The sequence below is a fragment of the Coenobita brevimanus genome, chromosome 70 (genome assembly GCF_032717465.1).
Source record: "Coenobita brevimanus isolate Jiangsu-jjx chromosome 70, ASM3271746v2, whole genome shotgun sequence".
Taxonomy (NCBI): Eukaryota; Metazoa; Arthropoda; class Malacostraca; order Decapoda; family Coenobitidae; genus Coenobita; species Coenobita brevimanus.
In genome coordinates this window covers 52,944,682-53,072,350 of record NC_137023.1, presented here as the reverse complement: position 1 = coordinate 53,072,350, position 127,669 = coordinate 52,944,682, and the positions used below count along the sequence as shown (strand labels likewise).

Genomic DNA, 127,669 nt, shown 5'->3' with positions numbered 1-127,669 from the left:
TAAAACCCCATCATTAGGCGGGAAATTGTATATCGGGGTACTTATAACATGTAAAGTAATGTGGTGTGTTTACCAGCCTTGGGTTTCCCCCCAAACCAGGCCCAAAACCCACCCAAATGAGCCTCCAGACAAGTTTAAAGCCAATCTAAAAGGCCTAACACCTGTAAATAACTCACTAAAACCAACAAATAAAACATGAAAATTGTCAAAAGTAAGTCTGGAAAAAAAATCAAGCTTAGTAAACTGTACCCCCAAAATGATAATGTTCACCACCTACGGCTAAAACACATGAATCTAAGTCTAAAAGTAGTTTATAAATCAACCAAAACACACAATTTTAGTCTAAGATATCATCAAAATCATTTTTAAAAAATCAAAACCCATCGTTAAATTGGGGTTTGGCCATTGTTAGGCGGGGTGTGGTGATATTTCTATCCCCATCAGTAAGCTGGGATATTGCATCTAGGGGTATCATATATCGAGGTATTACTGCACCCCTTTCAAGGTGTTGAAACATGAAGCTAGACTACCTTAGTCCAAAATTATCGAGGATATGACAAATTAGTTATGGTGCAGTTGCTTAACTACTGTATAGAGAAAAGTTAATAAAATTTATTTACCCAGTTTACCAATTGTTTGCCACCACAAGATTGGGTTAGGGCTAAAAACCACAAATTATTATTATTATTATTATTATTATTATGGTGTAGGACTGTGTTGATTGCATCCTTAGGTTAGGAAAAAAAAAGTCAAGCTGATGGTCATGATGATGGAAGTCAGTTGGATGAATTAGTACTCATAATATAATACATAGGGTAATGAGTATCTTCTACCATTATATAGTATATGAATGTTACGGATCTGGCATTGGTATATTGATCACCATACAGCACACACAAAGTTTAAACTTAAGCTGTTTTCACCAAACCATTTGTTAATTGTTAGTTTGTATTATGTACTTTACATCTTTTATGGGTGATACATTTTTTTCACATCAGATCACATTGTGTCTTGGTAGAACAGTAATAGCTTTGGTGTTATCTACAGCATACCCTACTTACTTTGTATGCTTAATTTTGGATACAGCATGTCCCCTTTGCTGTGTGTATTGCAAGGCACCTTTATACACAACAAGTCTCCTTTGTATAGAGCTGGTTCCCTTTGTTTTGTATAGCTACGCTTGCCCCCTTTCTTTGCATGCAGCAGCTCCCTTTGGTTTGCCTATAGCAAACCCGCCCCCCCCTTTTTTTTTTATACAGTAGTCCCCCTTTATTTTGTTTGCAACAAGCCCTCTTTGTTGTGTATACAGCAGATTCTTTTGGTTTGAATACACCAAATCTCCTTTGTGTTAAATATATCCTTCCCTTGTATTATATATAATAGCAAGTCTCTCTCTCTCTCTCTGTTTGTATACAAGACCATTGTTTTGGCTTCCCAGTAAGCCAGCTTTCTATTATTTTAGCCATGGGTCTTCTAAAATCATTTAATGTTTGGATTTGTTTTTATATACAAGTACTGTACTTTGTATAATTTAGATATGCTTGTATTTAAAGACTTTCTTTCACCTCTGATTTATGTCCTAAAGGAGATCATAGAACATTATCCAGTATCTCCACACTACTTGGGAGGGTGTGAAATGTGTAAGATCGGGCATGAATGGATGAGGAAGATGCATGGAAGGAGTTGCTTTGTTGATGAATGAGGTGTGGCAGAGTGGAATGAGAGATTACAAATGTGTCAGCTCAAGGTGTATGTATGTCAAGTCCAATTTTGAGAAAGTGAAAGTGGCGGTGATTGTAGCAAATGCACCATGTGAGGACAGGAGTGAGAGAGAGAGAGAGAAAAATGGGTTTTGGGATGAGCTGGATGAAGCAGTGGGAGAAATGCCCAGGAGCTATAAAATGATTGTAATGGATGATATGAATGGAAGAGTAGGCACTGTTCCTGAGGAGAAAATGATAATCGGAAGCGACTGAAGGATATGTGTCGGGAATGAAGGTTGTGCATTTGTAACTCACATTTCAAACACAAAGATGCACATAAATATACATGGTATAGAGGGAACGGGGATCGTGTTGAAAGGAGCCTGATTGATTACGTGCTTGTAGAGATGTCGATGCTGGGAATGGTTGCTGATACGAGGGACGTGAGAGGACGATGTGGAGGTCTGTCAGATCATATGATTGTGGTATGCAGGATCAAGCTGAGAGGAGTGAGGTGGACTAGAAGAGATAGGAGCAGTCAGGGGGAAAGACTGAAAGTCGAGAAGCTGGGGATCAAAGAAATGGCAGATGAATATAGGTCCAAAGAAGGGGAGGAGTTAGAATTAGTGAATTGGAATGAAATGGATCTGGACAGCCCGTGGAATGCATATAGGGACTGCTTAGTTAGAAATGCTAAAGCAGTGTGTGCTGTGGCAAGAGTAACAACAATGAAGAAAGGTACGGCATGGTGGGATGATGAGGTTAACCCCTTAAACGCGGATCGTCGCTTTTGCGACGGTCGGCCCAAAGGACAGAACGGCGGATCGTCACGTTTGCGATTTGAGTTAATTTTGAATAACCACGGGCAAGCAGGCTCCAGCTGGTATTGTCTATCAGTACCACCACCCTCTAGCTACAACTAGCATACTTTACCTTTGTACTACTGACCTCAGGTGTTACCAAATATTGCGTTTTCCCCCCGTCCCTCCCCCCACCACGGCCCGGCAGCGCTCTGAGCGCTCAGAACTGTAAATCTGCGATCTCCTCTCACAAGCAGTTTATGCTACTAGGAAACGCTTGTTTCCCCAGTTGTAACACTAGCTTTTTTTCTCACGGTTTGCCCCTGTTTAGCGTCAGTTTACTGCAGGCTTTCAAAGTGAGATTATGGCGAGTTCTAGCTCTTCCCAGTCAGTGCAAGCGGCCGACAGGAACGAGAATAAAGTGGCGGACGTAAGGCAGAATAAAAAGCGCGCCATGGTGATCTTTTGGGAAGTAATATGATTGAAAATAATGTAGTATACATGTTTTTAGCTGTGAAAATGGAAATGTTTGTTGAGTGACGGGAAGACCGCCGCCACAGTGCATGTCGGCCGTACGCTCCGTTGATTTTAGCCTTATTTTCAGTGCTTATTGTACAAATACGGATTCCTAACTACCTTTACGTTGTAGTATAAAGTTTACTGTGACAGAATGAGGCTGTGGTAGAGGGGAAACCGAGTTGCTGGAGGTGTGAAAGTGAAGATTTGGTTACCCAACTTTGCAAGTCTCCATAAGTCCTTGGGTAGTCCATGAAGGCTCAACACCTGTCTCTGGAGAAAGCTGAATGTAAGTACTATCTGCCATACCAAGTATAATGTTCTAGGGTTAATCTCTGATTTTTGGCGAATATTTTCCTACAGGTACTCAGACCGTGATACAACCCCGCCACTCGGGGGGGATCGACTGTACACAGCCGCGTTTAAGGGGTTAAGAGAGCAGTGGAGGAAAAGAGGAAGAAGTGGCTACAGTGGTTACAGGACAGAGGTTCAATTGAAATAAGAAGAGTGGTAGGTGGAGACGATCACCATCCACTCACTCAGTGTAGTGCTGCTTTGGGTGTCTGCTCTTTCCTCTTTTCCTTCCTTCCTCTTCTGTCTTTCTTTCCTTCATTCTTTCCTCCTTCTTCTGCCTACGGGTGACTTTACACTCCCTCTTCTGTCTTTCTTTCCTTCATTCTTTCCTCTTCCTTCTGCCTGTGGTTGACTATACACTGAGTGACAAGCCAAATGGTTTCTGGTACCCCAGGAAACCATTTACCATGCTGGGTGGGAACCATATAATCAAATTATGGCATCTGGTGGTTTAGTGGGTAATTAAGGCACTCCACTCACATTGAGCCTATGTAGGTTTATATCCAAGGGATGGTCGGGGCTTATTGCTCAGGTAATGCCACTTTGGGATGAGCGAGGCAGGTCACTCTCATCTTAAATTTGAGGACCAACTTGCCTAGTCCCAGGCTCCTACGCTTCTCATGGGACAACATAGGATTGGATGATGGATGGATGGTTAAAGTCCCCAGTAATTAAAAAGTTAGGTGTCTGTGTTAGGGGGAAGAGAAGTTTGTATTGCTCATGTATGGCATTGTAGGTGCTGGGGCATGCAAATGTGAAAAATATTAATTTCATGTATGTGACCAGGTTTGACTATGAGTGCCTGTATTTGTACTGTGATTCATTCTGAAGAAGTGCTTATGTTGCATGTGTTGTGCTTTTGTAGAAAACAGATATCTTGATACAGACATTAAGTAAGATTGAAAGTTCAACCACAAATGTCAGTCAACGCAAAATCGTGCAAATAGAGTGAAAGAAGAGTTCTGGACAAACGTGGAAGTGTGCATGGAAAAGTTTGAATGGAATGAGAGAGTGATTTTGACTGGAGATATGAAAGGAAAAGTAGGGATTGTGAAGGTGGATGGAGTAGTTGGAGAGTCGGGTGTGCCTGCAAAAGCGGATGAGAATGGCAATGCTCTAGTGGACATTTGTGCAGAGAGAGGGTTGGTGATAGCCAATTCCCTCTTTAGACACAAAATGATCCACAGGTAAATGTGGAGTGATGTGAAGGGTGGGTGGTGAACTGAATGAACGGAAGGCAATAACTGATTGTGTGTGTGTGGATGATAGGATGAGAAGGTGTGTAATGGATGCAAGATCATACAGAGGTTGGGGGAGTGGACTCTCTGGCCACCACATGGTGGTGAAGTCAAGGTCCAAATGAAATAGAGGAGTAGGAGAAGGGAAGGACAGGGGGAAGTAGTCCATACAAGGAGGGTAGGAAGGTTGCAAGATGATGGAAAAAAGGCAGAGGAAAACAAAGAAATGAAGCCATTGGGTAAATACGATTTGGAGCAGATAGGGGACGTGGAAGGTGTGTGCAAGATATTCACAGGAGAAATCTGTGCAGCATGTGAAGTGGTGTGTGGGGTGAAGGGAAGACAAAAAGGAGTGCAAGGAAGAGCATGGTGGAATGAAGAGGTGAGACAGGCTGTGGCACAAAAGAAGAAAGCATATAGTTAGCAGATGAGAAACAGGGGCCTGGAGGAAGATGAAAGAAAGAAGAGAAAGTTAAATGTAGAGAGGAAGAGAGACATGAAAAATTAGTAGGAGAGACTAAGAAGAGAGTGGATGAGGAATTAGGAGGGAATCTGAGTGTAAAGTGAAGGGAATGTGAAAATGTTCTGGAAAGAGGTAGAGTTAGACAGGGTGATAAAGATGTAAGTTGGGGAGTGAAAGATAAAAATGGTACTGTATATTGCTAATGGAGAAGGGAGAAAAAGTGAGCAGATGGAGAGAACACTTTAAGGAATTGTTGACTATAGAGAATGAAAGTAATGGAAGTATAAGTGGCTGGGGAATGGCAGGGAGGTAAGAAGGAAGGGAGAAATCAGTAGGATGGAAGAAGTGAAAGTAATGAATTAAGTAAAAAATGGGGAAAGCCCCAGGAATTGATGGAGTGTATGGTGAAATGCTGAAGCATGAGGGAGAGATAGTAGTAGAATGGATAAGGAAGATGTGCAGACTGGCATGGGAGGAAGGTAGAGTCCTGGAGAACTGAAGTCAGGTATAATTATTCCCCTGTACAAAGGAAAAAGGGAAAAAGAAGTGTGTGGTAATCATAGGGGCATTTGTCTTCTTAGTGTAATAGGAAAAGTATATGGTATGGTACTCATTGACAGAGTTAGGGAAATAACAGAGAAATTAGTTGGAGAAGAACAGAGAGGTTTTAGGAAGGGAAGAGGTTGTGTAATAGGATATTCATTCTTAGGTATTTAGTGGAAGAGTTTCTAGAGAAATGAAATAAGTTGTATGCAGCCTTCTTGGATTTGGAGAAAGCACAAGACAGGGTGGACAGACAAGGAATGTGGAAAGTATTAAGAATGTATGGAGTAAATGGGAAGTACTGTAGTTGAATGCCGTGAAGAGCATATATGAGGAAGCTAAGACTGTAGTGCATGTGGATAGTGAACAAAGTGAATTTTTCTGTTTGAATGTTGGACTGAAACAGGGATGTGTTGTGTCCTCTTGGTTGTTCAATCTGTATATGGATAGAGTTATAAATGAGGTACAGCGTAGGGACATGGATATTGGAGTAACCCTAATGAGAGAGGGCAGTGTTTAGAAACTCCCCGTATTGTTGTTTGCTTATGATACTGTATTATTAAGTGAAGACGAAGGAGAACTGCAAGGCTTGGTGAATGAGTCTGGGAAAGTGTGTAAGAAATGGAACCCAAAGGTGAATGTAGGGAAAAGTAAAGTTATGGACTTGGAAAAGTAAAGTTATGGACTTCAAGAGAAATGAAGTCAGTGAATGTACAGTGAGGCTGGATGAGGAAATGGAAAATGCGAGTGCATTTAAGTACTTGGGTAGTGTGATGTGTAAGGATGGATGTTTAGAGGGTGAAGTGCTTGAAAAGGTATAACAGGGAAGAAAGGTTGCACGTTCTTTGAAAGCAGTAATATGGAACAGGGAAGTGAGCATGGAAGTAAACAAGTTGCTGCATGACAGTATTGTGGTACCAACCCTAACTTATGGAAGCAAAGCTTGGACTTTGTTGGAAGAACACAAGTCAAGAGTGAGAGCAGTGGAAATGAATTATTTGAGTGGAACATGTGAAGTTACATGGAGAGACGGACTGACAAATGAGGAAGTGAAGGAGTATTGTGGTGTGGATGTGATAGAAAGCATTAAGAGAAATACATTGAGGTGGTTTGGCCATGTGGAGAGGATGTGAGGAGAGTGTATGCAAGTGAGGTGGAGGGGGAGGAGAGGGAGGTGAAGGGATGGAGTGGAGAGGTATATGAGAGAGGGGGGTGTGAGCTGGGAGCAAGGCAGTGAAATGGTGTAGGACAGGGCAACATGGAGATAATTTGTTTGTGGCCACCCCTTATGAGATTGAGGTGTCTGGCAATAAACAGAGAGAATCCCTCGCTTATATGGAAAGAGGGAAAAAAATGCACTAAAGTAAAATTTGGTTTTATAGATTTGAACAGCTTGATTTTATGCACCAAAAAATGTATATTTCACTCTCATATATCTAATGGTTACTGCACAATCGACCATCAGAATAAAAAAAAAGTCACTCCTTGCTATGACCAAGAATGGGATGTCCTTGAGAAATAAGGAGAAATAAAGAGGTGGAGGGAGTGTGGAGGGGCATCAGGAGGGGGAGAAAGCGAGGGAATATGCCTGTCACACAGCCAATATGGTTTAGAGGGTGTATGGGGGTAGTTTGGGTAGGGGGGGACACAAAGGGCAGGATCCAAAGGGGCAGAGGGAGGTGGAGAGATGGGGTGGGGTTGGTGCCTCCCCAGGTCATGCTTCCCACCACCTCATCTCTTAGTTTCCATTGGCTAGGTACCATTCATGTCATAAAAGAGGCGGAGTTACAGCTCTCCACTTTTTTGTAACCTCTCAACATTTGTCTGCCATTGGACTTCACATACCAAGTTCGGAAACTGATGATCGTCAACCACAGCACTTTAGGGGTTAAGTACAGGTATTTTGTTTCCAAAATGTTCTAATTTGTCAAAAAAAAATTCACTAGTACATTATTCACGAATGTAATATGATGAACAACATGAATATTGATTCAAAAGCAATCAGAACAGAGGTACCTATTATACCCTGTAATTCTCTAATACAGTACAGTACTATCAGCAAATAAGTTTTCTGGTCTGGCAATGAAACATCATTTCTTTCTTAAATGACTGCACAGAGGTGGATTGCTTTATACACACAGGTAACTTATTACAGTAAATATTCTGGGTGATACACAAGAAAAGGTATGAGATGCACGAGGACACTCTTGCTGCTCTAGGCTCATCAAGATGGGGTTATGGTTAGAGAAGACAACATTACAGTTAGCTATATTTATATGGGTATTATAGTGAATAGAGAAGAAAGTGGTACAAGAAAGAATGACTGTCACTTAAGAGTCAACAGAGGAATGACAGAAGAGATAAAGGAGGCAGATATGTAGGTGCAGGAAGAAGATTATACAGCATGCTGGTTAGGATGTTGATATCAAGGCTTTTAGAGCAGAAATGAGGAGAGCACGCAGAAGAACTGAAGGAATATGATAAAAGAGAAGGAGGGAAGGGGGAAGTGGAAAAAGGAATGAGTTTGGAACTGAGAAATCACCTCACTTTTATAAGGGTACAATCAAGATGACAATAATGGCAAAAAACATGCAGGACTTGAATGCTTTGCTTTTTAAGCAGGGTACCACAATCATAATACTGAACAATGTAGTGCAAAAAGAGACAGAATGAAGAACAGGATACATCTTCATGTACGGTGATTCAGTCAACTTAAGACAGCTGCTCTTGAAAAATGAAAGTTTTATATAAAAATATATTTTATACATACAAGTCAACTATATATTAGTATTTAAATATTGTACATCACAGTATTTAAAATTTTTACTCAAATTCCCAACTGCATTATCCTAAATATAGGTATCACATGATAATTTATGTATGGTAGCTATTAGAAATAATGAAAATGGACATCAGTTATTATTCAAACTATATACTTCTTCAAATGTATGAAGTACAGCACATTATTATCACCTATGAGTTCAGTGGAGATCACAATTTCAAATTTTCTGACATATCATGTTTAGAGTATGTTGAATATGGTGTGATAAATGTAAGTTTCTTTTACAATGCTGGCTAACATACACTACCATGAAGTAAAGTGAGTAATGTTTTCACACAAGACAACCAAGATTCAAATTCTTGTAACATTTTACGAAATTTTTGTTCTTTCAATCCATAATGAAATGTCTTTAGGTGAGTATACTCATCTACACTCATCTCATGACCTGATATATGTGCCTGAAGATTTTTGCAGCCATCCTTATCAACAATCCAGCTGCAATGTGACCTCCTTTTAGGGGTTGGAAATACAGAAACCCAAGCATTATAGAATGCACTGGCTGAATCACTCATGAGGAGGTCTGTCTCAAAATTGCCTATCCTATCTTTCAGAGCATGGAAGAAAGTTGTTAATGCACACGAGTCTTCCTTGTTAGATATCAGCCAAGCAGCTGGTAAAATTTCCCCCATGCCATCAATAACCATGACAACAATGAGAAAATAATCATACTGACTTATTTCATGGAGGCTATCAATACACACACAGTTCTTGCCATATTTCAGAAACATGTCCTTCTGAAATTCAGTCTGGATTCCAATAAGAATATCATTTGTTTCATGCATATCTGATTCAACACCTTGGCCCTTGTAGTATAAAATAGGATTAAATTTTTGTGAACTCATTTCTTTTACTAGTAGTGTTACTCTACTGGAATTATCTTGTTGTCTGTCTTTGACATCTACAGTTAGCCGATTAAGACGATGCTTAATATTATGCACATCTTTGCGGACAATATAGGAGTCCCTCTCTGATGCCTGGGTACTGCAACGTACATCATCTAATATTGCTTCAATTTTGACACCTTTAGCTAGATTAGAGGCAACTCGTCTTTGCATTGCATCTGAAAGGCGCAAGTGAGCAAACTCGCATGGGTGAGTGTGTTCCAGACAATATTCAGCACTTCCTCTCCCAGTAGTCCTGTTTAACACAAACTTAATGAAAGCTGGGCAAGTAGCACCAAGTTTGGAGGAACCTTGTCTCTTGATATTTCTTTTACCTTCACCTTTGGCTATAAAAGACCCAGATCTATTACAATAATAATACTGCACAACAGCATTTTCCCTCTGACGAGGTCCACAATGCTGAACAAAATACGCTTTAGTTCTTTTCTCTTCTTCCTTCTTCCAAGTCACAAATTCTGCCTCAGTAGCAAAGTCTTGGGTCAAAAGAGGGAACCTCCTTTCATGTTGGTTCTCATAGTGTTTTATGAGATCCATTACCCTGGAACACCTGTCGATGAAATCAAGTTTTAGAATCGGCTGTATATTCATTTTACTCCTTTAGTCCCAATGAATCTGGAGACATGTTTCATAGCTTATTCTTGGCAACAAGAGATGATTATATTTGAATAGGCAGAGGGTTCATTAACTCCTTCACAACTAGAGGTGGATCATAATTTAAATAAAGTCATCTGGTGATAGCATTATTAAAAAAAGTATAGCATCAGTCTGAATGCATTAATGACTTACCTGTTCCTACACTTAAAATACACAGACACACATGCACAGATGCCCACACATCCGGCAAGTACATACAGTACAGTAATTAAACAATATGAAACTTTAATATAGCCTACTGTACTTACACTCAATGCTGTGCATGTATGATACAATTTTATTAGAAGTAATCACTCCTAGACCCATATTATTGTTACTGTAAATCCATCCATCCATCTATCCATCATCCAATTCTATGTCGTCCCATAAGGAGTGTAGAAGCCCAGGCCTAGGCAAGATGGTCCTGACATTTATGATGAGTGACCAGCCTCACTCATCCCTGAGTGGCATTACGTGAGCAATAAACCCCAACCACCCTCTGGATATAAACCTACAATGGCTCAATCCGATTGGAGCACCTTAACTACCCACTAAACCAACCAGGTGCCATAATTTGGTTATGTAGTTACCATCCAGTGTAGTGAATGGTTTCCGGGTATACAGGACCATTTGGCTTGTCACTCTGTGTAGAGTCACCCATAGGCAGAAGGAAGAAGAAAGAATGACGGAAAGAGAGACAGAAGAGGGAGTGTAAAGTCACCTGTAGGAAGAAGGAAGAGGAAAGAATGAAGGAAAGAAAGACAGAAGAGGAAGGAAGAGAGGAAAATTTCACCAAGTATTTTCTGGTATAGCAACAGACACATTTTCTAGCTATGGTACAAACCAAAAACTGGCAGGATGACAATAAACTGTCCAGAACAGGAACTCAATAAACTAACCTAAATGTGCAGTCAACACACTGAAGAGAATTTTTGTTTCTGTTCTCTTCCATAACAACACCAGGATGTTTCCTCTTCTTATGTTTCCACAGTGCTTGCCTTGTTGACAGCTGGATCTTGCACACAGGACATTCATATATATTCTTCTTTGTTTTAATCTGTTACAGATACACATGATTAATAAATCAAAATTCCCAACCTAAAGTATCATCATCATCATCATCAACCGGACCTCCTTTCCCACCCTAGGGCAGGGTGAGGAGTAGCAACGTCCAGACAGCCCAAGTTTGCCCAAACCAATGGGCCACACTTTCATTAACTCATCATTCAAGCCCCCGGAATCCTGGCTCTATATGATATGCCAAAAACACTCACCACATTCTGTAGCTTCACATAGACGTATCCGACAGAGTCAATCCGGATGCTATCACGTTAAAAATGGGTGCCAAATCCCTGATCATGCACTTCTTCTCACAACACTCATCCAGCTAGCTCGATCTCTTGTCAGTCCCCTAGCCTTATGGACTTCCATACCTACGTGTCAAGTGGGGTTGGTGGAGGATTAGTGCCCCTCTCTGTAAAACAATTAACTCTAAGCCCTGGGCCACCCCGTTTGGGATACATGGTGTCTGGTAATGAATGAATGAATGAAAATACCTCTCTTCCTCACACACTCATCCGCCCTATCCCTCCACCTTCTCCTTGGCCTATCTCACCTCCTCTCTCCTTCAAATTCACTCAGATATACCTTTTTCACCACTCTATTGTTATCCATTCTTTCCACATGACCATACTATCTCAGTACACACTCTTCGACCCTGGTGTCCATATACTTCCTCACTCCATATCTTTTGTGAATCACACTAGTTCATATTCCATCCACTCTCTGTACTCCACATACATTCCTCAGCAGTCCCATCTCCACTGCTCTCACTCCTGACTTTTCATTTTCATGCCACACCATAGTCTCACATCCATATGTTAAAGTTGGCACTAACACTCCTTCATGTAAGCCATGTGCAGCTGCAGCACTCAAGCCTTTGTTTCTTATCAAGGACTTCATAGCACTAGCTACCCTCCTTCCTTCTGTCACTCTACTTTCCATTTCTTTTGCACATTATTCTGTCTTTTCTATCACAGTACCCAGGTATTTGAACTCTCACCAATTCCAGTCTCTCTCCATTCACTGTAACATCAAACTGGGAATCACCTCTCTCAATAACCATCACTTTACTCTTTTCTACATATACTCTTAAGGCATGATGCTCACAGACATCAGTAAAACTCTGCACTAGTCTACCAAGTTCTTGTCCAGTATTTGCACGCAGTACTCATCATCAGCATACAACAAATTTGAGATATTCCATCCACCATCATTCATTATCAATGCCATCCCTCTCTCCATTATTTGTGTTTTTACTTCTCCCATCACCCCATCCATATGCATATTGAACAACCATGGGGACATCACACAACCTTGTTGCACACCCACACCAATCATCAACTATTCACTTAAATACACTTGCTTCACTACCACCATAAAAGCTCTTGATGGCACCTAGCAGCTTACCATCTACACCGTTCATGTGCAGAACCTTCTATAATCCTTCTCTGTCTACTTTGTCGTATGTTTTTTCCAGATCCATGAATGCCATAAACATCTTATAGTCCTTCTCACAAGCCTTCTCCACTATCTGTCTTCCTGCAAATATTTGATCCACACATCCTCTCCCACTCCTAAAGCCACCCTGTTCATCATTCACTAGGATTTCTGATATCTCTCTTACTTTCTCTTTAATAATTCTTCTATACACCTACCCTACCACACTCAACTGACTTATTCCACGATACTTCTTCCACTCACATCATTCACCTTCATTTCTGTACAGGGGTACAATCACAGCCTTTTTCCACTCTGCTGGCACAGTTTCACTCATCCATGTTTTCTTACATATCTGCAACAAGCACTTCATTCCACTCTCTCTACTACTCTTAATCATCTCTGCATACACCTCATCAACCCCAGCTAACCCCAGCTGCTTTCCCATTTTTCAGATGCTTCACAGCGTTCTTCACCTGTGTGAGTGTTACGTTTCCTGGCACTGCATTCCTTCTCTGCACATTCCCCAAACCAATCATGTTTACAGCAGCTCTGCCCTCTCTATTCCCATTCAACAGGCTTTCAAAATATTCTTTCCATCTGGTCCTTACTTCATCCCCATGGGTTAATAATCTACCATTTACATCCTTCACACTTTCACATTTCCTTCCACTGTCACATCTACATTTCTGCACCTCTTTCCAGAATAACTTCCTATTTTCTGAGTAATTTGCATTCATTATTCTTCCTAGATCATCACTATCTCCTTCTTTCCCTCTTCACTAGTCTCTTTCCATGCTTTTTGCTCTCAATATATTCAGTTTCTATTTCAATGGAACCCTGTCCTGTAACCACTCTAGCCACTTCTTCCTCTTTTCCTCCACTGCTCTTTTAACCTCTTCATCCCACCATGCCATACCTTTCTTCTTTGTTGTTACTCTTGCAACACCACACACTGCTTTATCATTGCTAACTAAGCAATCCCTATATGCATTCCACAGGCTGTCCGGATCCATTTCATTCCAATTCACTGATTCTAACTCCTCCCCTACTTTTGTCCTGTATTCATCTGCCATTTCTTTGATCCTCAGCTTCTCGACTTTCAGTCTTTCTCCCTGACTGCTCCTCTCCCTCCTGGTCCACCTAAAGTAGCATCTTAGAATTCCCAGCCTAAGGTAGCATCTTAATACTGTGAACAGTATTATTATCAAAACTACTCAGATTTATCAAAACTGCTCTGATTTCAGGCTGATCCTGAAGGAGGTTATCTGATTTTTACCCTTTCCGTAAAACAGGTAATTTTTGCAGACTGACACTTTTTTGACGAACAATACAATAATCCCTTCAGTATGAAGATAAGGGCAGGGTTGGAAATTGCCTATACTGTACTGATATTTGCTGATTATACTGTTCTGTTACATGAACATAAGTGAGAGCTATAAAACTTGGTGAATGAGTTTGGAGGTGTGTGTGTAAATAACAATATCTGAAAGTGACTGTAGATAAGAGTAAAGTTATGGTCTTCGAGATAAATAAAGTCACAGAGTGCACAGTGGGGATGAATGGTCAGGAAATGGAGAATGTTTATCTATTTAATGGCCAGAAGCCATAATCACCTAAGAGATGGCTGTTTGACTATAAGTTAGTTGTTTTATGGGGAGTGGTACTAACCCTCCACCAACCCACTTGCTGACATGTAGGGAACATGTATGGACTGGTTATATTGTTACCATCCAGCACTGTAAATAGGTTTCTGGCTTACAGGAAATCATTAGGCTTGTCACTCAGTGTAAAGCCACCTGAAAGAAAAAAAAAAGGGGGGGGCAGGAAAGATAAGAAAAATACGAAGAGAGGAAGGCAGGCACAGAAAAAGAATGATAGAGGTGAAGGAAGACGTAAGCAGCACTAGAAAAAGTGAGTGGCTTCATCTTTTCTCGTCTTCACTTATCACTCTACCTATACAGTATATTTAAATGCACTTGCAGTTCTCCACAGAAACATGGAGAATGTAAGTGCATTTTAATACATACATTGGTAAAGTGATAAGAGAAGACTTGAGAGCAGAAGATGAAGTGGAAGAAAGTGTAAAGAAGGGAACAAAGGTTGTAGGCTGACTGGGGGCAGTGATGAGCAACATGGAAGTGGGCATGGAAAAAAAGAAGTTTTTGCACAACAGCATTGTTGACCTCACTCAAATATACAAGAGTGATCTTGGGATTCTGTTGCAAGAAAAAAAAATCAAGAGTAAGAGGTGTGAAAATTAAGTGTCTGAAAGTAACATGTAAATATATACTGAGTGACAAACAAATGAGGAAGTTTAGAAGCACTGTTGTGTTGATGTGGATGTGGTGAACGGTATCAGAATTACCCTGAGATAGCTTGGCCACATGGAGATACTGGAATGTGAAACTTCCGAGCAGAGAGGATGTGAGTGAGGTAAGGGAAGACCAAGGATGAGGTGGAGAGGAATATAAGTGAGGGTAGTATGAGCTGGAGGAAGGGTAGCCTGATGGTGGAAGACTGTGTTACTTGGAAATTCTTTGTTTGCAGCCGCCCATTCAGGGATTAATATTTGGGCTATAGATAGCCAACAGACAGAGTCAGATCAATGGGTGTATAATGGCAGGCCTGTTACAGTGCCAAGGCACATTTGGTGGGTGTCCCTGTGGCTGTCTTGGCAGGGTGCCCCAAAGTCGCTGCCACAGCCACTGGTCACAGCTTGTGGGCAATGGGTCCCAGGTCCCATGCCTGGACCTGGGACTGTGAGGATGGGTGGGGCCAGTAGTATGTCTCTACCCATTATTTATTTACCAGTTACGACAAAGAAAGAAATTAAAACCAAGTCTGAGGAAACCAAATCATCCAAGGGGTAAGTGGCATCATGGAATGTGGGAAGTTTGAGGGGTAGAGCAAGGGAAGTAGCTGAGGCACTGAGTAGGAGGTGGATGAATGTGGGATGTGTGCAGGAAGTCAGGTATAGGGGAGGATCAGCTAGAATGATTGTCGGGAGGGAGGGATGTTACAAGTTGTTTTGGCAGGGTAGGGCAGATGGATATGATGATGTGGGTGTGTTGATTAAGGAGAATCGGGTGGAATATGTTATGAATGTAACTAGAATCAGTGAAAGGATAATAGTAGTGAAAATTATGTTCAGTGGGATAATGTTTGCATTTATATTGGCATATGCTCCACAGGCAGGCATGGATAACATTGAGAAGGATACAGTAGATTCTTGGATGACTTAATACATGTAGTAAGTGGTATGAGGGATGATGAGATTGTAGTTTGGGGAGGGGACTTAAATGGTCATGTAGGTGAAGCAGCTCAAGGATATGAAAGGGTAGATGGGGGATGTGCATATGGTATTAGGAATGATCAAGGGGAAAGGTTGCTTGAGTTTGGGTGGGCAATGAACTTGATTGTGTGCAACACTCATTTTAGGAAAAGAGAGAGTAGTCTGATTACATACGAGTCTGGGGGGGGAAATGGCACCCAGATAGACTACTTGCTGGTCAGAGGGGCTGATAGGAGGTTAGTGAGGGATGTTACAGTTATAGGGAGCGAGGAGTGTGTGCAGCAACACAAGTTGTTGATATGTGACGTGGTGCTGAAGGAGCAGGTGATGAAAAAGAAGACCTATGCACCTAGGAGGAAATATGGAAGTTGAAAAACCAAGGAGTAGGGGATGCCTTCTATAGCAAGAAGGGAGATGTTGATGGAAGTGTTCATGAACAGTACAGAGCCCTCATGAACAACCTCTTGAGAGTTGCTGATTCAGTGTGAGGATGGACAAGGCCCCCCCCCCCCCAAGACATATTGTAATTTGGTGGTGGGATGAGGATGTAGAAGCTGCAGTTAACCCTCTCATACAAGAAGGCTCCTAAAAAAATCCAACCTCTCGCACTTTTATGACGCAGGTTGCCCCCACGTGAAATCCAACCACTTGCACTTTTTTACTCAGGTTACGTCCAACCACATAGGTTGTGGTAATTTTTTGCCAAAATTTTCAGTCGTGTCATTCAACTTTCTCCCCTGCCTTTATGTATAACTATATTGTTATAAAATTGCTACATGTTAGAAATTAATAAATAATCATCCTAATGAATGAAAAAAAAGAAAAGAAAAGAGGAAATATATTACCATATTTTATCATTCACTCATTTATTCAATGCTGATTTTCTCACAGATATATAAACATTTCATCAATGATTAATGAGAGAAAGTTGTAGAGATTCAACAAGCACTGACAAAATGTTTATATATCTACATCAGTATTTAATAAATGAGTGAATGAAAAAATACGGTAATATATATATATATTTTTTTTCTTTCATTAGGAAGATCATTTATTCATTTATAACAGGTAGTAATTTAAGAAAAGTACAGTTACAAATACGATCATGGGAATGAAATGCTTGGAAATATTTTAAGATGTTGAGCCAGCCACAACCAGAGCGGCCGGGTGTGGTCAAAGACTTTAAGGCATTTGTTCCGTAAGCCATAAAAACTTTCTGATTAAGCCAGAAGTGTCATTTTTCAACGAAAATCATCGAAAATAAATTCTCAACAACTTTCTCTCAACAAACACTGACAAAATGTTTATATATCTGTGAGAAATCAGCATTGAATATATGAGTGAATGATCAAATATGGTAATTTATTTTCTCTCTCTCTCTTTTTTCATTCATTAGGAAGATCATTTATTCATAACATGTAGCAATTTCATAACAATATACTTATAAACAAGGGCAGAGGAGAAAGTTGAATGAAAACAATTTCCGACACAACGCACACTGCTGAGTGAGAGGTGTGTAGCGCGTAAGGACTGGGCCAGCCCGTGGGAGTCATGCAGTACTTGGAAGCAGTTTGGCACAGGCTGCATCGAAGGAGTTTGAGAGGGTTAAGGAGAAAAGAAGGCTTTTCCGGGAACGGAAAAAGGGCGATAACAGAGAAGAATACTTGGCTGCTAAGTGTATGGCTAGAAAAGAGGTTTACAAGGCAAAGTTTGAGTCTCACAGACTTTCACTTGATGACCTAAATAGTATGGAAGGGAAGAAAATAATATTTAAGGTGGCAAATCAGCTGAAGAGGGGGAATAGGGATATCATAAGTGAGCAGTGCATGAAGAATGATGATAGAAAGATAGTGGTGAACAGAGAGGACATTAAAGATGCCTGGAGAGAGCATTACAACCAGTTGCTGAATGAGGAGTTTGACTGGGACAGGGAAGGTTTGGTGCCTGCAAATCCAGTGTTTGGTCCTACGCCTTTGATTGATGCTGCAGGGCAATAGGCACGATGCATGGGGAGGGCAGCAGGTGTGTCTGGGTTGACTGCTGAAATGTTGAAACCCTCACATGATATGGGGGTGGGGTTAGTCAATGACATCATAAATATGATTATATATCAGTGTGTTGTCCCTGAAGACTGGCTAAAGAGCGTAACTGTGAAAAAAGGGAAGGGTGATGCTCTGGAAAGAGGAAACTAGAGGCACAAAGCTTTTGGACCAAATAATAAAGGTAATGGACAGAGTTCTAGAAGATATGATTAGAGAAAGAGTGAATATTGATGAGATGAAGTTTGGGTTTATACCAAGCAAAGGGATCACTGATGCCATATTTACTGCCAACAGCTTCAGGTAATATTTAAAGGAAAGAAAAAGGAACTGTACAGTACTTTGTTTTTATTGATTTGGAGATGGCCTTTGACAAAGTCCCTAGAGAGGCGGTGAAGTGGGCAATAAGAAAGCTTGGGACTGAGGAGTGGCTGGTTAAGGTGGTTATGGCTATGTTTGTGGGTGCTCGCACCCAGGTAAGAAGGAATGGAGATTTGAGTTATGAGTTTTCCGTGAATGTTGGTGTGCATCAGGTGTCAGTCTTGAACCCCCTGTTGTTTATCATGGTACTTGAGGCCCTCTCACGTGACTTCAGAAATGGACTCCCATGGGAGATGTGTACACTGATGATATAGTGTTGATTGCAGAGAATGAAAGAGAGGAAGAGGAAAGATTTAGGAAGTGGAGAGATGGTATGGGGAACAAGGGCTTAAGAGTAAAGGCATATAAGACAAATGTGATTATATCTAGGGCTGGTGGCGGTACTGTACTGTCACAGAAGAGGGAAAGTGGCTATGTGCAAATTGCCACAAGGGCGTGGGAAGTAATTCCATCTTGTACAGTGTTTGTGATGTATGGGTGCATAAGAGATGAAAAGGTATTAGAGGTAGACTGCGAGATACTGCTGATTTCATGTGTGTGGTGTGTCGGGGAAAGCATGTGGAGACTGTCAGGCATGAAAGGAATGAACTTGCTGGTGCGTCTCTTGGGTGTGTGGAAAAGTTTTGTTATTTGGGAGACATGTTATGTGCTGGAGGTGGGGCTGGAGCTAGCTGTGTGGCTAGGGTAAGAAGTGGTTGGAAAAAGTTCAGGGAGATGTTGCCTCTCTTGACACTGAGAGGGCTCTTCCTCCATGTTAAGGGATCTTTGTATGCAGCATGTGTTACGAATATAATGTTATGTGGTTGTGAGATCTGGGCAGTAAAGGAAAAGGATATTCGCAGGCTCAAACGTACAGAAATGACAATGATTATGTGATCCAGAGTGCGAGGCCTGGGGAAGCCAGGCTTACGATAGAAGAGTTGAGAGGTAGGACAGGCCTGGAGTGTACTTATGTTGTGATGAGGAGAGGTGGACTGAGGTGGTTTGGGCATGTGGAGAGGATGGGGGATGATTACTGGGTGCAGAAAGTGAGAAGTGCTAACATTAGGGGTAGGGTTGCAAGAGGTATACCGAAAAAGACCTGGGATGAGGCCATCAGGATAAGGGACTGAATAGGGAGGTTACTAGAGATCGAGCAGCATAGCGAGCTGCCATTAGATGACCAATACCGACACATGCGAGCATGTTGGGGCCTTCAAAAACGAAATGAAACAAAATGAACTCTTTGCAGTAAAGGATTTATAAAGTACACTCATACCCCGTTATCTGATGCACTGATAACCAATGCATCGCTACACTGAACACAAAAAACAGAGGAACATTCCTACGATCAGAACAATTTCAATGTCTGTCGCCTCGATAATCTGACACCCCTCCTCTCCCAAGGTTCGAAACAAAGCTCTCCCGATCCTCCCATCCTCCCTCCATCCCCTCTCTTGTCCCCTCCCCCCATCCCTCATCCATCCCCCCTCTTCCCCCCCATCTCTTGTCCCTCCTCCATCCCCCACCACACTCAGCATTGCCAGGCATGTCCTCCTGCCCTGCCCCACCCCTGGTTGTCCCTCTCCATGTCCCCACCCTCCCCCACCCCTGCCTGGCAAATTGGAATCCCAACAACCTGGAAAAAGAGGCCACTGCTGGCCAGGTAACTTAATGTAAAATGCAAAAGTGGGGTCAACTTGAAATATTCTCTGTTATACAATTTCTGTGTTACTTTACTGAAAATAGGATACTTACAGATTTATCTACATACTGTATACTACTGGGGAAAAAATGGTTTCTTTATCAAATTATAATAGAAATGGAAGGTTGTCATTTGCGTCTATCTCAGTTCAGGGACAGTTTACATGCGATTGTTAATATGCTGCCTGAGTGCTGATCACTGTCATGTTTTCAGGTGCTGGTTGTGCATCTGTAAGGATAAATGGTAAATGGGTATAACGAAATTGTATCTTACATAACAAATGAAGGAAATATGGTACAGTCAATCCTCCTAAAATGCGTGTTCATAAAGCACGGATTCGTAAATCACGGCTAAGTGGCCGTCAAACTGCTGGCAACCTGAAATCGCTGTTAAGTTACGAAAATCATGGACCTACACACCCAAGTGGGCCTTTTCCGAGGAGAACCGTAAATCGCGGCATTCAAACTGAAAATCACGACCCAACAACCAGCTAGTGACATAGTGGACATAATTACTGAGAAGGCTGATGATGCCGAGGCTGTTGTGGAGGCTGTTATAGAAGATGATGAGCACTTGGGAAAGGCAGACCAACCGTGAAGTGAGTGAAGTGAATGTGCAGGAAAGTGGTGGGCCTTCTATGAAGGAGCTCAGTGATTTCCTTGTTTACATAGGCTTGGTCCAGGAGACTGTGAAATCCACTGGACGTAATGAGGAAAGGTGTAGTGAGATTATTGGTTACCTAGGAAAAGCTTTGCATTTTTACAAGGACTTGCATAATCGGAGACTTAATGAGAGACATCAGGAACTCATCACCCACTATTCTGCCCGGGGAAGGGCAGAAGCTGAGCCTGAACCACAGCCTGGTCCTTCACACACTAATGACATGGATGACGTAGCATCGTCATCTCAGAAGCAGACTTTTAGGGCTTCCTAAGGAAGGCAGAGGAGCTAGAGATGGGAGAACAGCATGAGGGAGCACCCCCACCTCATGCTGAGAGGTTCTCAGTTCTTCCCAACACCAACCCACTCCATTCACTTAAGCAATTTCATCATAGGATTAAGGTGAGATCCCTTAACATTGCTTATTCTATTTAATACATAACCTGAATATTCTTAGATTTGTATGTTTGTGTTTGATGGTGCCTAGATAGGTGTAGGTAGGGTGCTTTGGGGGCGGGTTGGCCAAAGTCCAGACCCAAATTAATTTTTCACATAAGAGCTATTATTCATAAATCACAGAATTCGTAAATCATGGCAGTGGTCCAGACCCAAATTGCTGCAGTTTATGAGGACTGACTGTACTTAAACAGTCAAAGATCGTATGTACCCACTGAGTTCCAGTGGAGGCACTTTCTCATGGGCAGCGTCATGTAGTTTGTGTGCCCGCCGCCAGGGGCCCAGGGTGGTGGTGATGATGTGTATACACCACACCTGACACCCGTGCCTTTTGAAATCAGCAGATGAATTCGGAAAATATTGTGCCATGGTCCACTGCGCAGCTATAATATATGCAGAAAAATAGACTGTAGCAGAAATTAGACGTTTTCTTAAAGCAAGAGGAATACCATGCCTTTACAAATTTGGGTCACTGATCTTGGCCCCATAAGATGTCAGCCGTACAATTTTACTATTATTAAGTGTACAATGGATAAAATAATGTCAGGATTTGGCAAATGAAAGATTATGATCTTTGGAAACTGTGTGATAAATTTTTCCAACAACTGAGATTCATAACACTTGGTAAAAATGTGCTGAATGCAAACACACACAATAAGCTTTCATGGCTTTTAGTAAACTCTATGGAGAACTCTTCAGCATAAGTCTTAGTTAGTGCATCAGAAAAATATCTAAGATGACTATAATACTGGTATAATGCTTTATGCATGGGTAATAATCCGGACAGGAATTTTTTTTAAAGAAGGTACACCAAATCTGAGCAGGTAGTGACCCTACACTATTTATTGATCTGGTGAACACTGGCAACTTTCAGGAGATTGTGGGGGCTCTAATTGCCAGCTGCCTGCCTGGCTCTGTGTGTGTGTGTGTGTGTGTGTGTGTGTGTGTGTGTGTGTGTGTGTGTGTGTGTGTGTGTGTGTGTGTGTGTGAGTGAGTGAGTGAGTGAGTGAGTGAGTGAGTGAGTGAGTGAGTGAGTGAGTGAGTGAGTGAGCGAGAGTGGTGAGTTGGTGAGTGAGTGAGAGTGGTGAGTGAGTGCGTGGTGAGAGAGAATGGTGGGTAAGTGAGTGAGAGTGGTGTGTGAATAAGAGTGGTGGGTGAGTGTGTAAGAAAGTGAGAGTGGTCAGTGAGCAAGTGACAATGCTAAGTGAGTGAGCGTGGCGAGTGAGCAAGTGTGATGAGTGGGTGAGTGTGGTAAGTGACAGAGTGGCGAGTGAGTGAGAGTGGTGAGTGAAAGTGAGACTTGGGGGGGGAGGCTGTAGGGCAGTTTGGCTTTATCTCTTTCCCTGTACCCCCCTCCCTCCCCCATCCCCCTTGTCTCCCTTTTCCATCACTGCTTGTCTCCCTCCCCATCCCCCCTGCCCTCCCACCACCCCCACTTGGTGCGTTGCCAGCTGCCTGCCTGGCTGTCACTATCAGCTGCCTCATGATGCATCTCAGCAAGACCTACCCTCCTGCATGTTGATGTTGGCTTTATACACAGGTTTTATTCGCCCCTGTGTGGAGTACGACTCTCGTGTGGGAAGGCTCCCCACATACAGCTCTTCTCAACAAGGTGGAGTCAAAGGCTTTTCGTCTCATTAACTCTCCTCCTCTTACTGGCTCCCTTCAACCTCTGTTTCTTCGCCGCACTGTTGGATCTTTATCTCTTTTCTATCGCAACTTCAATGGTAACTGCACCTCTGAACTGTCTGCTTGCATCTGTTCACCTCTACAACGGGTGCATAGCACCCATCTAGCAACAAGCTCTCATCCCTTTTCTGTCCAACTCTCTAATGCCCTGAGTTAACTGTTACTCCTAGTCATTCATTTATGCAACAGGTCAACTCTGGAACTGTCTCCCTCTGTCTGTATTTCCTACTTCCTATGATCTCCAGTCTTTCAAACACTGTGTCCAGGCATCTCGAAATGAACGGATCTTGAATTTGGCTCTCTTTTGTATTGTTTTTGTTTTTTCTTGGAAGGAATGGTTTGTGGGTTCCTGGCCTTTGGTTCCTTCTTAAAAAAAAAAAAAAAAAAAAAGTTGTTTCTGTGTCAGTCTCTACTGACCGAGTAAGGTATATGAGAGTTTGGGTTTGGGTCTGGAATGCATCTCTGGCTTTTCTTCAGTATCTTATGGGAAAAATTGCTTCGGATATGATATCCGACATACTCACGTACTCACTGACCGAACACTCCTACTGGTACACAACCCTGCTGGATATCAGGGTACAGGTGTATCTAGTTACATCAACTTATTAAGTACAATTGCCACTGACTTATAGTGTACATGTAAGGATTTTCATTCATAAATGAAAACTTTCTAATCCACAGCTTCAACATGGAAGCCCACACACGTACCTACCACACTGATTGATGACTGTGCTGAAGAGGGATGCCTGGCAGGTCCACTGCCCAGTTAAACAACAAACATTCTCCCATTTTCTTCCCTATCCCTTGAATGAAGGATGGTGGACAGCAGAAGGGCCACTTCAGCCTGTGGCTTGCCATGTTAAACCCTGAGATAAGCCTGTGGCAACAGTAATCCTGGCTGTACATGACTGTAGCTATGAAACTTTAAGGATGTATATAATTGTCATTAAAAAATTCCTTCTGCTGATACTTTGATCTTAACTGGTGGTACTGCAGAACATATGGTATTGGCAGGTAATGTCACAAATAATCTTACATGACAAGGTTGTTGGTACTATGATGGCCTTGATATGGAACAGGGGCTTGAGTGTTGCAGCTGTACAAGGCTTACATGAAGGAGTGTTAGTGCCAACATATATATGTAAGACTATAGTATAGCATGAAAATGAAAAGTCAAGAGTGACAGCAGTGGAGATGAGACTGCTGAGGAATGTATGTGAGATACAGAGAGTGGATAGGATACGAAATAATGTGATTCGTGAAAGATGCGGAATGAGGAAGTCTGTGGACATTATAATCAAAGAGAGTGTACTGAGATGGTATGGTCATGTGAAGTGAATGGATAAAAATAGAGTGCTGAAAAAGGTATATCTGAGTAACTTTGAAGGAGGGGGGAGGCAAGGTAGACCAAGTAGAAGGTGGAGTGATATGGTGGGTGAGTGTGTGAGGAAGAGAGGTATGGAAGTCAGTGAGGCTAGGGGACTGACAAGAGATCAAGCTGGCTGGATGAACATTGTGAGAAGAAATGCATGATCGGGGATTTGACACCCCTTTCAACGTGACAGCGTCTGGACTGACTCCATCGGATACATTTATGTGAAGCTGTGTAACGAGGTGAATGTTTTTGGTGTATCAGATAGGGCCAGGATTCCAGGGCTTGAATGATGAGTGAATAGAAGCATGGCCCATTGGACTGGGCAAACTTGGGCTATCTGGATGTTGCTACTCCTCACCCTGTCCTAGGGTGGGAAAGGAGGTCCAGATGATGATAATGATAATAATGATGATGATGATGATGATGATGATGATGATGATGATGATCTATCTATCTCTCTATTGCCAGATGCCTTAATCCCGTATGGAGTAGCCACAAACAAATCGCTTCCACGTCGCCATGTCCCCTGCCATTTCAATGCCCTGCTCCCAATTCACACACCCCTCTCTCATATACCTCTCCACCCCATCCCTCCATCTCATCCTCAGCCTCCCCCTCCCTCTCCCCCCCTCCACCTCATTCACATACACACTCCTCCTCAGTCTCTCACCCTTCATCCTCTCCAAATGGCCAAACCACCTCAGTGTGTTCCTCCTAACGCTTCCTATCACATCCACATCCACACCACAACGCTCCTTTATATCCTCATTTGTCAGCCTGTCTCTCCATGTGACTCCACAGGCTCCTCTTAAATAATTCATTTCCACTGCTCTCGCTCTTGACTTGTGTCCTTCCAACAACGTCCACGCTTCACTTCCATACAGTAGAGTTGGTATCACAATATTGTCATGTAGTAACTTTTTCACTTCGATGCTCACTTCCCTGTTTCTTATCACTGCTTTCAAAGAACCAGCAACCTTTCTTCCTTGTTGTACCCTTTCAAGTACTTCACCCTCCAAACTTCCATCCTTTCTCATCACACTACCCAAGTACTTAAACGTACTCACATTTTCCATTTCCTCACCATCCAACCTCACTATACATTCATTGACTTCACCTCTTTCAAAGACCATCACTTTACTCTTCCCTACATTCACCTTTAGATTCCATTTCTTACACACTCTCCAAAACTCATCCACCAAACCTTGCAGCTCTCCTTCGTCTTCACTCAACAACACAGTATCATCTGCAAACAACAGTACAGGGAGTTTCCAAACACTACCCTCTGTCACCAGGGCCACTCCAACATCCACTACCCTACCTTGTACCTCTTTTATTACCCCATCCATGAACAGATTGAACAAACATGGAGACATGGCACATCCCTGTCTCAACTCAACCTTCAAAGAGAAAAATTCACTCAGTTCACCATCCACACGCACTGCAGCCTTAGCACCATCATACATACTCTTCACAGCATTCAACAACTTTCCACCTACTCCATATATTCTTAATACTTTCCACAATCCTTGTCTATCCACCCTGTCATATGCTTTCTCCAAATCCATGAAAGCCGCATACAACTTCTTTCCCTTCTCTAGAAACTTTTCCACTAAAGATCTAAGAATGAATATCTGATCTACACAACCTCTTCCCTACCTAAAGCCTCCCTGTTCTTCTCCAACTAATTCCTCTGTTCTTTCCCCAACTCTGTCAATAAGTATCCTACCATACACTTTTCCTATCACACTAAGAAGACAAATGCCCCTATAATTACCACACACTTCTTTTTCCCCTTTCCCTTTGTACAAGGGAATAATTATACCTGACTTCCAATCCTCCAGGACTCTACCTTCCTCCCAGGCCAATCTGCACATCTTCCACATCCATTCTACTACTATCTCTCCCCCATGCTTCAGCATTTCACCACACACTCCATCAATTCCTGGGGCTTTCCCCAATTGGACTTTCTTCATTGCTTCCACAGCTTCTATCCTACTGATTTCTTCCTGTCTTCTCACCTCCCTCCTTCTCCCAGCCATTCCCCAGCCACTTATACTTGCATTACTTCCATTCTCTATGTTCAACAATTCCTTAAAGTGTTCTCTCCATCTACTCACTTTTTCTCCCTTCCCCACTAGTAATCTACCATTTTTATCTTTCACTCCCCTGCTAACTTCACTGCCACCCAGTCTGACTCTCTTTACCTCTTTCCAGAACATTTTCTTACAGTCCCTCCACTTTACACTCAAATTCCTTCCAAATTCCTCATCCACTCTCTTCTTACTCTCTCTTACTAATCTTTTCACCTCTCTCTTCCTTTCTACATATAACTCTCTCTTCCGCCTCTCAACTTCTTCCATGCCTCTATTTCTCATCCATTCATTGTATGCTTTCTTCTTTTGTGCCACAGCCTGTCTCACCTCTTCATTCCACCATGCTGTTCCTTGCACCCCCCCCTCCGTCTTCTTTTCACCCCACACACCACCTCACACGCTGCACATATTTCTTTTGTGAATATCCTGCACACACCTTCCACTTCCCCCATCTGCTCCAATTCATATTTACCCAATCGTTCCTCGCCTTCTCTCTTATATTCTTCCTTTTTCTCATCCTCTTGTAACCCTTCCACTCTCCTTGCAACTACTCCTCCTTCCCATCCTTCCCTTCTTCTGTTTCTCCCTCTTACTTGGATCTTGATTCTGGCCACCACCAAGTAGTGGTCAGAAAGTCCACTCCCCCAACCTCTATAAGCTCTTGCATCCATTACACATCTTTGCATCCTTTCATCCACACACACATAATCAATCCCTGCCTTCCTTTCATTCAGTTCACCACCCACCCTTCTCATCACTCGCCATGTATACCTGTGGATTATTTTGTGCCTGAAGAGGGTATTGGCTATCACCAACCCCCTCCCAGCACAAATGTCCACTAACGCACTGCCATTCTCATCTATCTCAGCAGGCACACCCCACTCACCAACTATTCCCTCCACCTTCACATGATGATGACAAGTGCTAATGGGGTTTGAGGAAAATCTCAACTCTGACAAGGCTTGGAGATTGGCAATGCTTTGCTATCATCACTGTTACAGGTACCTTATCTCACTGAATTATAAATGATGTGGGTACAATACAGGGACAGTAATACAAAAGTATAACAGTAGCTGAAGCTATCAACAGAATGCTCTCTCTACGAGGAAACATATCCAATCACCTAAAAGTTCTGATTCTCCCTCCCAGGCAAACCATCCACATCAATTCTTTTTCCTTTTTTGAAACATTATACAAACACATGTGGAAAAGAATTACTCTGCAGCCTGATGGGGAATATCTGTTGTCCTGCACATACACACAGGTACTTCATCCAAACATCTCTATCCTCTGTCAATTCAGCTTTCTCAACTTCCATCATGTACCTCAATTCCTGACACATACCTTAATCATATCCAACCCTTTAAGCTGCTACCCTAAAAAAAAAAAAAAAAGTGATCACGTGGTCATTGAGTTCCAGATGTTAATAGGAAACATTGAGCCAAGAGACGAGCTTCATAGACAGGGAAGATACAACTTTGGCAAAGCAAATTTTACAGGATTGAGAAACTTTTTTGAAAATGCGGATTGGAGAAAATTCAGAGAAACAAGAGAGATACAGAGGAAGTGGGATATCTTTCTAGACCTCTATAATTTGGGAGTGGAAAAATTTGTACCAAGAGTAAGAGGGAAAGAAAACAGGAAAAAGGAGTGGTTTAATAGAAGGTGTATGATAGCCAAAAAAAAAGAGAGATAAGGCGTGGAACAATTGGAGAAAGAGAGGTAACGACAGAACAAAGGAAGAATATAAAAGAACAAGAAACGAATACACAAGAATACGTAGGGAAGAAGAAAGGAATTTTGAAAAAGGTATAATTGACAAATGCAAGGATGAACCCAAACTGTTTTATAGATTTGTTAATGGCAAACTGAAACAAAAGGAAGGAATCACCAAGCTGAAAGTAGATGGAGAGGTCTTTAAGGATGCGGCAATGCAAGCAGAAATAATGAACAAACGTTTCCAGTCAGTTTTCACTAAAGAAAAGGAGCTTGTGGAAGGGGAGGGAGTGATTAGAAATGTTCCGGTGATGAAAGATATAAAAGTGGAGGTGCAGGAAGTGTATAAATTACTGGAAACTCAAGATGTAAGGAAAGCCCCAGGACCTGATGGAATTTCTAATTGGGTACTGAAGGAATGCAGAGAACAACTGGCGGATAAAATTCACAGCTTAATTGTATGCTCACTGGAAGAGGGGAAAGTGCCAAAAGAATGGAAGAGGGCAAATGTGGTACCAATTTACAAGGGAGGAAATAGGGAAGAACCCCTGAATTATAGACCAGTGTCTCTAACCAGCATGGTCGCAAAATTGTGTGAGAGAATCCTGAAAGACAGATGGATAAAATATCTGGAAGAGATGAATATTTTGGCTGAATGTCAGTTTGGATTCAGAAGTGGAAGGTCATGTGTTTCAAATTTGTTGAGCTTTTACTCAAGAGCGATTGATGTGGTACAGGAGAGAGATGGTTGGGTGGATTGTGTGTACTTAGACCTAGAGAAGGCCTTTGACAAGGTACCTCATAAGAGACTAATGTGGAAACTAGAATATATAGGAGGACTAAAGGGGAAACTTCTGGAATGGATGAGAGACTTTTTGAGAGACAGACAAATGAGGACAGTAATAAAGGAAAAGATGTCTGGATGGAGGGAAGTAGCAAGTGGAGTCCCTCAAGGTTCAGTGTTGGCGCCAGTAATGTTCCTGATTTACGTAAATGATATGGTAGATGGAGTGAACAGTTATGCGAGTCTGTTTGCTGATGATGTAAAGATCTTGAGGAAGATAGAGGTTGAGGAGGATTGTAAAATACTGCAGGAGGATTTGGATAGGATACACAATTGGAGCCAGACGTGGGAAATGAAATTTAATGTAAAGAAATGTAAAATATTGGAAATGGGTAAAAGTACCAGGAGACCATCACTGAATTATTTTTTGGGTAATGAATTAATCACAAAAAGGAGAGAAGAGAAAGATTTGGGAGTGCTGGTCCAAGATAGTTTGTCACCAGAAAAGCACATTAACAAGATAGTTGGACAGACTTATAAGCTCTTGACTAACATAAGAGTAGCATTTCATTATATGGATGAGGAAATGATGAAAAAATTGATAGTGGCCATGATCCGCCCCAGGTTAGAATATGCAGCGGTAGTGTGGTCCCCACACAAAAAGAAAGATATAAACAAGATTGAGAGAATACAAAGAACAGCAACCAAGATGGTCCCCAGTCTGACAGACCTGTCATACAGAGAGAGACTGGAAAAACTGGATTTGCCTTCGTTAGAGGAAAGGAGAAAGAGGGGAGACATGATTGCGGTGTTCAGGACCATGGTGGGAGTAGATAAAATTGACAAAGAAGATCTGTTTGTATGGGATAAGAGAGCAACAAGAGGACATGGAATGAAATTGAAAAAGTCAAGCTGCTTGAAGGATATCAAGAAATATAGCTTTCCTTACAGAAGTATAGACTTATGGAATAGCCTGGACAAAGAGATCGTCCAGTCTAAAAACTTAAACGAGTTTAAAGTTAAATTCGACTTATTGAGAAACAGCGACGGAAACCCACGAGCATAGTACATTCCGTGTATATCACAATTAGGTATATTCTTAAATATTTAGAACGACTCAGACAAAGAGGTGGTGCATGAGAAAAACATTCATGTGTGTAAAGGTAGACTTGATAAATGTGGATATGGAGACAGGACAACACGAGCATTGCTCAATTCCTGTATACTACAAATAGGTAAATACAAATAGGTAAATACATATATACTTTCCAACATCATACTCATCCATTTTCTTTACATGATCATACCACCTAACTATACTGGCTTCTAACTTTTAAATGGTAGAACTTCTCATCCAGTATATTCCTCAAATTTCTATATTTTTAATCATATCCAACTTATGCAAAGCATATACATTACTCAACAGTTTCATTGTTCACTGTATTCACTAGACATTTCAGACTCATTCCAGCACCAGCACATAAGTCACATGCCCATACATTAAGAATCTTGGGACTAGACAAGACAATGTAACATTTCACTGACAAAACAAGAAAGGTGGAAAAATATAATGCTTATGATATTTTTTCCCTATCTTGCAATAAGTTACTGTTATACAAAATCTATTTACATAATCTTATCTCACCATTACTAATGGCACAAGATCTTCATCTTTGATCAGTGGAGAGCAACCATCATGGACACTCTGCGTTGCTGTATGTGGCTGATCTTCATGGATCCTCATCCTCTTGAAATGTATTTGATGAGTACCCTAAAAAGCAACAAGTACTGTATTACTAATAATGGTCAACTCAGATTATATACAGTAACAGTTGATTCAAAATTTACTGTGAACTCTCTTTTGTAGTACAAATACAGAAAAGAATGTACTAGGCATTAAAATGGGTACAACATACAGTACAGTACTTTTTGTAAGAACAGTAGGATCTCACCAATAACGACTTTGACAATAACGTTTTCGGCAATAACGGTACATTAGAAGAGATACCCAGTTTCTATAATAACGTTTGGATTCACCTGAATAACGGTTACTTTGCAAATGCCAAGTTGTTATACTGCAAATGTGTCCATAACAAGATGAAGAATGAAACAGACAAACAAGAAGAGATGAAAGAAATCACCGAAAATGTGAGCAGTAGTGAGGAGATGGAGGATCCTCCCCTCGCTACCTCCTGATACGCCCGCTGCCGTCCCCTCCACCTCCACTGCCCTACCTGACTCACAATCTGCCTTCCCCTCCACTTCCACAACCCCACATGACTCACCTGCTCCACCTGGCATACCTGCAACCCCCAGCATAATGACTGTTGCTGCATTTTGGAAGAAATATAACATTCAACAGGCCATACATTTCTTCTTCAATGCCTGGAATAGTACAACACTGGCAACCATTAAACATGCCTGGTCCGCACTCCAGCCACAACTACAGTCTGCTGTGACAGAGAGAGAAAGCAGCCATCAGAATTAATGACTAATGATTGGACTAGTAAATCAGATTTCAAGAAAATACCAGAAACAGTATTATGATCAAGTGAATGCCTTCCATCAGTCACTCCTCACTTACTTTCTTTCACAAAGCTTGCCAGCCAAGGAAGAACAACAGAGAAGGATTGCGTAGATGATGACATTGGGGACTTTCCTGAAGATTCTGACTTTATGGGGTTTGATGAAGTGTTGATGGAAGTGGGTGACCCTGGCATAAGAGGCATGAATGGAGACAAGGCCAGCAAGGGGTCGGGGATACACTGCAGTAGCCTCCATGCACAGGCCTTGAAGCAATCATCATACCAAACAACTTGTAACTCCTTTAAGGTGAGTTTTATATTACTCATGATGATTTAATAACTAAGCTCATTATTGCAGCTAAAAGAAAGTAGTGACAGGAGGGCTCCAGGTGGGAAAACTGGATAAAATTCCTGGAGTGGAGGCACCAATAAACCCTTTATACATGTATTTTAATGTCACGCAAATAACGTTCTTATTAATAACAGTGTTTTTCTGGCACCAATTAGACGTTATTGGCGAGATCCTACTGTATGATTACTTAGGGTACACAAAGGCTAGGCCTATGCTAAATAAATTAGGATGTTAATTTGTGGTAGGTGAGGGTGCTCACCATCCACTCACTTGATGTAGTGCCACTCTCAGGTGTCTGCCCTTTCCTCTCCTGCGTCCTTCTTTCCTTCCATCCTCTTCTGTCTTTCTTTCCTTCATTCTTTCCTCTTCCTTCTGCCTACTGGTGACTCTACACTCCCCCTTCTGTCTTTCGTTCCTTCATTCTTTCCTCTTCCTTCTGCCTGTGGGTGACTCTACACTGAGTGACAAGCCAAATGGTTTCCTGTACACCAGGAAACGATTTACTGCGCTGGGTAGTAACCATATAACCAAATTAAGGCGCCTGTTGGTTTAGTGGGTAATTAAGGCGCTCCAATCGGATTGAGCCGGTGAAGGTTTATATCCAAGGGGTGGTTGGAGATTATTGCTCATGTGATCCCATTCAGGGATGAGTGAGGCTGGTCACTCTCATCTTAAATGTCAGGACCATCTTGCCTTGCCCCAGGCTCCTACACTCCTCATGGGGTGAAGTAGGACTGGATGATGGATGGATGGATGAAATTTTTACCAAAATGAATAAGATTTTTATTATCGTATTTCATTTCACCTGTAATATTTACACAGTACTGGTATCTTCTCTAGGAAATAAACAGTGCTTTACCTCTGCAACAGTGAATGCATAGAAACAAATGTACAAAAAATTATGCAAATGCTTAGGATGAAAATGGAAGGGAGCTAAAAAATGGAAGGATATTGCTATGGAATGATTACAACGCTATTTTATTATTTTACTCTGGACTAATTTTGCACCCTGCCATGCCAGAATTCTAGTTTTCTAGTCTTTCATGGACACATTCCCAGTGGAATGGAAATTCCACAATCTGTCTGACCAATGTCCTTCTTATATTTTCCCTTGTTTTTACACCATACATGAATAAGCTCTGTCTTTAAACTATAAAAGTAAATAGAGGAACATGCAAAATTTACGTATCATTTCATTTTGTTTAGAAAGACTCCAATGTGCTTGCATGCATCGGCCCTGGTTACCTAATGGCAGCTCTCCATGCTACTCGATCTCTGGCAGTGCAGCCCCCCTGTTCAGTCTCTTATCTTTAAGGTCACACTCTATGACCTCGTCCCAGGTCTGGCCTTCCTCTCACAACCCTACCCCTGACATTCACACTTCTTACCCTCGGCACCCAACTGTCATTCTCTGTTCTCTGAACATGTTCAAACCATCTTAATCTATCTCTCCTTATCACCACACCAACATATTCCAGTCCCATTCTTCCTCTCAACTCTTCAGTCATAATTGTAGCCTCCCATGCCTTGCATTCAAGAGTGCATTTCACATTCACCTAATCATTGTCATTTCTGTGTTAAAGTCTATGAATATCCTTCCTTTACTGCACAGGTCTTGCTACTACACAGTATGACACTCTTAACACATACCACATACAAAGATCCCTTAGCAAGGAGGAAGAGCCCTCTCAATGTCAGGAGTCAACAGCTCCCTGAACTTCCTCCAACCACTCCTTACCCTTAGCCACAGAGATAGCTCCGGCCTCATCTCCAGCACGTAACATGTCCCCAAAAAAACAAAACTTTTCCATACACTCAAGAGACCCTGCAGTAAGATCAAGCCTTTCATAACTGACAATTGCTACATGCTCTCCCTGATACACCACACACAAGATATCAGCATTATATTGCAGTCTACTTCTAATACCACTACATCTCCGATGCACCCACTTGTCACAAATACTGCATAAGATGGAATTACTTCCCACACCCTTGTGGCAAACTGAATATGGCCACACTCTCTCTGCTCTGACAGTACAGTACCATTATCAGCCACAGATATCATCACTTTTGTGTTATCTGCATTTACTCTCAAACCTCTGTGCCCCATTCCATCTCTCCATTTCCTGTATTTTTCTTCCACCTCCTTTTCACTGTTTGCAATCAACACCAAGTCATTGGCATACATCTCCCATGGGAGTCCATTTCTGGAGTTAAGAAACAGAGCTTCAAGCACCAAGACAAACAAGAAGGGGCTCAAGATGCAAAACAACATTCATAGAAAACTCATCACTCAAAGCTCCATTCACTCTCACCTGGGTGCAAGCACTCGTATACAGAACCATAACCACTCTAACCAGCCACTCTTTGATCCCAAGCTTTCTCACTGCCAACTTCACCACCTCCTTTGGGACTCTATCAAAGGTCTTCTCCAATTCAACAAAATCAACATACAGCTCCCTTTTTTAACTTGTTAATATAAATCTTCAGCTGCCTCTCAGAGATTTGAACCTACACACAGCACATGACAATCAACTCAACTTGGATCCTTAGACTACTGTTCCAGATCACCAAGCGTTTTGCTAACTAGGCAATTCTGAGAGTATACCAGTATTAGAAAATAATCTAGCTAACAACCACTGAACATGGAGAAAATCATGTAAATCAAACTATCCTGCTAGACACACCACTTTGTTACAAAATATAAACAACATAATCTAACCAGTCCTTCAACTTGGGTATACATATCATCCTTCTGCCTCTTGTAAACAGTATCAAGTGCGAGGTACTGATGGTCTTCTCCAATAACCTGTGAGTGTGAGGCTCCAGTGGGATCCATATTCTTATGTGGTACAATCCTGAAAGTTGGAATGAAAATTTTTATTATTGTCTAGTGTTCAGTACTACACAGCATGAATTATAACTAAAGGGCTATGGTGAATCAACAAAGACTATAAGCAAGGGTAACTGCCTATGCCATAATACAGCAGTTAAGCCAAAGTCTATGAGAGAGAGAGAGAGAGAGAGAGAGAGAGAGAGAAAAAAAAAAGGCAAATTTCCTCAGACCCATAAACAGGCCACCCCTCATAGAATCTCTTGGACTAATTTGACTAATTTTTGTTTCTCCTCTACCACTATCAGCACCACCACTAAACTGGCTGGCTCTCGTTACCTAATCTTAACAAAGCTTTATCGTCATAAACTCTCAACAGTACAAAAAAAATCTATCACTTTATCTATTGCAAGATGGTATAGCCTAATCCCGTAAGAGGTGCACATCTATCTATCTATTGCCTGACGCCATAATCCCGTAAGGGGTGGACATTTGACTTTGAGATATTTATTTTACAGGGAGGGGCACTAACCCTCCACCAACCCACTTGCTGACACGTAGGGAGCACGTATGGTTTGGTTAGCCTATATGGTTACCACCCAGTGTTGTAAATGGTTTCTTGGCTGACAGGAAACCATTTGGCTTGTCACTCAATGTAAAGCCACCTGTAAAGGAAAGAAATGCAATAAGAAGTGACAGGAAAGATTGGAGAAATAGGAAGAGAGGAGGGCAGGCACAGAAAAAGAATGATAAAGTCTAAGGGAGAAGTAGGCAGCACACATCAGGTGAGTGGATGATGGTCACCACCACCTCCAGATACCAAAAAGTAGCCCAAAAGCTCCATTAATGGTTTAAAAATTGCCCCCAAAACATACTCTGTAAATCCTCAAAGTTTAGATTGGAAAATAAGTACCCAGTACTGATAATCATGGAAACAGCAACATATACATTACAGTAAACTATACCTTGTAGCATATCATTAATAAAGGCTCCAACATGCTTGCATGCATCAGCCTTAGTTGCCTACTGAAGGCTTTCCACACTCCTCAGTCTCTGGCAGCCTGCCTATTCAGTACCTTATCCCTGAGGTCACACTCTACGACCACATCCACAGTCGGTCTTTTTCAGTCTGCCACTCACGACCGTACCCGACATTCATACTTCACACTTTCCGCACCCATCTCTCAACCTCCATCCTCTCCAAATCCCCCAAACATCTCAACGTGTCCCATCTCATCATATCACTAATGCACTCCAGTCCCATCCTTCCTCTCAGCACTTCAATCTTAAACTCATATTCAAAGACACACTACAGTACACATCCATCTAATCACTGTCATTTCTGTACATTTGAGCCTATGACTATCCTCTTCCTTTACTGCTCTGCTCTCACTACCATGCAACATTACACTCCTAACACATGCCACACACAAAGATCCCTATGCATGGAGGAAGAAGCCTCTCAGTGTCAGGAGAGGCAACAGCTCCTTGAACTTCTTCCAACCACTACTTACCCTAGCTTCAAAGCTAGCTCCAGCCCTATCTCCAGACAGACAGTATGGCTACATATATCTGTATTGCTAATTTAATATTTATGCAAAGTTTCAGGGTAGCAAGGCAAGTTGACAATTTCAAGAAAAAGCACTTTTCCTAACTTTAATATATTTGTGTGAAGTTAGATTTCTTGGTGGTAAGTGGGGATGCCCATCATCCACCCACTTAGTGTAAACCTGGTGATACTCTGTTTTTAGGGTACCGTAGCTCTACACTGAGTGGCAAGCCAAATGATTTCCTATAAACCACGAAAGCATTTACAATGCTGGGTGGTAACCTTATAACCAACCAACACGTGTTCCCTATGTGACAACACGTGGGTTGGCAGAGGGTTAGTGCCCCTCCCCGGAAAACAACTAATTACTAATATGAAGAAGCCTCGGACCAGGACTGACCAAAAGGTGGCGACTAAGGACCAACAAAGGACATGGTAGGGATATCTACACTGAATGTAAGGGGTGCAAATGATGAAGTGAAAGAGAGATTGCCCAGGTGCTTGAAAGTGCAAAAGTTGATGTATGTGGATTAACTAAAACTAAATGGAGAGGTAAGAGTGTGAGAGAATGGGAGTACGGATAGGGTATATTCACAGGAGTAGGTGAGAATGAGAGGGCGAAAGAAGGAGTGTGTATTTTGTAACAGATGGAAGGAGAGTACTGGTATAAAAGAGTATGGATCAGTTGGCTCAAGGATTGTGTGGGTAAGATTGAAAACTGGACTACAAATGTGGGGGATTCTGTGCGTGTATGCGCAAACACAAGATCGTGCAAGCAGATTGAGAGAAGAGTTCTGGACAAATGTGGAAGTGTGCATGGAAAAGTTTGAAATGAATGAAAGAGTGTTTCTGATTAGAGATATGAATGGAAAATTAGGGATTGTGAAGGTGGATGGAGGTGTTAGTGAGTGGGGTGTGTCTGCAGAGATGGATGAGAATGGCAGTGCTTTAGTGGACATTTGTGCCGGGAGGGGGTTGGTGATAGCCAATACCTTCTTCAGGCACAAAATGATCCATTGGTATACATGGCGAGTGATGAGAAGGGTGGGTGGTGACCTGAATGAACAGAGGACAATGATTGATTATGTGTGTATGGATGAAAGGATGAGAAGGTGTGTAATTGATGCAAGAGTGTACAGAGGTTGGGGGAGTGGACTTTCTGACCACCACTTGGTGGTGGTCTAATTCAAAGTACAAATGAAATGGAGAAAAAGAAGAAGGGAAGGACAGGATGTAGTAGTTCATACAAGGAGGGTGAAAAGGTTACAAGAGGATGGAAAAAAGGCAGAATATAAGAGGGAAGTGGAGGAGTGACTGAGTAAATATGGACTGGAGCAGATGGGGTATTTGGAAGGTGTGTGGAAGACACTCACTGAAGAAATCTGCGCAGCACGTGAGGTGGTATGTGGGGTAAAGAGAAGATGAAAGGGGGTGCAGGGAAGAGCATGGTGAAATGAAAAGGTGGGAGAGGCTGTGGCACAAAAGAAGAAAGCATATAGAGAGTGGATGAGAAATAGGGGCATGGAAGAAGTTGAGAGACAGAAGAGTGAGTTATATGTAGAGAGGAAGAGAGAGGTGAAAAGATTAGTACGAGAAAGTAAGAAGAGAGTGGATGATGAATTTGGAAGGAAATTGAGTGTAAAGTGAAGGGAATGTAACAAAATGTTCTGGAAAGAGGAACAGAGTGTTAGACAGGGGGCTAAGGAAGTTAGTTGGGGAGTGAAAGATAAAGCTAGCAGATTACTTGTGGAGAAGGGAGAAAAAGTAAGCAGATGGAAAGAACACTTTAAGGAATTGTTGAACATAGAGATTGATAGTAATGAGAGTGTAAGTGAATGGAAAATGGCTAGGAGAAGGAGGGGTGTAAGAAGAGAGGAAGAAATCAGTAGGATGGAAGTTGTGGAAGCAATGAAGAAAGTTAAAATGGGGAAAGCCCCAGGAACTGATGGAGTGTGTGGTGAAATGCTGAAGCATGGGGGAGAGATAGTAGTAGAATGGATAAGGAAGATGTGCAGACTGGCCTGGGAGGAAGGTAGAGTCCTGGAGGATTGGAAGTATAATTATTCCTCTGTACAAAGGAAAAGGGGAAAAAGAAGTGTGTGGTAATCACAGGGGCATTTGTCTTCTTAGTGTAATCGGAAAAGTACATGGTAGGATACTTACTGACAGAGTTACGGAAATAACAGAGGAATAAGTTGGAGAAGAACAGGGAAGTTTTAGGAAGGGAAGAGGTTGTGTAGATCAGATATTCATTCATAGATCTTTGGTGGAAAAGTTTCTAAAGAAGAGAAAGAAGTTGTATGTGGCCTTCATGGCTTTGGATAAAGCATATGACAGGGTGGATAGACAATGACTGTGGAAAGTATTATGAATACTGTATATGGAGTAGATGGAAGTCGCTGAAGGCCATGAAGAGTATGTATGACAGTGCTAAGGCTGCAGTGCATGTGGATAGTGAAATGAGTGAATTTTTATATCTGAAGGTTGGACTGAAACAGGGATGTGTCACGTCTCCATGGCTGTTCAATCTATATATGGATGGGGTTATAAATGAGGTGCAAGGTAGGGCAGTGGATGTTGGAGTGGCCCTAGTGAAAGGCAGCAGTGTTTTGAAACTGCCTGTACCGTTGTTTGCAGATGATACTGTGTTGTCAAGTGAAGACAAAGGGGAGCTGCAAGGCTTGGTGGATGAGTTTGGGAGAGTGTGTAAGAAACAGACTCTAAAGGTGAATGTAGGGAAGAGTAAAGTTATGGTCTTTGAGAGAAGTGAAGTCAGTCAATGTACAGTGAGGTTGGATGAGGAGGATATGGAAAATGTGAGTGCATTTAAGTGCTGGGTAGTGTGATGAGTATGGATGGAACTTTAGAAGGTGAAGTGCTTGAAAGGGTGCAACAAGGAAGAAAGGCTGCTAGTTCCTTGAAAGCAGTGATAAGAAACAGGAAAGTGAGCATGGAAGTGAAAATGTTACTAGGTGACAGTACTGTGATACCAACTCTTAATGTATGGAAGTGAAGCTTGGACCTTGTTGGAGGGACGGAAGTCAAGAGTGAGAGCAGAGGAAATGAGTTATTTGACAGGAGCATGTGGAGTCACATGGAGAAACAGACTGACAAATGAGAAAGTGAAGGATCGTTGTGGTGTGGATGTGGATGTGACAGGAAGCGTTAGGAGAAACACATTGAGGTGGTTTGGCCACATGGAGAGGATGGAGAGTGAGAGACTGATGAGGAGAGTGTATGTGAGTGAGGTGGAGGGGGGGAGAGGGAGGGGGAGGCCAAGGATGAGACGGAGGGATGAAGTGGAGAGGTATACGAGAGAGGGGGGTGTGAGTTGGGAGCAAGGCAATGAAATGGCAGGGGACAGGGCAACATGAAAGCGATTTGTTTGTGGCCACCCCTTATGGGATGGACAGACCAGTACCAGCAGCTACCACTATAGCCTAAATCAGCACAGGCAAAATAACAAAAAAGGAAGAGGTGCTAACTCCCTTTTTTTTTTTTTAATGCAATGAAGAAGGAAACAAAGGCCAGAAACTTACAAGATTAGTCCTTGAAGAAAAAATAAATGATAGCTAATAGAAAGCTGCCATATGGCCTAGGTAACTATATTTTTCAGTGCTTGAAAAAGTAGGCAACAGAATTATTATTGGCTAATAACAGAAAATGTATTCTGTTACCAGCTGAGCTAAGTCCTTCCAATAAAAAGCTTAAAATTAACTCATTAACACCTTCACCAAATCAAGCATGATTCTGACTAACATCAACCGATTAGCTACCTATACTCGAGGGTAATCTCACCCAGTGATTGGGTCTACTACCTACGGTAGCCTACTAAGCTAATTAATGCTAGAGCCCTATTGCACATCATGGTATACAAACAAACTAGGCATGTTATGGTCAATTTTCGGTGGTTCACATCACTCAGTAAGTGGCTGGGGAATGGCTGGGAGAAGGAGGGAGGTAAGAAGACAGGAAAAAATCAGTAGGATAGAAGCTGTGGAAGCAATGAAGAAAGTTAAATTGGGGAAAGCCCCAGGAATTGATGGAGTGTGTGGAGAAATGTTGAAGCATGGGGGAGAGACAGTAGTAGAATGGAGGTTGGAATATGTGCAGATTGGCCGGGGAGGAAGGTAGAGTCCCAGAGAATTGGAAGTCAGGTACCGTATAATTATTCCCTTGTACAAAGGAAAAGGAGAAAAAGAAGTGTGTGGTAATCATAGGGGGGCATTTGTCTTCTTAGTATAATAGGAAAAGTGTATGGTAGGATACTTATTGACAGAGTTAGAGAAAGAACAGAAGGATTAGTTGGAGAAGAACAGGGAGGCCTTAGGAAGGGAAGAGGTTGTGTAGATCAGATATTCATTCTTAGATCTTTAGTGGAAAAGTTTCTAGAGAAGGGAAAGAAGTTGTATGCGGCTTTCATGGATCTGGAGAAAGCATATGACAGGGTGGATAAACAAGGATTGTGGAAAGTATTAAGAATATATGGAGTACATGGGAAGTTGTTGAATATTGTGAATAGTATGTATGATGGTGCTAAGGTTGCAGTGCGTGTGGATAGTGAACTAAGTGAATTTTTCTCTTTGGAGGTTGGGTTGAAACAGAGATGTCATGTCTCCATGGTTGTTCAATCTGTACATGGATGGGGTAATTAAAGAGGTAGAGTACAAGGTAGGGTAGTGGATGTTGGAGTGGCCCTGGTGAGAGAGGATAGTGTTTGGAAACTCCCTGTACTGTTGTTTGCAGATGATACTGTGTTGTTGAGTGAATACAAAGAGGAGCTGCAAGGCTTGGTGGATGAGTTTGGGAAAGTGTGTAAGAAACGGAATCTCAAGGTGAATGTAGGGAAGAGTAAAGTGATGATCTTTGAGAGAGGTGAAGTCAGTGAATGTACAGCGAAGTTGGATGGTGACGAATTGGAAAATGTGAGCACGTTTAAGTACTTGGGTAGTGTGATGAGTAAGGATGGAGGTTTGGAGGGTGAAGTGCTTGAAAGGGTACAGCAGGGAAGAAAGGTTGCTGGTTCTTTGAAAGCAGTGATAAGAACAGGGAAGTGAGCATGGAAGTGAAAAAGTTACTACATGACAGTATTGTGATACCAACTCTAACGTATGGAAGTGAAGCTTGGACGCTGTTGGAAGGACACAAGTCAAGAGTGAGAGCAGTGGAAATGAGTTATTTAAGAGGAGCCTGTGGAGTCACATGGACAGACAGGCTGACGAATGAGGATGTAAAGGAGCGTTGTGGTAATTCACAGGGTCGGTCAGGATCACTTGATGGTCATGATCGTCAGCTTTTACCCTCCTGGAAGGGAGCTGAGAGATCATAGTGTCCGATCTAAGGGCAAGGCTGTGACCTTCACACATGCACACACCCATCCCCTTGCTCAAGGGGGACAGTAACCACCCACTTCGTCAGTGAAACTTTTCGCAGCCTGAGCGAGGCGCGAACTACCGTCCACCAGTTGGCAAGCAAGAACGTTACCACTGCACCAGCGAGTGGTGTGGATGTGGATGTGATAGGAAGCGTTATGAGGAACACACTGAGGTGGTTTGGCCATGTGGAGAGGATGGAGGGTGAAAGACTGACGAAGAGAGTGTATGTGAGTGAGGTGGAGGGGGGAAGAGGGAGGGGAAGGCCGAAGTTGAGATGGAGGGATGGGGTGGAGAGGTATATGAGAGAGGAGGGTGTGAGTTGGGAGCAGGGCAGTGAAATGGTGGGGGAAAGGGCGACGTGGAGGCGATTTGTTTGTGGCCACCCCGAATGGGATTGAGGCGTCTGGCAATAGATAGACAGATATATAGACATCACTCAATCCAGGAAATCTGACAAATCCTCATTTTAGACCACATTATTTTGAATCTATTGCACTATTAATTTGCTTTTGGAAATGCATATTCAAAATGAAAATCCCGTATTTGATTATCTCAGATCTCCCCTCAATCTTTAACTTATGTGGAGCTCTTTCCCCCTGCCACGGACTGCTCCCAGGTGTTACATCACATGACTACCAGTACTGCACATGCTTGGACCTCACAGCAAAAGATCTATTAAAATTGGCCTAAAGGTGGGTCATTCAAATTCCTGACACCATTTCCCCATCTTCGTATCCAAACATCCCTTACTTCAGTCAGTTGCATGACATCTCCCTCTTGTAGTGGGTGTACCCTAAAGCAATGCAAGGTCATCACTTTTATTTTTTTTTAGAACAAAGAAACCATGATTTTTTTTTTAGAACAAAGAAACCATGAACTTCCTATGCCATCACTGTGTTCTGCCTTCATCCATGAAGACCCTCACAACACCAGGAAGAGGCTGTTGGGGATACTGAATCCTCTGAAGATGACATTTAAGGTAAGGTAAAATAAGGTAATGTAAGGTTAGGTTGGGCTGGGTTGTTAGGTTAGATTAGGTTAGGCTAGGTTGGGTTAGGTTAGAAATGTGATTTTGAGGTTGTGTTATTGTGACAAATGTTTTTTGCCTTCATCTTTTTTGCTGGACATCACTTGTTTTGGAGATAACCTTGGGTAGACCCATCTCCAAAACCAGTGATTTCCGACAAAAAATGAAGCTCAAATTCATTCAAATCACACTAAAATCGTGTATATATATATATATATATATATATATATATATATATATATATATTTCGAATGATGTGAACCAACATCATCACAATACCGGGAAAACTACGAAAAATAGACGTAAAAGACTGGTGCATAAAATGTTCGATACGGTTGTCTTCACCCTGCCAATGTACCGACTACCAGGCTCACAGCAGTGGACCGAAAGCGTTCACAGGCTCACAGCTCCTCAGGAAGAGACTGATTGGGTTGCATTTGCAGTTTCCACTCTCTGCAAAGCGGCAAACAAATCCCCCTCCCCACATCAGTCATCACAACTAATATGGCTAGTCTTGGATAGCATTTGTATCAGCATGTCAGCAACAGTGTGTATTGTTCTCTTTTGCAATACCATTTACTGTCCCCTGTGAATATATATATATATATATATATATATATATATATATATATATATATATATATATATATATATATATATATATGTGTGTGTGTGTGTGTGTATTTTAATGGCATTTAAGCTAAACTTTAAAACAAACATTTTTCGATAACTGCCTCATACTAGCTACTAATGATCGCTGCGGAAATGTTATTATGACAATAAGCAAATTGAATCATTTTACGTAAATGCATTACGTCTCTACAGTTTCTTTGATAAACTATTAGAAAAACTTGCAAGTGTGCGAATTATTCCAATGGCAAGACGGTACTAAATTAGAATTGTTTGTTTACAATTTTGAGGACCGGCTGTTCGACTCAACCATGGGTTTTTAAATCAGTAAGACGACGACGAAAAATCCAAGATATAGGTATTTCAACCGGAAGACTTCCAGATCTTCGTTTAAACTGCACATCCAAGGAAGTGAGAGGACAAAGCTTGAGATTCCTGTTTACGTCCATTTCATTTTCAATAGCCCTACTGCTTTCCCCCTCTGTGGAACATTACCCATTAGATTTTGGCAGCTTCTCCCATCTTGTCCTACAGTCTTGTCACTCCCATTGGAACTCAACTATGCAAGCAAGTCTTTTCCGTACCATCCTAGGGCATTATAGACAAGATTCCTCCCCCAATCCATGGGCGCGGTCATCGTCCCGAGCCTTGGATACTGCTTTAGTGCATCTGAGAATAGGTCATACAGGTCTGGCATCCCATTTGTATAGAATAAATATAGCCCCAAGTCCTAACTGTCAGTGTGCCTGAATGTTGAAGACACTATCCACCATTTCCTGTTAGACTGTCCCCGCTTTCACTCCCTCCGATTGAAACTCAAAAATACTTTGGCTTTCATGGGTATCACTACCCTCACTCTTCCAGTGTTGTTAGGAGGCTGCAGTCTGGCCTCCACAGTTCAAGCTGCTGTTATCCACCACACCCTGGAGTTCCTGAGGCAGTGGGGGAGCGTACACCGGCTGTAACATCCGCAAGTTACCATTGGTCCTGTAGCCTAAGATGGCTGTGGTGAGGGTGTATTAGACTACTGCCTACAACACCCTTTAACTCAAGAAGAAGCCCTACAGCTATTCCGTCATTGTTATAAAATCATCATGATCGTTATTTCACTGCATTAATTAGCAGAAATGGTAAACGGCAGGAGAGCTCCAGTGCATGAAATTTACACTTGTAAGTTTTTCTCAGGGTATTTCAACCAAAAGACTTCCAGATCTTCATTTAAACTGCACATCCAAGGAAGTGAGAGAACAAAGCTCGAGAGTCCAGTTTACGTCCATTTCATTTTCAGTAGCCTTACATCTATTCCGTCATTATTTGTTATAAAATTATCATGTTCATTGTTTCACCCCATGAATTAGCAGAAATGGTGAAACTGCTGGAGAGCTCCAGTGCATAAAATTTACACTTGTAAGATTTTCTCAGTAAACTGTGACATAATTATCGGAGAAAAATTAGAAGTTGCAGAAAGCCATGAGTTTGAAGATACCAAATATAAATCTATCTATCTATCTATCTGTTTATCTGTTGCTGGACACCACAATCCTGTAAGGGGTGGCCATTAAACTTTGAGTTATTTGTTTTACGGGGAGGGGCACTAACCCCCCACCAACCCACTTGTTCACATGTCGGAGGCATGTATTGTTTGGCTGTATGGTTACCACCCAGCATTGTAAATGGTTTCTTGGCATACAGGAAACCATCTGGCTTGTCACTCAATGTAAAGCCACCTGTAAAGGAAAGAAAAGCAATAAGAAGTGACAGGAAAGATGGGAGAAATAGGAAGAGAGGAGGGCAGGCACAGAAGAGAATGATAAAGGCTAAGAAAGAAGTAGGCAGCACTACATCAAGTGAGTGGATGATGGTTGCCACCACCTACAAATATAAACAAACCAGTTTTACATGAAAACCATGTCAAACAGCCACCTGCCACGTCGGAGTCTTAGGTTGATTTCGCTCTAAGGTCAGTGTGTAATTAATATTTCGTCCCTGCAAACCTAACCCAACATAAAACAGTCTGACTTAAATTCATGAAACCTAACAATTCAGCCTGTAAATGCATGCTTTACTTTAAGCAATAGAAGCTATCTATCTGTCTATCTATCTATAGCCCAATGCCCTAATCCCGCAAAGGGTGGCCGCAGACAAAACGCCTCCAAGTCGCTCTGTCACCCACCATTTGACTACCCTCCCCCCAACTCACCCCCCCCTCCCTCATATACCTCTCAACTTCATCCCTCCACCCCATCCTCGGTCTACCTCTCCCTCTCCCTCCCTCCACCTCACCTACATACACCCTCTTAGTCAGTCTTTCATTCTCCATTCTCTTCACATGTCCAAACCACCTCAGTGTATTTCTCCTAATCTTCTCAACCACATCCACATCCACCCCACAGCGTTCCTTCACTTCTTCATTCATCAACCTGTCCCTCCACGTCATTCCACATGCTCCTCTCAAGTAACTCATTTCCACTGCTCTCACTCTTGACTTGTTCCCCTCTTGCAAGGTCCATGCCTCGCTTCCATACGTCAGGGTAGGGATCACAATACTATCATGCAGTGACTTCTTAACTTTCATACTCACCTCCCTATTTCTCATCACTGCTTTCAGTGTAGGCCTACCAACGACCTTCCTTCCCTGCTGTACCCTTTCACGCACTTCATCCCCCAAAGTTCCATCCTTACTCATCACACTACCCAGGTACTTGAATGCACTCACATTCTCCATATCCTCACCATCCAACCTCACTGCACACTCTGTGACTTCATTCCTCTCAAACACCATAACTTTACTTTTGTTTACATTAACTTTCAGATTCCTCCTCCTACACACTGTCCCAAATTCATTCACCAAACCTTGCAACTCCCATTCATCTTCACTCAACAGTACTGTATCATCAGCAAACAGCAACACCGGAAGCTTCCAAATCTCATCCTCATTCATTAGAGCCACCCCCACATCCACTGCCCTACCCTGCACCTCCTTTACAACCTCATCCATGTGTATATTAAACAGCCATGGAGACATCACACAACCCTGTTTCAGTCCCACATTGAGATCAAAGAACTCACTCAGCTCACCATCCACTCGCACCTTAACCCTAGCTCCCTCGTACATACTCTTCACAGCACTCAACAATTTTCCCTCCACTCCATATATTCTTAATACCTTCCACATACCTTGCCTATCTATTCTGTCATAAGCTTTCTCCAAGTCCATGAAGGCAGCATACACTTTCCTTCCCTTCTCTAGATACTTCTCCACTAAACATCTTAGAACAAATATCTGATCTACACACCCTTTTCCCTTCCTAAATTCCCCTTATTCTTCTCCAACCAGCTCCTCTGCCATATGCCTAACCCTATCAATGAGTATTCTACCATATATTTTACCAGTCACACTAAGAAAGACGAGAGGAAGGAGTAGTTGCAAGGAGAGTGGAAAGGTTACAAGAGGATGAGAAAAAGGCAGAGTATAAGAGAGAAGTGGAGGAACGATTGGGCAAATATGAATTGGAGCAGATGGGAGACGTGGAAGGTGTGTGTAAGATATTTACAGAAGAAATATGTGCAGCATGTGATGTGGTGTGTGGAAGGAAGAGAAGGCGGAGGGGGGTGCAAGGAACAGCGTGGTGGACTGAAGAGGTGAAACAGGCTGTGGCACAAAAGAAGAAAGCATACAATGAATGGGTGAGAAATAGGGGTGTGGAAGAAGTTGAGAGGCGGAAGAGAGAGTTATATGTGGAAAGGAAGAGAGATGTGAAAAGATTAGTAAGAGAGAGTAAGAAGAGAGTGGATGAGGAATTTGGAAGGAATTTGAGTGTAAAGTGGAGGGACTGTAAGAAAATGTTCTGGAGAGAAGTGAAAAGAGTAAGACAGGGTGGAAGTGAAGTTAGCAGGGGAGTGAAAGATAAAAATGGTAGATTACTAGTGGAGAAGGGAGAAAAAGTGAGCAGATGGAGAGAGCACTTTAAGGAATTGTTGAACGTAGAGGATGGAAGTAATGCGAATATAAGTGGCTGGGGAATGGCTGGGAGAAGGAGGGAGGTGAGAAGACAGGAAGAAATCAGTAGGATAGAAGTTGTGGAAGCAATGAAGAAAGTTAAATCGGGGAAAGCCCCAGGAATTGATGGAGTGTGTGGTGAAATGCTGAAGCATGGGGGAGAGATAGTAGTAGAATGGATGTGGAAGATGTGCAGATTGGCCTGGGAGGAAGGTAGAGTCCCGGAGGATTGGAAGTCAGGTATAATTATTCCCTTGTACAAAGGAAAAGGGGAAAAAGAAGTGTGTGGTAATCATAGGGGCATTTGTCTTCTTAGTATAATAGGAAAAGTGTATGGTAGGATACTTACAGACAGAGTTAGAGAAAGAACAGAGAAATTAGTTGGAGAAGAACAGGGAGGCTTTAGGAAGGGAAGAGGTTGTGTAGATCAGATATTCATTCTTAGATCTTTAGTGGAAAAGTTTCTAGAGAAGGGAAAGAAGTTGTATGCGGCTTTCATGGATTTGGAGAAAGCATATGACAGGGTGGATAGACAAGGATTGTGGAAAGTGTTAAGAATATATGGAGTAGATGGGAAGTTGTTGAATGCTGTGAAGAGTATGTACGATGGTGCGAAGGCTGCAGTGCGTGTGGATGGTGAACTAAGTGAATTTTTCTCTTTGAAAGTTGGTTTGAAACAGGGATGTGTCATGTCTCCATGGTTGTTCAATCTGTACATGGATGGGGTAATAAAAGAGGTACAAGGTAGGGTAGTGGATGTTGGAGTGGCCCTGGTGAGAGAGGATAGTGTTTGGAAACTCCCTGTACTGTTGTTTGCAGATGATACTGTGTTGTTGAGTGAAGATGAAGGGGAGCTGCAAGGCTTGGTGGATGAGTTTGAGAGAGTGTGTAAGAAACGGAACCTAAAGGTGAATGTAGGGAAGAGTAAAGTGATGGTCTTTGAGAGAGGTGAAGTTAGTGAATGTACAGCGAGGTTAGATGGTGAGGAATTGGAAAATGTGAGTACGTTTAAGTATTTGGGTAGTGTGATGAGTAAGGATGGAGGTTTGGAGGGAGAAGTGCTTGAAAGGGTACAGCAGGGAAGAAAGGTTGCTGGTTCCTTGAAAGCAGTGATAAGAAACAGGGAAGTGAGCATGGAAGTGAAAAAGTTACTACATGACAGTACAGGTATTGTGATACCAACTCTAACGTACGGAAGTGAAGCTTGGACATTGTTGGAAGGACACAAGTCAAGAGTGAGAGCAGTGGAAATGAGTTATTTAAGAGGAGCCTGTGGAGTCATGTGGAGAGACAGGCTGACGAATGAGGATATTAAGGAGCGTTGTGGTGTGGATGTGGATGTGATAGGAAGCGTTATGAGGAACACACTGAGGTGGTTTGGCCATGTGGAGAGGATGGAGGGTGAAAGACTGACGAAGAGAGTGTATGTGAGTGAGGTGGAGGGTGGAAGAGGGAGGGGGAGGCCGAGGATGAGATGGAGGGATGGGGTGGAGAGGTATATGAGAGAGGGGGGTGTGAATTGGGAGCAGGGCAGTGAAATGGCGGGGGACAGGGCGACTTGGAGGCGATTTGTTTGTGGCCACCCCAAACGGGATTGAGGCGTCTGGCAATAGATAGATAGATAGATAGACACTAAGAAGGCAAATACCCTTATGGTTACCACATACTTCTCTCTCCTCTTTTCCTTTGTGTAAAGGAACAATTACACCTGATTTCCAGTCCTCTGGAACCCTTCCCTCTTCCCAAGCCAATCTACACAACTTCCATATCCACTCCACAACAATCTCACCCCCATACCTCAGCATTTCACCACACACTTCATCAATTCCTGGGGCCTTTCCCAACTTGATCTTCTTCATTGCTTCCACTACTTCCTCCCTACTGATATCTTCCTCCCTCCTCTCATCTCTTCTTCTCCCAGCCATTCCCCAACCACTTATACTCGCACTGCTCTCACTTTCTACATTCAAGAAATCCTCAGAGTGCTCCTTCCATCTCCTCAATTTCTCTCTCTTCTCCACCAACAATCTGTTATTCATATCTTTCACTCCTCTGCTATTTCCCCTTTCACACTGCCTTACTTTCTTTACCTCCTTCCAAAACAATTTCTTTCTCTCCCTCCATTTCACACTCAGATTCCTCCCAAACTCTTCATCCACTTTCTTCTTACTCTCTTTCACCAGTCTCTTCACCTCCCTTCTTCTGCTTACATATACCTCTCTCTTCTCTCTCTCATCTTCTCCCCTACCTCTGCTCGCTAACCATTCACTATATGCCTTCTTCTTTTGTTCCACAGCTCATTTCACCTCATCATTCCACCATGCTGTCCCTTGCACACCCTTGCATCTCCTCCTTATTCCACAAACCACCTCACACGCAGCGCCTATCTCTTCTGTGAATATCTTACATACATCTTCCACCCCTTCCATCTTCTCTAGCTTATACCTTCCCAATCTTTCTTCCACTATGCTCTTATACTCTTGCCATTTTCTCACTCTCTTGCAATTTCTCCACTCTTGTCAGAGAAGCTGTTTCCTCCTGTCTTCACCTTCGTCTCCTCAACCATTTTCTTTGCAGCTTTACCTTGGCCATCACTAAGTGATGGTCAGAGACTCCATTCCCCCACCCTCTCCACACTCTTGCATCCAACACTTATCTTCTCATTCGTTCATCCACACACACATAGTCTATCATTGCCTTTCGTTCAACAAGCTCACCATCCATCCTCCTCATTACTATCCTTGTATACCGGTGGATCATCTTATGGCAAAAGTAGGTGTTGGCTATTGCCAACCCCTTACCAGCACAGATGTCCACCAAAGCACTACCATTCCCACCTACTTCAGCTGGCACACCCCACTGACCAATCATTCCATCCACTCATCCATTCCCAACTTTGCCATTCATGTCTCCAATCAAAAACTCTCTCGCTCCTCTCAAATCTGTCCATACATGCTTCTACTGTCGCCCAAAACTCATCTTTCACTCTTACCACTCGGTCCTCTGTCAGAGCATCCACACATACAATTGCCCACGCTTGTATACCTACTTTCATCCTCACCCATACAATCCTTGCACCCACTGTTCCATACTCTCTTATATTCTCCTTCCACTTCTTGCTTATCATCAGACATACTCCCTCTCTTGTCCTCTCATTCTCATTAACTTCCGCACATATACCTAAACCATATTCCCATTCTCTCACCCTTTCACCATTCCATTTAGTTTCAGTCAGTCCACATATATCCACTTTTGCATCTTCAAGCACCTGAACAATCTCTCTCTCTTTCATTTCATCATTCACTTCTCTCACATTCCAAGTTCCCACCCTAAGAATGTCCTTTGTCCGTTCCATAGTCGTCAACGTATGGTCCGTCTGGGTCCGAGGCGCTTTATTCGCTTGTTTAGTTAGTTCTTTTTACGGGGTGGGGCACTAACCCACCACCAACCCTTTTAGTCGCAACGTACGACAAGCAGGGATACTGGGGGAGTATTCTTGAAACCCCCCTACCCCCAGGGGGGGGTAGACCACATGGGAATTTACAGTGTTGTGCAGTGTTAAGAAATTAGAATTCAGAGTGCAAAGTATTAAGTGCAGAGTGCAACACTGGCGTGTTGCAAGTGGCATGGCGCAAGTAATAACAGAATGTGCAGTCTCAAACAATTATAAGTCACAGTGCTAAGGATGAAGTGCAGCAAAACACTGGATTACTATACGTGCTTTAAGAGCACTTTCACCACTGTCAGAGCCTTAGAGGAGGCGGGTTAATCTTCGTGACGACCATGGACGTGTTGTAAGTACCCTGTACACTGTTAAATATTTTCCATACTCACTTCTAATTCCTCATTCTCTGGTTCCTCTTCATTTATTTCATGCTTTCTGTCCCTTGTTTGTGTGAATAGGGTCTTAAATAGGTGCTGTACATGTCCGGTAGAGAATTACTTAGGTGGTTTTCACAGTTAGGTTGGATTAGGGTCCATAAGTACCTGTCCGGGGGCATTTTCCCAAATCCTGGACAAACCCAAGTCCTGGACATGCGGACATGCCTTTGGCTCTATTACATTGGATCTTGGAGGGATTACAGTAGAATTAGGGGATAAGTAAGCAGCACAGATATATTTAGTCAGAGGATGACAGGAAAGCCGAGACCAGAGAGTAGAGAATTCAGAAAATTCAAGTTCAGGGACACAAGAGTGAGATATGTTGTTGTGTACATATACACAACAGCCACCTTAGGCTCTGAAATGAGTATAAAGAAAGTAGGAGGATTCAGAGAAAGGTTTGCTACCACCTGCCTCAGACAGTTGAGTCTCAGTGAGGAAGAGAAGGTGAGATTTAGAGGAACAGAGGTGATGTTCAAAAGAGAGAAAGTTAGAGGGAAGGCCGTGAATATTACAGAAATGAATGTCAGTCAGACAGTGGTTCCAGGCATCTCACTTGGTCATCACCAGGAGAGGTGTCGGATGATGGGGGCTTTGATGCCTCTTCACCCCCAGGGACCTCCAAGGCTTTGTGTAGAAATGCCATTTTTTTGTCTTTGTTTAAATTTTGAAAAGGAAGTATAGTGTGTAATGTGCATGTAGTTTGGTGTTAACAGTTAGAACTTGTACTGGAAAGCATGCAAGCCTACTCTCTGTGTTACTGAAATGCTGAAAAGGTTCAGCAAAGAGGGATGGTCAGAAGCTAGTCCCGAGGGTTAATGAAACGGGAGCTCCAGCTCTTCCCGTCATTAGCTTTCCCTCCACCTTGGGAGTACTGCCTTGCTTGACTGGTGCTACGGTCTGCTGGGGCTGGCGGCCTGATGTCAACACAAGGGTATCGTATAGGTGCAATACCGCACTCTTAGTCACCTCCATCTTGTGTTCCATGCTCAGTTTCGGCATGTCACGGACATTTTTTTGCAAAGTACAGGTACATAGGTACCACAAAACAGTGCTGCAGTACAGAAGGGGTCAAGTGTACATACTGTATGTTTTTCAACACATCATAAATATTTATCACCTTTATTTTCTGGATGGGGCTAATTGTTTGTTTCAGATAGCTTATAACTTTTCATCATAATGGTATTCCTCTTAAGGCTACTTTCAGCACATCATAAATATTCATCATCTTTGTTTTCTGGAAGGGGCTAAATGTTTCTTTTAAATAGCCTGTAACTTTTCATCATAATGGTATTCCTCCTAAGGCTACTTTGAGACTTCCCTTGTTTATATATTCAATGATTTTTAAGATACAGCTATTGAATGGTCTAAGCAGATCTGAAGACCTTATGTACATCAAGTTTCATATGTTTGTATTTTGTTGCAGACTGCCATGCTGCTGAAGAATCTGTTATCCAGTACAGTTCGATCTCTTTACTTCACGAGAAGGGAATTGATTAAGCTGAAGGCCAACAAGCAATTTGTGTTTCAGCATGAATGTTTGTATTCCACAAAAGATCCATTTGAAACTACTGATAGTGCAAGTTCAAGTGTACAGTGTGAAGATGACAAAGTGTCAGATCAGTCAGAGATTAACTACTTCTCCAGTTGCCATAGGGAGAACTTTTCTAAACCTCTTTCAGTAAAACAGTGTTTAAATTACACCAACAAGGTTATGTTTGGTCCACTTCTAGAAACATCTGCTGAAAAAAGGAGGAAACTTAAGCAAGAAAAAAAGTCAACTTTGAAGCAAGGAAAGAAAGAGAATGTTGTTACAGTTGAGGCTGAAAAAAAATCAAATTTAGATAGTGAGGCTTTGATCCATAGGTCTGAGAATTTACATCTTTTAAATGATTCTTGTGCTAATATGGGTCATAGCACTACAAACTATCAGCTTCACATACCAAAAGTAAAAATTAAAATTCAGCAAAATAGTGATCATGATAGAGTCACGGATGATACAAAGAAAATACATTTTTTAAAGAAAATAGCAAAACATTATCCAAATACATTCTCCCCATCAGCAAGCATTAAGTGCAAAAAAATTATAGTTACGTCAAGGACAGTGAACAGAGAGGGTGAGAATCCTGTATTGGTAGCTAGTCATGATAGTGGTGCAGTACATGTTTACTGCCATGAAACAGAGCATGATTCAGAACTTGACTATAACAGTCCTTTGGTGAAGTGTAAGACTGCTGGCAATGTTGTGGAAAACTCTGAAACATGTGATCAAAATAAACCATTTGTAAGATATGAATGTTCAAACCCTATTAAAAATGAGGTTTTGAATATTTCAATTGACAATTCAGAATTTTCTGCAGTTCCTAATGTACTCAATTTGCACATGGTGGAAAACTTTCCTCTTTTCAATAATCATGCATGTGTGGTTGACAATTGGTGTGCTGAAAAAGAACAAACCATATCATCCATTGGAATATTTGATAATGGTTATCAGAAGCTGCCTAGTGTGAGAAAAATTTTGGATGCAACAATGCCTACAGCAAATAAGATAGCACTTGAAAAATGGAAGGCAAAGATGATCAAAAAACTAGGAGAAGATGGCTTTGAGAAATACAGAAAAGGTAGGTTCTATAATAGGTAGCTACTGTAAAACAGTCATTATTAATGAACAGTACAGGGCTCTCAAGAACAGTCTCTTGAGAGTGTGTGGATGGACAAGGGACCCTCCAAGATATAAGGTAACATGATGGTGGGATTATGTAGAAGCTGCAGGTAAGGAGAAAAGAAGGCTTTTCTTGGAATGGAAAAGTGGTGAAAACAGCGAGGAATACTTGGATGCCAAGTGCAGGGCTAGGAAGGAGGTACACAGGGCAAAATCTGAGTCTCAGAGGCTCTTACTGAATAACCTAAATAGTGTTGAAAGCAAGAATATGATACGGTATTTAAGGTGGCAAATCATATGGAGAGGGAAAGCAGGGATATAGGTGAGCAGTGTGTGAAAAATGATGAAGGATAGATGGTGGTGGACAATGAGGATGTTAATGACACCTGGAGAGAGCATTATAACCGGTTGCTGAATGAGGAGTTTGGCTGGAATAAAAGCTTTGGAGTCAGTGGCCTGTGATTGATGCTGCTACTGTGGGCAGGACAATAGGCAGGATGCAGCTGGTGAAGGTTGCAGGTATGTCTGGTTTGACTACTGAAATGCTGAAGGCCTCAGGAGATAGAAGGTTTAGTTACACTGATTTGATAAAAACTGTACAGTATGAGTGTGCTGTCCTCGATGACTGAGTGAAGAGTGCAATTGTATATGTGTACAAGGGGAATGATGATGCCCGGGAAAGAGGAAGTTATAGAGGCATTAAACTTTTGGACTAGATAATGAGGGTAATGGAGAGTGTTGTAGGAGGAATCTTCAGGGGATGAGTGAATATTGATGAGATGCAGGCAAAGAGACCACCGATGCCATGTTCCGTGTCTGACATCTTCAAGAAAAATATGTAGGATAGAAAAGGGCGCTGTACTTTGTTTTTGTTGATCTGGAGAAGGCCTTTAACAGATTCCCTAGGGAGGTGATGAAGTAGGCAGTGAGAAAGCTTGGGACCAAGGAGTGGTTGGTTAGAATGGTCACGATTATGTACCAGTATGAGGGTGCTCGCACTGTGGTAAAAATGCATGGAGATTTGAGTGAGGAGTTTCCATGAGCGTTGGCGTGCATCATTGGTCAGTCTTGTGCCCATTATTGGTGTCATGGTGCATGAAGCTCTCTCACATGCCTTCTGCAGTGGACTCCCATGGGAGATGTTGTACGCTGATGACTTGGTGTTGATTTCAGAGAATGAAAGGGAGATGTACTGTTGTTTGCAGATGATACTGTGTTGTTGAGTGAAGACGAAGGGGAGCTTCAAGGCTTGGTGGATGAGTTTGAGAGATTGTGTAAGAAACGGAATCTAAAGGTGAACGTAGGGAAGGGTAAAGTGATGGTCTTTGAGAGAGGTGAAGTCAGTGAATGTACAGCGAGGTTGGATGGTGAGGAATTGGAAAATGTGAGTACGTTTAAGTACTTGGGTAGTGTGATGAGTAAGGATGGAGGTTTGGAGGGTGAAGTGCTTGAAAGGGTACAGCAGGGAAGAAAGGTTGCTGGTTCTTTGAAAGCAGTTATAAGAAACAGGGAAGTGAGCATGGAAGTGAAAAAGTTACTACATGACAGTATTGTGATACCAACTCTAACATATGGAAGTGAAGCTTGGACGTTGTTGGAAGGACACAAGTCAAGAGTGAGAGCAGTGGAAATGAGTTATTTAAGAGGAGCCTGTGGAGTCACATGGAGAGACAGGCTGACGAATGAGGATATAAAGGAGCGTTGTGGTGTTGATGTGGATGTGATAGGAAGCGTTATGAGGAACACACTGAGGTGGTTTGGCCATGTGGAGAGGATGGAGGGTGAAAGACTGACGAAGAGAGTGTATGTGAGTGAGGTGGAGGGGGGAAGAGGGAGGGGGAGGCCGAGGATGAGATGGAGGGATGGGGTGGAGAGGTATATGAGAGAGGGGGGTGTGAGTTGGGAGCAGGGCAGTGAAATGGCGGGGGACAGGGCGACTTGGAGGCGATTTGTTTGTGGCCACCCCAAACGGGATTGAGGCGTCTGGCAATAGATAGATAGATAGATCCAGTTTTCTATAAGCACTTTATTACATGCATCCTGGTTCAATACAATAACCTTATTGTGAAGAGCTTATGTTATTTAAGGCTTTGACCATGCATGCATGTGTAAGTTTTTTGTCACCTTCGATAGCAGCAGCAGTGATACTGGGTGCTGTGTAGCTTCTGTGCTATCAGTGTGCCACCAACAGTTGGCTTGGGCAGGATTTTTTTTTTTTTTTTCATAGGGCATTGGGTTTGAATTCAGAGTTTAACTTCTAGGCCAGCTGCCATCCAAGGCTAATGAGTCTAGCCCACCCTATGGAAAAAATGTTGGTTGTGTAGAGGAAATATGTATATGTAGTAATCTCAGCCTGGACTTTGTGTAAATGTGTCTGAGTCCACCCATCTAGGAGTGTTGTGCAAGTCCAGTTGTTGTTTTTTGGCCCTGCATCACTCTTATAGTAGTACCGTAACTCCCGTGTTATTATTCTCCCTCTGCCTTTTAAGCCTGAAAAGCACTAGGTATTGCCATGCAATTTACTGTAAGATATTAAATTATTGTTTTATACTCTAGACATACCGGTAACTACAGTTCTCTCAGTTCATATGTACAATAGAAAGGACTCTCCTTATCAAATAGTTATTGAGTTAAACAGAACAATTTAGAGTTGTATAGGCAGCCATTGAAATATTCTGTATTGATCTTATGCTTTGAACTTATTATAATATCTATGTCTTCTTTCTTGGCTACCAGACATGCTGGACCGTGGATCGTTATTTCATGGGTGTATCCAGTCAGAGCTGAGTGGTGCCTCCCCATCAGTGGAGGACATGCCCACCATTGGATGCCTGTGGACTAGTGTGAAGCGAGTGCTGCCTGATGTGTCTGAAGTGAGAGTGCTAGAGAGCCGTATTATTCACCCTTATCTCCACTACCAGGGGGCTGTAGACTGTGTTGCACAATACAAGTATGTTAGTTAAAATTTTGCTTAAAGAAAAGCTAGTTAAATGCTGAATTTCTATATGGTACTGACAGTCATCCTTCACTGTTTCAGACTACAGTAATCCCTTTAATATCCAACGTAATTCAGCCAAAGGCATGTCCGGAAATTGGGCCCATCCAGATATTGGGCCCCTGTCTCCTGGACTGGTACTTATGGACCCTAATGCAGCCTAACTCAGAAAAACACCTACATAACTCCCTGTCGGACATTATTAGCACCTATTTAAGACCCTATTTGCACCAATAAGGGACATAAAAGAGTGAAATAAATGCAAAAGAACCAGAGAATGAGGTTTTAGAAGTGAGTATGGAAAATACAGTACACTGTTAAACATTCTGGGTACTTACAACAAGTCCGTGGCCATCTCGATGAATAACGCGCCCCCTCTCAGACTCTGACAGTAAAAAGGTGCACCTGAAGCACCTACAGTAATCAAGTCTTGCACTGCATTTAGTCATTTGCACTTTGAATTCAGATCTCTTAACACTGCGCATTCTTCTAATTTCTTAACACTGCACACCATACTTTACTCTGCACAACACTGTAAATTCCCATGTCGTCTAGTGGCGAGTTCTTGCTGTTTATTCACTGTCCAAGTCCAAGAGTAGGTGAGGCAGGTGGCCTAGGGGTGTGTCACTGGGACGTGGTGATGGAGTACCCATTGCAGACGACTCTGAAGAGAGGCGCAAACTCACGTCCAGTGGCGCCTCCACCTTGGCTGGTGTGCTGGGCTGTGGCTTGGAGGTGGAAGGCCTGTCATGGGGAGGCAGCGGTGTGGAGCCAGGGCTGGGCACGGAGGGGTAACAGGCCTGAAAAAACTGTCAATGGTTGATTGACGCAAGGAACGACGATTCTGGGGATTGATGATGCCCTGCCTGAAAGCGTGCACTTCCTCCACGAGTCCCAAGGGCCCCATCTCCCTGTCACAGTCCAGGTGTTCCGGGTAGTCGAGAACGAACTCAACATGCTCCCGGAGTGTGCTCAGCTTGGGGATGGCTGGAGTAGTGGCATGCTGAGAGGAGTTCGTATCATCGTCACTTTCGTCGTCGGAATCTTCAAGCTAAGTACTTGTGTCTGCAGCTGAAGATGCGATCTCGACATCAGTCATGATCTGATATCCAGGATTGCCCTCGTTGTCATCCAACCACTCACGCACTTCTTCTACATCAACATCATCGCCAGCTGCTCGAAGATGTGCTTGAAAGTCATCCACATCAAAACCTAGAAAATCGTGCACCACATCGGCTCTGAGAAGCAGACGAGACCAGCCACTTTCCAGAGTCTTGACAGAGACTTCCTTCCATGCACTGGCCCAGTTGCAGATGACAGACTTGAAGTTGTAACGGTGAAGGTTTTCCAAAGTCCATTGTCCTCGCGTGTCCTGTCCCTCCCTGCGCTCATCCTCGTCCTCGAGAACAACCATCACCTTGTCCAGAACTTCTGACGATACAGCCTCTTCGTTGCCATGATCACTTCTTGGTCCATTGGTTGGATGAGAGCAGTCATATTAGATGGCAGAAACACACACCTAATGCGGCCATTCTCAGCCACCAACTCCTTGTCGGACGGATGCGTAGGTGCATTGTCCAGGAGAAGGAGGGCCTTTACCTGGTTGCACGGGATTCCCAGTGTCTTCGTCTGGTAATGGATGACCTCCTTGACAAAGCGCTGGTGAAACCAGTCTTTGATGATCTTGGCTGTGAACCAAGCCTTCACAGAATTGTACCACACAACAAGAAGGACATCCATCACCCCCACGAAGACACCGAGGCTGCTTTGCACGGCCAACAATAATGGGCTTGGCCTGGTGCATGCCGTTAGCATTGGCACAACACAAAGCAGATATCCATTGCTTGGAGAGCTTGTGGCCAGGTACATGCTTCTCCGTCTCCTCGGCTAGAGTGTTCGTTGGCAGCAGGCGATAGAATAGACCAGTTTTGTCAGCATTGTAGACTTGACCGAGAGTGAGGCCCACCCTGTCGATCAAACCCTTCACCTTCTGCCGAAACTCATCTGTTCCATCCTCGTTGGCCTCCAGAGCTTCGCCATGGGCTGTACAGTTGGTAAGTCCATGCTGTACCTTGAAAGCGAAGAGCCAACCCTCGGATGCTTTGAAGTCTGGGGTGTCGTGGAGCCTTGCGGACTTCTCAGCAGCAGCCTTCAGCTTCATACCATGCACCAGCACACCAACAGCACGTTGTTGACGATACCAAATTGGCGTGGAGCGGTCGATTTCTGCAAACCTGGGAGGGTACATAACCTTCCTCTCCACGTTGCGTTTGGTCTTTGATGCGAAGTGAACCGTGTACTGGGTAAGTTTGTCGCGGGATTTCTTGATATCAAACAATGTAGAGTGGGCCAGGTTGAATTCACGGAGGATGCGTAACATCGACCATCGTGCGTCCACCTTGTCCAATATCTCTCTTCTTCTCCAGAGTCAGAACCACTCGTTTCCTCTTCTCGGGCTGCAGGGCCATCATCACACACATGCAGAAGAGGCAGGAGAGGAATAGCAGAGCCTGCAGGAGGTAGGGCACAACCACAAAAGCGAGCATGTGGGCGGCCCTGGTGACGAGCGTGCACTCACAATGAAGGACAGGCAGGAAATGGGAGAGGATGCAGGAGTGGCCTACTGGACGTCGGCAGAACTATACGCCAAAACACAGCTGGTCTGCGCTGCATCCCAGGTTCAAATTACGTTTTTTTTTTTTTACAAAGTCCCGGGCCCAAACTGTCCATAAATTGGGGTGTCCGGGAATTGGGTGTCCAGATAGTATGGGGATTACTGTAATTGAGGCTTGACAGTATATATAGCAAAACCTCACTATAATGGACTAATTAGGCCGAAGCCATTCCAAAAAAAAAACAAATTCCGATAAAAGCGACTCGAGACTTCCCTCAGCTAACCTGGACTTTTTCCAATATATTAAACATTAGTCCAGATTGCACCAGTGGTTTTTAAACTATTTTCACTACCATTGCAGCACTACTGTATTATACATTCACGACAGTAATCAAATGGTATAGAATCTATAATAATCCTGTGCTGTACTGTACACTGATAAACATGTCTTTTATTTACCTTATTGTAGTGAACATAGCTGAAGTAGTCAGGCAGTCCAGACTGCTTCTGGCCTTATCGGACTTTTTCCGAGAATATAAGAATTTAATCTGGCAGCTCCTCCATTCTGATAAAAGCTAATTCCGGTCTGTTGAAATCCATTATATCTAGGTTTTACTGTACACTAATCCCTTGAGTACCCAACTTAATAGAGCTAAAGGCATATCCTAATACTGACAGTGTCCGGATACAGAGCAATATCCTCTGCTGTACCCATAACCTACCTGTGGCAATGTTCTGCAGTCTTTTGGATAATTTTATACATCGAAACACACATTGCAGTATGCAATATTATTCAAAGCACTGAGAAAACAATGCATAAAAAAAACCCTGCTAATATGCATCGTACCCCTCCTAATTTTGGCAGTGTTCTGCTGTTTTTTGGCTCTTTTTAGACATCAAAACACATACTGGAAAGTGCAATATAACCTTAAACACTAAGAAATCAGTGAAAAAAAATATTCATAGTACCCTTCCTAATTTTGTCAGTGTTCTGCAGTCTTTCGGCCCATTTTAATCATCAAAACACACATTGGAACATGCAGTATAATCATAAGCCAGTGCTTCTGAAACTTTTTTGCCTTCTGCCCCCTCCCCCCCCCCTGCCTTATGTATGGATCCCATGCCACGTACCCCTGAAAATTTTACCAAACAATACATAAACAATATGTTGTGTATTAGTATACAATTATACTTCATTGCATTTGTGAGTACATGGATGAATGGTAGTCATTTTTTCATTGCAGTTTAGTTTGTTATCATTATGCACTGTACTATACTTCACTTGTAACAGAGACATTGTTCATCGAAAACAGATTAAAAAACTTATAATGAAACAAAATTTTTATCTTACTTTTATGATGATTACTGGCTAACAGAAAGTAAGCGACACCACCAATGACTTTTACACATCCCATTATTAACCAGTTATTAATTTATTTTATTATTTGAATGCATCTGTTTTAGTTCCATTTTCTTATCTTTATTTAACCAGTTTCAGCATCATTCAGATAATTTTGATAAAAAATACAAAGAAAAAATAATAATTACTACAAAACCAATTTAGTTTTTACTCCCAGTACTATTCATGGATTATTACTACATCAAAATGATTATAATTCCTCCATAGTGATTTATTTATCCATCTTTATGGAGCACTGGAAAACAGAAGATACTATCTATCTATATATCTATAGCCCGATGCCCTAATCCCGCAAAGGGTGGCTGCAGACAAAACGCCTCCAAGTCGCTCTGTCACCCACCATTTGACTACCCTTCCCCCAACTCACCCCCCCCCTCCCTCATATACCTCCCAACTCCATCCCTCCACCTCATCCTCGGTCTACCTCTCCCTCTCCCTCCCTCCACCTCACCTACATACACCCTCTTAGTCAGTCTTTCATTCTCCATTCTCTTCACATGTCCAAACCACGTCAGTGTATTTCTCCTAATCTTCTCAACCACATCCACATCCACCCCACAGCGTTCCTTCACTTCTTCATTCGTCAACCTGTCCCTCCACATCACTCCACATGCTCCTCTCAAGTAACTCATTTCCACTGCTCTCACTCTTGACTTGTTCCCCTCTTGCAAGGTCCATGCCTCACTTCCATACGTCAGGGTAGGGATCACAATACTATCATGCAGTGACTTCTTAACTTCCATACTCACCTCCCTATTTCTCATCACTGTTTTCAGTGTACCAACGACCTTCCTTCCCTGCTGTACCCTTTCACGCACTTCATCCCCCAAAGTTCCATCCTTACTCATCACACTACCCAAGTACTTGAATGCACTCACATTCTCCATATCCTCACCATCCAACCTCACTGCACACTCTGTGACTTCATTCCTCTCAAACACCATAACTTTACTTTTGTTTACATTAACTTTCAGATTCCTCCTCCCACACACTGATTACAATAAATCCATATTTATTGCTCGTTTTTGTCACCATTACTACTGTAACCAGTACATAACAGAATCAATGAAACAATGGATTATAGCCAGTGACCTTTGTGACTTGGTAGTACTCATCAGTGGAATGGGTGGTGCTGGCTCTTTTGGCCAACTGTTCAGGGAATATTTGGTGGTGTTTGGCTCAGCTCACGTTGGAGATTGCTTGCCACATCAAGCTTGTTTCTTTGTACTGATTCCAGGTAATGCTGAAACCCTACTGCACACATGTAAGTACTGTAGATAAAAAAGGGACAGTGACTCCATAATCCCGTAAGGGGTGGCCATTGACTTTGAGTTATTTGTTTTACAGGGAGGGGCACTAACCTTCCACCAACCCACTTGTTGACACGTAGGATTTGGATATATGGTTACCACCCAGCGTTGTAAATGGTTTCTTGGCTTACAGGAGACCATTTGGCTTGTCACTCAATGTAAAGCCACCTGTAAAGGAAAGAAAAGCAATGAGAAGTGACAGGAAAGATGGGAGAAATAGGAAGAGAGGGGGGCAGGCACAGAAAAAAAAATGATAAAGGCTAAGGAAGTAGGCAGCACTACATCAAGTGAGTGGATGATGGTCGCCACCACCTACCACTGCTGTAGGATTCACTGGCAGATTATCTGGTATGTACACTGAAAGATATTTTATCCAAAACGTTTCTACCAATACAAATAAAATTATCCATTGCCACAGAGTTAAACTTCAGTTCAAGGAACTCTTCCTGTAAGACTTCCAGGACATCATCTACTTCCAAGGAAAAGGGGTTCCTGGCCAGATTGAATTCAAAACTCCAGTTGCTGATGTTAGGAAAATAATGATGAAACTCATTTTCCAGTCCTTGAAGGTGATCCTCGATGTGTTTTAGGGCTGTCACTGAAGTTCCCATTCACAGTTTCAACTAGATGAAGAAAGGATGTTGTGTTCATCTTCTGGATGCGACGTTTCCAGAGTTGCAGCTTTCCATCGAATATTTGAATTGCATCATAGTGGGCAATCATAGTTGTCTCTCTTCCTTGTTAGGTGGTAGGTGGGGGCACACACCATCTATTCACTCAATGTAGTGCTGCTTTTGGTGTCTGCCCTTTCCTCTCTTCCTTCCATCCTCTTGTGTGTGTCTTTCCTTCATTCTTTCCTCTTCCATCCGCCAATGGGTGGCTCTACAATGAGTGACAAGCCAAATGATTTCCTGTACACCAGGAAACCATTTATTGTGCTGGGTGGTAACCATATAACCAATTTATGGCACCTGGTGGTTTAGTGGGTAATTGAGGCGCCCCAATCGGATGGAGCCTGCTTAGGCTTATATCCAAGGAGTGGTTGGGGTTTATTGCTCACGTAATGCCACTCAAGGATGAGTGACGCTGGTCACTCGAATCTTAAATGTCAGGATCAACTTGCCTGGCCCCAGGCTCCTACACTTCCCATGGGGCAACATAGGATTGGATGATGGATGGATGGATCTCTTCCTTGTAACTGCCGGTTCAAGGTATTTAAGGCTTCAAAATATCTGCGAGGTAAGCCAAGGACAAGCTAACCTCCTCTGAATGAAATGTGGTGAGGTAGTCATTTTTCTCAATTTCCAAACTCTTTATTACCCCTCCTCGAAGCTTGAACAAGTGCCCCAATATGTTACCCTTTGAGAGCCAGTGCACATTAGTGTGAAAAAGCAGTGTCTCATGCTGTGTTCCTAAATCTTGACACAACTGTGCAAACAGTTATGTGTTGATAGCACTTTGCTTTATGTGGTTCACGATCTTGATCTTGATGTTGAGATGTTTCTGGAGTTGCGAGTGCAGGGTCTTTGCTGCCAAAGCCTGGCCACGTATGAAGCAGTGCATAGAAATTGCTGATGGAGCCTTCTCTTTCACCTTAGCAGCGAAGCCTGAGGGTGATCCCAACATGGCTGGAGCCCCATCTGTACGCACGCCAATCAATTTTTCCCAGGATGTGTCATGTTCTTGGAAATAGACACTGCTTTGAAGACATCAGCAGCTGTTGCACTGGTCTCCAAAGGGCAACAAAACAACATATCCTCTTCCATGGACTCTTTCCATATGAATCATGTGTAAACTAGTAACTGAGAGCACTGAGATTCGTCTGTGGTTTCATCACATTGGAAAGCAAACACTGGGGAAGACTTAAGCTTCTCCACCACTTGAGTTTTTGTCCTCTGCCATTTCATCAGTCTGATGATTTACTGTGGAATCAGATAGGGAAATTTTTGCCAATTTGTGATAGCTTTCCATTAGAAGTAGCAGGTTTGCAGCATGTAAAATGTGAGGTTTCACAAGGGTTTCTCCGATGCTACGTGGCTTTTTTGCTTTAGCCATCACAAGAGATAATTCATACCATGTCTCCACAACCTTTGCTGACTGGTGTTGAAAATTTCCCGTGCCAACTGGTTTTTGTCTCAAGGCTGTCTCTCTTGGTTGCAAAATAGGCTTCTGTTTTCTCAACTAATTCTGGGTGGTTGCCAGTGAGGTGATGCTTCTTTCTTGCCAGGTGCATGGCATCATTGCCCAGGATTTTCAGGCACACAGCACACACAGTGGTATGTGAAAGTCTCCCTTGCTTAGTAATGTGAAACCTGCCGTATTTGAGGTACTCTTCATTGTATTTCCTAGTTTTCCCTTTCCAGGCCATTTTCTTCCAGCGTCCTGTGAAAAACAGCAGAGCAAAACATAAGGTAGTGATTGTGTCATTATAATGATATTATTCAGAGGCCTTGATTATAGTAAAGGAGTATACATATAAATATTATGCACAGAAAAAAAAAAAGAAAAAAGATATGGTCAAATTATTTTCTATGTAATTACAGAAATTACGTATTTAAGATGAATATCAAGGACATACGAAGCCTCAGAAATAAAACTTCCTCCTCCTTCTCCCAGTAATAATAATAATAATAATAATAATAAATTCAACTGTTGTGGGTACCAATATCCACCCAGTTCCGAAGAAAGGAAGTTCGTCTGACCCCTCCAATTACAGACCAATAGCTGTCACATCTTCTCTTGGTAAGGTATTTGAAACTTTAATTAATAAGCACATTGTTAAACATCTTGAATCCAACAACTTAATTGGTGATAGACAATGTGGTTTTCGCCACGAAAGATCCACCATTGACATACTCATTCTCTTAACTCATACCATCCATCAATCAATTGATCTTTTTGGAGAAACTCATGCAGTAGCTCTTGATATCTCTAAAGCTTTCAACAGAGTATGGCACCGTTCCCTGCTGTCCAAACTCCCTTGCTATGAACTAATGTCTTTTGTTCCTTTGATTTCTTCATATCTTAGTGACAGGAAAATAAGAGTAAAAGTAGATGATATATATTCCAAATTCCACTCAATTAATGCTGGCGTGCTGCAGGGATCAGCTCTGGCGCCAACTTATTTCTGGTTCATATTAATGATCTCTTATCTGTCACCCACAATCCCATTCACTCATATGCAGATGACTCAACACTACATAGTTCATTCACACTCAGACATCCATTTACAAAGTCTAATATCTCTACCTCTCAACTCAGTACAGCCATTTCCATAAATCAAGATCTATCTACAATCAGTGAATGGGGACAAAACAACCTTGTCTCTTTTAATGCTAGTAAAACTAAATATATACAGTTTACTAATAGACAGATATTGCCAGATTCGTACATTACCTTCAGTGCTACTAATATTCCCATCTCCAAATGTATTGAAATTCTTGGCGTCTCACTGAACAGTGCCCTCAGCTGGACCTCTCATGTCAGATCACTTGCTAAAACTGCCTCAAAGAAACTTGGATTATTGTACAGAGTCCGTAACTTCTTCGCCGATGAGCAGTTAGCTATAATTTATAAGAGTCATGTGCGCTCTCAGCTTGAATATTGCTCACCCTTGTGGAATGGTTGTGGAGAGGTTGCATTAAGACAATTAGACAGAATTCAGAACAAAGCTGTTAGAATCATTAACAACCCTGCCATTACCTCCCCTGCAAGTAACAAGGAATGTTGCCTCCCTTACATTATTTTACAGATATTTTTTTGGCAAATGCTCAGACGAAGTTGCGTCCATGGTGCCACCTCTCCATGCCTTCCCTCGTGCTACACGGGCATCTGGTAGCGCTCATGACTGGAATGTCACTCAGCCATATTGCAGAACTTCTGCCTATCAGAATTCTTTCATTCCCCAAACTGCATCACTCTGGAACTCACTTCCCCAGAGTTGTTTCCCTCCAAATTTCAACCCACAACTGTTCAAGTCTAACTGCTACAGATATTTTATGAACAGAGGACACCAGTAATCTGGTGTATGGATTATTTTTTTTTACACATTTGTTTTTCCTTCCTCCGTTCTGTTATTTATAAAAAAAAAAAAAAAAAAAACTACGAACATAAGGTCCCAGTTAAATCAAACAACTTCATTATATCAGGTGAAATAATGATAGCGTACTGTACATACACATACAGTCACTGCTCGTATAATGTGCGATCAGAGAGTTTGAAACTAGTCACAACATGACACTTTTTTTTTTTTTAGTCCAAGAAATGGTCAAAACGTGATATTGACAATTATTACGTGGGTGGAGAAATTACCCATTTCTTAAAAAAGCGTACTGCAGGTACACTGCTACAATAGCGAAAACACGGCCCGAGGCCAAAAATTATGGAATATTTAGTAATTATGCGAGAAAACTGGTCAAAACACAGTAAAAAGCAGACAAAACACTGACAGATTTATTCATAGCATGTATGCATGTCACATGTCTGCGCTGGGTGTCTTCACGGTCTACTGACATTCCCGGGCCACTCCAGTCAACCCTCTCCGCACTCTCTGCCTTCACACGTGCTGTGTGTTAACTTTGCTCCCTTTTTTTAGCCACCTGACCCAGCCTGATCATTCCGCCCCACCGTGACTCAGCAAGATGATGGAAGAGTTTCACCCAGGAGCACTGGCTCGACGTGATCAAGCACAAGGAGAGAGGAGAACATAATTGTGCCATCGCCAAAGTATACCAGGTCAGCGAGTCAACTATTCATACAATCCTGGGCAAGAAGGATGCCATATTAAAGACGGTGTGGGCCTTTGGGGGATCTGCCTTGGACAAGAGAGTGTCTGACCCAGCACTTGTTATGATGGAAAGGTACCTGGTCATGTACTGCAACCGATGGGAGAGGGAAGGAACTCCAATCGACTCTATAAAATGTACGAAGGACCTTGTGGAGCCAGCGCTGCCAGAGAACCATGCTCAGGACCAGTAGGAGTCCTCCCTGCCTCGGAACCTCATTCCCCCTGCCCCTAGGAAGCCCACAAAGTCTTAAATTCAAGGTGAGAAATCCTCCAGTGTTTGCATGTACTGAAGTCATTTTTAGGTACGTAAATGTCCTGGGAAAAATCCTGGAAAATTGCCCCAAAAGGTGAAGTTGGGGCTGGCTTGGGTACCATGAAACCCTTTAACATGTAAACATATGGCTGTATAATGCGCAATTTTCATAAAGCGGGACCTGCCAGGAACAATATTCGCGCATTATGTGAACAGTGACTGTAAGTTGGTAACATACAGTGATTTGAGGAAATTTTGCTGCTCGTTTATGTGTCGCATGTAAATGTAAATTTCTAATACTGTACATAATTTTTTGTTAAAGTACAGTATTAACATTCACCTTCCAAACATAATTATCTAAAAATAGTATAAAAGCCAGAATGGAATAAACACTAAACACAAGAAGGACGAAATATTTGCTTCAAATTCCAGTACTACACTAAACACACAAGTGCTTGTGGGCCCTTCGGGCCTGAGTAGACTCGATTTCTAAAAGTCTCGGTACCGAATGAACTGTTTTCTGAACCAAACTTTGATTGCTTTGAACTCTAATAAAAAATCATCAATCAAGATGGGACCAAGTTTTTTGATATCAGGGAATTTCTGTGATTTTCATGCCAGTGTTGGTGCACCAGGACGCCTCTGTACCGAAGAAAGGCACCCTCACCTCGCTTCGGGAATGGAACCCAAGTTGTCCGAACGCAAGTCAGAGATATTAACCACTTGACCAAGGGAACCGACCAGGCGCTGGGAGCAGCTCAGCAAGCATTAATAAATGCAAATGTATATGAGCAATTTATATTACTGTAGTAGAGATACCATAATTCATTAAAATAAATACAGTACCAATGGAAGTTATTCCTGTTATGACTCTTCACCTACTTCCTGAATGTATAGTCAAGGAAAAACTGATACTACAAGAAAGGCATGCTGGCTGCATGTAAACTCAAAAATTATTTTATCTGTTCTCGAGAAAGCTGTAAGGTAAAATGTGTACTAAGTGGAAAAATTATTTTATGGAAGACAGTTGGTGGCTACTGTATACTGTAAAGGAAAAGAGCAACCAAAGGTATTGCACTGTGACTAGCTAGTTCATGAAGTATATTTTTTATTCTTCTGACAGTTTCCATAAAACCTTGTGCAGTTACCTAGTTAGAATGAAGATTAGTCAGGGGCATAGGTAATGAAGAGGACTTGTGGGGACATGGTTCAGTGCAACCAATGGAGTTGAAGGATACCATATTTATTTTAATTTATTTATTTATTATTATTATTTTTTCTTTCACCCAGAGGAACCCCAGTGCTGATTGAATGGAAAACCTCTAGCAAGCCTAAACTGTCAGTGAAATCCATGTTTGATGATCCAGTTCAGCTTGTTGCCTATCTAGGAGCCCTCAGCTTTGACGAGAATTATGAACTTCCTTTTAAAGTAAGTAGACAGCACACTATACTATGCTTTTACTTTTTGCTAGTCTTCTATGCTTTTCTTTAATCTATTGATGTCTGTGAGTTTATACTATAGTGTATACAGTTAGTCTTCATTAAAGTTGCTGTACTTTAAGTTGTTACAAAATGCATTGCTGATGATTTACAATAACACTTCTCATGAAGTTACTTGTTATTCATTATGAGATTTTTTTTTTTTTTTTTGACACCTCAGTCATGAATCAGAAGTGTCTTACTTAATATTGTTTCACTTACTGTACTGTTTCATATTGCCCACACACATCCCACAGTAAAAGTGAGATCTGATTGCATGAACAACAGATGGTTAACCTTTTCAACTTGATGACATAGTTCTCAGTTTATTTTTGTTATATCCGGACAGTTGTATTCAGCGTTGAAGGGCCTTTCAAACTGTTGTAAATACAGGTATTGCATTAATTTTCCAAATCATTACACAAGGTCCTCCCGAACCTGAATTAAATATCCTGGAGGTAGGAAGAATAAATCAGCAAAACATGCCATTGGATTGAAGGAGTTCAAGCACTCCAACTGGATGTGATCCATATGGGCCTCAGTATGAGCAGTGATTGAGGCAAGGAAGTGTAAAAGGAGGAGGCAGCATGGGCAGGGAACTGCTTGCTCTGAGTTGATGTCTGGCAAGCTGATCACCGCCATATTGCACTGGGCAAAACCAGCACCATTGCCTGCCTAACACTAGCACCAAAGAATTTATGCATCCCTGCCATTCACTTATATAAGTGGTTAGTGATACTCAACACTTAATACTGGCCATATATATTAATAACATGAGATACAATACAAAAGATGCATACAGTTAAATGGTAGATCCACAATGTACAGGCAAATCCCAATTTATGATACCCCAATATGTGATAACCTGGAATAGTGATGGGGTAGAAATACCAGCCTACCCCACTTATCATAGGCCTATCCCCAATTTTGTGATGGGTTTTGATTTTTTTTTTTTTTACCGATTTTGATGATATTATAGACTTAAATTTTGTGTTTAGGTTGATTTATAATCTGTTTTTAGACTTTGATTAATGTGTTTAAGTCATAGGTGGAGTGAACACTCATTTGTGGTAGAGATTCTCACCCATCAGATGTGGTACAAAACAGTGTGGACAGCTAGGCAACTCAGCAAAAGAATATTTTGTGTTTCACCAATGAACTGTCATGTAACCTATTGTGGAATACATAATAATAATTTTAAATAAATATTAATACCCTGTAATTATGAAAACTTTAGAAACTAAATATTTGTGCATCGATGAAAAATGTGACATCAATAAATCATATGTTTACATTCAGGCTGTTCAAGGGAAAAACACTTTGATAATGCATAGGAATTTCTAAATGTTGGAAAATAAGGGAGAAAAAATAAAGCTCAGCAACCACAACAGTAGCTAAAATGACATAAAGAGGAGTCTTTGAATAGGCTATCCCGATTGGATCATCAATCGAGAAATCTTGCATTTACATTCGGGCAGTTCAAGGGAAAATGCTTTGAAAATACAAAGGAATTTCTAAATAAATGTTGGAAAGTAAGAGAGAAGAAAATAAAGGAGCTTAGCAACCAGAACAGTAACAAAAGTGACATAAAGAGGGGCCGTTGAAAAGGCTATCCTGATCGCATCATCGATCACATTCCCCGCCAAGTGAATTCCCTGTCAAAACATAAACAATTCTCTGTCACAACAACTCACACCTTGGACAACTCTGCGTCATACATTATTATTGTGCATAACATATCTTTATTGAATTGTGCCGGGACCGTCTGATGGTGGGACTGTATACAGTGCCGCTACTTTTTCTCTACCAAGTTTGAATACAAGTTGGAGATCGCATTCTCCAGTGACCTTGACTGGGTACAAGCGAGATGGGCACTGGTTTTAGGCTTAGGTTAGCTTCTTTTACAGCTGTTAGGCCATTTAGATTGACTTTAAACTTTTTTTTGGACTCATATGGGTGGGTTTAGGACCTGGTTGTGGGGGAAACCCTCGGCTCAAAAACTCATCCCTTTACTTTATGTTAAATCTACCCTGAGATATGATACCCTACCTAGCGATGGGGTTTTATTCAACCAATTGCATCGTTAGACCGGGGTATGCCTGTACCTTAAGTAATCTAGGAACAGCTTCAGTGGCCACTAAATACTACAAGTTTGTTATAAGTCCAATGACTTTTAATCTTATGCCAAGATTGTAGTCTTAAGGTAAACTCCTCTCCAGCCTAATGGTACCTTACTTGCAGGTATCTCTCTGCATTAGCGTTGATCAACAGAGGAATATGATTTTACAGAGTGCCTGTCTCTGGCATATGTATATTCAGTTTAGGAAATATCACCTTAGTTATATAACCTGACAACACTGAATATGCAAGTTCATCCCACTGCTTGGAAGATAATGTAAGATTCGGTTTTTAATAGTACAGTATATAACTTTGCCCTGTATACCTTTTCACGTGAAACACAAATGTCCATTACATCTTTTGATGGTAAGGTTAACCAACTTTTGATATGAGGTTTATCAAGGCATGCATCTGGCCTTCAGCAGTGGTTTCAAGTGCGGAATGACATGCTTCACAACGGATGGAATTTTTCAGCGTAAAAACTACAAAGCCAGCAATGCATGGAACAGTTTTCCTTAAAGATGAAGTTAAATTGACAGAGTCAGAAATACAGTCAGATTCTTCTATACCTGCAATTGATTTGGTGTCATAAATATCACTTAATGCACTAGCTTTGGCACAAGTTGCATTGGTAGAGGGGGTAACCATCTTTTCATCATATAAGCAATAGCTGGACATAGTTAGTGCAGGCACTGACTCTGATTGCAAGCAATTGTCCTACAGTACATCTTGAATGTCATCATGCAATAATAGTTTCTTAATATCCAGAAGGAAATTTTCTTGAGGTTGGGTTATTGTTACAACCTCCCATGCTTTTTATTTTACCAGAATACAGTTCAGTGTGATCTTAATTTGTTTTGTATGTCATTAAGTAAGATAAATGAGGATCAGAACATGCAATAAAACTTTCATACATATGCAACAAACTATGAATGCAGAGGATGAAACCTCCAGTCCTATGACTTGATTAAATGTAAGCCATCATCAAGTTTCAAATTCTTAATATAAGTTTCTGCCGCATTCAAGAATGCTATAATTTCACTGGCATTTTCTGTTTTGGGTCTGGTTAGTACTTGGATGGGTGACCGCCTGGGAACACCAGATGCTGTTGGCATCCCTACGTGTCAAGTGGGGTTGGTGGAGGATTAGTGCCCCTCCCCGTAAAACAGTTAACTCTAAGCCCTTGGCCACCCCGTGTGGGATACATGGCATCTGGCAATGAATGAATGAATGAGTGGACATGTAAACCCACTGGAACACAGATATCTAGAATTTAGTACTGTACATCAGAAAGTTTGGTGAAAATCTTACTGAACTCAACAGATGTTTCACATCCCTTAAATTCATTAAATTTTTCATCAAGACAGACCTGCAGAGACATGGCAAGACTCACTCAGCAGCTGCAATGTTAATTTTATATTCAGTTTCCTTTTTAAACCATTCTGTAAGTGCAGTTCTGAGTTTATTGCCGAAGTGTGAGACTTGACTGACCTGTAATTTGGCCCCTCCCACCTGTCAGACGTGCCTCTTGCCCGGAGAAATGTGGTTGTCAGAAATGAGCGGTGACTTCAAGCTCAGCAGCCCATGCTGCCTTCTTCATTTAAACCTCCTTGGGTTGAGGTTACATACTGTACTCACATAGTGCTACTCTGGAAAAAAGCAACTGGTCACTCTGATCTTAAATCTTTGGACTTGCTTGTTGCTTTAGTTTCAGGCCCGTGTTACTCTATATAAAAAATTGCAGTAAAGACTTGACATTCATTTTGCTTCCATGTTCACAGTAATAATAGTAATAGTAATAATAATAATAATAATGATATCATTATCATCATCATCATCATCATCATCATCATCATAGTCATCGTCATCACCCAATCCTGTGTTGCCTCATGAGGAGACTAGGAGCCCAGGACTAGGCAAGTTGGTCTTGACATTTAACCCTAGGCGTCCTGTCAACGTATGGGTACGTTGCAACATTTTGCATTTGCCAGTCCCGACAACGTACTGGTACGTCGTGCTGCATCACAATTTGCACAATTTTCAATTTTCGCGCGTGATTTTTCGTACGTATACACGGGACACCTTCCTCTATTCCTATACAAGATGCCAAGCAGGGACAATTCCTTACACCGCATAGCCTCCCCCCCCCCTGCACACCATTGTCTCGGCAATTCACCTGTTACCAGTGACCTGGCCAATAAAGACATTCAGGGCCAGAGTGATTCCCCAATCGATGACAATGTGGAAGACAAAGTTTACATAGCATTAGAGGAAGAAACAGTCAGAAATGATGATCAGGTAATGTGGCAAAAGAAGGCCAGGTATGGTGATGAGTTAGTGAGTGAAACAGTGCTTATAATGCCTATATTACTGTTTGAAAACCAATATTCTCTCGTACTACATATCAATTCGTACCGAGTAAATAAATAAATACCGTTTATGAGTAACTCACACGGAACACGATCTCACGGAACGCGCTCGCAATTATACACGGTAAGGGCTGGGATACATATAAGACATCGTAAGATTAAAGAACCATTATGAAAACTACAAATTAACGCAGGAGAGGCCTTTGAAAGATCAAATCCTCGAATGTCACTGCAGCACGTGGTTTGTTTTGATTACGTGACGATCTAGGCGGGAAATTATTCAGTGAGTGAGACATTCCCGAGTACAGTAGCACAGTATTTGTAAGTTAAATATTTACAGTACTGTACTGTTCTGGTAAGTTTATGTGCAACTTAAAGTACTATTAAATAACGTTAAAGCAAGAAATAAAGTCTTATAACCAGTTTACCTGATAGGCGTCAGAATATTGCCTTTTTTATTTTTTCATTTTTTCCACAGTACTGTACAGTATTTGTAAGTTAAATATTTACTGTTCTCGTATGTACTGTACTTGTAAGCACTTAAATAAAGTTAAATAAGTAAATAAAGCCTTGTAACCAGTTAACCCGAATTATATGATTACCCATGATCGGCGTCGGAATACAGCAATCACTCTAATATCCGGATGCCCAATAACTGAACATCCCCACTACCCGGACATAATCGTCCTGGGATCCAACATTCCCAAAATGGTCCAGAAACCCCCCCCCCACACACACACACACAAAAAACGATTTTTTCCCATCCGTAATTTGAACTTACCACGCACACCGCGGGAGAGCATTGTTTTGGTGCGTCATTCCTCCGACGTCCAATAGAGTGCCCCTGCATCCTCCCCACTTTCCGCCTGTCTCTCGCCGCGAGTGCACGCTCGTCGTAATGGCTGCCCACGTGATCGCTTTTGTGGTGGTGCCCTACCTGCTGCAGGGCCTCCTGCTGCTCTCAGGCCTCCTCTTAGTGTGTGTGATGATGGCCCCACCACCTGAGAAAAGGAAGAGAGTGGTGCTGACTCTGGAGAAGAAGAGGGAGATATTGGAGAAAGTAGATGCGGGGTGGTCTTCTTCCCGCATTCTCCACGAGTTTAACCTGGCCCGGTCTACTTTGTTCGATATCAAGGGGTCCCGAGACAAACTCATGCAGTACACGGCTGACTTCTCGTCGAGAAGCAAACGCAAAGTGGAAAGGAAGGTTATGTTTACCCCCAAGTTTGCAAAAATCGACCGATCCACGTTGATTTGGTATCGACAGCAACATGCTGCTGGTGTGATGGTACGTGGAACGGAGCTGAAGGCTGCTGCTGAGAAGTTCGCCAGGCTTCACGACGCCCTAGACTTCAAGGCATCCGAGGGTTGGCTCTTCGCGTTCAAGTTGCGGCATGGCCTTACCAACCGTAAAGCACATGGCGAAGCATTGGACGCTAACGAGGATGGAGTTGACGAGTTTCGGCACAAGGTGAAGGGCTTGATCGACAGGGAGGGCCTAACTCTCGGTCAGGTCTACAACGCTGACGAAACTGGCCTATTCTATCGCGCGCTGCCAACGAACACTCTAGCCGAGGAGATGGAGATGCGTGTACCTGGCCGCAAGCTTTCCAAGGAACAGATATCTGCTTTGTGTTGTGCCAGTGCTAACGGCATGCACCGGCTTAAGCCCGTTGTTGTTGGCCGTGCAAAGCAGCCTCGGTGCCTTCGTGGGGTGATGGATGTCCTTCCTGTCGTCTGGTACCATTCTTTGAAGGCATGGTTCACAGCTGTGATCTTCAAAGACTGGTTTCACCGTCACTTCGTCAAGGAGGTCATCCATTACCAGACGAAGACACTGGGAATCTCGCGCGACCAGGTAAAGGCCCTCCTTCTACTCGACAATGCACCTGCCCACCCGTGCGACAAGGACTTGGTTGCTGAAAATGGCCGTATTAGGTGCATGTTTCTGCCACCTAATATGACTGCTCTCATCCAACCAATGGACCAAGGAGTGATCGTGGCAACAAAGCGCCTATACCATCGGAAGTTCCTGGACGAGGTGATGGTTGTTCTCGAGGACGAGGACGAGCGCAGGGAGGGACGGGACACACGAGGCAAGCGGACTTTGGAAAACCTTCGCCGCTACAACATCAAGTCGCGCTGTACAACTGGGCTAGTGCATGGAAGGAAGTCCCTGTGAAGACTCTGGAAAATGGTTGGTCTCGTCTGCTTCTCGGAACGGATGTGGAGTACGATTTTCTAGGCTTTGACGTGGATGACTTCCATGCACGGCTACGTACGCACGGCGACGATGTAGATGTGGACAATGTTCGTGAGTGGTTGGATGACGACGAGGGCGATCCTGGGTTTCAGACATTGTCTGATATCGAGATCGCGTCTTTGGTTGCAGGTGTCAGTACCGAACTTGAAGATTCCAACACTGAAGGCGACGATGATGCGGACTTCTCTCAGCAGGACACTACTCCAGCCATCCCCAAGCTGAGCGCACTCCGGGAACATCTAGAGTTCGTCCTAGACTACCTGGAACACCCGGACTGCGACAGGGAGATGGGGCCCTTGAGGCTCGTGGAGGAAGTGCGTGTTTTCAGGCAGCGCATCATCAATCGTCAGAATTGTCGGTCATTGCGTCAATCAACCATTGACAGTTTTTTCAGGCCCGTGACCCCCGCTGTGCCCAGCCCTGGCTCCACTCCGTTGCCTCCCCAAGACAGGCCCTCATGCTCCGAGCCACAGCCCAGCACATCAGCCACGGTGGAGTCACCGCTCGACGTGAGTTTGCGGCTGTCTTCAGAGTCCTCTGCAGTGGGTACGCCATCACCACGACCCAGCGATGCACCCCTAGGTCGCCTGCCAGTGATACTCTCGGACTCTGACAGTGAATAAATAGCAAGAACTTCTCCACTAGACCACACGGGAATTGTGAGTGTTGTGCAGTGAAAAAAACAGTGTGTTGTGTTAAGGATTTAAAGTTGTGAGAGAAAAGACTCTATAGAAAAAAAATTTAACATAAATAGACTTGTTTGTTTTGGCTTTGGAAAATTATAAGAATGGGAAAAGTTAAAGTGCAACACTTAGTAAGTTACAATGGAGCATTATTTAGACAAAAGTGGACACTGTGAAGAGAATGGACTTCTGTGTGTTATTGACTAAGTTCAGTGCAAGACTTCAGGAACAGTGTACTGCAAGTGCTTCAGGAAATCGTTCTTACTGTCAGAGTCCGAGAGGAGGCGGTTATTCATCGAGGTGGCCAGGGACTTGCTGTAAGTAGCCAGAATGTTTCATACTGTACTTTTTTCCATACTATACTTACCTCATTTCACTCTTTAATGTCCTTTATTGGTGTGAATAGGGTGTTAGTAGCTATGCATGTGCAGTAGGAATGTGTTTTTCTGAGTTAGGCTAGGTTAGGGTCCATAAGTACCAGAATGTTTATTAATGTATGAACATACTTCTAAACCCTCATTTTATGTTTCTTTTGCATTTATTTCAGTCATTTATGTGCCTTATTGGTGTGATTTGGGTCTTAAATAGGTGCTATGCATGTCCAGAGGGAGTTGTATAGGTGTTTCTCTGAGTTAGGGTCCATAAGTACAAGTCCATAAGCTGGGGCCCAATATCCGGACAAAACCAATAACCGGACCTACCTATGGCTCTATTATGTCGGATATTGGAGTGATTACTGTATATATATATGGAAATGAGTTATTTAAGAGGAGCCTGTGGAGTCACATGGAGAGAGAGGCTGACAAATGAGGATATAAAGGAGCGTTGTGGTGTGGATGTGGATGTGATAGGAAGTGTTATGAGGAACACACTGAGGTGGTTTGGCCATGTGGAGAGGATGGAAGGTGAAAGACGGACGAAGAGAGTGTATGTGAGTGAGGTGGAGGGGGGAAGAGGGAGGGGGAGGCCAAGGATGAGATGGAGGGATGGGGTGGAGAGGTATATGAGAGAGGGGGGTGTGAGTTGGGAGCAGGGCAGTGAAATGGCGAGGGACAGGATGACATGGAGGCGATTTGTTTGTGGCCACCCCAGACGGGATTGAGGCGTCTGGCAATGGATGGATGGATGTGTGTATATATATATATATATATATATATATATATATATATATATATATACAAAGTATGGTTGAAAACGTTTTTTTTTTTTTTTTTTTTATTTATTTTTTTTTTAAGGCCTGAGCCCAAAATGTCCAGGACTTGGGGTGTCCTCACCAAAAAACACACAAATAGCCGCATTGTGTATCACACATTGCATTATTTATGGGCAGTGTAACATTGAAAATCAGTGTAAATATGGCATTAAGTGCAGGTACCAGCTATTTGCATTTAAAGCATTCATTCCTTACAATAAAATGTATTTATATTCTGTCGAGACATGAACCAGGACAAATTATCCAAATCTAGTGGAGAATGGATGCTTTCAGGAAGGTAGGTATAAATAAAAATTTAATTGAATAACCTTTCTCATTTTTCATCAAAAATAAGTTTGCTTGTGATACGAGTCAAAATAAAAGAAGATACAGTAAAACCTCGATATAACGGAATTCAATAGACCAGAATTCCCTTTTATTGGAATCGAGAAGCAACTGGAGTTATCATAAATCAGAAAAAGTCCGATAAAGCCAGAAGCAGTCCAGGCTGCCTGACCACTTCAGTATTTTCACCACAATAATGTAAATAAAAGACATGTTTATCAGTGTACAGTACAATATTATGTATTTTATCATTTGATTATTGTAGTGAATGTACATTACAGTACAGTACTGCAATGGTAGTGAAAAAAAGTTTAAAAACCACTGATGCAGTCCGAACTTATGTCTGATATATCGGAAAAAGTCCGGGTTGGTAGGGGGAAATCCGGATGTTACTTTTATGAGAACTTAACTTTTTCGGAATAGCTTGAGCCCCAATTAGTCCATTCTAGTGAAATTTGACTGTAATGCATGATTACTAAAAAGTACAATAGGCAGATGTGCAACCACACACATCAGTGGTCGGATGTTGGCAAAAATTGTAGCTGGAAGGTCCCAGTATGTTCCATCTGATCAACTCATTCATTCATTCATTGTCAGATGCCATGTATCCCACACGGGGTGGCCAAGGGCTTAGAGTTAATTGTTTTACAGGGAGGGGCACTAATCCTCCACCAACCCCACATGACAAGTAGGGATGCCAACAGCATCTGGTGTTCCCAGGCGGTCACCCATCCAAGTACTAACCAGACCCAACGTTGCTTAACTCATTCCAGCTTTAATACTGTCTATATTTTTTTTTAACATTGCCACAGCATGACTGTTTGATTACTCTATGTTGTTATTGTTAATCCAGTGGCAAAGTAATCATTCATTTGGTAATATATTGGAAGGGAGCTAGTGTGAGTAGTATATTATAATTTTGTTCAGTGGAAGAAGCAAAAAAAATAAATAAATAAATAAATAAAAATCTTTATATATTTGTTTACATGTCACTGATCATTCTTAGCACCAGCTTATTATTGTTTGGAAGGGGTGGTGGCAACTATCATCCTCTCACTTGATGTAATGCTGCCTACTTCTTTAGCCTTTATCATTCTTTTTCTGTGCCTGCCCTCCTCTTTTCTATTTCTCCCATCTTTCCTGTCACTTCTTGTTGCTTTTTCTTTCCTTTACAGGTGCCTTTACATTGAGTGACAATGTAAGCCATGAAACCATTTACAATGTGGGGTGGTAACCATATAAGCAAACCATACGTGCTCCTTACGTGTCAGCAAGTGGGTTGGTGGAGGGTTAGTGCCCCTTCCCGTAAAAGAAATAACTCAAAGTCAAATGGCCACTCCTTACGGGATTATGGCGTCTGGCAATAGATAGATAGATAGATAGAAGAGGTCCATTTAAGTTTGGACAACTTAAATATGTCGCAGTTTTTACAGTACCGAATGGTGTCTAAATCTGAAATTCTACTGTATGTGGTTTATATCAGCGTACAATGTATACGTATAGAGTATGGTACTTGTAACTACCTATTTGTATTTGATATATGAATCATTCATGCCCAACTTTCTTTCTTGGCACACATCTCTCAGTCACTGTCTTTCAGAAGTTGGGGAAATATTTTTTTGATAAGTAATAGTCCCTCTTTATATCAGACAGAGACTGCCATGCTGGTGGTGGCCTATGATTCTGGACTCCCAGCCAACATCCACATCCTCAACAAGGAACAGTGTCAGCAGTATTGGAGAGTTTGGTGCACCAGGCTTAGACAGTATTGGAAACTGTTTGAAAAAGCAAGTAGCACAGGTTCAGATTATTAAGCTATACAGTTTGTGGTGATATTGCACTGGCCTTGTAGTGTAATGTGTAGCAGAAATGGCAATGGTAAAAAATAAATAAATAAAGTCTTATGGAGTACTGGATGAAGACTTTCTACTCTTAAGGAAATCACCAACTTCAGTAACCCTTCTGTGCACAGTTACACAATTTGCATTCACAGAAATTACCTCCCAAAGATGCAGGGTGATGCAAATCATGTAATTTAAAAAAATGCCTCAAATTGCCGTATAGACATGATTTGTGTCATAAATATTACCACCTGAAGTTAGACTTTGACATGAATCACATTACAGAACCTAGAAAAAAAAATTTTGAATGAAAAAGTCAACCAAATACCAGTCAAGCCTTCCCTAGCCTAAAGAGCATTGTGTACAGCTCAGAAACTTACTACTGTCTGCAAAATGGTCACTTGCTGTGACCCTAATCTATTCTAGAAGAAAATGCAGTCTTGGCTGAAAGTAAAGTGTCACCAAGTATTTATCTTGGAGGGGAGGTCCTTTGGTGTTTAGCCATATATGTAACTAGCAATGTAATGGTACAGTTGCTTGTATTTTATGTGTAATAATACTTTTATTATTAATAAACTTATCATTGCAGTAATACAGTATTCATCATCATCTTGACCTCTTCAAGCTGCCTATGAATGGGGTGCAATATGGTCTAGAAAGCAAGGAAGGATAAAACTAGGTAGAGAGATAACTATCAACAGCATGCCTAGTGAAATGGACCAGACACACTCACCATTCAAGCCCCCAGAATCCTGGCTGCATCTCATGGACTGAACCATGTGCACAGATTTTTTTTTTTTTTTTTCATCATAGATACTCATCACTTTGCTTGCCAGATAGAGTTAGTCCATCAACTGCCAAGTTTGAAAAATGGTGCCAAACCCGTCATGTGGTATTAGGCACATGCCGATAATTCATTCAGCCACACCGATCCCGTCAGTTCCCTCACCTATCTTCTTTCCTTACCATTTTACATACACTCATTTACCTTATTCATCCTGTCACTTTTTATTGATAGTTCCACTTTAGATGGCTGTACACTGTATGACAAGGCTAATGCTTTCCTATAACCCAGGAAACCATTTACAATGCTGGGCAGTAGTCATATAACCCAGTCACGGAGTGAAGTGGAGCCTACAGTGGTGTCCCTGCTAACTGGGTGAAGAGGAAAATGTGGCATCCACCCAGGAACCAGACCTCCATAGTTTTTCCCCATGTCTCACCACAGTGAAGTGTCACCTGCAAAAGAACATCAATTCACTATATGGGAGAACCCTGCATTGGTGCTTGATGGGCCTGCTTGGCCAGACAGACGGGTTGATCAACAATAACCTTATCCATCCACTTCCTCGGCCTGCCATGCCTCCTTCCACATTCCTACCATGTAACTTTTTTTTTTTTTTTTCTTCTTTTTTTTTTTAACCATTGAACCCCAACATTTGGTTGTAAAAGGAAGACCTTATCTTTTATTGTGGCTTCGGTTGTCATTTGGACGTATATTACCAGTGTGAAAGTATTAATTTTCATTTGAGGAGGCAGAACTGGGATTGCACTGATTTGATTATACAGTACTTCACAGGGAGCAGACAATGGCTAAGGTAGAAGGATGCCATTTCTAACTGTCCTATTTTAGAAAAAAGGATTTAAACACCACAGCTGCAAAGCAAGATACAAATGCTTTTAAGAGAACAGTCATGGGATTACCAAAATCATAAACATAGATACTGTGATGAGTGAATGTGAAGAGGAATATTGCTATCCCCATAAAGAATGAGACTCTTGTCTTGGTTGCATCTCTTCATACCCTAGACATGACAGTACGTCAGAAATATGAAACTTGAAGTGTCTGCAGCAAGGCAATGATTTATTATTTTTTTTATTCACAGAGTGGTAACATATGAAGTAACCGTAGGAATCTAAGGTTCATTAGTCAACACACACACCAACAGAGGACTTGTCCCTTTTGTCTTGAAATGCTAGCCTCACCACCGAAAACTGCCGTAATTATTTTTGTTTCATCACTTGTCATGTGCCAGAGATTGATTATTCAGAAATGGTGTAATGATTAAAGTTGGAGTGTTGCATTGGGTAGAGGACAGGGTGTCCTGGAGGCAATGTGTTTGTGGTTACCCCCTTTGGGACTAACACATTTGGCTACAGATACTGTTTTATGATGTCGAACTGTCAGTAGGATGGTACCTATTGTAGGAACACTGAACACAATGTTAACAATTTTAATCTTCAAATGCATCATTTCACAAGCTAGAAATTAAATGAACAGCCTCACAGTTCAATTCTCACTGTCCTATACACTCCACAACTACATGAAGTTGCTGCATAGGGGTTGAACTGATGGCAGTGAAAATGGGAACTTGCCTTGAATGAAACTTGAATAATGAAGAGAAATTGTTCCAGAGTGGTGTGAAATTGTATAGGTATCATCATCATCATCATCACTCTCATCATCATCATCATCACTGTCATCTTCGACATCATCATCACCATCATCATCATCATCATCATTATCTCCATCACTCATCATCATCATTATCATCATCAATCATCAGTCATCATCATTATCATTCCTTTTCCCAGTGAAAGATGAAGTGAATTAGGATCCAGAAGCAAGAAAAGAGAAAGTATGAAAATGGGAGAACTGTCAGATGTCAATGGTAGGCACAATGAAGTAAGCTACATACAGTATCATTCAACCCCCCAGATTCTTGGCTTTACATTACAGGTTTGGTGTTAATGAGAAACCTGCATGTGGTGGTGCTGTGCACCCTGGGTAGGCAGCTGCCGTGTCCACCCAGAAGCCAGACCTCATCATTTTTCCCTGCACTTTGCTGTGGAAAGGACCCTGGTCTGAACCAAGTGAGGTGCTGTCTACAACAAGGGGTTCCTGGTGCCCTATATGATGTATGTACAGTCATGCCTTGGTATGTGATGGTTGCGTATGCAATCGATTGATAGAACGATCGATGAAAACTTTGTTAAGATTCAGTAATGCTAGGTGGGTGGTACTGAAGGGTCCCTATTGGTTTGTGCATTTTTGGTTGCCAGTCAGAGTTACCAGATAGCCCACTGTTGTGAGTGGAGGTACAGTAATCCCTCATTTATCGGACATAATAGAGCCAAAGGCATGTCCGGGTAGTGGCAGCATCCAGATAATGAACATTATTCCCCTTCCATACCCCTGACCTTACCTATACCCACCTCCAACCAATACCTAACCTATTTCTACAGTACCTATGCTTAATTTGGCAGTGTTTTCTGGTCATTCAGGCATATTTAGACATCACAATACACATAGGAATATACAAAGTAATGGTAAACAAGAAAACCATTCAGAAAAACCAATGAAAATGAAAAAACACCCTACCTATACACTACTGTATGTACAGTACAGTACCCCTCCTTATTTTCGCAGTATTTTCAGGTCATTCTGCCATATTGTGACATCAAAAAATACATAAGATTATCCAAAATAATTTTCAACACCAAGAAAACCATAAAAAAAAAAAAAAAAAAAAAAATAAAAAAAAAAAAAATGAAAACCAAAAAACACCCTACCTAAACAGTCCTGTGTGTACAGCGCCCTCCTATTTTTGGCACTGATTTCAGGCCATTCTGCCATATTGCGATGTCAAAACACGCATGGAAATATCTATCTATCTATAGCCCGATGCCCTAATCCCGCAAGGGGTGGCCGCAGACAAAACGCCTCAAAGTCACTCTGTCACCCACCATTTGACTCCCCTCCCCCCAACTCACCCCCCCCTCCCTCATATACCTCTCAACTCCATCCCTCCACCTCATCATCGGTCTACCCCTCCCTCTCCCTCCCTCCACCTCACCTACATACACCCTCTTAGTCAGTCTTTCATTCTCCATTCTCTCCACATGTCCAAACCACCTCAGTGTATTTCTCCTAATCTTTTCAACCACATCCACATCTACCCCACAACGTTCCTTCACTTCTTCATTCGTCAACCTGTCCCTCCACGTCACTCCACATGCTCCTCTCAAGTAACTCATTTCCACTGCTCTCACCCCTCTTGCAAGGTCCACGCCTCGCTTCCATACGTCAGGGTAGGGATCACAATACCATCATGCAGTGACTTCTTAACTTCCATACTCACCTCCCTATTTCTCATCACTGCTTTCAGTGTACCAACAACCTTTCTTCCTGCTGTACCCTTTCATGTGCTTCATCCCCCAAAGTTCCATCCTTACTCATCATACTACCCAAGTACTTGAATGCACTCACATTCTCCATATCCTCACCATCCAACCTCACTGCACACTCTGTGACTTCATTCCTCTCAAACACCATAACTTTACTTTTGTTTACATTAACTTTCAGATTCCTCCTCCTACACACTGTCCTAAATTCATTCACCAAACCTTGCAACTCCCATTCATCTTCACTCAACAATACTGTATCATCAGCAAACAGCAACACCGGAAGCTTCCAAATCTCACCCTCATTCATTAGGGCCACCCCCACATCCACTGCCCTACCTTGCACCTCCTTTACAACCCCATCCATATATATATTAAACAGCCATGGAGACATCACACACCCCTGTTTCAGTCCCACACTGAGATCAAAGAACTCACTCAGCTCACCATCCACTCGCACCGTAGCCCTAGCTCCCTCGTACATACTCTTCACAGCACTCAACAATTTCCCCTGCACTCCATATATTCTTAATACCTTCCACATACCTTGCCTATCTATTCTGTCATAAGCTTTCTCCAAGTCCATGAAGGCAGCATACACTTTCCTTCCCTTCTCTAGATACTTCTCCACTAAACATCTTAGAACAAATATCTGATCTACACACCCTTTTCCCTTCCTAAATCCCCCTTGTTCTTCTCCAACTAGCTCCTCTGTCATATGCCTAACCCTATCAATGAGTATTCTACCATATATTTTACCAGTCACACTAAGAAGGCAAATACCCCTATGGTTACCACATACTTCTCTCTCCCCTTTTCCTTTGTACAGAGGAACAATTATACCTGATTTCCAGTCCTCTGGAACCCTTCCCTCTTCCCAAGCCAATCTACACAACTTCCATATCCACTCCACAACAATCTCACCCCCATACCTAAGCATTTCACCACACACTCCATCAATTCCTGGGGCCTTTCCCAGCTTAATCTTCTTCATCGCTTCCACTACTTCCGACCTACTGATCTCTTCCTCCCTCCTCTCATCTCTTCTTCTCCCAGCCATTCCCCAACCACTTATACTCACACTGCTCTCACTCTCTACATTCAACAAATCCTCAAAGTGCTCCTTCCATCTCCTCAATTTCTCTCTCTTCTCCACCAACAATCTATTATTCCTATCTTTCACTCCCCTACTATTTCCCCTTTCACACCACCTCCTAAATAAATTTTACCACCAAGAAAACTTTAAAAGAAACCTAAAGTTACCTGCCAAAAAACATTCAGTTGTGGTAACGACCTAGTGCACAGCAGTCAGGCTTCTTAACCCACACACTTCCAGCAGGTGTAGAGTTGTCTCATTTGGTCTAGTGGCAAACATTTGCACCTAGCAAATGTCCCATAACTCCTCCTCCTCCTCCTCCTCCTGAACCTGCTGGAGCTGGGCGATGAGCGGTGACGTATGGTGTGGTGATGGTGGCTTACCCACCTCAGGAAACTCCTTTGACAGCCATAAACTTACGTCCAATGGAAACTCAACGGCTGTTGACGCGCCCAGTTGCTGGTCCGATGGTGAAGGCAGAAAACAAGGAGGTGGTGGTGGTGGTGAGAATGGGCTGGCACTCGTGGGGTTCGCAGGCTTGAAGAAGGAGTCAGTTCTAGTCTGATGATAGGACTGACAATTCTGCCGGAGGATGACAGCATCCCGGACTCCCCATCGCCAGGCGGAGCAGCACCAACTCCCTGTCACAGTGCTGGTGCTTGGCATAGTCCAGCACCCCCTCTAAGTAACCATGGAGGAAAATGAGATGAGGGATTGAAGAAGGTGCGGAGGGCTGCGAGTCAGGGTCCTCATCCTTGTCCTTGTCAGTCCCGCTGTCCTCTTCCATGCCTGCAGAGGCAGCAGCGGCGATCTCTTCATCGGACATGGTATGATAACCAGGATCGCCTCCATTGTCGTCCAGCCAATCCCTCATGTCGTCGATGTCCACCTGCTCTCCTGCTGTTCAGAGGCAACAGTGGATATCATCCACGTCAAACCCCTCAAAGTCGTGCTCAGCTTCAATTCCCTGCAGGAGTTGAGACCAACTGCTTTTGAGGGTTTTGACGGATACTTCCTTCCATATGTTCGCCCAGTTGAACACTGCAGACTTTCGGGTCGTAACGCTGAAGATTCTGCAAGGTCTGCTTCCCACGTGTGTCCTCGACCTCGTCCTCCAGCACCACCATCACCTTGTTCAGGAACCTCCGACGGTACAGTCTCTCCACAGCCACAATTACACCCAGGTCCATTGTTTGAATCAGCGTAGTCGTATAAGGTGGTAGAAACATGCATCTAATCTGCCTGTCATAAGCAACTAAATCCTTCTCAGATGGATTGTACAGGAGCAGAAGTGCCTTCACGTTGTGATAACGGATACCCTCTTTGACAAAATGTCTGTAGAACCAACCTCTGAAGATCTTTGTGGTAAACCAGGCCTTCACAGAATGGTACCACACAACAGGCAGGCTATCCATCAACCCACGGAGATATGGGGGTGGGTTGTGGGTGAGTTAGGTGTGTGTGTGGCCAGGTGTGTGGGTGAGGTGTGCGTGAGCCAGATGAAGTGTGTATGTGCCAGGTAAGGTGTGGATGTGTTAGATAAGGGGTAGGTAAGCCAGGTGCTGTGTGAGTGGGCATGGTTAGGTGTGGACGTGCCAGGTGAGGTGTGCATGCATCAGATGAGGCGTAGGTAGGCATGGTGTGGTGTGGGTGAGTCATGTGAGGTTTGGGTGAGTCACGTGAGGTGTGAATATGTGTGTGTGTCAGGTGAAGTGTGGGTGATTCAGGTGAGGTACATCAAGAAGACGAGTTACCATGACAGACAATTTCGCTAAATCGCAGGCTGTCTCTAGATGACAGCACGCAGTGGTATTGTAGGTGTACATTCAGATCACCAATTTATACTGCTGGGTGAACAGGGACTTTAGGAAAATAAAGGTTTGTCCAAAAGTCTCGCCAGACCGAAATTCAGGGGAAGAGGGAAGAAGAGGGGACAGAGAATGGAGGATAAAAGTGAGGAGAGAAGAGGGAGGGAGGAGAAGGGAGGAAAGGGTGGGGGAAGGGGAGGAGAGATTATATAAAGGGCTAACCTAAATGCGTCATCAAGATCACATTGTCAAGCGAATTGCCGTAAGAAAAGATCAGAAGGATTACGTGCATCTGTTAAGCTGAAGGGAAGATTATGAAGCGGTGAGGGAGGTAGATGAGAAGGGAGGAAATATAAGAGATGGAAAGGTTGGGGGGTATAGGAGGAACAGGGGGAAGAAGACGCGAAGGGAGGAAAGGTGACAGAAGGAAAAAAAGGAAGGGTGGAAGTAATAATGGGAGGAAAATACGACGAGAGAAAAATCTGTAGAAGATAAAAGGCAGGACAAGAAGGGAGAAGGGGCGAAAGAAGAGAGGAAGAAAAGTGATAGGAGACGGGGGAAGGTAAGATGAATAAGGTGAGGACGGGAAGGACATATTTGGTAGACGAAAAATGGGAATGTAGCAGTTACAGGATGATATAGGTTGAAAAACAAAGGGAAGAAATATGGAGATGGGAAGAAAGTGAAAGGGAATGCGATGGAAAGCGAATAATAGGAATTGCAGGAAGCAGGCTTGAATGATGGTGATGATGATGATGACCATAAAATGCCCGCGACCGGACCTTCCGCCCCGCCACCCCCCACACCACCACCGGGCCACCACCACCCCACCACCCGAGGAGGAGATAACGGTCAGATTAGTGACCCGGGACAAGAGGGTCATCCGACCACCTCTGACCTGGGCCCCTTCTCCCCGCAACTACCTCAACACCAGGTGAGCCCAGACCCGCAACAAGTTATACGGCGGGTTAACCCTCAACAGCAGTGGGGTGGGACTGATACGTCAGTCCCTCGTAGTCTTGTGGTGACGACCACAACTTCACCCCAACGGGACAGGAGGTCCCTAGGTGAGCCACGGGGTGTTTCCACCTACTGCCACCGCGAGCCACGAGGAAGTCCCTTCCTCTGCCGCAGTAACCCACGTGAGCCACGAGGGGCTTGTCTCCTCTGCCACAGTGAGCCACGAGGGCGTAATACCCTCTGCCACTATCAGGACAGGAGGTCCTTTGACGAGGGAAGAGAGCCCTCTATAACAAATAGGGCAGGAGGCCCAATAGTGGATTGTACGGGGCTCACGCCCCTAGCCACTCTAAGGGTAAGAGACCCTCACACACCGCCACAAGTGGGTCCCAGTACCGATCAACCTGGTGCCACGGCAATTATAAAGACAAGAGAGAGAGTCGCCTCTGTGCTACCCTCCATAAGTGTAAGACAGACCACGGCCTCCGTGTGTCCTCTAGAGCCAGCTAACTCCTGCAGGAGTAGCCGGACACCACCCGGGGGAGTTACCCCTAAAGTGTCACCTGAACAGAGGCCTGGTCCCAGTCGGGACCTACCTCCTACCCCGGGAAATTCTTGTCTTCCCCAGGTACCAGCGGGAGACGAGGCCGCAGCCCACACCTGACGGCGCGTTCCCCGGTAGACTTCCGCAGTCCTCGGACCCCTAGGCGAGCCCGGCAACCCGTCAACGCCGACCTCCCCCTGCCGCAGACCCTACGACGTCAGGCCCGTCTGCTACACCTGTTTGGCCCCAGTCCCTAGGGCCAACACAGACAGGCCTCCCTTCACAGTGACCAGAGGAGGGCCTATAACAGGTCGAGACCCCAGGCAAGAGGGTCTCCCTGCACCGTGACCAGAGTGGGGACCTACACCTTACAGTGACAAAGTGATATCGCCCCAGAAACTCGGGCAAGAATAGTGACTTCCCCTTCCCTGTACTGATCCAGTGACAGAGTGAACCAGCGGGAATCAGTGTTGCCAGGTCGGTGGGTGCCGTTGGCGCCCAATCCATCTCGAAAACGCGCCCAAAAAGCGCAGACAGAAAATGACACACACACACACACACACACACACACACACACACACCTTCATCAGTCTTGGGAGTGGTGAGAGCCAGTTATTGTCATTCTTCTCTATTATTAACCCGTATTGTGTGTGTGTGTGTGTGTGTGTGTGTGTGTGTGTGTGTGTGTGTGTGTGTTGGTAGTTGTAGTAGTAGTTGTAGTAGGTGGCGGTCGAAAAGTCAGACCAGAGGAGTGGGGTCAGGTGAGAGAGGGTCAGACGGCTGCGCCTGTGAAACATTTACAAGGAGGTGGTAATTGCTCTCCGGGGAGGGGTAGGGGGATAACAGGATGAGTGGAGACAGTGGACTTTAATCTGGATGAGAGAGAGAGAGAGAGAGAGAGAGAGAGAGAGAGAGAGAGAGAGAGAGAGAGAGAGAGAGAGAGAGAGAGAGAGAGAGAGAAGGATAATACAGAAGGCATGGAGGGGCAGAGGGAGAGCTCTGCGTCGTCAGTAATTATGGGATCAGGGTTGGATGGACAGGCTTGGTAAAGGGTGTGAGGCGTTCAGACAAAGAGGTAGATGTAGGGGAGGAACAGGGTGGTCATTATGACTCTAGTGCTAATTGTACAACACATAAGTGATGGACATTAGCGCTGTAGTAGCAACGTATAGGGATGGACTTATATTCGTTCGAAAATACACAGTGAAGAATGACAAAAATTATACATTGATATTCAGAACTTTTCATATGAAGAGAGACTAAGAAGACTAAATTTACACTCACTAGAAAGGCGTAGCCTTGAGTCTTGAGGATTCAGGATTAAAACACAAGGCTAACACACACACACACACACACACACACACACACACACACACACTTGGGGTCATGGAGAGGCAGGTCAGGTAGAGATGCTAATTGGCTGGGGCTTCACAATGCGTTTGGGGAGAGGCAGGGTAGGGAGTCCTGAGTCATACAAGTATTAGTACATCAGGCATACGTTGTGTCTTCTTACTTTTTTTCTTATTTTGATGAACATCGTATCCATAACACAAAATCGCCCAATACTCTCTCAGTCATTTCAAAAAGCGCCCAAAAAAGCGCAACGCGCAGCCGTTCAAATTTAAGCGCAAATCATCTTCCAAAGTCGCCCAATCTGGCGCGAAACGCGCGCACCTGGCAACCCTGGCGGGAATACACCAAAAAGTGTCCGTAAATACCTTCCCCTAACAAAGACTATAAGTTCTGGGTTCATCCGAACAGTGCTATCCCAAAGTCCAATCTAGAGTAGTCCCCCCCCCCATTGTCAGTGTAAGCACGGGCGAGAGTTGCCGCGCCGAGCCTAAACAGTGAACTCTAGTGCTCTACCTCCCTTGCTAACGTATAGTAATAATCCCTCCTCGGCTCATCAAGCCCAGACATCTCCATTGCCCCGACACGCTAAGACCTTTTGGACTTTGATACAAGTGAATCCCATCCACTTACGGACTCTTAACCTATTATAAAGCATAATTAAGGAGTGTGTGAATATCCCATATTACATTAACGTAACTCTGTATGTCTGTATCCTCTGTTTATAATACCATCCTATGTGATATTGTTAAGGTGTTGTAATTAAGGTAATAGATGTGTTAAAGGTGGACTGCCTAGTTTTTATGTCCTGTTCCCTTGTTAGTGCATTACTTCCGGTCCGGAAAAAGGACCCCGTTCAGTAGCTAGTGTCTTTAGTACGAGGAGTCGGCCTAAAAACACTCAGCATAACAGACCAGGATGAGAATCAGGATGGCGATGACGATCGTTTCGTTTCGTTACGTTTTTAAAGGCTCTAACATGCTTGCATGCGTCTGCCTTGGTCACCTAATGGTGGCTATCTATATTGCTGCCTGATTTCTGGCAGCCTTCCTGTTCAGTCACTTATCCCTGAGGTCACAGTCTATGACCTCGTCCAAGATCTTTTTCGGTCTGATAAAGGGTGACAAGAAACAGTGTTGGTAATATGAAAAATCAGGAAAAAGGTTTGGATGATGATGATGATGATGATGATGATTAGTAAAACTATATAAATGGTAATAATAACAGTAATGGCTTGGATAATGATGATGATGATGAATTGTGATAATAATTATCATGAAAGCAGCAGGACATGCAGTTAATATTAGATGATGATCGTAATGAAAACGAACAGGATAGATGAAGAAAACTGATGAAATGCATCAAACTTGTAGAACCAGAAACCAAATGACAGATAAGATCCAAAATCAAGAAAGGACATCACAAGCCACGATGGAGCACAAAGATTTCTGTCAGGTAAGAAAATACCTAACAAAACACCTCCCCTCCTCCCAAAACATACAAAAGTCATCCCCTCCCTCTCGCCCAGAAGCCAAGGAAAACGATACCGTAAAAAATGGGACAAAACAAAACCGAGATGAAAAAGGACGAATGAATAGATTAAAAAATATACGCATAAACCCAAAAAGTCATTCATGGTCGAGGACAACAAAGACGGGAGGGAGGTGGGGGAGGAACAGGAGGAAGAGACATAAAAGGGAGAAGAATAAAGCCTGGAGGAAAGGGAGGGAAACACAGGAAAGGGAAGGGGGATCGAGTTTCTCAGATACGAGAGAGAGAGAGAGAGAGAGAGAGAGAGAGAGAGAGAGAGAGAGATTTATAGGACTGAAAAAATATCAGAGGTGATTATGAAGACAAGTAAAACAAAACTACGAAGAATACAACGTCAGAATGGCACAGAAACCTGATTTAGGCAGGATATTAAAAACAACCATTCCCCCTATAGTGCTGAGCACCTTATTCCAGGAGACTTGGGAGGCTTCGTAACACTTCTTCCTTACGAATTATTTTGCATTTTCCATATTAACATTCTGTTACGTTACTTACATTGCTTAAATGTTTAGACAATTTGCATCGATAACATACTAGAGGATAATGATATGTAATGTGCAGAATAAATCGCTATGGAGGTGGTATTACAAAATCTCCAAAGCTGCAGGGAATACGATCTCAGGATGTCCAGTATGGGTAACCTCTTCACTGCGGAAGACTTTCCCTAAAATGGGGACATTTTAGTCGTAGCCAAAATAAAAATAAGGTTATCAACTCCGATGCTTACACACACACACACACACACACACACAGAGGAACAATAAGAGCAACCCAGTTCCTCTCTCTCTCTCTCTCTCTCTCTTTCACACACACACACAGAAACACAAACCAATATGTCTCTCCTAATATAATCTCCGACTAATACTCTTTATCCTCATATCCCCATCCCAGTCTCTCATCTAAACCGCCTAAGTCCCTGAGTTCACACACACACACACACACACACACACACACACACACTCCGGGGAGGGCATCACGGTGGCTATCAGTTGCTGCCTAGCCCCCTGAATACGATAGTCTAATTTTTTTTACAGTATGGACGATTTCCCTCATCTTAGGACAGACCAAACGTATGTACTGAGTTAGAATCCGGTAAAAGTAATATGTCTGCTATGATGCCATCTTTTACTATATTCACTTCCCCAGATCAGTTTCCTTCCAACCTTCAACCTCCAGCAATTAAGTCCAACTGTTACAGATTTTTTTTAAGAACGAAAGACGCCTGTAATCTGATGCATGGATTTTTTTTTTACTTCATTTGTTTTTCCTTCCTCTATTCATCTTCTGATTAAAAAAAAAAAAAAAAAAGTGGCTTCCATCAGATTTTGTAGCTCAGGAAGCGCGGCCCTTATTCTATGTGACAGATGGATCCGAAGCATCTTTATCCATCCATCCATCATCCAATCCTACATTGCCCCAAGAGGAGCGTAGGAGCCCTGGGCTAGGCAGTTGGTCTCGATATTTAAGATGAGAGTGACCAGCCTCACTCATCCCTGAGTGGCATTACATGAGCAATCAACCCTCCTGCTGTGGAGGGGGGGGGGGAGGCACATTTTTACTGTGCTTGTTCAAACTAGTTCCCTCTTTACATTCATTTTTTACCCTAATTCATTCTGTATATTTTTACTGTTTGGTATGCCTTAACCTCTTCAGTTCCAGCTTCCTAAGCCAAATGAAATCGTCTAATAATAGCCTATTAAGAATGAAAAAACCATGATACTGGGTCAAAGGAAGGTTAAACCCTTCGTAACTGTCACGTTTTACACATACACACACACATACAAACACATATCTATCTATCTATCTATATTTCTATCTATCTATTTATCTATCTTTCTATCTATTTATATCTATATCTATATTTATCTATCTATCTATCTATCACCATTGTAGACCAATGGTGAGGGGGACCGAGGAAGTGGCGAAAGGCTACAAATGGAAAATAAGGAAACAAAGAGAGTAAAAAGAGCTACTTCAGGAGAGAGAGAGAGAGAGAGAGCAACCTTTCAGCAAGAACGGTGAGACCGCACAGCTATAAAGTTACTAACATTTTAACCCATTGGCTCCCAGAGTTCCTGGGCGAGGGACTGTGCTGGCAGGCTACTAAACGTACCGCCCTCCGCATATCGGCTCATAGTCGCGAAGCTCATAGGTCCGTACGCGGGGGTTCCCTACTTTATTAACTATTCCCAGTTCCGTCCAATATTGAGGACTTTGGGCTCAAATGGGATATATAATTTGTTTTCTGTTTAGTATATTATGCAGAGTTCTTGAACTGCCTGGAGACTTGTTTTTAACAGACAAAACCATCGTTTGGACATTGTGATCTGGCGTATCACCAACAAATATTTTAGCCTACTTGCCAAGGTAAATATTGATGTTACCAATCACCATAAAATCACAGGAGTGCAATTTACAAGGAAAGCATGCGGCAACTGACCTAATGGTCCAGTCAATGCTGTTTGTTACAGGGAGGACTATGGCTAATATCTACTGCTGTAGAGCAAAGATAAGGACAGTAAACCAATCATAGGCATGTCACAGGAAAGGTAACTGACTTGTAATTTTTTTTTTTTTTTTTTTTAATTGGGATGCTTATTAAGTCAATCATTTCTCTTTCTCCATGGATGTATATTTTTCGATCCCCAGATATTTCTTAATGGTATCACAAGCCTCTCCCGTGGAGGGCGCCATGAGTGGTGCACAGGTGCGGCGAGCAGGTGGGGCGGGGGCGGGGCGTGAAATGGGTGGGGTATAGGCGGGGCCAGTCGGGTCGCCGGGGCTGGGGGCGGAGTCAGCAGCCAGTGTCCTTTCGGACTCAGTGTTGCGGGGTTGTGTACGGCCTTGCTCCTGCTTTGATGCCCATTACCTCATCTCTCATTTCGTTGGTGATAGATTTACTGTCTTATCCCACCTTTGATCTCTCGGTGATTTTAATCTCAATACTACCAATTCTTTTACCGATATACCTGAATTAGTGAATTCAGATCGAGCCATAATGAACCTTTCCCCATTGAAGCACGAATGGGGAAGGTGCTAGTTGGAAAATCTATAAACTGTTATTCAAGGGAGATAATCGGAAGTGTACACAATTTTTTGTTTAATATATTCATGCTTTATATAAGGCTGTTAACTGTAGCAGACCACCCTTGTTACACTTTTATTTAATGAGAGGGGTGACAATTATCAACACACAAGTGTTTCACCGTAAATTTAACACCTATATTATTTAGGATAACATCAGATGATTTCAGTCACATCTGGAGATGTCGGCAGGCAGAATGTGTTAATCAATGACTCGTCAGTATCGGCGTCATCTTGTACCTGTTACGTACCAGCTGTTCAGAGCCTGTACAGAAATGTTAGATAGTGTAGATGAAAATGGCCAAATGAACTGGATATATGATTAAAACTAATGAACTGGATATATGATTAAAACTGATAGATAATTGTGAAGTTTCCCGGAGTCATGTGATACATAACTGAAAATAATTAGAACAAAATCTGCGTTTTGAGTGACAGCCCTGAAATAAAAAATGAGTTAGTGGAGAACATTAGACGTGGCGGCATGGGGTGGCAACGAAAGAGGTGGTACTGTGATTAAGATGAAGGAATAATCCCACACATGGAAAAGTTGCTTACTTAGACAGACTTTTCTCACTTCCACAATTAACGGCATTGTGAAATCAAGACACTTTCTGACCGAAAAGACCGAAGGATTTGTGTTGTTGCCAATAGACATTCCGCTAGAACTCTGTCATTAGGCGTTGGGACTGGGTCAGTGGATAAGTATTGTAGGCGGTGAAGAGCATGTGAGTATGCAGGCACTGCGGCCCCGGCCAGCCCGGCACACAGTGAGGAAGCTGGGCGAGTCGAGCCACACTTCTGAAGGAGGGCCGGCGGGATCGATGTCACTGGGGCGTGTAGCTGCGGAGGCAAGATGGCGTCCCTCTCTCTGGCACCTGCCTCTTACAGGTAAGAACATCCCCACCTGGCTTACTTTCGATACTCACCTGCGTCTCAGGAGGCTTTTCTTTTTGTTGTGATGGTTGCCAGCTGTTAAGTCCGTTTTATTTTGGAAAATATACAGATAATTTTCATCAGCAGAGTCTATAAAATCCCTAGGAGTGAACTGTGGAAGGAGTTTTGGTTTCTAACAGAACTTAATTTGTTCCAACCAAGAACTCATCGATTGGTTACCTTCCTACCCCGACCAAGGTCTGGACCTTGCTTCCAGCATGATGCAGATACAACTACCTACCTGTTAAACCGCCAGCAGAACGACAGTCAAAATGACCCATTACTTTTCGGCATGACCTTATAAGCACCATTCATCCTAGTAAACAATTCAGATCACCATTAGTCCATTCAGGTCTTTTACATGTATTTTCTAATGAAGCCAATGATTTATGAAGATTTGGTTTCTTAAGGATGTAAATAACCGTACATGTGTATTTTGCATTGCCAAAGTTTATAAAAAAATGAATAAAAGAGAAGGAGGAGAAGGGCCAGGGAGTGATCCTGGGAAAAAAGACAAGGGGTGAGGATGGTGGAGCAGGGGGATGAGAGATAAACGTGATGAGGAAAAGTGCAGGAAAGGGTGAGGGAGAGAACAGGACGGAATAGGGAGGTAGGATATCAAATGGATGAAGGAAAGATAAGTAGGAGGGGGTGCAGGAGAGGAAATGGAATGAATGGAGGAACAAGGAGAGGGAGAGTAAGGCAGGAGGCAAAAGGAAAAGATTTGGAGAAGAGAATGAGGAAAAGAGAAGAGGAATGTGGGATAGAGTAGAAAAAAGTCATGGAGAGAAAGGAGGAGGTGGGTGGAGAGAAAGTAAGAGTCAAGGGAGAAAATGTGGGAGGGGAAGAATGGTTGGGTGGGTGGGGGCTTGAAGAAATGGAGGGGTTACGGTGAGGAAAAGTAAAATATGAATGAAGAAGGGAGGACAGAGAGAGAAAGATTAGAGAGAGAGAGAGAGAGAGAGAGAGAGAGAGAGAGAGAGAGAGAGAGAGAGAGAAAAAGATTTTATATATATATATATATATATATATATATATATATATATATATATATATATATATATATCATCATCCAATCCTCCATTGCCCCATGAGGAGCGTAGAAGCCCGGGGCTAGGCAGTTGGTCTCGACATTTGAGATGAGAGTGACCAACCTCACTCATCCCTGAGTGGCATTACATAAGCAATCATCCCCAACCTTCACCGGCTCAATCCGACTGGAGCGCAATAATTACTCATTAAACCACCAGGTGCCAAAATCTGGTTATATGGTTACCACCCAGCGTAGTAAATAGTTTCCTGGTGTACAGGAAAGCATTTGGCTTGTCACTCAGTGTAGAGTCACCCACAGGCAGAAGGAAGACAAAAGAATGAAGAAAAGAAAGACAGAAGAGGGAGTGTAAAGTTACCCGTAGGCAGAAGGACAAGGAAAGAATGAAGGAAAGGACGACAGAAGAGGGTGGAAGGAAAGAAGGATGGAGGAGAGGAAAGGGCAGACACCTGACAGCAGCAATACATCGAGTGAGTGGATGGTGAGCGCCCCCACCTACCACGAATATATATATATATATATATATATATATATATTTGGGGGGGAGGCGGTGCCTGAATCGGTAGAGAGGCGGCCTAACCATGAAGGAGGATGCCAAACATCAACGTGGTCGGTGCACTGGTTCCCTACACACGGCATTTCAGCTCCTTCAGATCTCTTCAGGAAGACATGAGGGGGATGGCTGGACAGGAAGCGGTGGAATAGGTTAGAGAGGAGTGGATGGGATAGACTGGAGGCGAATGGACGGAATAGGATGCAGAGGCGTTGATGGACTAGACTGGAGTGGATTGGGTGGGATAGGCTGGAGAAGAGTGAGTGAAATGGGCTGGACAGGGTAGGATGGGATGGCCTGGAAAATAGGTGGGATAGGCTGGAGAACAGTGGGTGGGGTTGGCTGGAGGGGAGTGAGTTGGGTAGGCTGGAAAGGAGTGAATGGGGTAGGCTGGCATGGTTGTGGTTGGTGGGGCATTATGGGGGAAGTACACACTGTACACTGATGTCGGTTGGTTAGTGCAATACAAGTCACAGGTGTGGGAGCAAAAAATGGGTGCGGTGGGTGAGATCATATAAAATGGTGGTGGGGCAAAGCTAATTAAATTGTCCTTCGGAGATGGGCATTTTCTGAGGGGAGGAATTGATGGTGGAAAGGTGTAAGTCAAAGACTTCTGAGAGATTGATGCAGGAGACGAAAAAAAAAAAGTGTTGTGTGTGTAATACTCGTAAGCAGTGGGATAATGGTGGGCGATGGCGCAAGACGGAGTAATAAATTCGTTGTTGTTGTTGCATCGGGGCTCATTTTGACGTGAAAAGGGCATTGTAGGTTTCAAGATATTGGAGTTGCAATGACCCATGTACAGTTTTTGCCATGCAGAATAAAAAAGAACAAGAAAAATACATGCACATGCCATTCCATATAGCTTGCATTGAGTTGCATGACGTAGGTACAATCTCCATTAACCTTTAGCACATCAATGTCTTTTGTATGTTTATTGTCACTGCTGTCTGATTTGATTCAGCATAAGCAAACTCTTTCGTACTGAGGTGTATAATCCTTCCGTCAATAATTATGCTAATTGATGTAAACAGTATCACGGTCGCTCCGCTCACCACCGCATTTGTAAGCTACTCGTAAAATGAAGCCGCGCAGAGTAAAGCTCACAGTTGCCTGGTTGTGTTCGTAAATTGCAAGACTCGCAGTTTCATTCGTAAAACTGAGATAATGAAGGCGTAGAAATGCTCCCAGTTTTTATATATATACGGTATATATATATATATATATATATATATATATATATATATATATATATATATATATATATATATATGACGCAGATTTATTTTGTTTTTGTTACCTCCAAACAATCTTGAGAACTTTGGAGAAACTGTTTGTAATGACGTGATTTGAATTTAATTCCATTAATTCCTCCACAACGTAATTTCTCTCCCAAAGATGAGTGAAATCGCTTTGGTAGCAAGAAAACTGTGAAAAATTCTTACCTGAGTGAAGTGATTAAAATGCTGTTTTACATAATCAGGTCCAAAGCACAATGCTGGGGCATGGTATAGTAAAATAGCCCGAGAAAAAGTAGTGGAGACACGCACAGCGAACCACTATTCCTCCTCGAGGGTGATACTGGTAAGCTAAATCATTGATGTGGTCGCCTGCAACAGATGTGCAATATCTAATCGTGCTAAGAAAGTAATCTTGTTAAGTGGGAAACGGTGGTGTGTGGGATAGCACGTCCAGATTGCAAGTAGAAGAAGCTGAATTCGTTTTTGGTCTGGTCAGCCTCTTGGATACAGTCCATTTTCCCCTTGCCCCTGTTCACCTAGCAGTACAGTTGGGGACTTGGATGTAAGGTCGACGGTTGCAGTTAAGATTCTAAAGGAAGTATTTACCAGAAATTTATTGTCATCCTTCCTGACCCATGCGTACTCAGTAGCCATGAGTCTGAGCTTTCTTATTTTTTTATTAACTATGCAAACCAACTCTTACTGAAGTCCCTTGATAGAATGATGTGGACAGTTATGGTGGCGTCCACTTCACCTTTAATATCAGCACTAATAATCATAATATATTGGAACATAAAACACCAATAAACTCCAACATGAAGCGTGTTCGTGCCGGGATCACTGCAGTTAAGCCTTCATGTTCATAGTATGCATAAAATGCCTAAAGCTCTTTATGTAAATGTGACGTTCCCTGAAAATGTGATGATGTTGATAGTGTGTGTGTGTGTGTGTGTGTGTGTGTGTGTGTGTGTGTGTGTGTGTGTGTGTGTGTGTGTGTGTGTGTGTGTGTGTGTGTGTGTGTGTGTGTGTGTGTGTGTGTGTGTGTGTGTGTGTGTGAGTGAGTGAGAGAGAGAAATTCCCCCTACATTAACTCTTTCAAGCAGAGGACGCCTTACTTTCTGTATTTCATCAACCTCCAGACGCTTTTATGCAGCTTATAAAGGACATCTGGCAGTGGGAGGGTTAGACATAAGCTCCCTAAACCCCAAACCCCTTCGCTACGGGAGCTCTGCCCTTAGGAAATATAAAAAGCCCTACCAAACTGAAGAGGTTATAAATAAAATGCTACTACACAGGAATGAAAGGATTCTAAGTACTTTAGCCAGATGTAAGGTATTTTTAATTTCTGTTCTTGTAGATAAAAAAAGAAAAAAAACAGTTTTTCCGGATTGCAGGGGGTTTATATCTATCTGTCTGCCTACCTACATATCTGTTTATATCTGTGTATCTATCTATATAGCTTTCATTTATCCATTCCCTACGAGGATACTTTCTCAAGCTAAATAAAAAATCGTTTGGAAGTAACAAGAATAAACTAAATGTCAGGTCAGTATAGTCATTCCTTTGAGTCAACAGATGTACGATATTCTGCTGGTATGTCCTGCCCACCTACACACGATTTTGTGAATCTTTAGGGAGTCTTTTCATAGTGAAGGGGCCAGTGAAGCTACAGCTACACCCTACCGAGCGTTTTTCGAATATTTTCATAAGCTAAATAAATTCGTCTGTCGCTAACCAGAATAAAATATAAAAATCGTTTACATGTTGAAGGGAATAATTGGTTCATGGAGGAAAGCCTGAATCATATGGGTCTTCGTTAGATAAGACACCAAATGAATCATCGCCATAGTAAATCTCCTTGCCTGTGAGAATCCTTAGGGGGTTACTGACCGACCGGACTGCCCGAAGAGGTACTCCCGCATTTTTTTTTTTTTTTTTTTAACGCGTCCGACCCTGGGCAAAGGCTTCAGTGCCTATTCCCAAGTCCCAGTAGTCCTCCTTGGGGCCCAGTAGTTCTCCTACATCTCCACATGTCACCACTTCGGCGCTAACACCCACCATCCATGTTGAATACATGCTAGGGCTGTCTCATACAGGACTGGTGTGCTGGTATTAGCGGGGGTACTTTTATGACATGTCGGCTGGTCATCTGGTAGATCAGGAAAGTCTGCTTTTTATGAAATTCAGTTCCTTAAACAGTTTCCTGCCCCAGCCGGGATTCGAACCTGCGTCCATTAGGACTGAGAATATATATATATATATATATATATATATATATATATATATATATATATATATATATATATATATATATATATATATATTCGTATATATAATGAAGAAAGCTTATAGTTATTAGCCTTCAAATTTAGTCCCTTGGATGGGGAAATACAGGACGATAAATTTGTCTTTTCTATTCGAGGTGCCTTGTAACACTGTGACTGGAGATCATAGACGGAAGGAACGACAGGCTGAGAATGACTACACAAAAATGAGCAGATGAGGAAAGAGAGAAAATACAGCTATCTCTTACACTATTGTTTTGAATGAAACAGAATGATAATACTGACTGAGGAAGTTCATTCCGGCCATGCAGGGAAAGATAAGGTGGCAGAATTCGGAAAAGGGAGAGCAAGTGAAACAACAGTAGTAAAGGGAATCCCATTCCACTACTACTGACCTACTGAGTCCTATTCTATGACTGCTGAGTCCCATTCCACCTCTGCTGAGTTTCATCCCACTACTTCTGCATCACATTCCACTATTACTGAATCCCATCCCACTATTACCGAGTCCCACCCACTTCTACAGCAGTTATTCCCATCCCACTAATTCTGAGTCTAATCTCACGATTAGGTCTACTGACCCACTGATTTTCACCCAATACTATACTACTAATTCTCACCCTACTAGTCGTAAGTCCCACCCACTACTACTTAAACCCATCCCACTTCAACTACATCACACCACACTAAGACTGACCTACAGAGTACCACTCAGTTGCGCGCTAACCCGACACAATCTTCCACAGGGGTACCCACTAATGTTTAATAATATCCAGCTCAATCCTGCATTACCCTTGAACATGCTTGGGGTTTCATTCACTCGGAACTTATCTTGGAAAGATCATATTTCATCTCTTGTAAAATCTGCTTCAAAGAGATCAGGTGTGCTAAGCCGACTCCGTACCTTCTTTGCCTCTGCACAGTTGTTGAATTTATACACAGGTTTTATTCGCCCCTGTTTAGAGTACAACTCTCATGTGTGTGGAGGCTTCACACATACATCTCTTCTCAATAGGGTGGAGTCAAAGGCCTTTCGTCTCATCAACTCTCCCTCTCTTACTGGCTCCTTTCAACCTCTGTCTCATCGCCACACTGTTGCATCTTTATCTCTTTTCTATCTTTACTTCAATGGTCACTGCTCCTTTGAACTGTCTGCTTGCATCCCTTCACCTCTACGACGGGCGCATAGCACCCGTCTAGCAACAAACTCTCATCCCTTTTCTGTCCAACTCTGTAATGCAAGAGTTAACCTTTACTCCCAGTCCTTCATTTATGCAACAGGTCAACTCTGGAACTGTCTCCCTCTGTCTGTATATCCTACTTCCTATGATCTCGTCTTTCAAACGCAGTGTGTCCAGGCATCTCGAAATGAATGGATCTTGAATTTGGCTCTCTTCTGTATTGTTTTTGTTTTTTTCTTGGAAGGAACGGTTTGCGGGACCCTGGCCTTTGGTTGCTTCTTTCTTGCATTAAAAAAAAAAAGTACGCTTGTGAGCCACCGTTCCTTCTTACCATCTACCCCTACGCCCTTCTAAGGGGATGTCATAGCCACACCGAATGAAAGCCTATTGTACAGTGTCAAAGTGGATTTTCAGTGCTATGCCAGAGGGATGACTAGCGATTACACTTGCTAGTTCAATCTGGTAGAGCTTCGAATTACTAATAACAGGTCTTCATTTGGTGTGAAATCCTGGCTACTACTTTTCTTCAAGCTAGATGTTAGGGGGAAATTGTTAAGAGACATTCTTGGGTGTATGATTGAAAAGGTGAGGGAGAAAAGTGTTTAAACAAGCCTCTGCTTTATGACTACCGTAGAGAAATGCTAGGGTGAGAAATTATCAGCTTGCATTCCAATTTACGGAACGCCCGACCTTTTTTCACTCCTCATCATTTGTTTCAGTAACTGTATTTGCCTTAACCCTACCCGATCACAGGCTTATAAAAAATATGACTCACCAGTGTACAGTACCAATGACAGTACACGGCATCACAAATCTAGTTGATCCACCCCCCTTGAAATATTATCCCTCAACTTCCAGGACAGTGTAATACATGCTAGGTCACCTGTGAGTCCCGTGGATCAGTCGCAGCCTCAGTTTAATTCGGAATAAAACCACCGAGTCCGAGAGAGACAATTAATGTGTGAGAGTCTGACGTGCAGCGAAAGTGGGAGGAAGGTTACAGACAGGAGAGGGATAGAAAAGGTAATTTCACTAGCGTTACTCAGGTAATGCCTGTGTTATCCTAGTTGTTGCTAGGTGTTGGTTTAGCCTCATTTGATTATATCTGTGTTGGTGATTTTGTAATATGTAATAGTGGAGTTCGACTATTTTTACAGTGCTGATTGTAAGAACTTGGTAGTGTCATTTTTTATGTGTGTGTGTGTGTGTGTGTGTGTGTGTGTGTGTGTGTGACCCCAAAGTTTTAATGTATTACTTCTGGTGAGGAGTTCTGATACAGGCGTAAATAATATTTCCGGAAGGGGTTGCAAGATGTAAGCGACACCTTTGTCTAAACCGTGTTTTTGATGGATAACACTATTTTCACCCTTCCTCTATCGCCAGATTTGGGATGTAAAACCTTTAAGGAATTCTGAGTGTGACTGAAAACCTTTTAATGTAAAGTATTATTTCTAATGCTACCGCCAGCTTGGCTATGACGACCGGCTGTGATGGGAGTTTTAATGATCTATGGGCGTCTTAAGCTAGCATCACATCAGAGCCCGCTCGCATCCCGACCATGAAATATGGGATGGTCGTGGCGAGGTCTTGATGGTCATTTTGGGAGTGAGATACGTGCGGACATGGTCGGTTTTGCTGACTATTTGTTCTCGGAGGTTGTGGCCAATTTTTGAGCTTGCTCAGAAAAAAGCGAGATACAGTCATGGTGGGATTAGGGTTAAGACGCAGTCAAGATGTGATCAAGGTGGTCGAGAGGCATGAAACGCAAGTGAGATAGACGGTCGCCATAGCATCACAAGGTCCCCGGAGGGCTCAGGCAGAGTAACAGCATCAGTGTCTGGATCCTCTTGAGTAGCAGGCAGTGGTGGAGAATCAGGGGCAGCATGTACCTCAACCTTGACTGCAACAGAGGCTGGAGGCTCTGTGGGTTGACTCGTACACTTACCACAGCCTTTGCCTTTCTTCTTTCCATCTTTTTTTTGCAGATTCTTTAGTATTCTTTTGCGGCATAATGACATTGTGCAACTCACGGAACTTGGACCTTGAATGAAAACAAGCTGATCCGTCTCCTGAACAGCTGGGGATTTTACAGTATAGCGGCTCAGAAGTGAGCTTGGGTTGAGTTGGCGCTGAGGCGTGTGCTAGAAGCAGTCCGATTGTCGAGCTGCGTGCGAGTTTGAAGCGAGATGCAAACACATCGGACAGGCTGTGTGTGAGCTATTATTGGACAGCGCACAGATTGAACGAGGCAGGGGCGAATTAGGATTGGCTTGGTCAAGATAACGTCGCCCCAATGCGCAGGCTACAGTCTACATGGGAGCGAAGTGGTCGAGCTGAAAGCGAGTTGAGAGTGAGTTATGCGCAAGATGGGAGGGAAAAAAATTCATTTTTGCCCCAACCAATCCACGACCATGAAATTTTCATGGTCGGGCTGGGGTCATTGTGGTCGTGGTCTGGTGCGATGGTGTTAACCCGCCACGTGCTGGCTATTTTTAGCCCTCTGGGTCACCCCAGTGCCGGCCATTTTTCGACCTTTTTTTTTGGCTAAAATGATAGATTTTGATGTGGAAACAACGAATTTCGCCATTAAAATGCTCACCGAGGCTCGAAAATGAGTTTTATTGAAACCTGCATACTCATGTACAGGTATGGCTGCTCTCTCACGCTCACCACGTATGTGAGAGAAAGCCGTTTTCTATGTAAGGTATACTCAGGTATTTATCCTGGGAAGGTATAGCAATGTTCCGTACACTTTTCTGATCACTTATTACTTCAGCATCTATCACAGTTTGCGTGTCTTTCTCACTGAGAATGCTTTATCTTACACTTACTTGAAGATCGGTATAACCTGACTTCATTACGTACAGTCCTGGTACTTACAAGAAGGTATTTAAAACTTGACTTCATTATATAGTCCTTACACTTACAAGAAAATATTTACAACTTACACTTACATGAAAATATTTACAAAATGCCCTCACTATGTACAGCACTGGGTGAGGCACACAGGCAGAGTGAGGCAGAGCGACCATGAGGGGGGGAGCAAGTGAGTGTATGGCCTTGACAACCTGGGGGATGGTAAAGGAACAGTTACCTAACATGCCTGCCAATTTTTACCCGCGAATCTTGAAAAATGCGGTCACAGTGAAATTTTTTATTTTAGACCATTTTAAAATGGCACTGGCACTGGCCACGGCATTATGTCAGACCGTTTTAAAACGGCACAGGCATGCAGCGGGTTAAGGACACATAATATGCATGCAGGACCAATTTTTAGAAAAAACAAACAAAATAAGCACAGTGCCATAGCCAAACAAATGGTATAAGTAGTAAAAAGTACCTCACTTTTTGACATTTTCAACCATGAATCCAGATTCAGTTCAACACAACAGAGGATGACAGAAGATTACTAAACTTTGGAAACTGTTTCTGGTGAGTTTTATTTTTGATGTTTAAGTTCCATAATTCACATGACCCTTAAGTGTATGTTGCAGTATCCCTTTTGAGTTTTATATTACACTTTCTTTATACCGACGCTTTACCAGGGAGAGAGGAGTGGATTAAAATAAACACAAGATTAAAAGATATTAATATTACCTTAAATAGCCCAGGATTTTCACATCTGCCTTATTCACAGTAATGGCATCCGAATGTAAACAGGTATCGGTAGATGTCACCGCTAACTGTTGTACTGAGTGACTGAGGGTAATAATGAAAGGGGTAGGGAGGAATTCTAGCTGGATGAGGTGATAAATCATTATATATCATATAGGGGAAGCAGGAAGTGTGTGGTTCCCAATCTGTGTAACCTGTAGTTGATTATCGGACTGGTCAGACTCTTGGATGAAGTGTGAGTCCATTTTTGACCATGCTAAGTTCACATTTCAGTGGGGGACCTGGATACAACACTGATGAATGCAGTTAATATTCCAAGGGAAGACTGAGACTTTAAAAAATGATTAGCTGCCAAAATGACCCTCATCCAGTCAGCATTCAGTTATTCCAATCTTTGTCTTTACTTATCTGATTTGGTGGAGCAGCGTCAAGATATCGGTGTTGTAGTTGTCTTTCCATATGACATCACATGACCCAATTTAAGATCATTCTAAGCAAATCAAAATAAACTTGGCTGTCAGTTTGTGATGAGGTAGTGGATGAAACCCAGGATAGATTAAATGCGTAGCAGTCACTTGCCTCTCATAATTATAGCTAATTACCACTTTGCAACCTCCCCCCCCACCATGCCCAAGTGATTATAATCACCAAGATGTATTCTACTCATTTGAGTCTACACAGTTGTTCACATTTACAGGGGCCTTATTCACCTGTGTGTGTGTGTGTGTGTAATTCACCGAGTCGGTCAGGATCACTTGATGGTCGTGATCGTCAGCTTTTACCCTCCCGGAAGGGAGCTGAGAGCTCATATAGTCCGATCTAAGGGCAAGGCTGTGACCTTCACACATGCACACACCCGTCCCCTTGCTCAAGGGGGACAGTAACAACCCACTTCGTCAGTGAAACTTTTTCGCAACCTGAGCGAGGCGCGAACTCTCGTCCACCAGTTGGCAACCGAGAGCGTTACCACTGCACCAGCGAGCGGTGTGTGTGTGTGTGTGTGTGTGTGTGTGTGTGTGTGTGTGTGTGTGTGTGTGTGTGTGTGTGTTTCCTGGAAAGAGGAATGAGTATTCACAACATGTAGCTCCTCTAGGCAGAGTTTAATTACGGGCTTTCGTTACATCTCCTCTACTCCTTTTACTGCTTCCCACCATTTATTTACCCTCTCCTCTCTGCAGGGTTCCGTCACACACTCTTATTGTCACAGATACTCTTGATGCTAAACTTTTGACCTTTGTAACTACATTCCTGTGTCAAAGTCGAACACGCAGTACCTCTCTGTCCACACACTTTAATTCGGTTTATGACAAAACCTGCAATACAAGGGATACCTGGTATTCTCAGTCATTTGCGTATTAAACAGGTCAGCCCTGGAAAAAGTGTCCTAATGTAAGTTTCCTTGTGACCATGATCTCAAGTTTTAAAAGCTGAACGTTATTATGAGTGAGCGAGCAAGTGTAGCTAAGCAATGTTTACGTTCAGCTGAGAAATGAGCAGCCCGACACAACACGGCCCGGTCGCGATGGTTTTTCGAGGCTAATAACCTTTCTGCTACGTGAGATAGAGATTCTTTATGCAGGTAGTACATACATGCAATAATTTTTTTTTTCTCTCTCTCTCTCTCTCTCTCTCTCTCTCTCTCTCTCTATATATATATATATATATATATATATATATATATATATATATATATACTCATGAGACCAAAGAAACCCCTTGGAATCCCAGCTTTCCAAGGGAATGTACCGAAGGCTTCAGTTGTCATGCTCCACAATGAAATCGATCTTAAAAAGATGTCCTGTTGTAACACTATGTTTTCTTGAATGAACTCCAACAAATAAATATCGAATAATACGCTCATAGTTTTACATGATTTTTTTTTTTTTCTTTTTTTTTTAGGGAGTGATATCAGTAAGGCTAATCGCTCGCTCGTCAATCGCTCACAGAAAGGACTTTACTGGTGGCATTTCTGTACGAAGTGATCTTGATTTAGTCTTGCTCGCTTTCTGGAGAGACATTTGTTGGGGTTTAGAGTTTGATGCTGGTTGTTTGACTCTGGATAAATATATATATATATATATATATATATATATATATATATATATATATATATATATATATATATATATATATATATATATATATATATATATATATATATATAAGAATTGATTGATTTCATATCTGGTAATATTAAGGTGATAAGGTACATCGTTTACTGTAAATCTACAGTAAGTAATATAAAGTTGCGTGGGGCAAAGCAAAAATTCTGATGTGTCTGCATTATGTATCATCATATGGGTTAGGACTGAAATATATCCTCCGATAACGGATTTACCTGGTTCGTCAGAGAATTCAGGTGGCTTAGCTTTCATCACGCCATGGTGTAGTGGTAACAGTGCCTGATTTCTGTCTAGAGGTCTCGGGTTCGATTTCCGGCTGGAACGTAAGAAATAAATATATATATATATATATATATATATATATTAAGCATCCGACTAGACACCAGATAGGAAGCTACATCCAGATAAATCGTTTGGTATGACCACAAACTAACTTGGAAGCCCATTCCTGAGATAGTCTCCCACAAGACACCAACAGAGGGTTGATCTGCACATTCTTCAAACATTAGCGTAGGGGGCATGGTAGCTCTGAGGCAGAGCATCGGGCTCGTGGCCAGGGGGTCCTGAGTTCGAGCCTCGCCCGGAACTGCCGTGCCGGGAGTGGTAGCGCGCTCCTGTAACCTAGCGGGGCCATATGGCCATAGTTGCCTGGCTCAGGGATTAAATCCCTTATCTTATCAAACATAACCATATTATTTCAGGCCACCATCTCTGCTGTGACACTTTACTGATAACACATATAAAGCTGCTATTTTCTTTTGAGCCCAATGGTGTACTATTAATTTCATTCTTACTATCTCCAGTCGAAAATATTCAGCTCCGGGCGAGACTTTGCACATTTCATGGGTTAATGAAAGCTGTATCTAATATCTGCCTTTCTAAACCTATCTTCTAGGCTGAAGAAAAGCGTCTGATGATAGACAGAATGAAACGAGAATAACGTTCTTTGATCGGGTTAGTATTAGCGGGTTTTGCTTTTATAAAGTGTTGATCGGGTCTATATAGAAGAATAGTAATCACGGTGATTTCGAATTCATATGCTCAAACTGTACCCTAGAAAAAAAAAAAAAAGGATCGAAATCAACCACCACCACCACCTCCACACACTAAACACTTCCCCACTACCACCTCCCTGCTCTTTCCACTCCAGTACCCCCTCCCCACTGTACCATCACCACCATTTCCCATTATCTCTACTCCACCACCACCACTTCCCACTTAATCCGCTCCAACACCATTATTTCTTCAATCTGTCCACTTTAGCACCACTGCCACCTCACTCTCACCACTCCCCACCACCTCGTTCCCACCATATCCACTCCCCACCACCACCAGCTCTTCACCCTGTCCCTTTCCCCACCACCTCCCCACCCTGTCCACTCCATCACCACCACCTCCTCTCTCTATCCACTCCATCACTACCACATCCGTACTCTATCCACTCCATCACTACATCTTCCAACTCTGTTCGCATTGACACGACCACCACCGCAACTACTACCACCACCCCACTGTCCTCTCCAGGATCTCCACCACCTCACTCTGTTCACTCTACCATCATTACCTCTCCACTCTGTCCACACCATCAACACGACTTCCCCACTAAATCCACTGCAACACCACCACCTCCCCACTCTGTTCACTCTCCCACCACCTTACCACCTCCCCACTTAATCCACTCCCCACTCTGTTTACTCCACCACCTTACCACCTCCCCACTCAATCCACTCCAAAACACCTCCCCACTCAATCCACTCCAAAACACCTCCCCACTCAATCCACCCCTAAACACCTCCCCACTCAATCCACCCCTAAACACCTCCCCACTCAATCCACTCCTAAACACCTCCCCACTCAATCCACTCCTAAACACCTCCCCACTCAATCCACTCCTAAACACCTCCCCACTCTGTCCACTCCCCCACCACCCAACCACTTTATTCACTCAACCACCACCTCCCCACTATGTCCACTCCATCACTACTATTTCCCCAGTCCGCCCAATTCCCTATCACCTCCCAACTCTATCCCTTCTCCCACCACATTCCCAGTCAGTCCACTCCGTCACCATTTCTCCACTATCCACTCCCCCACCACCTGCCCCTCCCCACTGATTACATGGTGGGTTGTGGTATCGTGAACTGATGAGTGAAATGAGGTGCTTGCATTTACATTCCCTTCCATTTCAACGGATCTGCTCAGTCATAAAGGTTGCGTGTATATGAAAGCGGGAGTAAGAGGATTAGCGCTTTGCATTAATGATTGTTTTGCAGCAGAGGGCACTTTTTTAAAGCAAGGCATCATACAAACATCAGTTAGGCATGCATAATTAAAGTAACTGATTTACTCTGCTGTTGGATCCCTCCTCTGTATGATGGTTTTCTTTCCCTTCTTATTTTGACTGTCAAAACATCAGGTAGGCATTCATGATTAAACTAAGTGATCCATTTTGTTGTTGGATCCCTCCCTTGTATGATGGCTCCCTTTCTCTTCTCATTTTGGTTCTTAGACTGATGATTTTATGCCCCTTAATCCAGTCAGCCGGAATACCTACTTTTAGGTCCGGGGATATCTCTAGGAACGGCCTGTCCGTCTCTCTTACTAGTGATTTTGGGAAGCAAAATTTTTCTCTCCCCCAGAATTTAGCGACTTTAGCGATGCCATATCATACTCATTATGCCTTACTGCACAGCACACCGAAGGTCCCTGAAGCTCCTGCATCTAGTACTCTTGCTTTTGTACTTGTCCATCTTAATTTTGCAATTCCGTTACGATTTTATTATTCCTCAGATATACATTTGGAAGTGGAAAGGCTACAGGCAGCTTTCAGTAACCCTTTGGTAGTGAGGATATGAAACAACAACGATGACGCCTTTTACCTTTAAATCTTGATACCGAATAGGCGATTATTATTAACCTAAGGGAATCTCTTTCTCAGTAAAGCGATTAGCCTTTCTAAGTACGATGACATTTCTTTTGTAGCTAAATACTACTGCTACCATAGGATTTTTTTTCTTTTAGCTTAGGAGAGGCCCGCAGCAGTGAAAAGATTACTGAAGGATATGCGCAATCTCTCCGGCTCGAAAAGTCTCCCTTAGTGGACTAAATTGTCTGAAGGTAGCTAGAATAGGGCAGAAAATACGTGATCTCAGTGAAGCGCGTGATGAAATTATAATCAGTTTGTTTTTATCTGGTAGAACTGGGCCATCCCTATAACTTGAATACTAACTTGTGGTTCCATGAATTTCGGTGAGCTTTGGTTATGATGTAGGAATGAGTCTCCCTGGTTAAAATTTATCCTTCAGTCTGACTACAACTGACCGTTAACCGAGCTGAAAGTGGTTACATATCGCTGTCAGGTGAAAACAAACTGACCAGTGGAACAACAAACTCCGACATATCACCCTCCACCCCATCCCATCCTTTTGCAACTTGGAAAAGCCGAGTTCGTTGATTCCTGAGCTGGTCCGAGTGGTGGGCTCAGTCTGTTTCCTCTTTGTCCTTCCTCTACCCACAGTGTGATCGGGTACTTAGATGTAAACCGACGCCTGCGGGTCTTATTCTAGATGATGACTGTGACAAATAACCAAATAAACAAGTACGTAAATAGATAAATAAATAAATAAATAAATAAATAAATAATTGAAAGTCTATTTGAGCCTCGTTCCGCTGACATTCATAAATCATATTCTCGTCGAGTAAGGAGGCTTCCTAGCACCTCTTCTTTAGCAATTAACTTTTGGATGTGGCTAGTTAATGGCTTTTGTACATTCTCCCATGCAGAGTATGGCGACATTAGAAAGTTTTATTTAACATATTTGGACAGTAAGGTGTAATAAGCAAAACAGATCGCTCAGGGAAAGATGTTAGGGAACTTGCTTAACCGACGAGACTGGGGGTCCAAGATTTATCTTCTTTTTCTCCTCCTCCTCGTTTAGGAAGGTAAGGGTTGGAAATATCCGAACTGTTGTCAAGTTGCGCACTTAATTTTTCCAGGATGGTCTATATCAGATGATAAGGTTTGGTTAGATTACATTAGGCTAAGTTAGTTTCGACTAATTTGTTATGAAGTAAGTGACGCCAGATTATGTCAACTGATTTATATACTTTTTCCCCTGGCTGGTTTAGGTTGCATAAGGTTTGGTTAGATTAAGCCGTTAGGGGTAGGTTAACATAGGTTATACTGTTAGGAGTGCCGGTAGGATAGGTTAGTTAAGTTTGATAGGATTACACTGTTAGGGAAAGGATTTGATAAATCAGATTGTTGGGTTTACGTTAGGTTAGGTTAGCTTAGCTTAGTTGTTAGGAGATGCATAGTTTACATTATGTTATGATAGGTTAGCCTAGACTGTTCAAAATAGGGTGGTGTCTGTTGTTAGGTTACGTGTTATTAAGTTGTCAGGTTAGGTCAAGTTATGAGGGCCAGGGGAATGCTAGTAAGGCAGAGAAGGATTAGGTTACGTTAATAGTCAGGGCAATGTTAGGTAAGGTTAGTTATGATAAAGCCAGGTTATTACATCAGATTCATAAGTTAGGTTCGGGTAGGCTGTTGCGGTTGTTAGGGATAGATTTGGCCAGATTAGGGTAAGCACGATCCTCACCATAGCAAAAACTTTGTGCACGATGCTGAAAATAAGCGTATGAGGTTGCCGTGAGAAATGACGCCTCATACATATTCAGATATTCGTTTCCTGCGAGTTGTAGTGCTTGCATCGGAAATACTGTACGCTGAAAGCTGAATATGATGTTTTCCAGCGGCAGGCATGGGGGCTTCCACACAACAAAAATCCGATTACGGCCCTGCATTTTCCAAACCAGTGCCGTTCCTCCCCCCCTCCTCTCCCGCTTAGGGGAAAAAAAAAATACTAATGAAAATGATGACAGCCACTCACAACAAAACAAACTTTCTTTACTTTTTCGTTGTAGCTTCAGTCATACTGTTTTATTTAGGCTGCCATCAGACGACTTTATTTAGCTAAGAGCGAGTCATAGGAGCTGAGTGTTAATATTGGTACCCTAACCCTTTCATGGCAGGGTAAGCTCTGAGACATTATTCCAGGTGACACAGGGCGATTTTATTCAGCTGAGAGCGAGACATCTAAGACAAAGTTAGTGTCCGTTCTCAGCCACACTTCTCCGAACAGGCTAACTTATCATTCACTTCCCTGTCACACCCACGTCTCTCACCCATTCATTTCTCTCACCCAACCACTTCTGTTACCCACTCACTTCTCTGGCTCACCCATACCTCTCATTTGCCATTTCTCACACTCACTTATTTCTCTGATCTACTTATTTTCCTGATTCAACCACTTCTCAGATTCACCAAATTCCATCACCCACTCACTTCTCTGACTCGCCTTTCCTCATACACCTAAAGCTAACACCTTTACACTCTTATCTACTCCCTCATACAATAATTCCTTCGCATTAAACCACACACACACTCACTCTAATTATTCATTTTTCATTATTATCCACATCCTCACCCATCCACGGCAGAATATCCAAAATCTTACCGCACCTTTTGTTACTCACAGGTCCTCATCTATTCAGGTTTTCACACCAATTTACTTTCTCCTACACCCACATCCCAGTCTCACACCCATCCACACACCCCTTCACATCCATATACGAGTATAACCAAACACCATATCATCACTGCCACCCACACCTCATACCATCACAGCCACCCACACCCCATACCATCACAACCACCCACACCCCACACAACTTACCAGTACACCCACCCAAATCACAAACACCACACTCACATCCATCCACATCCCTCACATTCAGGGCTACGGTACGGCAAGATATTTCATTCCATTTTTCATACTGCCAGAAATACGATGCTTAAGTTCTTACCGTCCTCTCACTTAACTGTGCGTATCGTACAGTGCAGTAAAAGTATCGTACTAAATTCCGTAACTTTTTCCATACTTTCAAAGAACTATATTATCAGAACTAAGTCCTTTGGCTTGTGTAGATAGATGAGCACGAGACATTATGAGTATTCTACTAACACCACGTAGGATATTAATTCTAATAATTACGATTCTTAACATGAATAATAAATCCAGCTGATATGCTCGAGCACAACAAGCACACACAAATTGAATTACGAAACGAATTGTGAGCTAAATTCATAATTTCTTCACAGATTGTGAGTATGCCTTTTTGATAAATTAAGAAATATATCTCAGCTTCCTTGCATAAAGAACACCATACAATTTAGAATTTGTATGGAATATTTCTTTATTTCCACTTTGTTGCTGTGAAAGAAAATTATTGGAAAATATTTTCAGTGTAGTGAATAACACTTAGTTCCATAAGTTAACGAAATACACCATTGTTTCAAAAACTGATACATACCATGAGGAAAATATTAATCGTTTAATCCATGATACAGAGTATATTCTTTATATACGGTGAATATAATACAGTAATAAAAAATATTTTCTTTAATTCTTCCTTGTCAGAAAGAATATTTGTTTTTTTTTAGTATAAAAGGAAATATCTTTTACCTAAAAAAAATATAAAGGAAAGTTAAAATCTATCTCCAGCCACTAATGCGTCTAATGTACCGAAGTGAGATACAAACGGTAAGCCGCTTACTGTAATGTTGCATCTCTGAAACGTAATTATATCACTGTCATTTTTCATTCCGATGGAACTTCATCCAGTATGTGGAGTATCTTAACCAGAAAATGTGCACTGTACGCACACTAACAAGACAAGAGGTGCAAATACCGCCTCTTTAGAGTTCTGTAGGAGGAACATTTCCTTTCTATTAACAAGATGCTTTCGATCCTTTTGCTTGATAATGGGAATATCCCCAGACTTCACTAGATTATGCCCGGTACCATCCGAGGAAGGAAGTATGGTACCGTGCGTACGATATATTTTCGTTTTTTGTTCTTTAAAATCACCATGCTATACCTTAAGGAATTTGTACCCTAATTTCGTATTGTATGACCTAACAAAAAAAAAAAAAAAAAAAAAAAAAAAAAAAAACTGCCAACCTTGACCAAACTCCACATTCGCCCCACACACCTCACCCTGACACCCACCCATACTCCGCACACCTCAGCCTCTCACCCACACTTCACACATCTCATCCTCATACCATCGACACCCCACACACTTCGCCCTCAACCCACTCACATCACCTCACCCTCTCACCCACCTACACTCCATACACCTTGCCCTCAACCCACACACAGGTCCCACCCTCTCACCCACCTACACCCTACACACCTTACCTTCAACCCAACCATATCCTACACACCTCACACTCACATCTACGCACACCCCACACACCTCACTCTCTCAATCACCCACACCCGACTCACCTCACCCTCTCACCCACCCACATCCCACACACCTTTCCATCAACCCACCCAACCCCACACACCTCACTCTCACACCCACCCACACACCTCACCCTCACACCCACCTACACCCTAGCCTTACATTCACCCACATACCTCACCCTTTCTCCCACACACACCATAAATACACCGCCATCACACCCAACACACCACACCCTCTCCTAACCACACCCCATACATATCATCATCGCACCCATCCACACCATCAAACCCACCCAGAACCTACACAGTACACCCATACATCTATCCACACCTCACACACATCATCATTGCATCCACCTGTAGCCTCACACCCACCCACAACTCACCCTTTCCTCACTTGATTTAGTGCTGCCTTCTTCTTCTTTCACCTTTATCATTTTATTTCTGAATTTGCCTTCCTCTCTTCCCACTTCTTCTTTTCCCTCCTGTCACATTTTCTTACTCCTCTTTCCACCTCAGCTGGTTCTGCGCTGAGTGACAAGCCTAGTTTCCTGTAACCCAGGAAACCATTTACAACGCTGAGTGGTAACCATATAATCAGTTACCAGGATGATGTGGAAACTGCTATGGTGCCTCTGTTAACTGGGTGAAGAGATGCAAATGCGGCTTCCATCAAGAAACTTCCACGCTTCCCTGGGCCTCGCTGTCAACTGCAAAGAAACATTGGTTCCCTGCAGAAAACGGCCCCGCAGGGGCGGATGCTTGCCTTAGATTGATGGGTCTGCTTGGCCAAATACACGGGCGTTAGTCAACAACAACTCACCCTCACACCCACATACTCTAAATCCTCACGCCTCCCAAGATCCGACCTTCATATTCATACACACTTTCACACCCACCGACAACCTGCCGAACACCAACATGAAGGCTACTCTCACTCCTACCCACAGGCCGCCTTTAGACCACTCACAACACATTCTCAGACCTACATATACCCTCACATCAACCTGCAGCCTATCTTAAAATTCAGATGCACTCTCACACTCGCATACACCTCACATTTTTCCACTCCTGCTATAAACGCTTAACTGTATTTCCGGACTATTTAGCCAACAGTTTGAGCTCTTTATTATTTTATGCTTGCCAACACATGAGGATTTTACTCAGGTAAATGGAAAATCTCCACAGCCAGTCTACAATTGCTTCGTAGTAGGAAGACGTCCATTTACTTTTGTTCTTATTCGGTTAAAGCGTGACCTCGCGTCGTGATTACAAACTCTCTCCAGTAACCCCGTCAGTAAAGTGACTTCTTATTCATATTAATATTGCTACCGTCAGGCGATTTTAATGAGATACAGATTTCTCAGAGTAGAAGGACTGAACATCTTCATCCTCATTCACCCTTACTCACCTACATCCAAATATTCATGCACCTTTATCCACCTCCACGTTTGATGAGGAATTATCAATGTAGTCTTCCCCCTTCCCCCATCCCAACCCCCTGCATGATTATAAGAGTATGAGGATTCCAATCGATTCGTAAAGTTACTCTGCCGGTACTTCACAGACCATCAATAACAACAACACAAGCGAGGAAGAAAACAAGACAGCAGCGACAACGTAACACTGCAAAGCGCTGGGGAGCAGGAGTAACAGGAATGATCAAAGCATGCCTGATTAAAACCATGTGACGGCTGGCTCCAAGTAAATCTACAGCGCAATACTCCATATGACACAGCAACACAGGAGACCAGATAGGCATCATTGCATCAACACAACACAGTACAGAACAGAACAACAACTACAACAGATATTATCAAAGTATGCCTGAAGAGATGTAGGCTATGTGAAGGATGGAAATCAATACAACAACAACACAACATATCACACCCGAGCACAAAAAAGCAAAAGAACAGGAATTTTCCAAGTATATGTAATTAGCCATTTCAGAACCATAATAACCTATTATATATATAGCTTTTCTGCAACTAGCACAGTTATTCCAAGAATTTTATATGTCAACATATAGGCCATCAAGTGACACAACTACACAAGAGATTAGCAAAACAACGTCGGTAACACAATTCAGGAATACACTAACACACACACACGCACACACACACACACAAAAGGCACTGGGACTAGGTCGATATACATCATTAAAAGCATAACGCTTTGCCAGTCAGATCAGTACGCTACTTCACAAACAGGGAAGTAACACAGCACAAGAGGAGAGCAAGAAACACAACACTACATAACACAACACGGACGGGCAACCGCCTGACTAAAAGAATAACATAACTCCAAGCAATTCATCTGCCACGCATAGACCATTAAGTAACACGAACGCAAGCCAGCAGCAACAAAAGAACACAGATCAACTGCAAAACAGGAAAACAAGAGCATCAACACAGGAACACAATACAGAAGCAACACACTAATACAACACAGCAGCAACACAGGAACACAACACAGCAGCAACACGCGAACACATCACAGCTGCGAAACAGAAACATAACAGCAGCAACACAGAAATAAAACTCAAAAGCAACACAGAAACCTAAAACAGCAGCAACACAGGAACACAGCACAGCAGCAACACAGGAACACAGCACAGCAGCTACACAGGAACTCAACACAGCAGCACCACAGGAACACAGCACAGCAGCAACACAGGAACACAGCACAGCAGCAACACAGGAACACAGCACAGCAGCTACACAGGAACTCAACACAGCAGCAACACAGAAGCGCAAGAAACAGAGCATAGCAGCAACACACTAGAGCCAAAACTACAACACAACAGCAACACAAGACAACTAGGAATGCAACACAGAAGCGAGACAAGAGCTAGAAACAAAATGGAGCAGCACCACGACAGACCAAGAAACACACCACGGCAATACCACAAATGGCCTAGAAACACAGCCCGCAGCACCACACGACCGACAGATATATAACACAGCAGCAACACAAGAGAGCTAGAAACAACACATTAACAACACAAGAGAGCTGGAAATTCAGTACAGCCATACAGCACCACAAGACAGCCAGAAACAGCACATTAGCACAACAAGACAGCCAGAAACACATCAACACCACAAGACAGACATAAACAACACATCAGCACCACAAGACAGATAGAAACACAACACATCAGCACCACAAGGCAGCCAAAACAACACATCAGCACCACAAGACAGACAGAAACACAACACATCAGCACCACAAGGCAGCCAAAACAACACATCAGCACCACAAGACAGGCAGAAACTCAACACATCAGCGCCACAAGACCGACAGAAACACAACACATCAGCACCACAAGACAGACAGAAACACAACACATCAGCACTAGAAGACAGACAGAAACACAACACATCAGCACCACAAGACAGGCAGAAACTCAACATATCAGCACCACAAGACCGACAGAAACACAACACATCAGCACCGCAAAACAGACAGAAACACAACACATCAGCACTAGAAGACAGACAGAAACACAACACATCAGCACCACAGGCAAACAAGAACGCAGCACAGGAGAGCAGGAACACAACGCAGCACAGTCTGGCGACATCCACTTCAGCTGTCACAGAGTTAGTGCAGTTTTATCAGGGGGGGAATTAATGGTTGTTGTTGATGGGACAGAATATAGAGGACTCATGATTTGGAGATGAGAGGTGGATGTGTGTGTGTGTGTGTGTGTGTGTGTGTGTGTGTGTGTGTGTGTGTGTGTGTGTGTGTGTGTGTGTGTGTGTGTGTGTGTGTGTGTGTGTGTGTGTGTGTGTGTGTGTATGCGTGTGTGTGTGTGTGTGTGTGTGTGTGTGTGTGTGTGTGTGTGTGTGTGTGTGTGTGTGTGTGTGTGTGTGTGTGTGTGTGTGTGTGTGTGTGTTTCAGTCTGCAGTAACTTCCTCTGAATTTTACGTGGTTATATGAAGTCTGGAGTACCGATATTATGGGATTAATGGGTATTCAGTATTCATGTTTCTTTTCATATTTGATTATAGTGTCGGTAGATACAATATGTAGAGATAGCGCTGATGCACCCACAAGCCTTCATAAAAATACATCTTCATAACTCCCAAACACGGAAGTAACTGATTTTTTAAGCATATAACCTTAATCCTAATGTTTTTATGTTTCCGAAACATCTCGTAAAGTAGCTAAACCATAATGCTTAAACGCCCAAGCACATTTCGACAAAAAAGTAGATTTTTCTCTTTTTCGTTTTCTTCTTTTTCTTCATTTTGCTTTTTTTTCCTCATCTTCTTGTTCTTGTTCTTCTTCTTTCTTATACCCCTCTAGCTCTAAACTGGCAGGCCCGATCACCTTTTTTTTTTTTTTTTTTTTTTTCCACAGAGAGATATAATTCCCCACTGGGTCCGAGGCACCATAGATGTCGCTCGAAAAACTGTCAAAGGTAATAAGTCGGGAATTGGTAACCTTTTAGTTTTTGATCCGTTAGAGACAAAACTTGGTAGAAGGGTAAAGGATGAATAGAGGGTGAAGTCTTTAAATTCTGAGAACAGTCGATCAAATTTTAAGGTCAGAGGACACTGTCGAACTTTCGGCCCTTTAACTCAAAAAGTTGTTTTTCAGTTCGGATAAAACATGGTCGAACGAACTAGGGTCAGCCATAGAATAAATTATCAAATTTTAAGAACAATAAGACAAAGGTCAAGGTCATTGAGCATGGTCAGATTAAAAGCTTTAGATCCACCTGATCCAAACTTGGAGAGGTTCATTGTCACTCGAAGATGAGGTATTTCAAGTTTGAGATCAATCAGTGAAAAGGTCACAGAACTAGGTCAAAAGTTTGGTCATAGTCCGACCGCCCATTCTCAGTGCTCCTTCTTGTTATTTTCTCCAGAAAATTTTGTTCAGCTCAAGAGAGACATATCCAACAAGAGCAAGTTAGTCAGATACTTCATTAATTTCTTTACTACTACGACGCTCGTAAGTCGAAAAACTTAGAAACATTGGGAGCTTTCTTACATAGAGGCTTTTAAAAATCTGCAGAACAATAAAAAAAAGTTTAGTAAAGCTTGTGAAGATTTAGGAATGGCAGTGCTCCCAAAACCATCGGAACAAGGTCAAGGCAGGAAAGCTACATGTAATCCCATCACTATATACTGTATATTTTTCTTTTACTCCAGTATGGGCCACTATGGTGTAGCAAAAATGCATCTGAAAAGTGTTATGATTATGGTATAACTGATGTCTAACGGTGCAGTACACAGAAGTATGCTGTTAAAAAAAAAAATTGTTGGCATGGGATAACAAGTAGTTTTAACGTCTTGACCTTGTGCCGATGGTTTGGTAGGCATTGCCATCCCTGCATCTTCGTACATGTTGCTGTTACTGAATCTGTGTGTGTGTGTGTGTGTGTGTGTGTGTGTGTGTGTGTGTGTGTGTGTTAATACTTCTATTGTGAGGCTTACCTCTCTCTCTCTCTCTCTCTCTCTCTCTCTCTCTCCCTGTTTCAGTCCCATTTTCAATTTTTGCTCTGTTTCCTGTATCTGCGTTCCATATTAATCCTCTTTACATTCCAGTTATGCTCCCTGCCTTTTCCAGTCCCTCCGGATGGACTGTCCTCCTCTATTTTCCTCTGCGTCCTGATTGGCTTATCCTGTCTTGTTTTACATCATCATTTTTTTTTTTTCACTTTTATTTTCTATGCCATTCATCTTTTTTAATCTGACTCATTAGCTCTGACTGAAGAGAATGCGTCCTCTCATTCCAGAAGTCTCATTTTAGTTCATAACTATTTTTAATATTATAGTTTATTTGTCACATGTTTCAATTATAGGCAGCTTTCCTGTTTGCACTGATATTATTGAACACAAAATCTTGACTTACTAAAAGCCCCCCCACCTCCCCGTAGAAGAATCTTATAAATTTTCATTTATACAGGGGGTATTTGGTTATTAAAAAGTAGAAATATAACGCCGGGTCATATCATGTGATGGTATTTACAAGGTTCCATCCCTCCCTCTTTCTGCACCTTCATCTCTGACCTTGAATGATACACAATAGCAAAATAGATGGGGGTGGAGTGTGACTCCGGTAACCGTAGGCTTTTAACTCGCCTGGTTAATGGCCTGGGCGGGGGTTATGCGGCAAAGTGAATGGTGTGAGGAGAGTAAAGGAGAGCTTCTAGGGTACGGTCTGAGGCTCCAGTTGCTTTGGAAGTGCTGCCTCCTGTTGCACGGCTCCATTTATTGTATACCTGTTGATTACATTATACTGTAGCATATTATGGAGTATGGACTTAGGTGATGAGCAGTGGTCCTGCATCTACCGCACCTTTCTTTTCCACACACACACACACACACACACACACACACACACACACACACACACACACACACACACACACACACACACACACACACACGCTTGCGCGCAATTTACAAATGGCCTGTATTTCAATAAAACTGCTCACACTACAAGTAGCCGAGTGTTCTGATCACTAATGACTCGATAACTTCGTAGTGAAAAATTCAAATGTATGCACAGCTTTTCAGTAGACGGAAACTCTTTACATATACTTAATGGAAAACTTTGAATCCTCAGCATTTTTCCCCAAGTCTTCATTCATTAGCTTGGACTACTCATCCTTCAGAAGTCTAGCACTAACTGTGAAAAATCGGAGCTTAATGGTGATTAGTTAGAGGAGCTCAGGGTTGCTAGCCTCGCGACAAAACAGTACTTGATAGCTCAGCGTGAATGAGAGCAATCATTCGCTTTGGTCTCGTCGTCTGCTGTTAAAATAACAACTAATATGGCGGATGCTGCGTATGGTGATAACAATATAGCATGGCTGGATTAAATCACGAAAACTTAATGGACGCAATTGACTCCAAAAGACTTATTTATTCTACAACATTTTTGTCACGCCGGAAAAGTAAAAACACTTCCTTCTTTTTATTTCCCATTATAAGGCTGTTTCCTTCTATGATAATTTTGTCTTAAATGAAACAAAATATGACAATGAGATGCTGACGTAACTTAATATTTCGTGGGTGTTTGAGTAAAATGTCGGAATGACACCTAGCTTACGAATACTGAAATTACTATGCTTATAACAAATCTAAGCACTGTTGTTTCTCTTGGCATCTGTTGCATTTTTTTGTAGATATTGAGTAGGGAGATTGGGGGGATTCTCCAGCTGCTGTCCCCATCCATTATTACCTCCGCCAACGAAGTTGGAGGAAATTATTTATTGACCTATGTTTGTATGACTGTCCACATGATATCTCCAAAAGTTCTCAATGAATTTCAATTAAATTTTGTCGAAGGGTGGGCCATGGAAAAAAATAAATAAATAAATAAATAAATTTTGGGGTGGATCCGGATCCTATATATCTAGCTTCCTAAAGTTCTCAATGAATTTCAGTGAAATTTTGCGGATAGGCCATGGGCCAAGAGAGAATTGATTAAATATGAGGGTGAATCCGGATCCCATGTGTCCCGCACAATATCTCCAAAAGTTCTCAGTGAATTTCAATAAGATTTCGTGGAAATCTAGGCCATGGGCCCAGGAATAGTTGATTGAGTTTTGGGGCGGATTCGGATCCTATAATTATATTCCGCACAATATCTCCACGGATCCCCATCGGGATCCGGATCCTTTTTAATGGCAATGCCATTGGCGGAGGTATGTGCTCCCTGAGTGCTTTCATGCTGCACCTGCGCTAAAACGAACTAACCTAACCTAGCCTAACCTAACCTAACCTAACCTAACCTAATTTTAACGTACATATGAGAATGAAGGGAGCACAAGAGCTGGGCAACCCCTTCCCCTCCTTATTTGCTAGCGGTAACTACTGAAAAGTGCATTTGCGACGGATGTGTTTAGAAGAGAAATTGCTTAAAAATGCAAAAAACAAAATGGTAAACATATTCATTTCAGCCTCCTTAGTTGGTGTAACTTCAAAATGATACCGGTGATTGAATTTCCATTTCCGAAAAGTATGTATATGCAATGACGGTTTCGCATTGTCTCGCTGGTTAGTTACCGATCCAACATGATCGCATTGCTAGAGAGCGGACGACGAGCAGAGAAATCATGATCTGTCAGGCGGCTAGTGGCCCGTTCACCAGCGATCAAGTTAGCTTCCCAGGGTAGAGCGAACGCACCTTAGTGGGCAGTCGCAGTTAAGTCGTTTTCGGACATATATCCATAATCTTGTTGGCCTAAGAGACTTCGCAGCACTTCTACCATTGCAATTTGTTTTGTATACTACTCCATAATGCTCTTTTGTGAGTTTTTTTTTTTTTACAATTAGCATCTGTATCATGCAAGAGAATATTAAGGCTAAATAACAAAATTAAATATCTGAGCGAGATAAATTGCAAATTTTCCCGGTTCGTTGGGTATATCATCCCATAATCTGATGCAAATTGCCTTATATTTTAAATCGGGGTAAAAAATGCAAAGCCAACTTGCTATTTCACTGTGCTTCGATCTGGGCTCTCAGTTTCTTACTGCCACCTACGTCATGTCTGGCACTGAGAACAGAATGCCCAGAACGTGGCCCAGTGGAAAATGATATTCTTTTGTTATTAGTACCATGACCTACACGATCGGGAAAGTTTCACCAGAATGTCCAGATTCCAGCATCCCTGTGTTTCTTCACCTTGTGTTTCTTAATCATCGATCAGGGTCTATTTTGCTGTTGGCCAACAGTTATTCGGATATTTATAATGCTTGTTAATACTTATGAAGATTGTTTTATTCAAACCAGCAGAAGAAAATTTGATTTCTGAATTATGAAGGAAAGAGACCATTAGACCGTAATGCTTAAGCGTTTTCAATGAATGGGTCACTGAATGGTTATGGCTGGATCCTCCCAGGGGCTGGTCTACAAAAGTCTGTGCCACCGAATTACTTACTTTTTTTTGTGTGAAAAGAAGAAAGAATCAAAGACTAAAAGCCTGAAGAGCTGTTTGTTTCTAAGGAAAATCAAAACGGAAGAAGGCCAAATTAAAGAACCATTAATTTTAGATACCTGGACACATTTCATTTAAATAACTGGGAATCATATACCGAGGGGAAATACAGATTGAGGAAGATAGTTCTAGAGTTGACCTGTTGACTACATGAATGGCTGTAAGTATTGGTAACTCTTGCATTAGACCGTGATGAGAGATGAACAGAAAAGGGGCGAGGATATGTTACTGGACGGGTGCTACGTGTCCGCAGTAATGGAGGAGGAATGCAAGGAGATTGCAGTTCAGAAGAGGAGCAGCCATTGAAATAGGGACAATAAAGATATATATATATATATATATATATATATATATATATATATATATATATATAGATATATATATATATATATAGAGAGAGAGAGAGAGAGAGAGAGAGAGAGAGAGAGAGAGAGAGAGAGATTAAAGGACTCAGTAAGAGGAGAGTTGATGTGATGAGAAGCCATTGGCATCGCTCTGTTTAGATGAGCCGTATGCTGGGAGCCCACTCAAACATGCGAGTTGTACTCCACAAAAGGGCATATAGGACCCCTGAACAAAGTCAACAGCTGTGCAGCGGTAAGAAAGGCATTGAGTAGGCTTAACACAGTTTATCTACTGGAAGGGGATTTTTGCAGTGGGACTGATATGTTTTCTCCATGACAGGTCCCAAGAGAGAGAAACCCTAAAGATATTTAGAGATGACGGTGGTCTGGGCTGTGCACTTATATATTAGAGGGTATTCTTGTGAAAGAATTTTTCGGGATGATAGACATAGGAACTAAATTTTTCATGCATTAATAATAGCAAAGTTGCTTTGACCTCAGTCAGAAATGATAGTCAGTTTAGAAATTAGGTGTGCCATACCTTCATCCCTCGATTCCTGAAGCAACAGCTGAGATGTATGCTGAGAAGAGTAGGTGGAAATGCGACGAGTGGAGTTGTCAGTTTACGAGTGGATAGATTAGTGCATAGATCAGATCACTGACATACAGAAGGAAATGAGTTGGTGACAGGATAGAACCGTGAGGAACACCATTAGTGACAGCTTTAGAGAAGGAGTATGATCAGCTTTAGACCGACCAGAGGGGAAATTGAGTTCAGAGCACAGTTAGAAGGATGAAACCATAAGAGGTCAGTTTGGCAATTAATAATATGTGCCAGACTCAGTCAAAAGCCTTTTAGATGTTAAATATGACGACAAATGTTTCGCCAAAGTCCTGAAAGAAGGATGACCAAGAATCAGAAAAGAAGGTTTTACGATCACCAGTAGAGCATTCCTCGCGTAACTCATACTGGCTGTCGGAGAGAAGGTTACGAGAGGAAAGATACTTTAAATCTTCCTGTTAAGAATAGATTCAAAGATTTTAGAAATACAAGATATTAAAGCATTTGAGCGATAGCTAGAGGGTTAGGAATGATCATTCTTCTTCGGATCTGGCTGAATGAGAGTAGCTTCCAGAAAAAGAAGAGATTCAACCTGACAGGCAAAGACAAAGAACTAATCTAGGCAGCGGCAGATACCCTCGAAGGATCATATGCCTTGTGAGTATTGAGGGAATGATTTGAAATACCGTAGCACTTTGCAGCCTCCCCCCCCCCCAATGCCTTTAGGACAGGTGAAGGGGACTTCCTAGGATCACCCAAAGATGTAAGTCATATTCGCAATATTCTTATATTAAGAACTTTTATTAATACTTTCACGATTCATTCTGAAGTAAAACAAGTCGGTCATCTAGTGGTCATCGTAGGTCTTTTTTGATTTAGGATCCACATTCATGATTTCATCATCATCATCATCATCCGGACCTCCCTTCCCACCCCAGGGCAGGGTGAGGAGTACCAATGTCCAGACAGACCAAATTTGCCCAATCCAATGGGCCACGCTTCCATTCACTCATCATTCAAGGCCGCGGAATCCTGGCTGTATCGGATACGCCAAAAACATTCACCACATTCTGTAGCTTCACATAATCGTATCCGATAGAGTCAGTCCAGACGCTGCCACGTTAAAAAGGGGTATTAAAATCCCTGATCATGCACTTCTCCTCACAACATTCATCCAGCCAGCTCGATCTCCTGTCAGTTCCCTAGCCTCACCGATTTCCAAACCTCTCTTCCTCACACATTCATCCACTACATCTCTCCACCTTCTCCCTGGCCTACCTCGCCTCCTCGCTTCTTCGAATTCGCTCAGATATACTTTTTTCACCACTCTCTTGTTATCCATTCTCTCCACATGACCTTACCATCTCAGTACACTCTCTTCGATTCTGGTGTCCACCGACTTTCTCACTCCACATCTTTCACGAATCACATTATTTCGTATCCTATCCAGCCTCTACTCCACATACATTCCTCAGGAGTCCCGTCTAGACTGCTCATACTCTTGAGTTTTCATTTTCATACCACACCATAGTCTCACACTCATATGTTAAAGTTGGCACTAACACTCCTTCATGCAAGCCTCGTGCAGCTGCAACACTCAAGCCTCTGTTTCTTATCAAGGCCTTCATTGCACCAGCTACTTTTCTTCCTTGTTTCATTCTACTTCCCAATTCTCTTGCACATTTTCCTCTCTTTGCTATCACTGTACCCAAGTATTTGAACCCTCTCACCAATTCCAGTCTCTCTCCACTCTCGGTTACATCGCACTGAGAGTCACCTCTCTCAATCACCATCACTTTACTCTTCTACATTTGCTCTCAGGGCACGACGCTCACACACATCAGCAAAACTCTGGACTAGCCTATCAAGTTCTTGTCCGATATTTGCAAGCAGTACTGCATCAACAGCATACAAAAAATTTAAGATGTTCCATCCATCACCATTCATTACCAGCGCCATCCCTCTCTCCATTACTCGTGTTTTTACTTCTCTCATCACCCCATCCATATATACATTATATTGAACAACCATGGGGACATCACACAACTTTGTCGCACGCACATTCATGATTTAAGCCATATTATTAAAATCGTAAAGTTAAGCCATATGCATAAAAATCAAGATGAAAACTTTTATAATTAAGCTAAAATGTTTTGATATGGCTATACACTTACGAACTGGCCTTCTTAGGCTCTGTTTTCTCTCTCTCTGAGTAAAAGGCCCCGAGGGTCGGGCAGTAAACCGCTTGGCTCTTCAAGTTTCAGTTTTTATCTTAACGTTTGGGCTTGTTTTTATTTCTGTATACTATAATTATGTTTATTTTCTCCGACAAGGAGAGTATTTTTTCACCCATGTTTGTTTGTTTGTTTGTTTGTCTGTTAGCAGGATTACTCAAAAACTAAACGAGAAATTTGAACCAAATTTGGTGGGTAGAGAGCCTATATCACAGGGAACAGTCGATTAACTCCTGGGACCGATTCGGATCGTATTACAGATTCTGTATCCGGAAAACATTTTTTGTGAAACCCTAATCAACGATGAGAAAACCAAACCCATTATGAAGAGTGGTTTGGATATTACGTTGCCCTTGTCGGAGTGATGCTCTCCAGTGAGTGCCCCTCTAGTTATAGTTATTTTTATTTGAAGACTGAGAGTGATCACTACTTACTGCTTCACATTAGCGTTAAGAAATTCTGGTATATGAGAGAAATAATAGCTTTGTGTTGTCAGTGAACTAGATGTATTGTAAGTCAATAAAGTATTAACAATATTGGGCAGGACAAACACTTAGCTGTCCTATCAGGTCGCTAATCGCTGGCCTCGGAGACACTCACTGACACCAAACTTGACATGGACCCGCTCTTACGTACTGGGCATGCCTATGCGAAATTTCAGCTCATTCCACCTGTAGAAGGTTCCCAATGTCTGGAGAAAAATCGGGCACAAAAATGCGTGTAGCTCACGCCCAACTCACTGCTCGCAATTGTAACTTACACCATGGTTGTCAGCTCGTCGTTTCTCGTCTTTTGATGTATGGCACGTCAAATCCGACGGGGGGAAATGTGGACACACACACACACACACACACACACACACACACACACACACACACACACACACACACACACACACACACACACACACACACACACACACACACACACACACACAAAAGAGAGGGAGAGATGAAACAATTGGCGAGTTTTCAGTAGACTTGAAAAAATTATTTGAGAATATCGGAGTTAAATTTTGCTCCCTTCTTTCGCTGAGTGGAAAGAACGTCGTGATGCTTAACGCATTAACATTCTCAGGCTGTTGTGACTCATTCTTTGCCGAAGAAAATCGTTTGATGTTCGGTGGAATACAGTGCTAGAGATATTCCTACCATGAAAGTGTTAATATTGGCAATATTAAAACTCTCAGGTTCCTACGAATTACACTCATGTGAATGAAGTCGTGGTAGCAGAAAACTAGGTTTGTCCGGATCATGAGAGGGTTAATTTCTTTTTAGTATTCTTCTTGTTACCTCCAAACTATTTTCTTCAAATTAAGAGAGATTTTCCGATCTGGAGGGTTTAGTCGTAGTCTCCACTAATTCTTTCAGTACGAGGGGTATTTCATAAACTGAATCATGTCGTCCTGTTGTACCAAAAAAAAAAAAAAAAAAAGTCCGAGTTGAAGAGGTTGTTACATCAGGGGTTTGGCAATTAAATGTCTTTTTTTTTTTTCTTTTTTTTCTGCGACAGTTCAGA

At 42.6% G+C, this 127,669-nt stretch overlaps 2 protein-coding genes across 2 annotated transcripts; one reads left to right on the top strand and one right to left on the bottom strand.

The window, feature by feature from the left end:
* Positions 1-8,536: 8,536 nt before the first annotated feature.
* LOC145406286 (uncharacterized) lies at positions 8,537-34,489 on the bottom strand. The gene is made up of 4 exons (XM_080277444.1): positions 34,268-34,489; positions 30,314-30,439; positions 10,894-11,051; positions 8,537-9,908 (listed from the first exon to the last, which is right to left on the bottom strand). Exons 1-4 carry the CDS (start codon positions 34,382-34,384, stop codon positions 8,693-8,695), a joined length of 1,617 nt encoding a protein of 538 aa, XP_080133570.1. The 5' UTR covers positions 34,385-34,489; the 3' UTR covers positions 8,537-8,692.
* A 17,352-nt stretch (positions 34,490-51,841) lies between these two features.
* On the top strand, positions 51,842-79,683 carry LOC145406447 (uncharacterized). Its single transcript, XM_080277602.1, has 5 exons — positions 51,842-51,871; positions 52,268-53,462; positions 56,240-56,453; positions 68,172-68,310; positions 78,980-79,683. Exons 1-5 carry the CDS (start codon positions 51,842-51,844, stop codon positions 79,142-79,144), a joined length of 1,743 nt encoding a protein of 580 aa, XP_080133728.1. The 3' UTR covers positions 79,145-79,683.
* The last annotated feature ends 47,986 nt before the right edge of the window (positions 79,684-127,669 follow it).

Excerpts from the sequence above, each read along its gene's own strand:
- LOC145406447 (XM_080277602.1), top strand. The coding sequence starts at position 51,842 with ATGTCACGGACATTTTTTTGCAAAGTACAG. Across the intron at positions 56,454-68,171 it reads GACTGTGTTGCACAATACAA|AGGAACCCCAGTGCTGATTG; the intron begins GTATGTTAGTTA and ends TCTTTCACCCAG. Across the intron at positions 68,311-78,979 it reads ATTATGAACTTCCTTTTAAA|ACAGAGACTGCCATGCTGGT; the intron begins GTAAGTAGACAG and ends TCTTTATATCAG.
- LOC145406286 (XM_080277444.1), bottom strand. The coding sequence starts at position 34,384 with ATGGATCCCACTGGAGCCTCACACTCACAGGTTATTGGAGAAGACCAT. Across the intron at positions 30,440-34,267 it reads ATACCCAAGTTGAAGGACTG|GGTACTCATCAAATACATTT; the intron begins GTTAGATTATGT and ends GTTGCTTTTTAG. Across the intron at positions 11,052-30,313 it reads ATCTTGTGCCATTAGTAATG|ATTAAAACAAAGAAGAATAT; the intron begins GTGAGATAAGAT and ends TATCTGTAACAG.